The 144179-nt window shown below is 35.1% G+C and overlaps 1 protein-coding gene and 2 long non-coding RNA genes across 5 annotated transcripts; 1 reads left to right on the top strand and 2 right to left on the bottom strand.

Moving 5' to 3' along the window:
* Nucleotides 1–47302: 47302 nt before the first annotated feature.
* Nucleotides 47303–109592, bottom strand: LOC105224076 (B-cell lymphoma/leukemia 11A). 3 transcript variants are annotated; one of them, XM_019989504.3, is made up of 5 exons: nt 107458–109592; nt 56106–56258; nt 55748–55936; nt 55410–55685; nt 47303–50154 (listed from the first exon to the last, which is right to left on the bottom strand). In XM_019989504.3, exons 1-5 carry the CDS (start codon nt 107492–107494, stop codon nt 47450–47452), a joined length of 3360 nt encoding a protein of 1119 aa, XP_019845063.2. In that variant the 5' UTR covers nt 107495–109592; the 3' UTR covers nt 47303–47449. The 3 variants fall into 3 exon arrangements, with proteins under 3 accessions (XP_019845063.2, XP_049310567.1, XP_011200353.2); XM_049454610.1 differs by lacking the exon at nt 107458–109592 and adding an exon at nt 87927–88749; XM_011202051.4 differs by lacking the exon at nt 107458–109592 and adding an exon at nt 67533–73754.
* LOC125778185 (uncharacterized) lies at nt 83830–86146 on the bottom strand. The gene is made up of 2 exons (XR_007422551.1): nt 86087–86146; nt 83830–85489 (listed from the first exon to the last, which is right to left on the bottom strand). It is a non-coding gene; the product is annotated as an uncharacterized LOC125778185 (long non-coding RNA).
* Nucleotides 98655–99906, top strand: LOC125778188 (uncharacterized). Its single transcript, XR_007422555.1, has 2 exons — nt 98655–99595; nt 99662–99906. It is a non-coding gene; the product is annotated as an uncharacterized LOC125778188 (long non-coding RNA).
* Nucleotides 109593–144179: the final 34587 nt, after the last annotated feature.

Below are 144179 nucleotides of genomic sequence, written 5' to 3' on the forward strand. Positions count from 1 at the left end.
AATCATTTTGGATAATCTGGAATGTAATCCTGATATGAATGTTTTGGAATGCTGGAAGAAATTTGACGTAGCAAAATGCATCGTAAACATAAAACATTGAAGTCATGCTGGAAAAAACGGTGGCCTGCTCCGACTGCAGAAAATGACGAAGAATCTGTGCAAGCTCAAATTTTGACGGCAAACATAGCCGAAATCGAATAGCGAATGGAATAGAACGAGATGGGTTCGAACAGATAGAATCAAGTGACATTCAGGAATTGATTGAATCGCAAGATGAAGATTTGACTGAAACCGACTTGGAGGAAATGTTAAAGGGTTCAACAAGCACTGGAAACGTTTCATTCAATTTGAAGAATCTTAGTGAAGGTTTAAGAATTTCAAATGAGCTCTGCGATTTCTTTATGAACATTGATCCGTCTATGGAACGAAGTCTAATTTTTAAGAGACAAATTGCTAATGCGACTGCTGTGTTTCAGTCTGAATTGAAGGAGCTTTTGAAAACTGCTAAGCAAGAAAAAATTATGAAATTCTTCAAACCATTGCCTAAGCCTTAAGATAATTAATTAATATGTTCAAAAACTTCAATTAAATCATTTTTTTATATACCTATTTGTTTTTTTTTTTGTTACCTAGGAACATATCCCCTATAATCCCATATAAATTACCATCCCGTATTCACGGTTTCTGTATTCGCGGCATATTATGGAACATATACCCCGCGAATAAAGAGCTTTTACTGTATATGGGAGCTAAAGAAAGCATTGACCCGATTCAGGCCATTTTTGACACACAGACAAATCATTGCCAGGAAAAGATTACCCTGAATTTCAATTTTATACTTGTATGTATCTCACATATTGACCGATATAGGGTCTTGAACAGGTTCTGTTGGATTTATATAATGTATGGTCATGGGATATATATGGGTCATGGGATATAAATGGGAGCTAAAGAAAGTATTGACCCGATTTAGGCCATTTTTGACACACACACAAACCATTGTCAGGAAAAGATTACCCTGAATTTCAATTTTATACTTGTGTGTATCTCACATATTGACCGATATAGGGTCTTGAACAGGTTCTGTTGGATTTATACAATGTATGGTCATAAGATGGACTCATATTGCCCTTTTTCATTTTTTTTTAATCGGTGTTGACTCTCGTTTCAGTATTCCAAAAATTTCACAACTCACTCACTTCTTTTATTTTTATAACACAATAGCGCTCGTATGACAAAACTTTCTCAGTATAACATTAAAATGTCAAAAATGTGTACGCGTAATCGATTACGTCCCCTTATAAGTCAATCTTTTGTAATCTTATTTTGTATATCTTATTTTTATCCGCTTGTTCAGCGTGGCTAGTGATGTAGCACAATAAGTTAAATTTTTTTAAATAATTAAAAATCAATTAATTGGTTTTTCGCGATAGCTGTGAGAAATATACCTATTTTATAATTTTAAATCTTTAGTAAAAATATCTTACCTCAAAGTTCAGAAAACACACTCATTTCTAAATTGTAAAGAATTATCACAAAACCGTGATTTCAATAAATTTATGTATGTGCACATGTACATACTTGTATGTAGTTAATATGCATGTGTGATACACGAATCATGAGTAAAAACCTTTACTTTGAACTCAACTTTACCAACTCTTTTCTTAATTTCTTTTTTCAACCCTATTATGGCATTTGGTTTTGGTGGTGGTTTCCTTAAAGACACCTAACTTCCTTCCGCATAAGTCCAATTGACCTTAATGGACACTGAAGAACCTTTGCCTTTCTTCCTTCGGTGTCACTCTGAGTAGAACGATAAGGTCATTTTTGCTTCGTTGTGGAGTTCCGCATCTGGTCAAAAGGGATAACTGGCGGTCAATTGGGCATGCAGATGGCATTTAAGTCAAGGCACAATTTGAAATCTGCAGAGAATTGTTCTACTAAATGATTGATGGCTTGAGTAAAATCCAAAGTGTGAGCCTCTATGAAAGAACATAAGAAATATATAAAACAATTAGTTTTTGGGATCAAGTTACACACTTAGCCATTATCATATTACATATGTGTGTATGGGTGTGCAAGAATGTAGTGTATCTTTACTTGTGTACATTTGTGCTTTTTGGCATGTGACACAAGCATCTAAGAAAGAGAAACGTTTTGTGAAACGCTTCAAAGAATTTGGTAGCTGAAATAAGCAAATGTATTTAGCATATTAAAATCACATAAACCTACAAACATATTCGTATCCATGCATACGTTCGGATGTATACGCGAAAAGCCCCTCTACTCTTGTAAAAATATCGAGTTTCAAAAAAGTCTTTTTAGTAAATATACTTATCGAAACAAACAAACTATGTGACTTGGAAAATATTGCATTTACTAAACTTGTAAATGGAATCAAATTCAAACGTCATTCATTTGTGGGTTGTTTTCAAGGACGGTACACCAAAATAAATTCACAAGATTTAAACTCCACAGTTATCCATTTGTTTTCATGTAACCCTTCACTGACCGGAAAGCTTTGATAGCTTTGCATATGCATAAAGAATAACCTAAAAAACCTTCAAGAATACATATAGTACATTGGTTTGTGTTTGTGTACATATTTAAATGCAAACATTCCGTGCCAAAGACTGTGCATATGCTTAGAACAGAATGACCGAGTGAAATGAAAATATACCATTCATTCGAGAAGTATCCTATTCAGCATACATTTACTAACTCATGTTATGACCACCTTCACTACTGATTAAGAATGCACAAATTTATCTCCATTTGACCCTCTTCAAAGTCCTTTTTATAGTCATTTAGTGTGTTGGCCTTCTTGCCAGCCACTTTGAAGCACGCACCCACCTCACGTTATCAACCGCTACACCAGCCTCCCACTGCCCAATATTCGTATGCCAACTGCAACCCCAAAAGTGCGGTGAAGCCTTGAAAAAACATTGAGGCAACTGTTCGACCTGAAGACCACGCACTACTAGCTAGTGGTCTTGTCCCTTATTTTATGTTATTTATTTTTTGTGGGTGTTTCAAATGATGCTTTCGTACAATTCAAAAACATCTACATACATGCGTGTACTTGCGAGTGTGAATGTGCATATGTGGGTTTTGACACTAGTATAACCTGTTTGTTGCAAAATATGTATGTATGTATGGTTTCTGTGTTGTGAGGACGCCTTTATCCGCACAAGTGGACAAACAAGGACCAATGTGTGTTTGTATATCAACAAATAGATATGTGCGCTTGGGCTTTGTAAAGGAGTACAGTATGGAATGAACTCTTCTCTGAGTATTTGAACAGTGATGCTGAATATTTGCAGATGTTATTTTTACAAAGTTTCTTTCTCACAACCTAGATTTCCAATTCCTTTGAGTTTTTCTTTCCCTATCGCTTAAGTGCATTGAGGCGAAGCCTTTTTAGTTTGCGTCCACACATAAATGCGATACCAGATGGTTAGATACATATGTACGCATGAATATACATGTCTGCAAACATACTTACGTAAGTAGTTCTTATATTGCAACTTGCTTTAGTTACTTCTTTAAAGTTCAATACGAATTGGCTAAGCAACCTTATCTTGGTGGTCTAAAATACTAACTTTGGATGAAGGAATATAATAGTGTTAAACACGATTTCACTCGATTTGTATATTAAGATTATCACTACATATAAAGATGCAAATTAATATCCAATTCTGGGCTTGAGCTCTGAGGAACAGTGAGGAATAGTATTTAAAGTATATATAAGGCAAGCCTAGCCATCTATTGGAAAGAGATATGGTATGTATATGAGATGATGAGATGAGATGATGATGAGATGATGGCGAAAGAGTGACTCTAAAAATGTTCTCGCTGTTTGATCCAAGCACTAGTTACACCCTGAATAGATTATATTAAGTATCCAACTAAGGTTCAAGGAAATGTGGGAGACCCTGTAAAGGATGAGTGATGAGCTGAGTTAATTTTCCCAAGTCCGTCTTTGTGTCGTCTGTCTGTATATACTAAAACTAGTTGGCAAACTCTTCAATGAAATCCTTTTTTATTTTATCTTCACGAAATTTTACATAAATTATTGTCCTTAGCAGCGTTACAATCTCCTAACAACTTGTTCAGATGAGACCACTATAGAATATATGTAGCTCTCATATAAACAAGGTAAATATTATTTTACACCTTTCTATGTTATAAGAAGCACACCTGTAAAGGTGTTTGTTTTGTTTTGTCATCGATAGAAAATTAGTTGTCCCTAACCTAAATTATATGCGGAAGTCCGAAACTCAGTAGTTTGTTTGGTTCGTTGATATAGCCTTAGCCAATAGTGTCTTAATTTCTAAATATGAAAAGTTAGAGTAATCGTTTAGGGAAAACAAATTTTGGCAAAGAAAATGACCATGATCTGTTCTGTGATCGGTATTCTACTAAAAATTTATTTATATATATAATATAATAAATTTATTTATAATTAAGTCTGATACGATTTACTACGTATTTGCTTGCTCTTTAATAACCTATAAATTAATTGTTTCTGTAAAATGCTAGATCCTCCCATTCTAATCAGAAAAAAAGTTAACCAATTGCAGCAGAGACATTAAATAATTGATAAATATATACACTAATAGAATTCCTCCCCTAAGTATTTGTGTCGAGTGGCCAACCGGTAGCGGAGGGATGATATTTTGTCTTTGCAACTTTCGATTACCTCTGCAATCTCATGCACATATGTACATATGTTCCTTAACACCATAACTGTGGCTTAAGTTTGTTTTAGTTTACTATTTTGCCTTACTTCATTATCAGCTAAAATAATAGTAGGAATTTGCTCCGGATAATTGTTTCTTACCATTATTTTCTAATGTTAAGAATACTGCCAAAGAAACACACCATACGATTTATTTTTTCAGACGACTTAACCTGGATAACTTGAAGATGCTTTGAGCGATTGTGAAAATGTCAACAGCATATGTAGAACTTGAAGTGCTAAATATTGGCATTGAGCCACGAAATAAAAGTTAATACAATTGATAAATCTTCTACAGGGATGAAAATAGTAACTCCTTAGTTTGAAAGTACGTTTTTGTTCCTGGCTAAGCCTTTGACATTTTAAGAATGCTCGCACATGGATATTTTGAAACAAAAACTATTTTAATACGTAGTAGAAATAAAATGTATTTGCCAAAAAACTTAGTCATCGACAAAAATAAATAAACTGCAGTATATGAGTTCATAAGCAACAAAAGACCCGAGGAGGACGGGATTAATTTTTAATTTTGAAGTTTAAATGTGCTTAGTAAACTAATTTCTGTTCTTTATTTTGTGTTAAACGACGTAAGAACTCGTTTATATTGTACTTTTCCAATGCTAGATTGTCCATTGTCCACGTCGAACACGCTGTTTCACGTTCCAAACTATTACATTTATGGTTTTAAATTGTCTATACAATCTTGGGTTAAAATTCTACTCTGGCATCATTAAACGGGCCAATCTTTTGCAATTATATTTTTTCTTTACCAACATAAATACATACATATGTACATACATATATCTCGAATGCGACGGTGATATATTAGGTGTCAAAAAGTCTTGCGATATTTTTATTGAATTTTTTTTATTGAAATTGAAATGAATTTTTGATGACTCATGCCCAGCTCTTAACCGATGCTACGGCTGCTACTATGCCGGTCTCTTTCGACCAATTCAGCGATTTTATCGCAATTTTCGATGACAGGCCTTCCGGAGCGTGGCGCATCTTTGACCACCTCTACACCAGAACGAAATCGTCGAAACCATCGTTATACGGTAGAAATGGAAACTGTATCGGATCCATAAACAAATTTTATTGGCGTCTTGAGATGCATTTTTGTCTTTATCGTAGAGGTACTGTAAAATATGCCGTATTTTTTCTTTATTTTGCTCCATGTTTGCGACGCTATAACTCACGAACGACTTAAAAGAAACGACAATCAATCAAACACGTGTTAGCGCGTGAAATGAGCTTTCCAAAAAGGTATAGCATGACCCGATGCGACGAATAAAACTAGAACTACGCGCTTTCAGTGCCAACTAGAGAAAGTACCGTCTATACAAAATAAAAATTTTGATTCCGTGTTCCTGATATGATATCAATTCTGAAATAACACTTGCTTCTTCACGATTTCACTCGGTCTTGTAGATTGACATATGTATGTAGCTATTTCAGTCGACAGTTTGTTCATATTCTATATGATCAAGTTATTCTCTGTGTTAGCCAATTTGGGGGCGCCTGGAAATTAAAAATAACCTGCTTTGAAATAAAATGGTTTGCTTTAGGTCAGTTTTTTCACTTTGAGGTTCAAAAACAGTTAAGTCCTCTTGATGTCTACCCTTACTTAGGGAATAGGGAATGATGACAGGATTAGATGAGGCAGCTCTTTAAGTTTTCAAAGATAAATTACGAAAAGATTTTTTTCCATTTTAAAAGTCCTAACTTTTTTTAAAGAAAAAACACAGAAATTTCAAATTTAATGGGGATTGTTTATTATCATCCAAAAGGGCATTCTTTGGCATTTATTTTTTTAAGATTATCTCTTTCGAATGTTTGCCGCGGCTACGTATCAAATGGTCTATCCGTTGAGTCCAATTTTCGATGACTCTTTCGAACATTTCGACTAGTAACTGGCTAGGCTTCAAGGCATGAATGGAAGCGTGATTGTTCGTATTGACTTTAGACTTTACATATTTCCACAGAAAAAAGTCTAACGGTGTGATATCAATCAATATTGGTGAGCAATCGAAAGGCCCAAACCGTGAAATTATCTGCTCACCGAAGTGTTGTCTCAATTAATTGTTAAATCCATTGATTGATGTGATATGTGGGAAGTGACGCCGTTTTGTTGAAACCAAATGTCGCCGAGATCACCAGCTTCAATTTCAGGTATAAAATAGTGGGTTATCATTGCGCGATAACAGTCGCCATTAATGGTTATGTTCTCTTTTTGAAGAAATATGGCCCACAAACCACACTAAACCGTTGCTTTTTTCTGGATGAAATAGCAGCTCTTGAATATTTTCAGGAATCTTTTTAACAATTTGTCTTTCCATTATGAAATACCGAACAATACTGAACGAGAATAACATGACAGCTTAACAAGACACACACGTGATCTGTCAAAAAGTACCTCTATTTGGATCATCCGTTATAAATATAAAAGTATCGCTGTATCAGTGTTTTTTAAGTTATTCCATATTTATTGACGGATTTCCACGGTACATAGGGGCATATTTTTTATTTGCATGCCTACCCTTTCACGCTTTACACATGTATATGTACATGTGCAGAAATGCAATTAAATCTGGTTTTTCTATCGGCCGCTAGAGGGCGCCTGTCCCAATGTCAATAAACATTTCTAAATACTTAACCAGAGAATGTTAATTACATCATCCGTAATCGATTAACATCTGCGCTGTTGAGTGAGAACTTACGAAGAATACTACAGGGCTCAGTCAGAGAATGTAAAACATAGAGAAGGTGCAAATTGAATTTATGTTCTCTGGCTCAGTGTACATTCAGGAATAAAGGGATGTTCAACTTATTCCAGTGTGAGAGCGCCTCAAAATAAGCGTTTTTTATAACATTTTCCATTATGGCCAGATCAAACAAAATAAGAGTTTTTGGGCATTTTAAATTAAAACACCCAACATTTAGTACGAATAAAAATTACTATGTAGTTGCCATTTATTATATGGAGAAACTATTTAAATCTTTTTAAAATATATTAGAAGAACTGATTTTTGATCTTTCAATACCCAAAACAAGGACTTAGGCTTGTTAGCTCTCATTCATTAAATTTTTTTATTCATTTTCCATTGAAAATAATACTATGATGCTTCAAATTACAAAACGTTTCATCAAATACCTTTAAATATCACTAATTTACTTAATTTTTATTGTTTTACATTTTTTATAAGTGATCTTGAACGATGCAACAAATCCCTCCGTTTATATATTTTTTGGTAAGATTTCAATCTGGCCATTGCTCGTTTCCAATTGCTAAACGTCAAAACCACCTAAACTTTGACAGTTGATCGCGTTTAGATGGTTTTGACGTTTAGCAACTCTCTCTCACTTCCAGTGAGAGAGGAGTTACAACATCTCTTTATCTCTGGTACATTCCTCTGTTGAATACAATGGACGAAGATTTGAAGACGGGCCTGTCGAGAGAAGTGTTGGATGGACTTGAGTTTGCTGATTCTAGAAAAAGTGTGTTCCTTGAAAACCAAAGAATTTGAAAATCTTATTGACTGCTTGATAGATAGATTTTTTCGCATATTCGGGGTTGTCTTCCAATTTTATCAAGCTTGCACGTACGGATGGACGGACAGACAGACATTCAACCGGATTTCAACTTTTCTCGTCATCCTGATCCTTTATATATATATAACCCTATATCTATCTCATTTAGTTTTAGGTGATACATACAACCGTTAGATGAGCAAAACTATAATAACTCTGTAGGTACTGGTTGCAAGAGCAGAGAATGTAAAGATATAGAGAAGGTACAAATTGAATTTTGTATGATTTTAGATTGGACGGTGTACAGAGCTCAAAAACTTGAAGTACGGAATTAACCATTTTCGCTGCTATTTAGCAGAAATGAGCACGTTTTCTGGCAGAAATACGAGTATATGTAAAACGACTGATCTCACACGAGAATGAATAAAGAGAAATGCTTTGAAGAAAATATATACAAAGTCACATATGCGTGTTTATTTTGTATCCATTTTGAACCAATTTTTTTTTTGGAAAAATGGTAAAAATTTTAATTTCTTTACAAAATCGGGAAAAATTAGACTTTTTTATACTTTTTATTTTTGTATTTTTTATAAATTTAAAATAAAATTATTTCTATATTTAATTTTTTTATTATAATTTAATAAATTAATTAACTATTTAAAAATACATACATAAGTACATATGTATCTCAGATTCATTTTATTTTCAATAAAATTTTTAAAATTTATTTCTTGCGGATAGACCCAGAAGCAAATCCACTCTAACTGTAATAAACTATCGCATACCCTGTGATGTACTTATGTATGTTTAGTGAACATTCTTCTGAAGTTACTCACATTTAGACCGATATATGCGATATAGAGCCAACTGTAAATTTGAAAATCTTGTATAAAGTACATGAAGACTGCGGGTAGTATTGAGTCGGTTTTATCTATTTATAACATGAAAACATATTATTATCAGAAAAAGATGCTCTCGGAGTTGCATTATGATGTCTCAGAGTTTTACCAATATACATATGTATGTACATACATACATATAGGGAATAAGGTCAAGCAGATGTTTGATACTCTTTATATTAAGCATACAAGGCACACAAGAATATATTGGTATTAGAAAGATACTCCCTATTAATTTCATGTTGCTACATATGATTATAGTTTTGTTGATCTAACGATCTTGTGTAACACCTAAAACTAATCGAATTAAATATAATATATAAATGATCAAGAGTTGAATTTCGGTTGACTGTCTGTTCATACCGCAATTCTTCAGGGCCCATATATCGAATATGTGGACATCTTAATTTAATTCAGAGAGATTTCTTTCTAATAACGGTGGACAGTTGTGTTTAAAATGGATAAAAACGGTCGAATATACTACTATTATAAGATTTTAAACATTGACTTGTCTTAAGTCCTTATATATTGGTGAGGTATCTTGATGAAACACAGAGAGCATATATTTCTGGTAATGATATTTATTTGTACCAAAATTAGATAGGTAGGTAGGTAGGAGTGCAGCCCTATCGGGCTATCGGTTGACTTTACACCGCATGCATTAATCAACCTGTAAGTTATCTTAGCAAAACAGTGAACATTTTAAATAAGATATACCTATTTAAATCGATATCGTTAAATGCCGAAAATGTGTGAAATCGGTCCTTGAATCACCGTAGCTCTCATATACTACAAAAAATGACTTTCATTAAGCTAACAGTAGTAGTGTATGAATTACCTTCATAGAATTGTGTGAAAACATATCCTTGAATATACCTTGAATAAACTCAACTGGGCATGGCATAATGTGATTTAGCGCTAAATATGAAAGAAGTCAGTCTTGGTCTTGCTCTAAATATTAATTCTCGATCTTTTGGTTGATATTATTCTCATTTCTTCCGCATGTTAAAATTAACCCCTTTGATTGAATTTATATCGAATCTAGTCAGTGTAGAAGTTCACGCAAGTGAGGAAAGTTTTCCGATTGCCACGAACGATTATTTTACACATGACTCAAGCAGCTCACGACTTCCGGTCTTAGACCAAGTATCCTCTGGGTAGCCAAAGAACAACCGTTTGAAGACGAGCTAAAATAAGTAGGCGAACCATCCCTCTCCAGGATTGTGCGTTGTGCTGCTCTGCCATTGAAAACCAAACATCCTCGGAAGAGAAATCCCCTTTTGATGACGACCATGGCAAACGCATTAAAGATAACCATTTAATGGCATCCACTTGTAATGTCCGGTCCCTTCATTGCAAATCCCCAGAGCCGCAAATATGGTTATCTGTAGTACTAGATCCGGATCGAAAAGCCACCAACTAGATTGATCATGTTGTGATAGACGGAAGAGACGTCTTCAGTATTTTAGACATGCGTATGCTCCGAGGTCTCAACATGGACTCGGACCACTATTTTCTTGCAGTCAAGATACACATCCGCCTCTGTGCAGAAAAAACGCACGTAAACTAATATAACGAAGGTTCGACGTTGAGAAGCTGCAATCACAACAGGTAGCCGAACGATTTTCTACTCGAACTGGGGGACGGCATTTCAAGTTGCTTACGTACAGCTGCAAACGAGACCATTAGTTTTCGGAAAATGCACAAGAACAGCTAAAAAAAAAGAGAGGACGAAATGCGTGATTACTAAGAGCTTGGCCAATGCTCGAAAAGATGCGGCGACTAACAGAAGGTTTCAAGAACGGAGCATACTCAAGTAGATCTCCCAGAGGTGAGTGACTAATGCCCAGAGTATACTAAAATTATAGAGGAACACTTCTCCTGCCTGCTGAATGGCAGTGAGGCCATAACACCAGTAGATGGCGAACCCAATTCCCCAATCGATGACGATGGAGCAGACGTTCCATTGCCCGACCATGAAGAAGTTCGAACAGCAATTATCCGTCTGAAGAACAACAAAGTGGTGGGGCATGGTAGAAAAGGTTCTATCGAGCGTATGGAGAACTAAGTAGACAAAGTACTGGCGTGCGCTAATGATATTGGCTTCATTGGCCTCAAGAACCGCGCCGTTAGTTCTGCTTTCTCCAGAATGGATAAGGAAGTGAAGAAAATGGGTCTGGTAGTTAATGGGGCAAGACGAAATATCAGTCGTCAAACAGTCGTCACTCTCGCGACTTGGGACCCACGTCACTTTTGACAGTCCTAACTTCGAAGTCGCAGATAATTTCGTTTATCCTGGAACCAGGATTAACAGCACCAACAACGCCAGCCTCGAAATCCAACGCAGAATATTTCTTACCAACAATTGCTACTTTGAACTGAGTAATCCAACCAACCAAATTCTATACTATAAGTCACTCATTATTCCCGTCCTGCTATATGGTGCAGAGGTATGCGCGACGACAACATCTGATGAGTCGACGTTACGAGTTTTCGAAAGCAACGGAACGATGGGCTGTATGAGCTACTCTGGCTAGGTCATGCCGTCCGAATGAACTAAATCTCCGTTTGAAAGACCAGGTGGAGAAGGACCCACATTGCATATGGTATTAAATCTAAATTTTATTGTAATCCCCCAATGTGGTCCAATAATTTTTTTATCTCAACTTCAACATCAGATTTTGAGACCTTAATTTGCTCAGGATAACTGTTTTTCCTTTAAAATGTTATGATAGCAGGGTAAAAAGTTAATATTAAGTTTTTTGTTAACGAAGCTTCTAATAAGTATATACTGAAGCTTTATTAAATTTGCTTCCCTGAAAAGTGATATTTCTTCACACATTTTCAAAACACCAAAATTCAAAAATAAAATATTGTATTATAGTATATAGGCGTGAAAGTTTACACCGACAGGATGTTATAGGCCCATCATGTCAAAGTACGTATAAAACAATCATTTGATAAAAGTGAGAAAATGATAAAATGAAAACCAAAGCTCAAATATGTATATATGTATGTATATGTATGATGAAAAAAGCAATACAATATGCACGAATATACATACACGTAAATACAAAAAAAAATAATAACACACAAAAAATTGTATGCCTGGTAGAATAACATGAATAACAAAGAAAGTTGCAGCTGAAATCAAAAGCATATACTTAAAAAATATTAAGTAATATAAGCAAACTTGATTCATTTGAGAGCGAGACAGGGATCACAACTTTTTGTATATCTTAAATCGATGTATAGTAGAAAGAAAAACATACCACTCAAAAGGGCACTTATGAAACAATTGTTTTAAAATAATAAAACAACATATTTTGTTATATAACATATACCTTTATTATCAATACTAATTTCGATTTCTGGGGATGAAACACGATTTTATTTTGGAATTTAATTTATTATAAGATATAATTTGTATGCTATTTTTACTGCACAGTCCGCGTGTTTCTATTGTCTCACTTCTCTCGCTTTTCGTAGCCCCTGCGAATGGGTTAGAGCAAAACTGTATTTACCGTTAGTTTTATTGGTGTTTTAAGAAATAGCTTTAATACAAACATGGTAAATTTCAAACTTTTATTTTTTTATTTTTGGCCTATGAAATCGACCAGTGTGATAAAAATTTTGAAAATTCGACAACTGCAACATAAGCTGTATAATAGCTAAGTATAAAGAACTTTGAATACCCTTTTCAGCTATAAAAATGCAACTGTGAAAGTTTTAAAACTTGGCTTAAAACAAACGTTAATGTTAATCTTTTATTAATTTCAATTAATTTTGAAGCAGATAATCTCTTTTTTTTATTAATTATAATTTTATATTTATTTCTTATAAGATTCCATTGATGTAAAAAAAGAATTAGGATCATAAATAATATATCCAATAAAATAGAGCGTTCAAAACATCCTCATACAATTCGCTGGATTTTACATAACATCGAAATTACTCCACTTTAAAATTGTTCTTAGGTTAAATTTGGGTTCTTTTCCAAACGATTTTTTCTCTAATTATGCTACGTATGACTCAACAAAAAATTTAAACAACAAATACAAGCTAATTGTTTAATTCTTTATTTGACCAATGTTTTATATAAATACATTCATGTGTACGTATTTATGTAACAATTTAGATAAATTGAGTACCTAGATATACATACACACATATGTACATATACATATATATACATGTATGTATGCCGAACATTGCCATTTCCTAAATTTGCCGTCAAAGGGTTACATTTTAACCCTTTATGTCCGAGCAGATTTCTTATGATGATAAATTAATTTATTATGTACGAATCACCTTTGCATTTTGCCCAAAGGGTTCAAGCGTTACCTACAAAATCATCCCCAGAATAAGGAGAAGCAACACAAACACATTTGGGTTTGAATGAATGTCTCGTGTCACAACGCTTCCAATGTCCATGCAAAACGTTTTGTAAGTATACACACATATGTATCTATAAATAAGTATGCATGTGATATTAACGAGCTTAACATCGCGGGTTTGACCATGGCGTCTTGTAGAAGGGTGGGTAGAAACGCGTGTCCAGTGGGTGTATAATCTCCATTTTCAAATATGGCGTACGCAATGCTTACGCTTGAAATAATCTACGACTTGTCTTTCCATTAAAGTTCCGAATACAAGTACTTGCTAAGATTACCATTGTTATCAACTTTTTTCTCCACGCATGTAAAGCTTTGAAATAAACTCATCCTTAATTATTGGGTGGAGATTTGTTTATTCGCTTCAAATAAATTCGTGAAGATGGATATACTATATGCAGGCAAACGTTGACCGTTGTCTCAATTTCTGTCATTGTGGTCTGTGTTTGTATGCCTAAATACAATTTAACAAAAGAACATTAACATAAGCAATGAACTAAATGAAAAACAGTGATACATACATACATACATATATACAATGTACATATGTACGTTTGTAGGATGTAACTTTAACAACCGCACGGTTAAGACAAAAGTAAGCAAATCTCTGTAGCACATATGTATATTCATGCTGTAAGCATACGAGTACTTCCTCCAGCGGACTTATAAAACTCACCCTCTAATCTCCTAGTGGACATCAAGAAGAAACTTGAGCCTTTCTTTCATACATAGTTTCAAGAGCCATCACTCTATCCAAAAAGCATTGTGACTTTGCTCTTCTGTCTGCTTACCGTCCACACGACAAGTAAAGTACAGCTACGCTTTGTGGGCATATGCTACCATAAATACACATGAATATACCGTGCTATGCTCAAATATATGAATGCGTGCATGAATGAATGCAAACCTTAGGCTATCCTATAGCTTCAATAGCTTTTACCTTTCTGCACCATATTGTCAACCTGGAAACACAATAAAAGGGATAAAGCACTGCATAAGTGAATTATTAAATCAGAAACCCAGTAACGTGAAAAATGTGTTCGTTTTTGAGAGCATTTTTTTGTGATACGTTTACTGTACGTGTAAATAAATATTCTTAGTAACCGCCATTTATTAAAAATGTTAAGCCCTTATTGACAAAATTTAAATTGATAAAAACATGGTTTCCCTGAATTCCGGAAAAATAAGATACCGCTGGAGCCAAGTGTGTTAAGTATTAAGCCATTCATGTTCGTGCATTGGCCAGTTCTTCATGAGAGGACTAAATCAAAAATTACTTCATTCTCTAATAATTATCCAATTTATTTTTTTTTTTGTTTCCAAACTAGTCCGACTAGTTTTGTATTAGTATTCTAGTAGCGCCGATTTTCTTTACAATTTTGAATAACGTTAAATAATTTTTTATTATTAATATATCTTAATTTATAATTTGTCGCAAAACAGTTAATATATTTGGCTATTTTTATTCACACCGATGCATTAAGTGAAATTCGATGGTTTTATAACTATTATTTAATAAGTTTATTACGTAACGGAGGATGGGGTCATGTGAAGAAGTTCAGGCAAGCGAAGAAAGTTTTTTGATTGTTATTCACTTGGGAGTACCCAGAAACGATTCTCTTACATATGGCTCAAGCAGCTCACGACTTCCGGTTTTAGACTAACTATCCTCTGAGTAGCCAACGAACATCCATTTGAAGGCGATCTGAAGTAAGAAGTCGAACCACCCCTCGTCAGGGTTGTGCGCTGTGTTTGGAACCCGCCACGTAAAAAACGTTCTCCTGATAAGGAGGCGCGGCAGATGGGTCTGGTAGTAAATGAGAGCAAGAAGAAATGTCTCCTGCCATCAAACACACAGTAGTCGGACACGCGACTTGGCTCTCACGTCACTGTTGACAGTCATAACTTTGAAGTCGTAGATAATTTCGTCTATCTTGGAACCAGTATCAACGTAAACGCAGAATAACTCTTGCAAACAGGTTCTACTTCGGACTGAGTAGGCACTTGAGAAGTAAAATCCTCTCTCGACGAACAAAAACCAAACTCTATAAGTCACTCATTATTCCCGTCCTGCTATATGGTTGAGAGGTATGGACGATGACAACGTCTGATGAGTATGCGTTACGAGTTTTCGAGCGAAAGGTCCTGCGGAAGATTTATGGTCCAGTCGAACGAAATTGGCACAATTCAGCAAATTAAAAGACAGCGGCTACGCTGGCTAGTTCATGTCGTCCGAACAAACGAAAGCAATCCAGCCCTCCACTCCATTGGAAAGATGAAATCCGGATCATTTTCAAGTTGTTGCTCAGCCCAATTCATGAACATACATTGGTTCTGGTTCTGGTTTCAGTTCTTGCGTCAATTTGATCTTGTAAGAATGTAGACCAAGTGCTGTGCAGTTTCAGCAGTTTCGCTAGACGTGTAGCAGTGTCGTCTGCTTACGTTGGTGTCCTTTTATATTTCGGGATTTGGCAGCACTAGTGTTGTAGTGGAAACTCACAATTTTATCGTAAAGTTTGACATTTTTGATGATATCCATATTCAGAACGTTTTAACATTTGAGCATTATTCAATTGCAAACATTTTCGCGCGATTATTTTTTACAGTTAATTAACCCGTCAAGAGTGCATCGATGCTATTACTTCAATTTTTGACGACAACAAGGACAAATTTGTATCGATGGTATGGTGAATTAAATGGAGATCGTAGATCACTGCAAGACGAATTTTGGGAAGATCGTCCAAAATCAGTTGTTGTTACGGAAACTGTTTATGCTGTGCACAAACTAATATTGCCTGATTGTGAATTATCGTGAGATAGAGGCAACTATAGGATCCCACAAAATTTGTCGATCGCTCAAAAAAGTCCGAAAACCAAATGGCTGTATGTTTTTTTTTTTTTTGAAAAATGGACATGCCGCAACCATGGAATAATGAAGAACAGTAAATTCAAGGTGGAACGGAACAATTTGTTTGTCTTTCAGGAAAACCGACCGCCGAAGAGGGATTTCTCTTCACCACGACAATGTCAGATCTCACACCTTAACTGAAATAACTGCATTTTTGAGCACTCAAAGCATCGATTTGATGAGTTATCCTCCGTATAGTCCTGACTTGACAACGAAACTTATTTTTTTTCCCGTTCGTAAAAAGAGAAACTAAACTAATCAACGTTTTTCGACACCTAAAAAGCGATTGAGGCATTCAAAAGACATGTTTTGGAGATACCTTAATCAGAGTGGCAAAAGCGCTTCCACAATTAGTTCAAAGAGTTGCAAAAGTGTATAGATCTTAATGCAAAAATTCCGCTGTGCCGTGCATACATATGTATGTATATCTGAAATCAAATTGATGGTCTGCAATAATGGACAATAATTTTCGAAGAAATATTCTTTCGAGTATTCTGGACAATATTGTCAGTATGTAATAGTAGTAGATAGGCTTGTTTGGCTTTGGGATCATTATAATTTCAGCAAATTTCCACTGCGTAGGGAAATGGCTTAATTTGAAGCTACTGTTAAAAAGCAATACCAAATATAATAGACTCTTCTTATAAACAGCTTTAAGATAGTTGACAACAGTGTGTGCTTTGCATATATTTGATCTGCAAAAACTGCATTTCAGAGATTTCATCAAAATACCGTTGTCTATTTCTTCGATTCCGAGAAGCTTTATTGCTACAGTTGGCTGAGGCTAAGAAAGCGGCTTCGTGAATTTGGTTAGTAATTGTTTCTACTACATCATCTAAATCTCGAATTGAGCTTCTCATCATGTTGAAATCTATATTGAATTCAAGTCGGTCTTAAAACAGTTTTATGTCGAATCTCTTTTCTAATATACGCCGCTTTTGAGCGATGAGTAGAGCAGGTAAATTAATTTTGTTTTGAAATCAAACCAGCTAAAAATTAACTGCCAAGTTTGTCGAAAAATGTAGTAAATGACTGTTTACTTATGTTGAAACGGGAATGTAGATACAGTGTGGTAGTATGATGAACGCAATTTCAACTGCAGACAACGATATCGGTTCTAATATCTAATATTTCAAAGTTGCAAGGATGGTTGCAAGTAGTTAGATCGTAAACATTAATTTTGGAAAGAGGCTAGTTATTAAAATGATTATCGGAATTCAAGAATATACCGAAGTTGTTAATATATGATTACTAAGTCCATTGGCCTTTCAATTCCTCCTTAAGGCTTAATTGCATAATTTTGAAACAAGAGAATACATCATGATTATTAACGCGGAGGTGAGCTCAATTTATTTGGAAACTTGGTACACATGTTTCTCAGCATCTGCATCAGTTGGTATTGCAGACGGGCGAAATCGGACCACTGTCACGTCCACAAAACGCGATTAAGCGAAAGAAAGTGGGCATAGCCCTACTCTTTAATTGGTTTAATGTAAATATCTCTTAAAACCTTAAGCTACGTAAGCCAAATTCGCTCGGTACAAATCCCGTAGGCACCCCCAACCGTCACCGTAAAAAGTAAACAAATCGTAGAACGGTATTTCTAAAAGCTAGTAAAAGTGCCATAAATCAATAACTGAATATGACATAGACATAAAATTTTACAGCCGAGATGAGAAGGAGCAAAAATTGTGTGGTACCGCCCACGTTTAGGTGAAATCACATACATATGTATATCTCGACTCGACCGGCGGATTTCAACCTAATTTGGCATGTAAAATTCTTCTTTCAATCCTATGTAACAGTGGCAAGAAGAATTAATACAATGGAATAAAACTTTACACGAATAATGCCTTTAGAGTATAACATTTTCGTTATGTCGGTCAGTGTATGAGCTATATATAGTGCATGTAAATATAAAATTACTTAGATTCTGATAATCTGGTTGACGTTTTACATCTTAAGATATATGTATCTCTGGCTTTGATTCTTGCAAGTTGCAAGAGTACTATTGTGATCAAATTGAAAGGTGAATTTTGTACATTTCTTCTCCTTCAAAGTAATCCCCTCCCGCTGCAATATTATACACTTATTAACGAATTTTCTAGTCATCATAGCACTTGGAAAAATCGTCCGTCGTGATGGTCATCAGAGCCTTCTTCCATTCAGCTTTTATATCCTCAAGTAAGTCAAAACGGTGTCCTCGGAGTAGTCATGTGAATTTGGTGAATAGCCAGAAGTTACACGAAGGTAAATCAGGCGAATGCGGTGGTTGCGGCACGATATTAGTTGAAATTGTGACGAAATGATCACAAATAACCAATGCAGTATGAGATGGTGCATTATCGCACTTCTTTGTTAAAAAAAATTCAGACATATGTAGTAAAAATCAAAGAATTCACTTTTAGAGCCTCACAAAACGACGCGTATCTCGAATACAAATAAATATTTTGACGTTTAGCGTAGATATCACTAACAGTATTTCCAACTTACAGAAAAAAAAATTTACCGATTCGAAAAACACGCGAAGTATAAATTAAAAATTCACCTTTCAATTTGATCACACTCATGATTCGCATGGAAGTATTTCCACGGCGTTAATCCTTGCAAATTGTTAGTGTATAAAATGTTCGATCTGAAATCTTCTTTATTTGTTTAGAACGTAGTTTCGCAAACTTATTACAATATATTGGGTAGTATTTTGCTGCTATATGTCGCTGCATTCATATATCTCCAGTGCTACCAATCACATTGTGTCATACCATATAGTCTTGGAAAAAATTGGAGAAGTTGAAGAAAAGTTACAGCTGTTTAAAAATGAGTAAAAATAATGAAGAAATTCGCTATATTTTGAAATTTTTGTATAAAAAAGGGAAGAATGCCTCACAATCCACCAATGAAATTTGTAAAGCTTACGGAGACGATGCTGCATCAGTTCGTGTAGCACAACAATGATTCGCTCGTTTCCGTTCTGGAAATCTCGAAATTTTAATTTACACTGATGGAGTTATGTCCCTAGCGGAAAAATGGCAAAAAGTGGTCGATTAAAGTTGTATATAACCTAAACCTACGGCTCCATTCGCTCCTTGTTGTCAAGGATATCATTTATCGTGATGAACAATACATATATTGATTTCGTAAATAATTTTAAGAATAGTACATACTGTTAAGTACATATGTATCTAAGTATGATTCACAGCCTCTGTTTCTGCATCGTAAAGCATTACACATATACATACTTACATATGTATGTATATATATGCTTCTTGCTATAGCGAATAACAGTGCAGGAGTAGAGACGGCTAAAACCTGGATACATAAGAAAACACAGACTTGATCGTTCCTTTCAAATATTGCATTGTTCTTTGCAAGGCTTCAGAAATATTTTTCAGCTATTATGCACACATCTCAAATTACTTTTAGAAAGTAGCCTATGCCCGTCCCGAGGTTCCAAACTACCTTAAGGAGGTAGGAATACCCGTGCAAATTTTCACGTCTAACCGTGTTGTGGTTTTGACGTAATGCGCGAACATACAAAAAAGGCGTTTTATTTTTATAATTATAGCTTGACAACCTTGATGGCAACTTACTACTAAATTTTCCTAATAAATCATAAAATTGCTCTATTGGATTGGCGTCTGGTGATTGTGATGTCCAAGCCAAAGTAACAATTTATTTTCTTGTTTTAATTGAGTACAGAGTATGCTGCTATGTTTCAGATTACTGTGTTTTTGCAGAATATAATCATGAATATTTTTGCCATAAAGCATTTCAGTTGACTTCAGTAAACTATTTTTTTTTTATTTTTTACAGCGCTCAGGTTTTCTGAAAAGCACCATGAGTAGAGAAGCATCCGAAAAGGCACTTTTTGGGGCGCTTAACACTCCTTTGAATAAATGCTTGTCCCTTTCTTATCCAAACACTTTTCAAGGGGTTGAACAATACGAAAGTTGACTCGTTATTAAATATTAAATTGCTCCAATCGCGGTTTATGCTTTTCTGCGCCCAATGCAACCTCTTTTCCAATGTGTACTTTAAAAAAAAGAGGTTTGATGGCAAATCTTATCATGCCCTTAATGTATTTAGACATATATCTAATCCGTTTTTAAACAAAAATTGTTTTGCATTTCTTAGATTGAGTAGTGGTTTCTTCACAAAAAGCAGGATACATTACGAAGATCGAAATAACTAACTAAATTGTACGCGCCAGGTCGCAATTAAAAATTTATTTATTTGCTAAACCATAAAACAGTTTTCCGCGAATTGGTCACTTAAACAAGAAACCTTATTTTTTGAACGCACTGTATTTTTTTCAATTCATTCAATTAGTTACTTGCCATCATATGGCGATTTAACAACTTTGATATCATTTTTTTCAAAAATGTGTCCAGATTATTGCGAAGATAGTAAGACTTCATACTCAAATTTGTTTGTTTGAGTCTGACAGTTTGCCAGCATATTTTGCACACTTTTTTCATAATTCGGTACTTAATAGTAGGAAATGTTCAACGATCTCCATACAACTTTTCCATGATTCACTTTCCAGAACAGTCATAACTTTGATAAAATCTGTATCATTCAGTAATTGCCGTATCAAATATTCCACCTTTCAGCCTTTCGAAGGAAGTTCGAAAATTTTCTACAAATGTCGCTAAAATAATTTTCTTCTACGTCTAAATCGGATGAAAAATCTACACCAAAGTTATTTTCTTCAAAATGAACTCTGTAGTTTAATACGTTACGAAGCTAGGAATGATAAAACAATTTGTCAAAGCTTTAGACCAAAACTTATTTTGTCTACCGCCCACTTTGAGAATAAATATTTTTTTAGCGCCCCCCTTTTTTCACCTATTTAAAAACCACTATAACTTCAAATTAATTATTGTGACCTAAGTATATACTCGTATGTATATGAATTCTAAACGAAACTTTTACTATAACCAGCAACTTGAAACCTGAGTGCAGTAGGTAACATACAACGCTGCTTAGGTCTCAAGTTAACTCTTACGGGCTCCACCTGCCAATATGAATGATTATTGAAACACAATTTTATTGTATTGAAACAGAAAATCTTTTATTAAAAATAAAACTAAAATAATCGATCCAAATATAAAAACTAATGTGGAGGATGAATCTGATGCTGTTTAATAAGTTTGTTAATATCAGGTTCCAATTTACTCAAGAACAGTCGCAAGTCGCCACGTTCGGTAACAAGCAAACGATTTCTATTTTTAGTAAGCAGTGTTGTCACAGCCTAAATCCACGTTCACACAAATATGACGATGGGAATGCTATCAAGAATCGTTGAACGATTGACCACAATCCAGGGTACAATTGCGAGATCGGTTTTTGTAGCTAATATTCTTGGTAACCATTTTTGAACTTGATTTTTATTTCCTTCTTTGTTGTCAATTCTATAAGTTCTTCTTCCAGCTGAGGTGACATTGCTGTGTTGACATTTGAAAACGGATCCAACACTCAGTCTGGTATTTCCAAGTTCAAAATGTCCTGGTATCGTTCGGTGAAGTCAATGTGGAGGTTTTCCAAATGTTGGCAGTAGGCAAACAATTCGTCGTTACTGATAAATTCGGAAAATTGTGAAACTCACGTCTGCCCCGATTCTTTTTGTGTAGAATCCGTTTGGCTGCGAAAGCCAAAATTTTAATTAAATTTAGTTTATCGCCTTGCAGTTGGAGATTCATGTCGTTGAACAATTTATACAGGTCTGTCATGTAAGCTATATCATTCTTTGATGTTATGAGCTTGTCTTTAGTTTCCAAGAACTCTATAACGGAGTCAAACAGGTTGTAGAATCGAGTCAGACAATTGCCTCTTGATAGCCAACGAACTTCAGTATGAAACAACAAACGATTGAAATCATGGTCATTAGTAACACAAAGCTAATGAAATAATCTATCATTTAAACAGCTGTTGCGGATTTTATTGACTGCTTTGATGACATATTGCAGTGATTGAAATAGTTTTTCACTTAAGTTTCTAGCAACTAAATGTTGTCTATGAATAACGCAATATACACCAAGGACATCTGGAATTTTATTTTTTAAGTGCGCTATTAAGCATTTATGGCACCCTATCATAGCCGGAGCGCCATCCGTAGCAATTGAAATAATATTTTTCAAAGGGATCTCTTTCTCATCGCAAAACTTTTCCAATATATTGAATATGGTTTCGTCTTTTGTATCGGTCTATAAATTTCTAGCAAATAATAGTTCTTCACATATTTTCTCATCTTTAATAAACCTCACGTAAGATAGTTGGTAAAGTGGACTCATCGAGCTGAATTGAGAATTGGCTTGTCCTCGGGTGATCGCACATTGATTCTTCAATGTTTTCAGCCATTTCATCAATTCGTCTTTGCACAGAATTATTACTCAAAGGAATTTTTCGGATAATATCTGCGGTCGGTTTATGAAGCACGGTAGTTATTACTTCATTTATTGCTGGCAACATTAACTCTCCGATGTTAAGTATGTGGTTTGCTTTTTTTAGCAATTAACAAAGAGATATTGTACGAAGCTCGAAGTCCATCGTTATCTTGCTTAGCAGCCGCCGAAAATAGTTTTTCTACACTTGGCTGAGTATTATGCTTCTTCTCTAGGTCTTGAAAATATGCTACATTCTTTTCTCTCTTACCTGGATGCATTTTATTCAAATGATCTTGCAGTCTTGAAGGCTTCATTGCTTCATTCGAAAATGTTTTTAGACATAGAAGGCACAAAGGCGAGGATGGGTTTGTGGGATTTTCAATGAATCCGAATTTAATGTATTCGGCACAGTATTGCCGTCTCTTCTTTTTTACTTCCGACATTCTTTTGCTTTGAGAAATACGTTTAACTTCGCGAGTAATGTAAAGGAGGCGTAAATAATGCTCATCTATTGCGCGCAAAACCACAAATGAATATAAAATAAATATTACATTGTTTATATAGGAATGCTTAAGCACAATTATTATATAGACAGTTATATTATAGAATATGAATTCTTATTTTTCCTAGAAATACATTTGTAAAAAAAGGATCTTTATCTTATGATTATATTATGATAGCAAATGCCCACATACAGATTTGGCATTGTCAATAGCAATACGTTTGACAGTTAATATTTTATAAATTCTATCCTGTAGAAATGCCCCGTTATAAAACGGAGCGACCGATTGACATGGTTTTCATTTTTTCTATATTCAATAAAATAGGACAGATATATGAACTACGCGGAGAGAAATATAGAACCGAGTTTGAGCAATCTTTTAATTCATATTAGTTGATGTCCACAAGTTGTTGTCGATAGCTCATGTAGTCGTTGTCTAAGAGGCCTTCTAGCTAAATATATTACAAATAACCCCCCAGGCCTCTACACAACGGCCCCATTTTCTTTCTGGGTCTCTTACCGCCCCCTTTGACACCTGCAGCGCCCACAAGGGGGCGTTATCGCCCACTTTGGGAAACACTGCTTTAGACGAAGAAGAATATTATTTTAGCGACATTTGTAATAATCCATACATATGTATGTAATATGTATGTATGTATGTGTATTTGGCGATATCATTGTTTCTAAGTAGTCCATGCAAATTATGTACTTTGAAACAGAAACGAAATTTCCATTGAACAAAACAGAACATTTTGTAGACTGTAATTCTAGATTTCTCCGCCTTAAAACTTTCCTTATCATTTTTCGCATATTTTTCTATTAAATATCAACAAGCCGGTATTTATAAAAATATTAGATGTGTAAGTATTATAAAAACAAGAGCCCCTTCCATATTTTCACGAATAAGATCCGCACATTTAAAGCATCAAAATTTGCTAAGAAATCTAAATTACATATACATATATTTCTAGTTACTTGGTGTACCTTTAAGTTTTATACTCTTGTTTTTAACTTATGTATATTTAATGATATCGCAGAAGTCAAGCAGATTTCCGAGGCTTCTTAAAAAGAACAGAAATTATTATGCTTGCTTGTGTAGTTTTGAGTTTTGCATTTTTTTTAGATCAAATTTGTCAACAACTTACCAAAGTACCGGTTTTCCTTCCTCAATCCTTACATGTTATATATGTATAAGATACCATGTTTAATATATTTTTATTTGCATGAATTTATATTTATGTATGTATCTACACAGCTTCTCCTAAATTTTTAGTTTGGTTCTTATAAGCTCATTGCTTAAATTCGCCTAATTTTAACTATTGCTAGGCTGTGTTGTCCGTGCACTAATTAATTTATCTGTCTCTTCTCTTTCGACAAATTGGCGGGTGAAAACTCAAAACACGACTATGCTAGTAAGGGTTGATAATCAATACACATTTTGATTTCATTGCTTGTGTGTCCGTATGTACTTATTACCTTCATATATGTAACTAAATATCTCATTTGTATGTAGCCAACATATGGATGTATGCGTTATACAAATCTCTAAGCAAACCATGCAACTTATAAAACACGTTTTAAAATTTATCTGGTAAGAGTTTTCTATTCATGTTGTTTAGATTCTATAAATAACTAATTTAAATAGTGTAATTTAAGGTAATAAGTCACTAAAACACAAACAAAAACAATTACATAATTTTATTTTCTCTTCCATTTGTGGAAATATTATTATGACTATTGCAAAATATTTACATACATATATATTCAAGCCTTTATATAAACTCAGAAAAACGTTAACAAATACCCCGTAATCGGTTACTTTACTAGTTATTATAAACCGAATGCTGCAGCCTTTGACCTTATAATTAAATATTATTTCTTTTATGTATCTATCAGCTTGTGAAATCTTGTATTAGCATTTCTATATAGCCAGTAATTGGAATTACTCGATAATAAATTTGTTCTTCATATCACTTGTATTTATTTTAAATAACAATTAAGTCAAATACTTTTCCGATGTGTCCTGTCGCAAGGTTCTAATTTTTGTTTTGATATTTCTGCTGGAATATTTCAAATGCTAGGTGGCCATAAATTAAATAACAGTTGCTCATTGGGAAAATAATTGCGGCAACTAGTTCCGACAGCAGTTCAGAGTAAGTTGATTACACTGTATGGTAAACATATTATATGTAAGTATTCCTATGCACATATCCACTTGTACGCTAGTGCTTAGTCTTGGGTATGTGAGCGTTAAGTTCACACTTTTTATTTACATTGGCCAGCCAAAACTGTACGTATTAGAGAATTCTATGTTTGCATGCCTGTTATTTATTTCCTTGGAGCAACGCCAGGGGATACACTAATGGTTGCAGAGATGTTTGCTCGAATCCTCCATATCTATAATATTTTGGAATCTCTGTACACTTTTTCCCATTCCAAAGTTGAAAATGAATTGTACAGATATTCTACATACAAACTGTTGACTTGGCAATTTTCTACACGCATACATGTGTATGTACATATGTATGTATACTATATACAGCCATGGACACATAAATAGCACACTTGGTCATCAAATAAGAAAACATTTATTTATTCTTTAGGTTTATCACTTACGGATTTAAAGAGGAATGCGTTTTATTTTAAAAATTATTCACTTTAATATAACTATAACACTGAAACAATAAATATTTTATTATCGCCAAAAAAAGACGAAAACATCAATATCCTATATGACAGCTTGGACACATAAATAGCACAATCTGAAAAGGGTTTAAAAAAAGCTACAAAAATTTATAAAAATTTTTAAAAAATTGCAAAAGATTGTTCATTTGTTTAGTATTTTGTACTATATCCATCATTTTTAAGCATCCGCTCACATCTTTTCTGCATGCTGTCCACCAGTTCTTGATATCGTTCCTTTGGGATTGAATACCAAGGCTCCTCAAATCCAGTCCATAAATTATCAAAATTTTTGAATTTTTTGCTTGCTATTTTAAACTTTATATCAATTCATAAATTTTCTATTGGTTTCAGGTTTGGGTTTTGCGCAGGCCACTCATAAATTTTAAATTTTTTATTGCCGAGACCATACTTTACTAACTTTGTGGTGAGTTTCGGATCATTGTCTTGCATAAATGTCCAGTTTATGGGCATGGATTGAAATACATTTTATTTTTCAATATGTCCAAATACTAAAACTGGTCCATTTTACCTTTTATTCGAACAATTGGCACGATGCCATGCCATGAAAGCACGCCCCGGACCATGATACTTCCACATCCATGCTTAATGGTTTTTTTGGTATACCTAGGTTTAAGGGATTGACCTTGTGGACGACGTAAAAATGATTTTCCAACTGGAACCTTCCTATTTATCTTGGTTTTGTCGCTCAAAAGCACGTTCTTCCAAAATTGTGCTGGTTTGTCTCCGTGGGCTTTTCCAAATGCCAGTCGAATTTTGATGTGGCGTTTTGACAGGAGTGGTTTCTTGCTGGTAATTTGTCCAAAAAGTTGAGATAAGTTGAGTCGTCTTCCTACAAGCTTTCTGGACACGTCCACATCATATTCGTCATTAATTTCGATCATAATTTCTCTTGTTGACTTAAAAGGATCCGCTTTGCTCTTCCGTACTATGTATTTGTCAACACTAATATCGGTTTTACGTGGTTCTGGTTTTCTTGGTATCTTTTTATTGACACAAGGTGGATCTGTTTTGTTGCATAAAGAGCATTTTATAACATTTTTGGAGAGCAATATATTATTTTAGCAATTTTGACAGGATCTTATCCTTTTTTGCTCATATTGGATATAAGGACTCCCTTTTCCGGCGTGGAATGTTTTTTTCCTTCTCATTTTAACGAAATATCGATGAAATAATTATATATTCGCAGAATTAAATTAAAAATATGCAGAACCTCACACAAAATTAAAAAAAAAGTACGAACTTAAAAATGTGCTATTTATGTGTCCACCTCAAATCAACACTATACGCAATAAAATTGTCGCGTACAAAATTTAATAGAAAATAAACAGTATTTTTATGCAGGGAAATGAACCTCATAACAGTGACAAGTAGATACATACCAAATTTTTATTGTTCAGCTACTTTAGGATTAAAAAAAAATTAGAATTAATATGGGATTCAGATGTGTGCTATTTATGTGTCCATGGCTGTATGTATGTATGTATATTACGAGATTCGCCTTTTTAAGCGTAAATATTTTGGACGATGTATCCTTTCGAAGACCGCAAATATTTACATGGCGCAAGGTTGAGGTTGGGGGTTGTGGTCGGTTTCGCCTTAAACCATTTGCTTGTTGGTTATTTTTGGGGCCTGCGCAGCGGACGGCGGTCTGCCGAAAAGGCCAAAGCTTATTTTTCAATCTGCCAACCAGTCAAACCAACTAATACATTTTACTCGTTAATTTTGTACCATACTAACATGCATGCGATAATATTAAGTGTGCTTGTGATGTGTGGACAAGGTATTCTAGCACATACAAACATACATATACATATTGTATACTGACAGTTCAACAAAATGGCCTACAGGAATATTGTCTAGTTGTAACTTGATTGATTCAAGCCTTTCCACAGAGTTTTCGTAAATATGTCATTTAAGTGTTTTTATCAATATGTTCATACATACATATGTATGTATGTATGAAAGTCGGTGGTATTTATTGTATACTTATGGTTATTTTTCAATCTTTTTAGCTGTATAATTTAGTTGCGCAAAGATGCATAATTTTTGATATTATAATCAAAAATATTATTTTTCCATACAAAAATAGGCATTTAACAGAACCATGCTGGCTTCGATCTAGTCCTCTGAGAGGATTTTGCCCAACAACATCTTTCTTGGTGTCTTACAAACGCAAATAACGTAAATATACATACATACATACATACATATGTCGGTATGTGAACTCATAAGCATATCTGTGTACCTCATATGCAGATGTTTGTACATACATATATCAATCTACTTGAGTGTGAATGGTTATCAAACAGAGATGAGTTAAGATTAATGATTGAGGTTTTGCTTGGAGCTTGGGCATCAGGTGAGTTTATGGTGATAACACGATATTATTTGAAATGCATCAGCGAATATACATACATATTCATATGTACACATACATACATATATAAAAGAATTTGGCGCAATGTTTTGTCTCCAGATTACTTCATACATATCTATCTACTTGTCCCTTACATAGATTAAGTCTAGAAATAAATACATTTTCGCACAGTTTGAGAAAATCTGTCCAACTAAACTATTTATATACACTATCTCGTCAATTTTGGCTTTGATTGTTCATAAGATCAAGGTCTTCAGGAAAGTAATAAATTAATGAGTACTCTTGTTTTATTTTACTTTGAGCATTGTTATTTTTCTTTTGATAATTTAGTTCTCAAGTTAATTATCAATTTAGGTGACTTGGTTGTTTTTCCCAGCTATTTTTTATGTGATTGCATCTTTTGTCCCACAATCACGTCGCATTCATTCTAGTAAAATCGAGAGTTACGTTATATTGTTTGTCAAAACTTTTTGACGGTCGATTTGAAAGGAAAGAGACGTTACCTTAGCCCATTTTAACATTTATTCAACAAAAAAAAATGATATATCAAGCAAAATATAATAATTAATATTACAAATAATTATTGCAGCCCTTTTCAACATACTGATGTCTATGAACAGTAGTTAAGGAGTAAAAAACGAGTTTGTGTATATAAAGGGTGATTTTTTAAGAGCTTGATAACTTTAAAAAAAAAAAAAAACGCATAAAATTTGCAAAATCTCATCGGTTCTTTATTTGAAACGTTAGATTGGTTCATGACATTTACTTTTTGAAGATAATTTCATTTAAATGTTGACCGCGGCTGCGTCTTAGGTGGTCCATTCGGAAAGTCCAATTTTGGGCAACTTTTTCGAGCATTTCGGCCGGAATAGCCCGAATTTCTTCGGAAATGTTGTCTTCCAAAGCTGGAATAGTTGCTGGCTTATTTCTGTAGACTTTAGACTTGACGTAGCCCCACAAAAAATAGTCTAAAGGCGTTAAATCGCATGATCTTGGTGGCCAACTTACGGGTCCATTTCTTGAGATGAATTGTTGTCCGAAGTTTTCCCTCAAAATGGCCATAGAATCGCGAGCTGTGTGGCATGTAGCGCCATCTTGTTGAAACCACATGTCAACCAAGTTCAGTTCTTCCATTTTTGGCAACAAAAAGTTTGTTAGCATCGAACGATAGCGATCGCCATTCACCGTAACGTTGCGTCCAACAGCATCTTTGAAAAAATACGGTCCAATGATTCCACCAGCGTACAAACCACACCAAACAGTGCATTTTTCGGGATGCATGGGCAGTTCTTGAACGGCTTCTGGTTGCTCTTCACCCCAAATGCGGCAATTTTGCTTATTTACGTAGCCATTCAACCAGAAATGAGCCTCATCGCTGAACAAAACACGCGCGCGAAACACATTTCGAACCGAACACTGATTTTGGTAATAAAATTCAATGATTTGCAAGCGTTGCTCGTTAGTAAGTCTATTCATGATGAAATGTCAAAGCATACTGAGCATCTTTCTCTTTGACACCATGTCTGAAATCCCACGTGATCTGTCAAATACTAATGCATGAAAATCCTAACCTCAAAAAAATCACCCGTTACATATACATGTATGTATGTATGTGAAGAAATGTTTCTAGGTATTTTCAATTGTTTATTTATGAACGTAACGAAATGTTACCCCTACAGCATCCAAGCTTTTTGAGTACTCAAAACATCATTTGGGGTAGTTTTACCGGATTATTGGGCTGTTTTATTGTTTTACATACATACCTATTATATGATCATTGACTTTATCAGTTAAATGGATGCTGTTGTTTAGGATGACATTTGACCTATACGATGACCCGCTGGGTATATGGTCAATTAACACCTATTGTCGTTGTTACGTAAACACAGATCATGGGTATAAATATGTACTATAATTATATCTAGATATGTATGGTAGGTGAACAGTTCGGAAAATACCCTTAAAAAATGGGTATTACTATAATTCTTTCCATCTAATTGGTACCTAATATAATATATTTGCATGCAAACGCTTGTTTGACCTATTGAAATTGCTAATCCAGCAATAAGTTTATTCATCAGAAAATTGTTTTAATCGAAATGATTCTATATCAATGTTATTCTTAACGGAACTTGATTGGTATATTTAAAAAAAAAAATAGCATGTTGGTAGTGCAAATGTTCGGAATCCTACCACGCTCATAAAACGTTGTTATTCGAAACAAGTAAGAAAGGCTTCTACCGGGTGTAGCCGAACATTCTATAAACACGCACTTTCCAAGAATTAAAAAAAGGAATGAAAAAGCTTTTGATGATAGTAGAAAAGAAATAAATTAATACGAATAAGAATGTTGAAACTCATCGGAAACGAAAGATAAAATAACCAACTTTAACGAAAAAATTAATACACGATTTGTATACTGTAAATTTTTTTACTTCGGCGTAATTTGATATTAATTTACTTTTTATTAAAAATTTTAATTTTTTATACTTGTATTAACCTAATATCGAAATAACTCAAATTTTCAATCACTAATTCCCACGTTGGGCGTGTTGGGTAACAAGTTACATTCGTAGGGCTATACTAAATTCCTACTTTTGCGTCCTCGCCACGGACCCTGGAAACGTGAGCAATCCTTGTGTAAGATGCGGTAGCAAATCCGTATGGAAGGCTCCATCACGGCTAAAGGAGAAAAAGCTTTAGCGGAGCGACTACGACATATTCGGTTTAAGGTCTCGCTAAAGTTTAATTGCAGCATTTGTTCTCTAGAAGTGCGGCTGGTTATGCGCTGGGTTTGGGATGCCCCACGTAGAATCCCAATGAAGAAGAAACAACAAAAGACTCAGTCGTCGTGTTATTCACTCTAGTGAAAAATTTTCAGAGCAAAATTTTTTTACATAACACTATTTTGCGCCCACGCCTCGACGGAAGAGAAGAACAATGTTATCAAAGAAACCTTTTGGCAATTTTAACGCCATGGTGTTGTATCAAGGATCAACAGTTGGAAATTCATCTAAAATGGCGAAACCTCTTCAAATGGTTTGAGGCTGATTGACTTCGCAGGAGTCCGAAATATGATTGTCTGCAGTACTAGATTCCCACAGAAGAAAACTCATGAAGCTACTGGGCTGTCTTCACATCGAACGAGGACCTTACATTGACCGCAATCTTCTTATAGCGAATATATGCGCCCGTCTCTTTACAACAAAGTACGCACGTCAACAAACCCAGAGAATGTACGACGTCTAGAAGTTACATATTATCACAACCGACAGTGAAACGGGTTTCTACTCAACTTGCACTCCTGCTCTCTGAGAGCACTCATCAGAAACTCGGTATAAGGCAACTGTGGGACGGCATTTTAAGCGCTCTTTACATACAGCTGCAAGCATAGCCATTGCTGTTCGAAAAGGTCGAAAGAATCGGATTACCGGCCGAGCTTTTCAAAAACGGCAGCGAAGAACTGACAATATACTCGTATGTATCTTTGCAAGATATGGTCAGATGAAAGCATGCCCGATGATTCGCACCGAATTGTGCTCTGCCCAATCCACAAAAAGGGGGCATTCTGCGCCAATTACCGTGAGATAAGCTTATCGGGCATAGTGTGTAAAAACTTACAGGCCCACCGTAAACAAACCCATCAGACCTTATCAGTGTGGCTTTAGACCTGGAATCAACCAGATTTTCACCATGTGCCTTATCCTGGAAAGTTCCCGCGAAGATTCGACTTCGAAGTTGGAACTAACATAAACTCGAACTAAATGAACTACCTCTGTGCCACTATGTTTGAACTTGGTATCCCCGCAAAGCTAATACGGCTATGTAAACTGAATTTGAGGAACACCAGATGCTTCATTCGTTCAATAGGAAGCAGGGTTTCAGACTAGAATAGTTAGTTCTGCTTTCTCCAGTTTGGTTAAGGAAGCGAAGAGCACGGCTCTGGCTGTGAACGAGGACTAGACGAAATATTTCCTGTCATCAAGCAAACAGTCATCGCATTCACTACTTGGTTTAGACGTCATTATCGACAGCCAAAACTTTAAAGTCGTAGATTACTTCGTCTATCTTGTAACCGGTATCAACAGCGGTATCAGCTTTGAAATGCAAAGCAGAATCGCAACAGATGCCACTTTGGACTGAGTAGGCAAATGAAAAGTAAAGTCCTCTCTCGACGAACAAGGACTAAATTCCACAAGTCTCCCATTATTCCCGTCATCATCTTATGAGGCGGCCTTAGGAGTGTTCGAGAAAAAGGTTTTGGAGAAGATTTATGGTTCTTTGCGCATTGGTAACCGCGAATACAACAGTCGATGGAGCGAGGAGATGTACGAGATATCCGGCGTCGTTGACATAGTTCAGTGAATTAAAAGACAGGGTTTGCACTGGCTATGTCATATTGTTCGGATGGACGAAAATTTACCACAGTAATGTATACGCAGGATTTGTCCGGAAAGTTATAGGACTGAATCAATTTAAAAAAAATTATTGAACCAATCGTTACAATTCTTTAAAAGCTTTCAAAATAGGCTCCTTCTGCGTCAATGCATCGCTGCCAGCGCGATTTCCAAGCATTGAAGTCGTCGCGGAAGGCATTCTCCAAAATAGCTTTGAGAGCCGAGGTATCCTGCTTGGATCCTCTTTCGTCCACACACGAAGCGTTGGGATGCCGAGCTTGGTTAGGTAGCTGTTCACATGAAAGGCGGTGTGGACCGGGGCGGCGTCATAGTGCAACTTCCAATCGGCTGCGATGTCTTGTCGGATCCGATTGACCCTTCGTTTGAGTCTCTTGGGGACTTCCACGTAAAATTTGGCGTTGACGGTTTGTCCAGGAGGAACAAATTCATGGTGGACGATGCCTTTGATGTCAAAAAAGACAATGAGCATCGTTAGCACTTTGGATTTGCTCACGGCACGGTCTTCATCAGCGACCTCTTTTCGGCCCACCAAAAAGGCCTGGTGCCACCGAAACACACCACTTCTTTCTAAAGCAACATCTGGGTAAGCCTGTTTGATCATATCAAACGTTTTTGTCGCAGATTTACTGAATTTCACACAGAAATTAATTGCGTACCTCTGCTCTAACGAACGCTGCATTTTCAGCTTGCACCACACATAGAAACACGTCGATCGAAAATGTTTGTCCTGACTCCACAGGTGCTCGGAGACAACTGACTAGCCGCTCGCTCGTTAGCTAGGAAAGCCCTCTACCGAATACAGTCGGTGCGCGCAAGACTAGCATTCTCCACGGCTTCGCTCGCATTTAATTCCTAGAATAAATATCAAAGATTATTAAAAATTCCAAATTACTAAATAAATATAATAACATAATTTGTGCGCGAATACTTTGCATAAATAATACATTTACATATGTATATATCGTCACCTGAAATGCAAAATAACGTATCATCAAAAAATTCGAAATTGAGTGTCTTATTGATTACGCTTCACTACTTCAAATTACATACATAATATTAAATACGTTCAACATTTTCTGGTTCTGCGGTCATATATAAACCAGTTTTAACCAACATTAATATTTTGTTTCACTCATGTTCCATTTTATTCCGTGTTTCATTCATGCCACTGTGAATTTCTGAAAATGTTGTTACGTTAATTTGCATTTCAGGTGACGATATGTAGGTATTTCTTATATAAACAACCAAAGCTGTTCAAGCCTCTGGGTGGGTGGGTAGTTATTTTTTTTACCGAAAATATCGGTTAATGTCTGAGGTATATAAATGAAATTAGGAAAATATCCTTTCCCGATAATATTACGTATAAGCGCTAAAAATGGGCTAAATAGGGTCAATACTTTCCTTAGCTCCCATATACATACCTAATATAAAGATTGTCGAATTCTCTCTAATACTCTAATACTACTATAATATTTTTGTTTTCAAAATTTATCAACCCTGGTCAATATATGTATGTGGAAATAGGCAACCAAATAAACGGAAGTAATTATGTTAAGGGAAATGCCCTAAATTTCATGAAAAAGCTAATGTAAACGAATTAAAGTTAGGTGGAAACTCAATATGGCTGGAAATCACTATAATGGGCATTGAAAATTGATGTGCTATTACTCAAATATTGGGTTGTCAAAAAAGTCTTGCGGTATTTTTATTGAATCAATTCGTGTGGCACCCATACATCGAGCTTCTTAGTGACTCCAAGCTTCTTCAAATGGTTTATACCTCTTTCGACCAATTCAGCGATTTTATCGCAATTTTCGACGACAGGCCTTCCGGAGCGTGGCGCATTTTCGACCACCTCTATACCAGAATGAAAACGTTGAAAACATCGTTGTGCGGTGGAAACGGAAACTGTATCGGGTCCATAAACTGCACAAATTTTATTGGCGGCTTGAGATGAAATTTTGCCTTTATCGTAGTAGTACTATAAAATATGCCGTATTTTCTCTTTATTTTGCTCCATGTTTGCGACGGTACAACTCACGAACGACTTAAAAGAAACGACAATCAATCAAACGCGTGAAATGAGCTTTCCAAAAAGGTATAGCATGACCCGATGCGACGAATAAAACTAGAACTACGCGCTTTCAGCTAAGTGTAACTTTCAAAACGGAAACCTTCCCGTGTTTCCCCATGGGATACAACTCATGAGAAGTGTTAAAATTATGTATGGATCATTCCTTAAAACTCCTTGGGTTTGATCCATACACTCCCAAGTGAAATTTCATACCTGAGCAGCGTATTGAACGATCTGAAGAAGATTTGATGTGTAATATTATTGTTGTAATCTTAATATATGGAAGTTGAAATCAACAATTCTGCACCGAACTATATTACCCTTCAGAGACACATTTCTTATAGCAACTATTTAACGAAAACGGGATTGACGGCCAGGAAGGTTTTGCTGTGTGTTTGGTGGGATCAGAAGGGAATCATCCACTAAGAGCTGCTCCCATATGGCCAGACGCTTAATTCTACCATCTACTGCGAACAACTGGACCCCTTGAAGAAGGCGATCGACCAGAAGCGTCCACAATTGGCCAAAAGGAAGGGTGTACTGTTCCACCAAGACAACGCCAGACCACACACTTCGTTGATGACTCGTCAGAAGCTACGGGTGATTACCACCTGTTCCTGTTCCTGTCCAGGGCGAACGCCATTGTTGGTGTAAAGTTGAACTCAAAAGAGGCTTGTGAAAAGTGGCCGTCCGAGTTCTTCGCAAATAAGGAGGGGGCTTCTACGAGGGGGGTATTATGAAGCTGCCGTCTAGATGGAAACAGATTATCGAACGAAATGGCTTATATTTTAACTAAAACCGATCACTGTAACACTTTTTATAAAGCATTGAATAAAGAGAAAAAAACGGAAGGGAGATATTTGCATTACAACTGCAACTGCAAAAACTTCACCGAAACTACAATACCCTTCAGAGGCACAACCCTTATAGCAACTATCCAACGAAAACGTCTTTCCTGTTTGAGTCGAATGCTATAGTGGTCCGTTCTGAACACTTTGTCAAATAAAAAAGTTTTCCATGTAAGAGCTTGATTTTGATCGTTCTGTTTGTATGGCACTTATATCCTAAATTGTTTTGAATGGTTCCTACAAACAAGGAGCTCCTTGGGGAGGGAAGCATGTATGCAAAATTCCAGATAGATATCTTAAATAATGAGAGATGATCGTCATGTTGATCATTTATATACATTTACACCATATGGGGTCTCCAACGTTGTTTTGCTTCAAACTTCGTCACAAGCTTACTATATATCCTGTTTAGGGTACAACAAGGAAGGAAGGGCTAAGTTTGAATGTACCTGAACATTTTATACGCAATTTGCAAGAATCAAAGCCGGGAAATACTTCCAGGTGTTGACAAAACTTTGTATTAAAAAATTTATAGATTAATATGTGTTTATTTATAGGCCTGCTTTGCCGGCGAGCTACTGCTATGATGCAAAACTTTTCTGTAAATTATTATTTTAGTGAAGTTTCAAATAAAGGATCTGCATGGTTTCATCATTTTCTCTTAAGGTTTCTATAGATAAACTGTGTAATATATTTGCATATTTCGGCACACAATGACAATTCATCTGTGAAAATATTAGGCACACGTCCGTTCAAAATATTTATACAATGGCAACCAAAGAGGTCTTCTCAACCTTCATTGGCCTTTATAGCAGCTGTTCAATAATTAAAAAGAGAACTTATATCATAGGGTTGATTATGAATAAACCTGTTCTGTAAAGAATGGTTTTCTATAAGCATTGAGGAAGCCAAAGAGCAAAGGGGTAAAGAGATAAACTTTATTTTACTTATTTTGCGAGGGTTAACTCATAACGGTAGATAGTTACGTTACGGAAAATTTTAAACATAAAATGTTTATAGTAGTCGAGGTTGCTCTTGAGGGAAGAAACTAGCAAAGATGTCCAAGACGGTATATCTACAGCTCATCGTTCCATCGAATGCGATATTCGCCGTGGCCAACGCGCAAAGGACCATAGATCTTTCGCAGAACTTTTCTCTCGAAAACTTGCAACGTCGACTCATCGATTATTGTAATCGTCCAAGCCTCTGCACCATATAGCAGGACGGGAATTATGAGCGACTTATAGAGTTTGGCTTTTGTTCGTCGAGAGAGGACTTTACTTTTCAATTGTCTACTCAGTCGGAAGTAGGACCTGTTGGCAAGTGTAATCCTGCGTTGGATTTCCAGGCTGACATTGTTGGTGGTGTTAATGCTGGTTCCTAAATAGACGAAATTATCTACAACTTCAAAGTTATGACTGTCAACAGTGACGTGAGAGCCAAGTCGCGAGTGCGACGACTGTTTGTTTGATGACAGGAGATATTTCGTCTTGCCCTCGTTCACTGCCAGACCCATTTCTTTTGCTTCCTTGTTCAGTCTGGAGAAAGCAGAACTAACGGCGCGGGTGTTGAGACCGATGATATCAATATCATCGGCATACGCCAGCAGCTGTACACTCTTGACCTGTTCGATTCAGTTCTGCTGCTCGAATAATTTTCTCCATGAGCAGATTTAAGAAGTCGCATGATAGGGAGTCGCCTTGTCTGAAACCTCGTTTGGTGCTGCTCAACGTCAGTTTACACAGCCGTATTAGTTTTGCGGGGATACCAAATTCAGACATCGCGGCGCAAAGGCAGCTCCTTTTCGTGCTGTGTCGAGTGTCGAGTCTCCTTTCACGGGTCTTTTCCAAGATTTGGCGCATGGTGAATATCTGGTCGGTTGTTGATTTACCAGGTCTAAAGCCACACTGATAAGGTCCAATCAGTTTGTTGACGGTGGGCTTTAATCTTTCACACAATACGCTCGACAGAACCTTATACGCGATGTTGAAGAGGCTTATCCCACGGTAGACGCAGATCGTGGGGTCTTCGTTTTTATGAATTGGGTAGAGCATAAATAAGTTCCAATCGTTGGGCATACTTTCGGTCCACCATATCTTGCAAAGAAGCTGATGCATGCACCTTATCAGCTCTTCGCCGCCGTGTTCGAATAGCTCGGCCGGCAACCCATCGGCCCCTGCCGCTTTGTTGTTTTTCAGGCGGGTAATTGCTATTCAAACTTCTTCATGGTCGGGCAATGGAACGTCTGCTCCATCGTCATCGATTGGGGTATCGGGTTCGTCTTCTCTTGGTGTTGTGCGTTCACTGCCATTCAGCAGGCTGGAGAAGTGTTCCCTCCATAATTTAAGTATGCTCTGGGCATCGGTGGCTAGATCACCTTGGGGGGTTCTACAAGGGTATGCTCCGGTCTTGAAACCTTCAGTTACCCGCTGTATTTTTTTGTAGAATTTTCGAGCATTACCCCAGTCGGCCAGCTTATCAAGCTCTTCGTACTCACGCATTTCGGCCTCTTTCTTCTTCTGTCTGCAAATGCGTCTCGTTGTCCTCTTCAACTCTCGGTATCTATCCCATCCCGCACGTGTTGTGGTCGATCGTAACGTTGCGAGGTAGGCAGCCTGTTCTTTTGCACTTTCCGAAAACCAATGGTTTCGGTTGCAGCTGTACGTAAGGAGTTTGAAATGCCGTCCCACAGTTCCCTTATACCGAGTTGTTGACGAGTGCTCTCAGAGAGCAGGAGTGCATGCCGAGTAGAAAATCGTTCGGCTGTCTGTTGTGATTGCAGCTTCTCGACGTCGAACCTTCCTTGTGTTTGTTGGCGTGCGTTTTTTGCTGCACAGAGGCGGGTGCGAATTTTGGCTGCAACAATATAGTGGTCCGAGTCGATGTTAGGACCTCGGAGCGCACGCACATCTAAAACACTGGAGACGTATCTTCCGTCTATCACAACATGATCGATCTGGCGGTTTTTCGATCCGGAGACACCTGGCTGTCTTGATGTATCTTCTTATGCTGGAATCTAGTACTACAGATAACCATATTTCGGGCCCCGGCGAAGTTGATCAGCCTCAACCCATTTGGGGATGTTTCCTCGTGGAGGCTGAACTTACCAACCGTAGTGCCAAAGATACCTTCTTTGCCCACCCTGGCGTTAAAGTCGCCAAGCACGATTTTGACATCGTATATTCTATAAAATTAGTCTTAATTTTAATTCTGATTTTGATTGTAATAAATATTTAGCAATGTGAAAAAGAAATTGTATTAAGTGAGAATGAAAAACATTTTCAGTCACTTTATAGGAGATTTACCTGTTTGTAATAGATTAAGGACTACAAAACCGGTAAATACAATATTATAAGCCCGGGAATGGATATAACTAGTATAACCTACTTATGGGAAGAAAATAGTGTCATATAAATATTAAACATACATATGTACATATGTATGTATGTTTGTAATATATTCACGAAAACAACAATATCTCTTCGTTAATGTATATACACATATACATATGTATTACATATAAAGCATTGTTCACTTAAAATCTGTACGCACTCTAGGGACCGCTGCTCCGTTATTTTAAAAATTCTCTGAGTAAAATCAGTTGATCTGAGTACATGGTTAAAATACAGTTATGTATAGGAATTTTCAATGCCCTTGCTTATCAGTTGGCTTTTAAATGTGAAATAGAGTACGCTAATCGAAAATTAATAGTGAACGAATTTATAGCAAATCCGACATGGTCAGGTTCAAAAATTGGAAAAAAATTAAAATTGTCCAAAACAACAGTTTGTAGTGTAATTAAACGGTACAAAAATACTTTGAGCATAGAAAGAGCTAAAAAAATGTGTGTAAAAAGAGGAGCGCGGGATTTAGAATTAGTAAGGAAGATACTAACCTCAATTAAAAAAAATCCCGGGCTATCTGACAGTGATCGCGCCAAAAAATTTGGGACAAGTATAAGTACCGCCAGGCGAATACGTTTAAATGCTGGGCTAAATACATACCGTGCAATTAAGTACCCAAACAGATCTGACAAACAGAATATTTTGGCAAAAAACGCGTACGACTTCTGTACAATCAGATTTTGACGAAGTTCAAAGGCTGTTTTGTAAGGGATGACGAAACTTATGGCACACTCGATTGCAATCAACTTCCTGGACAAAAGTTTTATGTTGCAAACAAGCGGGGGAATGTGGAAGCAAACTATAAATATAAAAAAATTGATAAATACGGTCAAAAAGTTATGATTTGGCAAGCAATATGCTCCTGTGGCCTTAAAAGTCGTACTTTCGTAACGTCGACCACAATGAAATCGGATATTTATATAAAAGAGTGTCTTGAGAAAAGATTACTGCCGTTTATGCGAAATCACAGAACTTCTGTAAAATTTTGGCCAGATTTGGCGAGCATACATTATTCTTCCACTGCCATGAAGTGGTATCAAAATAACAAGGTGGAAGTAATACCAAAAATCTTTAATCCGCCTAATTGTCCACAGCTTCGCCCAATAGAAAAATATTGGGCGATAGTAAAAAACAATTTGAGGAGAAGTGGTCGGGTAATAAAAAAATATGACTCAATGTTGTCTTTATGGAATAAACATGCAGCTAAAGTAACAAGAAAAACTGTTCGAAAGTTAATGTCCTCTATTAAAAAACATGCTCGCAACTTCCTACATAACAAAGTTGAATAATTATATCTTGTATTAAAATTAAAAGCTTAATAAATTCTCTTCTTTAACGTATTAAAATTTTTAGTTTCCGTTGTTTATCTTTTTAGTTATAAAAATATTTTTGCGTACAGATTTTGAGTGAACAATGCTTTACATATATGTACATATATGTTTCCTTAAGCTCTTACGCACTACACAGGGCAGTAAAAGTATAATACCACAAAGAACACAAATGTATACGTACTTATGCATACATATGTATGTACATATGTACGTAGAGCACAAATTGCTTTACAAATCATTTACATTATTTATATAATTGTTACGACGTTTGTGAACATTTTCTTTGCGTTTTCAAACGGTAAAATCGCAGAAATATTATAACTTTGGTCGTGCATGGCCGTGCCGTAATGAACGTAAAGAAAAAATTATATACATATGTCACACATAATTATGTATGTATATGAAAATTTTGAAGAGATACTCAATTCACAGCTAGTGAAGTTAAATGGTGAGAGGAGTAAATATGTAAAATATTAACTGAAACTGAACTAAATATCTTCTTGGATGAACGATAGTTCCGATAATTATTCAATTACCTTTAAAGACAATATTATAAGAATGAATTAAGAAATCGGCCACGAAACCTACAATTCCTTAAACTTCCTTGCGGAAATTATTACATTATTGGTGATAACAATGTGAAAATATAAGTGATGCATAAACATAAGCAATTCTACAACGTATCGGTTGTAGATCTAATTTTCAATGCTATCTCTGCACTTTCTTACTGGGTCTTCGATTACTAATACAAATAAAAAATACTCCCACTACTGTTCAATATGTTTGCTTTACTCTCCATTATACCACCCACAAGTACTTACATATATATATGTATGTATGGATACGTGAGTAAACTCTTGGTGAACTCTTTAGAGCGGACATATGTATGTGTGAATGTACATATGTATATGTATCTATACCATACATTCATATGAGTATTTGTATATGCGTAGGAAACGGATTGTATAAATTTTATGCATATACATATGTATGTACATATGAAGCAGTAGAAATACATATACTTACCATATGAATGCATGTGTAGTATGTATACGCGTAATATTGGGATTGAACGGCTTTGTTGGGTGGCAACATGACATTGGATTGGTCAAATGTCGACAAATGGACAATAGCCAACGTGTGGCCATTGCTTGTTTTCCCTAGCAGAGAAATGCTTTCTCTTCCTGCCGGGGAGAATGCTCGTGTGAGCCAATGGACCCTTTTGAAAAGTGAATAGCTTGTTGTGCTTTAGAAATACTATGGAAACTGAGTAGCTTTGCACGAATGTGTATGGACTTGAGCATGTGTATAAACGGACTCTCATGTGTGTACTCTCTACATCCAAGATACACACATTAATATGTAAGAACAATGTCTCTCACATTTCAGGAATTGAGAATGTACGGGTGGACTTCGGGCAGTTTGTGGTAAGTTTCCTTTCAACAAAATATAAAGGAGAAAGTGTCTCAATATGTATGGAAATATTGTCATACATATTTTAATATATTTGTTCGAATAATATAATTACAAATGTGTAAGTGGAAGTGAGTAAGTAAGTAAATGTCCATGTAGAATGCTGTTACATATGTACATATGTATGTATAGTAAGAAGTTCACAAATGCATTGTGGAGATATCTTTGTGAATAATTAATTCTAAGAAAACAAGCAAAAAAATAATATCTCTCGAATATAGGAGAAAATGTGTAAACCACTAAAAGAGTTATACTTTGAAAGCTAAGCTGGCTTTTTCAAGCTTCTTTAAAAAAATGTGTTACATTGTGCGTCCATAAAATTATTTATATAGCAAAATTATGGAAATTTTCAGATTTTTTCGGAATATTACTCAATTTAATTATAGGTATTATCCGAAAACTTTTTTTCATTTGAAATAATCGGAACATTTTTTCAAAATCAAATATCGCACCGAACTGCAAAGATTATAAGACAATTGCACGTGAAATTTTACGGATTTAGCAATATTACTTGAATACATACATATATATAGTACATTCATATGTATGTATATATGTATATTGTTCATGAATACCAGACTAACTGAATTAACCTTAAATTAAATTAAAATAACGAATGAATGGTTTTGTAGTGATTACCATAAGAATTAAAAATGGCTTCAAAATTCCTTATTATACAAACGATCGAAACTGTTCAACATACATACTTACATATTTTACAACTATGTACCTTTAGCCAAAAAATGTGCAAAAAAGATAAATCGTTCGCCAAACAACTCTGATCAAAACTTTTTAAGCACGGCGCTAACATGATAAACAACTTTATAGAAATAGACCTATTTGATATAAATTATTTGATAATATTTAAAAATAATTTTCAATAAAATCAGAGAATGTTAATTCAAGAAATTATTTGTAATATCAAAAATTATGATTTTTTAGTAATATGCAAATGTAAATAGGCAGGCGCATCAATAATTCATACAAATCATTATTTGTATCTATTTATAGTATTTTCCCCGTTTCGCTCATTGCGTGGTGCATTTTTCTTATCAAAGTTAAATTTTTCAATGTTCCCTCATGTGAAAACTACAAATTAGTACTTTTTAACATGTGTGCATTCTGTATTAACTAACAGTTTCTGCATAAACATTCTTTGCTATAACAAATTCATAATAATAATTATGGCTCAAAATATAGTTGTAGCATGCTTTTAGGCGTCGCGAGGATCGCCGTTCATTATAGCAGAAAATGCTTACAAATTACTACGGCGCAATTACACCACCCTGTAAGTCGTACAGGGAACAGAAATTTAAATAAGTACAGAGTGCTCTCACATGATCAACCAATGCGTATGGCCATTTATATTCCTTTCCTTTTGAAAAGAATTAATAAATTCTTTATAACAAAGTATTTTAAGATTAAACTTAATAAGAATTCATAAATAGTTTTAAATTTTAAATGTTCTAACTTATATTAACCATAAATAGTATATGGCTAAAGGGGCCTTTACTGTAATCATAAATAGTTATGCTCAAATCCTTCAGGACATGAAACTTTCTTGTTTCATATAATTTCTTAGTTTGAATATTTGTGGGTGTCAATATAGATAATTAGTTGCATAATATATCCTCATTTCGGTAATTTCAAATATTTTTGTAACATATGAATATGGAAAGAGTAAAAGTTTATGAATGGGAGCGCAAATATGATAAACACATTCACAAATACACTTACGGTAATGTTTTTATCTCCGCTTTTGATCTTATTTCAAGATCTCCACTTGCATTTTTTTGTGAGAACACTTTATATGACGTAACATGGACGGCTGCAGTCATAGGTGTCCATATGTATATTCTTCAATTATGTTTTTAAATTTTGTTAATTGCAAAAAAGGTGTGTATTTCCTGTTTTATAATATTAGAAAAATTATATTTCTCAGTTCAAACCAAGCAGAATTATGAATTATGAACATCGCGCCATTTTTCGTCCTTATGTCGATGTTGTAAGGAAGATTTTGTTCGACAACGAATCGGAGTAAAATTGTTTAGTGTTAAAAAAAATATATTTTCATAAAAACAGGAAGATAAGCACCGATTTCTTTACCCATAATAACTTTGCTACAATTGTATTTTGCGCAATGCTTTGTTATTGTGAACTACTAGTTTGCTTTAATTTTTGATTCAGGTAAAACTTTATGTGAATAGAGAGCGCTAAACTGAAATACTTTGAATTAGATACTTAGTCAGCAATAATACTTTAAACTGCTTTGGGCTTAGTCGAATTCAATTTTGACTGAGGTACTGAATAGATTTGAATTTGGGTCAGCCCATTGAGTAATGGTAGATATTGTGGCTTGAAGAAACATTCGTGACGAGTCCAATGCAAGAAAGACCAAAATTATGCTCTATTATCCATTACGTGTCTATTGTCAGTATCTAATTAAATTATCTTCTACTCATACTAATAGCGGGATTATGTAACCAGTCTCTAGTCTCTATTTGAGTCATTTTGAGGCAAAATCTCAATTTGTGACTAGTTACAATTCACTAAACAGCCTCTAGCGTTAGTCTCAAAATATTGAGACCTGGTAGTTAGCAGGTCACAAAACTAAAAAGAGCTCTTGTCTGCCATTTTGAATATACTGAATAGAGATCATCATAGATATTAATCGATTGTCGTTTCTTTATATTTTGTAAGCAACTTAAACACGAAAAGATGAAAAATAAATCAACTTTACATAAATTTCGTAAATATTATGAAACGAAGTCAACATATATTTTTATTTTTATTGATAATTATGTTTTTTGACTATGTTATAGAAAATTTAATATTTGTTATCGACATATTTATTTTCATTCAAGTGTAAAAACATCTCTGAATAATGAAATGTAATAGATTTTGTGACTGTCACTTACAGAATAGCAATATCGTCTCAAGTCTCAAAAATTGTCTCTAACTTAAAATCTCAAATTTAGAGACTTGAGACTGTCTCACGTTACAGAATCGCACGGTAACTATAATTCGTCAAACTGACAGTTAATGTCATTTCGTGAATTTTTAAGTAAGAAAAATCTACATTTCTGTTTTACTTTACCTAAGACATCTAACTTCATGACATAATTCCACATGTATTATTGTTTTTTAAGGAATGTTAATAATTTTATGGTATTCAGTTAGCTCATCTATTCTCAATTTCGATCAACTGTAACACCTGATGAATGAATGATGTTGTTATGCAGTTTGTAGAAGTTTGGTCGAAGACGTAATAATCATAAAGCCAATAATAAAACGTTGGAGTTGATCTTACCAATTTTAATTTTATTTCCATTTTTACTTAAAATCTACTTTTATATGTAGCTACATAATTCTATAACTTATCCTTGCACACACATATAAAATATTTGAAATATTATATTTACATTAATTTTTTATATAAACGTACATCTGTATACAATTGTTTATTGTGATTAAATTTTTGTTTTTTGTTATTTTTTTGCTCGTTAAAAATCATAAGGTGTTATTATTTTGTTTTTATTAAATAAACATCGCTTTTAATGTAAACAATTCAATATATTTTCTTTAAATCATAATCGTACATATGTATGTAACATTTGACATTGATAATTAGCTAAAATGTTCGCGCTCTTTACAAGATGCACACATACACTCGTCCACAGATACATGCATAAGTTACTTTTTTATAAATATTTTATATAAATTTATGAACACTCTTGCGCGCAACAAACACTCCTATTTATTACAAGATTCAGTTTTAAGCTAAATACATTTGTAATTACTATAAAAAAATCATATTAAAATGTATGTATAATTTTTTACATAACATTTAATTATTATTTTTTCATTAATGCCTGATTTGTATTGGGAATAAAATTAATTTAAAAGAATCGGACTGGATCTCAATTAATATTGTGATCTATAAATATTTCGCTTTAAATAAACAAAGGCCATTGGTGAAATGATAACAATGAACAAGAAACCAGTTTTAAAATTAATTAAAAAATGAAAAATTAATAAAAATTAAATTTAAAAGTGATTACTTGAAACATCTTTTGAGAACTACATTTTAAAGAATATAATTCGGATGCGTTTAAAACAGCGGTGAAGCACGAATATATGCGAATTGAATTTGAGATCCACCGGTGATCTAAACCCATCCCTTTTTTCCACACAAAATTGCCACTGAACGTTAGCGCGCAAAAAGTTATGATCTGCTCGGAAGCAATAATTAATTAGAACACATCTAGTACTATTATAGACAATAAGAAAGCATTTCCACGGTAAAAGTTATAAAACAATTAACATTTTGAGAGTAGATTGAAACAAATTTTTATAAAAATATATTACAAATGTGTCACTTATTCGCTACATACTATACGTACAGATGTGTACGTACGCACCAATTTGTAATTTCTTAATCCGAATTTTCCCGCGAGCTTGTACACATAACGAAAAGAAAAAATTAAATTATAATATTCACGCAATTATTTCAGTCTTGGATATACTTATAGAGCCTTGTCTTTCAATTGCGTTGTATTGTTCATGATATCAAAAACAGAATACTAAAAGTCGAACATATTGTATTTAGTGCTATATATTTTTAAATATTCATATACATTTATATTTTCTAATAATTCACAATAAAATATTAACAAGTACACAATTCGTTAAAATCTATTCAACCTCAATCGGTCTTTCGATAGTACTGGTAGTATAAGGTTGGGTAGGTTATTCTAAAAACAAAAAACAGAAAATGTTATTGTTTTAATACAACTTATTATTTAATTTTCTTTTTAATTTTAAATATACATTTATGTACATGTGCAAATAGTGTGTACATAAGTCACTGGGCTTGAAAAAAAATTACACTGGGGAATAATAATCTATTAAAATTTCAAAGTATTTCACATATTAATTAAATTAAATGTAAGTAAGTCGATAAGGCAAGTAAGGCCAAAAAATCAATGGATAGCATCCATATACATACCATATGCATAGGGCATGACCATATGAGCGAACGTATGTATGAAAAAATGTGAAAACTTATTGCATACTTAATTTATATACATTTATTTAGATTATTGCTTTGGTATCGAATGCCTCTGGTTGTATCTCAAAAAAAGAAACTATACGCGGTCAAAAAGAAAAAGTGTTCAGTGCTGTTTCGACGTAAAGGAAATCGAAACAATCGAAGAATCTTTAAAAAATGCGCGACATCATACGATTTGCCGTCGATAACTGTTGAGACTGGCTATTTGGGGGCAAGGCATGTTGTGTATGATGGTGGTGAAGGTGGGAATCGAATGGAAGATGTTGATGCTGATGTGGTGGTGGCAGGGGTGGCAATAATCGTGATGGTATGTGCTGGCGATGAGGACTATAATTTATAGAGTTATCCGGACCGCTGCTTGTGTTCCCAATCCAAGGAGGAAAAAGTCATGCCTCTTCCTTTAATGAGATATGATGTGTTGGTAGATTTGTGGGCAGATTGGTATCGTTATCGCCACTAATACTACCGGGCAGTGAGATATTGTTGCCAGTATTGCTGCCAGTGATGCCAACGTATTGGGATGGAAAGGATGAGAGTGAGCTTGCAGGTGATAATTGCGCTGGTAATTGTGATTGGAGATGTTGAGCCGCAGCTGCCGCTTGTGCTGCTGCCACAGCGTTTGCAGCGTTTGCTGCGGCTGCTGCTGCTTTACCCTGATTGACAACACATTTGCGCATGTGCTTTTCCAGTGTTGACGGAACACTAAAAGGCATATCACAGAAACGACAACGGTAAACGTCTTTACCAGTGCGTCCATGCGTTTTCATGTGGCGGGTTAATTTTGAACTTTGCGCGCAGGCATAGGAACACAATTCACACTTGTATGGTTTTTCTCCCGTATGACTTCGGCGGTGAACGGTGAGGTTAGAGCAGTTTTTAAAAACTTTACCACAGAATTCACAAGTGTCATTACGTTGCCGATTATCTTTTTTTAACATTTGATTGTGAAGCATTGAGTTAGCAGTGCCAAGACCCAATGGTTTCATTTTGAGATTCTCGAAAATCGAATCATTCCGATGCAGAGCTGACATATTCCACCAGTCATTGCCATCCATTTTAACTCGTTTAGATAGTTCGAATGGGTTTTGAAATGGGTTGAATAGGGGTACTTGATTCTGGCCATCAGATTGAGGTGATTGCTGAAAAATGTTCTTAGATAGCTCATCCCGGAGGCGTAATGCAGTTGGGAAGCCATTCAATTTATCAGATACGTGCGATATTGCTGAATTACTTGAGTTGTTATTGTCTCTATCCTTATTTGTTAAATATTTGAATTTTCCAGACTCCTGCAATGCTTGCTTGTATGCTTCGGAGTATTGTGCTATATTGGACAAACCAAATTTGTCCATTAGTTCACCTACCAGCGATGTAGGACCAGTACTTGTAGTTTTTGGACTTTCACTTTGTATATCGATCCTATTACTAACGCTTAGGTCTTCCGCTTCATAATCGATATCTTCTCCATCTTCGATATCGTCCTCCTCGTCATCTTCTAAACCGTCCTCGTCAATGTTTTCTTCCTCCCCATCGATTTCCGTTTCTCCTTCGCCTTCAGCCTCTCCGTCAGCATCGGCGTCAGCTTCTGAATCTCCAGCATCGTTCGAACCTATAGAGCCAGCATTACTTGTGCCATCTTCTGGGCCACGATGTATTCTCATATGCTTCATCAGTTTATTGATATGGGAACACTCAAATTCGCAGGCTGTGCATTTGTATGGCTTTTCTCCGGTGTGTATTCTCTGATGAATTATCAAGTTATTTTCAAATCTAAATTTCTTTTCACAGTACGCACAAGCAAATACAGCAGTATTCTCTTGGCTGGGCTTTGAAGGCGGTGTAGAAGCTGATCGAGGCGTAGAATTGATGTTTTCGATTTCCTGCTTCATAGAATCACTCTTTTGTGGAGGAGTTAGTGAATGTGGTCTCGTATTGTTTGTCACAGGAGTAGGAGGTAGCTGGGATGGTGATGGACTCGCAAAATGAGGCGATTGCTTTTGTCGTGGACTCGGCGAGCTCGAGTTAACAATATTTCCAGCCCCAGGACTTGTTGTTCCTGCAAGCTGACGCAATCGCTGCGAGTAAAAATCCATCTGAGGCTCAAGATTTATGCCAGTCTGAGACCCCACCTGGTTGGCGGTATTCTGTTGCGGAAGAATTATTGTTGGAGGTGGAAGTGGTGTGGGCGGCGCTGAACCACGGTGGCTATTACTGTTTGAAGGAGGTCGTGATTCCATAGGGTTGTTCGAAGATCCGTTAGTACCTTGACTAAATTGAGAAACTCCAGAGTGTGGGGTGGAGAGTGAACTTGCTGCTGCTACAGCAGCTGCTGCTAAATTCAAGCCATGATGCCTAAATTGCTCAGATACAATTTGTTCCATTCTGTAATGGTCGGGATGGGGACGCGAAAATAGAGGTGTGACAGTAGGAACTACAGGGTTTTGAGCCAAAGAAGGTGGTAAAGGCATTCTCAGCAGATTAAAAGGATTTGCGTGCATGTCAGGCGGTGGCAACAGCGTATGATGCCGCATGCCCGCAGCTGCAGCGACCGCTAAGTTTTGGGCATTTTGCATTGCTGTTGTAAGATTGCTTTGTTGTTGTTGCTTGTGTTGTTCAACCGCTGCCGCAGCAGCAACTGCTGCTCGATGCTGTTGCAGTTGTTGCTGGATTTGTTGATGTTGCTGTTGGACAGAATTTGAGTGACCACTACAAGTAGGGGCTGGTATGCCGGTAGAGGCGTTGTTAGTTCCATTGCCGCTACTATTGCTACTAATGTTGCAGTTTGTACTCGGGTTATCAGTTTTGTGTGATTGGTGACTGATGGGCGGATATAAGGAAGAAGCGGCGGAGGATAAAGTCGATAAGGGCTGTGCAGGTGATTTCGCTGAGGTTATAGTTTGTGCCGATACAGGAACAGATGCTGATAGCGGCAAATTCGACAACGCAGGATCCGACACTAAATCGGAATTCGGAGATAGAGAGGTGGGGAGTTCTACATATATCTTAACATCATGTGAATGCTGCACATGCTGAATTAAGCGCCAAGCAGAAGTGAAACGAGTCTTGCATGTGGAACATGTATAATTGCTGGGTTCTGAAAATACATAGTAAAAAGATTTTTAATTAGACAATTAATTTTTTATTACATATACTGTTTAGCCTTTAGGTGAAACCACTGTTCCTAAAGCATAATAAGTTACATTAATATAATTATTTAAAGTTTTTCTCTAAGAGCGGTTAATCAAGTCGAGAGTATTTAAAACTTTTTATGAAATTTCCACATACTTTTATTCACATCTAGTTAGCTCTATATTTTGGAATCTATACTTTAAAAACAATATTTTCTAAATTCTTCCTTCACTCATTGAAAATAAGTAAGCATATTGCCAATACATGCCTTCTTAGTGAATATTTAAATGAAAACGAGCTTGTAGGTATGTATGTAGTTGCGGCCAACCTCTCCCACGTCTTATCTAACAACGTTCCTAATACAAAGAAGAGTGTCGCGCTTGTTGCATACAAATGATCACCAATTACGAATGTTACGTATCGGATACTCGTATATTTTCATCGGACGTCATCCCCTCTTCTTATCTACGAGTAAATTTGTATGTGTATATATTCTTAGCAAAGAAGAGTCCAATGTGTTAACGAACCACAAAGTAGTGGATGAATCGAGCGGTTTGTAAAACATTTCCCGCATTTATTTGCGGCTGCTCCAATTTTTTATTTCACTTTTTATGGGTTAGCCATATCCTCGAGCACGTATGTAGACATAATAGGTGTATGTTGTCGTGAAAGTGTGTGTATGTGTCGAGAGGCATATGTTCGCACATATCAGGGCGACACATTGCGGTATCCATTGGTTTGCAAGTGTATATCATCGATTGACAACACATATTCATGGGCAGACCAACACAAGACCATGTGTATATATGTGTGTGTGTGCCCGTTTATTGCAATATCGATGCTTTTAAAATTCACAACGGTGATGACAGTGCCAGATGTTCCTTCAAAATGAATAATTGTAAATTCAACTGTGTAATGTCAAAGCGAGGAAAATCCATCCTGTAAGCTTTTCCGTAAGAAATAACTGCCGTAGGAAACTTCTGATGAGAAGTTTAAAATTAAATGGACAATTTCACATGTGTAACACATTTGCGATGCCACAAAATTTTCACCCTTGGAATTAAGCTAAATCAGCTCTGAGCGAAATCAATTTAGTACACATGTGCTTGCGGTTGTGGCTTTTATTGCTTTGTGTACAGTGCGATATGCCATTCCTTAACCATTTATACTGATAGTGAAATTGTAAGAAAAAACGGCTTGATGTCTGTGTATACAGATGGTTCAACGGCAATTCGCCGAAAAGCTACTGACCATAGGCGGCAATTATTGATCACCAATCACTAAATAGTGTACCGAAGAAAACTGTTAGCAGCACTTTCATTCAAACAAAAGCCCTTGCAAAATTCACTCGATAGCTCGTAACTAAAGCATGAAGGTGAAGGTATTCGTAGGAATACATGTATATTTTGCATTTTGTGAGCATCCTTTCTAAATGTTCCTTTTTCTCTTGCAAATGACATCCTCTGGCATCCTTCGCTATCACATGAATAAAGAATGTCAAAGGTGAATACTGCGTTACATGATCTCCGGAGATGATGGTATAACCCCGAAGCCCCTCCGTACCGCATAAGCGGGTAACTTTAGTTCATTAGAGGAAACTCCTTTTATTAGGGTTGATGAGTATGTGTGTCTGCGCATATGAACCTAATGTCGTATGTTTAAGTGACAGCAGTAGCAACATGCAAATGAGGCAGCAGCGCTGACAATTGCTGCTGATCGCAGCTAAAACATAATCGCGCGAGTATCGTATTGACAACGAGCGCATGTCATTATGAAGGACATGTGCAAGAGTCCATGTTTGAGTGTCGTTGCACAAGCGTGAGCGGCAGACGTGCCAATAATTAAAAAGGGTTGCATGAAACCTTTTTGAATATTCATACATATACATATGTACATTTATGTGCATATGTGGATGTGCGTACATAAATTAATTTTTATAGAGAATCCTTCACTTCCACTTTTTGTTTTGCATAAATTACAAGAAAAAGAGTGTTTGGAAAGGTCGACATTTTCGTCGAAAATGGAAATAAATATAGAAAAAGGTGAAGTTTCTATCAAATAGATTAACATGGTTGAGTTGCCCTTATTTGCGTACTTTTGTCTATACTGTGAAGTCTTGGTCGAGTTTGTTGTCAGACACGAGCATGTCACGCGCCTATATAATTCCTACGAATAAATATCGGTGAATACGGTTTCAAATTGAATACCTCATATGAATTCACATATGTAAGTATGGTGAATATTTAACACATTAAAAAGGAATTTTTGTACTGGATTTTAATTTTGTTTTGTTTCCCTTCCTTTTTAATATTTTTTCATATATTGTGTTTTTGTGCCTCATAGTTTTGCATTGCCAAAATCTTGTCATCAACTTTATTATACTCTGCATGCATATACAAAAGAATGCATATTATAAATATAAAACAATCTCAAAATTTTTGTATTTGGCTTCGAATATTCATAGTAAAAAATATCCTTAACTACCTCCTTTAATCCATATTCCAATAACAGCGGGGTCACTGCGTTTCCGTTGTAAGCATCTCAAGAGCAAGTAGCAACGGAAATGCCAAATTGACAGAACAACCGACCGCCTGCAGCTTTGATAACAGTGCAGAACAACGAGCAAATCGTACACAAACTGGTGAATGGGTTAAACCCCCACACGATGCGGTAATTGTTTATGGTGTTTTATGTTGCTAAGCCTGTTGTTAGTACCATATCACATATATACATATGTACGTAAGTGTATAAATATATATGTATGTATACGCATTTGTTTGTAAGTAGCATACTAGCTGGGCTAATCGGATTTTTCATATGTGCTTCATTTTTGTTTTGTTAGCGAAGGTGATTATAGCAGATTCATTGTATCTTCTATCCATCTTACAATGAACAAAATATGAATAAACAGATCTACATGGAGATAATAATGAAAATGAATATAACTAGTGTTATAATATCTTGACTATAAAAAATACCAAACAATTTTTCGATTAATAAAACAGCAATGTTTACCGAAACAAGTGAATATGTTTGGAATTGAACCTGTCCAAATATTACTATCATCTACTAATAAATCTTTTGACTCCGTGATTGAAAGTGCTGATGCTCCTTCATCTTTTTATAACCACGTTGAAACGACCGCCTCTTTAGCTTACAACTCTGTGATATTATCATTTAGCCATCCAATCTCATGTAATGAGCAATGCCCATAGATTTTCATTAAATGGTTCATTGTATTTGATACTCTAAGATAATACTGCATAATTTAACATTTATAATAAAAAAGTAGAAATTGTTTTTCGATTTCACTCTATGTAAAATTACAAGTCAAGTGATTAGGATGAATATTTAAATATGTATATACAAAATCCTCATTCCTGCATGATTCATTCTTAATTGACATCTGGTATTATTTAATTCTGATAACAATAGCTCAACGAAAATAATAAATGCTTTACAAATAATATTAGTTTTAAATTTAAAAATAATGCAACATTTATTGTGTAAATTGGAACAATTATTTTGCCGTCGGGTATCTTAGATATACGAGACATAATGTAGATATCTATTCTATAATTTGTTGCATGAGTAGTTCAAGTTCACATGTATTATATTTTGCTCTGCAAAAGACATCCCAATAAAATAATAAGCTTTCAGTGCATAGTTGCAGACAGTTTATATAGACAATGGAATACAGAGGGTTAAAGTTGCAAAAATTTGCAACTCCATCTAAGGCTGCTTATATTCCTAAACAACAAGAGTAACACTAACTCTTTTCCCACTTTTTTATTACAATAGTATGTGCTTCGTAAGAAAAACAAAGGAGCTTCTATTGTACTGGCATCTCAAACTCAAGACCAAGGCATTGTTAATGCGTATGCAAGTGTTTTGTGCAAAGAAGAGATTGTTTTTGGCCGGCAGTGCGTACTCGTCATGCTTTCACGTACAATTACTCATGTTCAGTTTGTGGCAGGGCTAGGACTAATATGTGTGGCTTTTGATTTACACATGTTTGTACAATTTGTGGAGGCAATAAGCTCTTTTGACTCCAATTGCCCGAAAATACAACGTATGTACCCTTATGTGTATGCATTTATATCTGGACGATTTAGATTGTTGAATCGCATGCACAATTTACCTTCTATTGTTAATAACAAAGTCTTAAAGGATCCGCTTTTATTATGCCATTGTTTATCAATTGTGAATTTAAATCAAGAAAATAAAATATTTAAAGATTTGACTTCTAATATATTGCTCGGATCAGTTAGAAGTAACTAGGGAAGTTCAAATAATTATGTATATTATATAATAAGATATGATATTTGAAATAAAAATTTAGAAGCGTTACTCATTCGAGCTGACCGGGTTCTACTCTGATGTTCTTTAATGTCTGCTCAACTTTCAATCATTCATACTTACATATACATACATACATATTTACGAGCATACTGATTATATTTGTTATGTATATTTGTATGTACATATATTGAATAAAAATTAAGTTTTTGTACTTGGTTGTCACGTAAATGAAGATAAAACTAATTAAAGAAAAAGGTTATTCAAATTGAGAAGCACAAATAAAAACATACGTACACACATGAATGTGAGTAGTAAATCCACGAAATTCTGCCCTTTATCATCAATGAGGGCATAACCATTACAGATAATTCTTATCTGTTTTGAACTCATACTTAAAAGTTCAGATTAGCTTTTGATGTCAGGCTTACCTGTTTTTATTTGGCAGGATCTCGATGCTCACTGCATTTTTGAAGGGTGAAAATCAGAGGTCAAGAGTGAAGTGCTCTCATACCTACATACACACCTCCATGCATTTGTTCGTATGTGTGGCTATTGTTTTACGGTTGACATACTACATGAGTTTGGCTTTTTTCTTGCGTTGACATATCAAATAAATCTTTAACATCAAAAACATTTTTGCCAGAAATTCTTTTTAAATTATACATTGCGCTGTCAGTCAATCGCTGTATCTACCATTGTAGAGTGAATGCCAGTTCGAACAGAAAAATTTTAACTATTAAATTCTGATATGCTTTCCCTACCTCTCTCTCTCTTCTCTCTCTCTCTCTCTTATTAACCAAAGTGAATGTGGCAAACCCGATTGCATTATTTTAGCTGGATAATTGTAATTAAATATATATGTGCATATATACACATTTTTACATTACAATTTCTGTTGGTAGCGTTGAGCATACATACCTGTATGTAATGTGTTGGATTCCGCGTCAACCACTTCGATTTTAGGGCGTTTCGGTAACGGCTGCCCATCGTTATTGTCCTGGTTGGAATCATTTGCATGCAATGCAATATTTATGTTCACTTCATCACTTTGCTCTTGCTCCTGCTTTATTCTAATATTATTTGCTTTTACTACATCACTTCCTACATACGACTCGGTTAAGTTATTGTGTGCATTTTCCAAGGATGCGCTCTTTTCCACAGCCCCTTCATTTCTGGGAGTTGTGTTATCATTTTCTGTTAATGAATACCGGAGATATAAATCTAAATTTAATGTTGATGTTAATGTTTTAACTTACCGTCCACTAAGCGCTTAGGAGTACTGGACGCGCCATCAGCTAAAAGATCCGCAGGGCTTGGAGGCGGCGTATGTATTCGTGATCCGGATCCAGAAGTTTTTCGACTAATTATTGGCGCCGATATCGAGGGTCTTCTGTTGACTAAACTTAAAGGTCGGCCATCGTCCGTATCCCTATCGGTCGAAGGAGCTGAAGAAATTTTCAATAAAAAATTACAAAATTCATAAATATAACATATATAACATAAAGTTTCATAAATATTAATCTATATTGCCTGTTATAAGTATATAGTATATACGTATACATATATATATTTTTATATTATATTATTTTATATTGGTAGACTATGATTACATACCCTGAGTCGAGCACTGTCCATAGTTCTCTTTATTGCATTGCAGCACTTTATGTTGAATAAATTTAACTATATCAGAAAGAGCAAAAGTCTTTTGGCAGGATCCACATGTAAGCATATCCTGTGCCGAAGGGTCTGTTTCCATGGCATCTGAGTCTATAAGAGAAAAATATGTGTATCAGCGTTTTATTTCAATTAATCTATATGGGCGACGTAATACGTGAAGCAATTAATTAATAGTATGTAAGTAACGAGATGGAAATTCGCCAATTCCAATAAAATGAGTATATAAATTTTGTCTTAATTTGCTTTTCGTAAGCTTACATATGCATGTAGAAGGTATAGAAAGAAACAAAACAAGCGGAGACTAAGCAAAGTATTCGTTCGGCTTGCAACTAATAGCCTTACAAGCATATATTTAAATATAACAAAAGCTTATATGTATAGGGTTTATGGGACGAGTAGTCGCAGAAGTAACTTAGTTAAGTCTTGCAAAAATTTATTATTCACGAACTCACCCCCTTAAGTGTACGCAAATGATTTGTACGCGCCCCTTCGTAGATATATATATATGATTTCAATGCGATGCAAGTACGAGGGATTGGATATCTCGCATGGTAATAAATTCATAAGATCTCTAACAATTAATTTGCAAAAAACGTGCACAATCGCTCGAAGGATAACTTCCACTGTTAATAGGCAAAATTCTAAGTAGGTAAATTGCTAGGTACATTCATACGTTCATATGTGTGATAAAATGTCATACAAGTGAATACATATAGGAATGTTAATACATTTAAGAATATAAGTAAATATATTTGTATATTTGTTCCTCTGTTTGTGTGAAGTCCAATTGTAAGCGTGATTATGTCAGTGGTGGGTACGATTAATTAGTGTTTTTATTTTAGTACGAGTATCTACTCGGATGCGGCCACTCTAATCCGCAACATTATTATAATTTATTGAACTTTAGCGTCTAACCTTTAGCTAAATCTATCCATATATATATACATACATACTACGAACACAGTCTTGCAATTCTCATGCGTGTCGATATAGAGCTCTTAAGCATTCATTCAAAAATATATTACAAACATAAGTAATTTCTTTAAACTTCTATTATTTGTTTGTAAATCAGCTTTTGGATATTTTCAATTATTATTTTTTTGTTGAACCACAAAATACGGGGGGCATGGTTTAGTTATTAGATGTTATTTCTCGCTGAAACAAGTGTGCGTCTTTTGACACATGCTACAATGAGGTATTTATTGAAGGTTTCAATTTCCACACGCTACAAACCCCAGCGTAGGGGTTACTTGTATTTCATTTAGCTGCAGGCTACATGCTGTTATCGTCTCGTAAAAAATATTCATTTGGTAATAAAAGACTCGTATTATGGTTTATCTGCGTACGTATGTATATAGCATGGGGCAATATGTTTGTCTCGGTCTGTATTTTGTGACCACAGGATTGTCCATCCATTAGTCATACAAACAAAACAAGAACTATCAGTCTGGCTGTTACACACAGCGGTCGTTGATTCAGGACAATGCATTGCTTTAAGTGCAGTTATATTTCATACAGGCAAACACACTTATACGCAATTGAACGAAACCCAATTTGCGACGAGATAACTGCCAACTTATCAATTAGAAAATGTATGGTGCGTTGATGAATACTTAATTATTTATGAAGTTGGCCACGGCGTTCCGTTGACTGATTGGGCTTGCATTGGCTCATAAAGTAATGAGAAAATCGATTCCGGTAAGGATGTCAATTGCATCACCCACATTTATATTAACACTTCCTCCATACAACTATTCATATTTGCACATTCTGTGTATTTCTAATGATATGTTATGAGTTATTGACACTTGCGGGAGGGTGGCGAGCATGCTTTCTGTTCCCTATTCTTTATTGCCGAGGGTGATAAAAAAAGGTCATTGATACGTAGGAAAATAGTATTCCACATGTTCCTGTCCGTTGGTAAACGATTGATTGACTAAATTGGGTAAAACAACAATAACGACAAGGGCGGTGATGGTAATATCCGAATGGACAAAAAATATGTTTTCCTTATTTTTTATTAGCCCACAACTTTATTGACTCAGATTAAAGCGGAAAATTGTAGTTACATTGAAGTCACTATGATTACAATGTTTATCAATAGAAAAGTACTTACATATTGCAAGTCAATTTGTGCAACACAAATTAGCAGGGTAGGGGTTGTCTAGTTTCATAGTATCTTCTTTATGGTTGACTAAAGTGCTATTATTATTACGAAAACATGACTTTTGTATGCTACCTACTCAAATGTTCTTCGTGCTATTTATGTATTTTACGATTATTATGTAGTATCATATACGTTTGTATACATAAATCTGCACTCTCCGTAATATAAAGATATCCCCTGTTTGGTCATTCAAGCTGTTGTAAATATATACACATGTGAATATAACTCCCATTGGTCAATAGTTTGTACTTTTATTCATTTTTACTAAACTGGTAGTTGTTGAAAGGATGTAAGGTGCCTTGGTGTGTATGCCTGTTTTGTTTCGGGCTCAAATAAACTGAAGTATCCTAACTTTCTATGATTGGTTGGTTGGTTGAATCTTTTGGTGGTAGTAAAATTTTCATGTGCTGGTATTTCTTTGTGGCACCAAAATTACTGCCTCAAGTCAATAAGAACGTTTATACAGACATTCAAATGCACAGGTAGTTCTACTGAACATACAATCATACAAATACGCGTCAATACTATATACATACTTATGTACTATATGTATGTATATATATATTGTGTGCTTAGTGGCACATGGTTGCGTGTTTGTTTTGTAGACAAATGTTGTGGATTACGGAAGCTAGCAGGTAGAAGGTTTACACCCACAACTATCCAATTTGTTTATATTTATTTATGCGATAAATCGTGTTAGTTTGCGTGGTTGAACGACAGGAGGAGCGGAATGAGGGACGAAGGTGTGTCATATTCAGTCGTAAATATTGACTCAATATTGCGTTTGCTGCGTGAGCTCGAGGCAATCGGTTGGTTTATCTCCAGGTTATAAACAGTGGAACAGCAGCTGATGACTGACGGGCTGATGGCATCTGTTGTCTTCAATAAAATAAGCCGCTGCCTAAAATCCTTACTACAAATTGACATAACGTGAATGCGTCGTATGGCATCGCTATATACATGTCCATTTGGCATGATTCATTAGAAATACGAAAGGGTGTTGAAAGTTGTCACCAACTTATGGTGAATGATGACAACCAGTATGAACCGAATATGTACAAATATATTCTCATAGCCACTCACATGCCATGCTCATATGTACAAAATGCAATTCAATTTGCATGCATGGATTCCAATAAGTGTGTGTGGCAATCGATGTAAAGCTGCAACTGCGAGACTTACCTAAGTAAAGTTTGGCAGTGGAAAAAGGAATTGACTCATTGTATAATCTCTGACCCACATTACATACGACTCTTGCTTTCACACTTTGTTTAACCCTTTCTATCCGAAATATTCGAAATGTGTTCTCTATCCTGCATGAAATACACCATAGATTCGTCACACTGATTTTAACGCCCGATATTAACTGTGATTATGACAACATTGATTATTGCTATTGTACGGGGATTGTGAGCTGAATCATTGCCGTGCATTGTGTTTGCTCAATGCCATCCAAGTGGCGCATAACTTATAGCTATTGACGCATCATTTGATGAGTGGTCTAATACAATAAATAGGGATTTTTCCATTTAAAGGGTATATGGATATCCTTTTATTGGCATTCATATGTTGCAAAAATCATCTCATAATACCTTCACTTTGATGAGATTATTTTCTTTTTGGTCAGGCCAGACCAACTTCTTTGTTTGAAAAAGGATGTCAGAATGTAATAGTATGTTTGTATAAACGATATACATACATACATACATACTCGGTATACTAAATGCTTGTATGTATTTGTAAGTATCTACATATGCATCTACATGCAATATTGATTTGGATTTGGCTCATAAACACGGCGTTTAAACCGAGGACCGTAATCCTTATAGTAATTCTTATAACTAATCATTACGATTTTCTTTCCTAATAATAATTAATTTTTTAATAAATCCTTATTTTTGAGCAAAAAATTATGATTTTTAATTTTGTTGCTCAAAATAAAATATAAAGTATTGATACCAGTGGCGGATCGAGAATAGAATTTTAAGGGCGGATCTATATATATAATTGTGTACCAGATTTAAGAAATGTGCAACTGTAGCTGTAACTTTATTTTTGATAAATACGTACATATTTCAACATTTATTTTACAGCATAAAATACATAAGGTGTTCGCTCACTTTACTAAATCTTTCTATTACTTCTTCTGGTTCCACAGCAATGGCGTAGTTTATTTGAGAAGTGCTAGGCTCTTTAATATTTTCTGGAGCATCGTTCTTCTGAGCCAAGTCTTGATTCGGCGCAAAGAGGAAAAGGATCGTTCTGCGCTGCCATTTGTGGCTGGCAAAGTGCAAAGTACGTGAAGAAGAGTGTGCATCGTCGCATATATAACCTTATCGCAATTGCTGAGGGTTTCTAAGGTAGAAAGTACTTGCGTTCTCGTAGTTATTTGCATCTTGCATTGTTGTTGCCAAAACGCTACTTCTGCTTTGAGCTTCGATTTTTGCAGTTCTTGTAGGGGTTAAACTCTCCCACATTTACACTATTTACGGTCCCTGGTTTAAACCCATAAATTTGTATCCACAACATTATGCTGTTAAGTATATATGGCTGTATACATAAAAACTATTTTATAGATCATTTAATTAGGCAAATATTATAGGGTTGGACCAGAACCTATTTAGTTACGAAGGATTCTTTGCCTAGATATCCACACATACTTATATACTGAATGCAAAGTAGTTTCTGTGCTTTATTACCCATGCATACAGCAAGCAAAACTAATTGTGACATATATACATATATTACGTGCATATACACATCTAAGTATGGAGGGGGAGTTCTAGAAATCAAGCTACTAAAACTCATAATTTATTCCAATTTTTCTAAATAATATACATTCGTATTGTTATATCTGACAATTGGACATCTGATAAATGCAAAGAGTTGGTGAGAGGATTATATATTTGGCGTCTTGAAGTAATTTCACCAAATGTAAGAGTTTTGGATAAACGAATAATAAATTAAGTTTTGTGATTTTCGATAGGATGTAATCGATTGATTCTATTTGACAACATACCATATACATACATATGTATGTATATATTAAATATATAATATGAATTGTCACCATGTACCATATAGCGCAATAATATGTATTTAAGAATAGAATCAGAATATTTCATATCGTTCCGGTGAATATTTTCGAAGTTACACGCAAATTTGAAAAAGCGTTTCAAGTGCTTGGAAGTGCATTTCAAACTTTAAACGCGTTTTCCTCTAAATGGTGTCTTCAAAATTGGTGACCAACATTACCCGAAGAGGATTAAATAAGTATCAAACCCTAACACGAGCTTCTTAAATAAATTTTTTTGTAATTAATGGAAGACTTTTACTCACCGATAATTTTTTTATAACCATTTTAGGCCAAAATTGTGGTCAAAAGTTTCTTTTTTTTTCAGAAACCGTCCTTTTGTGAATAATATTTTGCTTAATCGTTCGACAAATTACTAGGTTTAACATTATTTTAACGAAATTTGTTTGGTTTTTTAATTTCAGTGGATCCAGTTTAGAGATATAGTGTTAAAGTTCTTTCCAGATAAATATTTCTACTAATACTAAGTCTTAGAATACAATTAAAAGATACAATAATATATGAACAAATTTTTGGATCAATAAATTTAATAACATTTTGAAAAATCCTTTCACCGTGCAACTTCATTAGTCAGTAAGCCTTTTCATATGTACATATGTTTGTGGCAATATGCTAAGAAATCCCAAAATGATTATTAACAAATTTCTAAATTTTACTTCAATCTACAAATTCTTAAAACAGTTTTGTAGAAACCTCTTTAACTCTTTGTTTAGTTCTCGATTATTATTTTATTACAAGTGTGATCATATTCTCATGGTGCAGATAAATAAGTATACGTATGTATACACATTAGGGTGTTTTTTTTTTAGTTGAACTATTAATTTTTTTCAGTCCCGTCACGAAATTTCCTTGGAAATACCCTAAAAAAAGTTCCCTGAAAATTTTAGCCCTTAATATTAACATTAAGAACTGGACCAAGGCCTGTAAAAATTTTCCATAGAAAATACACTACAATCATGAGTTTTTATCTTTAAATTCCTACAGATCAGAGGTATGTATTTTATGGCATCACTTTGACTTTAGACGCATATTACTTAAAAAGCCGAATATCTTGAGAAGTATTAATGATAGCGATTTTGACTTTGGACCAAATAAAATTTCCTACAAATTTGTCATATACGTTTTTTTTATAACTCATTTACGAGATATATACAAAAAAATGTTTAATTCTTGGAAAAATCGGGTTTAGAGGCCCGTACTACCTTGTCTTTGTTGCACTGGGTCCTTTTGTAGAGTGAAAAATTCTGAGAAATATGCGTTTTAAGTCAACGTGAAGCCATAAAATACCTCTGATCTGTAGGAATTCAAAGATAGCAAGTAAGGAAGAACTAAGTCCGGGTGTCACCGAACATTTTATATTCTCGCATGATAAAGTGATAATCGAGATTTCATTATCCGTCATTTACATATTTTTTTTTATTTTGCTGTAAAATTAATTAGATTAGTAGTTCCTGAGATATGGGTTTTGGTCCATAAGTGGGCGACGCCATGCCCATTTTCTAATTACAAAAAAAAGCCTGAATGCAGCTTCCTTCTGCCATTCTTTCCGTAAAATTTTGTGTTTCTGACGTTTTTTGTTAGTCGGTTAACGCACTTTTAGTGATTTTCAACATAACCTTTGTATGGGAGGTGGGCGTGGTTATTATCCGATTTCTTCCATTTTTGAACTGTATATGGAAATGCCTGAAGAAAACGGCTCTATAGAGTTTGGTTGACATAGCTATAGTAGTTTCCGAGATATGTACAAAAAACTTAGTAGGGGGCGGGGCCACGCCCACTTTTCCAAAAAAATTACTTCCAAATATGCTCCTCCCTAATGCGATCCTTTGTGCCAAATTTCACTTTAATATCTTCATTTATGGCTTAGTTATGACACTTTATAGGTTTTCGGTTTCCGCCATTTTGTGGGCGTGGCAGTGGACCGATTTTGCCCATCTTCGAACTTGACCTTCTTATGGAGCCAAGAAATACGTGTACCAAGTTTCATCATGATATCTCAATTTTTACTCAAGTTACAGCTTGCACAGACGGACGGACAGACGGACGGACAGACGGACGGACGGACAGACAGACATCCGGATTTCACCTCTACTCGTCACCCTGATCACTTTGGTATATATAACCCTATATCTGACTCTTTTAGTTTTAGGACTTACAAACATCGTTATGTGAACAAAACTATAATACTCTCCTTAGCAACTTTGTTGCGAGAGTATAAAAATCCTTTCACCGTGCAACTTCATTAGTCAGTAAGCCTTTTCATATGTACATATGTTTGTGGCAATATGCTAAGAAATCCCAAAATGATTATTAACAAATTTCTAAATTTTACTTCAATCTACAAATTCTTAAAACAGTTTTGTAGAAACCTCTTTAACTCTTTGTTTAGTTCTCGATTATTATTTTATTACAAGTGTGATCATATTCTCATGGTGCAGATAAATAAGTATACGTATGTATACACATTAGGGTGTTTTTTTTTTAGTTGAACTATTAATTTTTTTCAGTCCCGTCACGAAATTTCCTTGGAAATACCCTAAAAAAAGTTCCCTGAAAATTTTAGCCCTTAATATTAACATTAAAAACTGGACCAAGGCCTGTAAAAATTTTCCATAGAAAATACACTACAATCATGGGTTTTTATCTTTAAATTCCTACAGATCAGAGGTATGTATTTTATGGCATCACTTTGACTTTAGACGAATATTACGTATATTACTTAAAAAGCCGAATATCTCGAGAACTATTAAGGATAGCGATTTTGACCTCGGAGCTTTTTTATAACAAATAAAATTTCCTACAAATTTGTCATGCACGTTTTTTCTATAACTCCTGTCATTTACGAGATATATACAAAAAAAGCGAAATTCTTGGAAAAATCGGGCTTAGAGCCCCGTACTACCTCGCCGGTGTGAGTTACGACTTTGTTGCACTAGGCACTTTTTTAGAGTGAATAATTCTGAGAAATATGCGTCTTAAGTCAAAGTGATGCCATAAAATACCTCTGATCTGAATTTAAAGATAGCAAGTAAGAAAGGACTAAGTTCGGGTGTCACCGAACATTTTATACTCTCGCATGATAAAGTGATAATCGAGATTTCATTATCCGTCATTTACATATTTTTTTTTTTATTTTGCTGTAAAATTAATTAGATTAGTAGTTCCTGAGATATGGTTTTTGGTCCATAAGTGGGCGACGCCACGCCCAATTCAAAAAAATAAGCCTGGGTGCAGCTTCCTTCTGCCATTTCTTCCATAAAATTTAGTGTTTCCGACGTTTTTTGTTAGTCGGTTAACCCATTTAAGTGATTTTCAACATAACCTTTGTATGGGAGGTGGGCGTGGTTTTTATCCGATTTCTTCTATTGGAATGGAATGTATATGGAAATGCCTGAAGGAAACGACTCTATAGAGTTTGGTTGACATAGCTATAGTAGTTTCCGAGATATGTACAAAAAACTTAGTAGGGGGCGGGGCCACTCCCATTTTTACAAAAAAATTACGTCCAAATATGACCCTCCCTAATGCGATCCTTTGTGCCAAATTTCACTTTAATATCATTATTTATGGCTTAGTTATGACATTTTATAGGTTATCGGTTTTCGCCATTATGTGGGCGTGGCAGTGGGCCGATTTCGAGTTTCATCATGATATCTCAATTTTCACTCAAGTTACAGCTTGCACGGACGGACGGACAGACAGACATCCAGATTTCAACTCTACTCAACTTACAAACAACCGTTATGTGAACAAAACTATAATACTCTCCTGTTGCGAAAGTATAAAAACCCTCGGACGGGACGGGACTTGAAAAAAATTAATAGTTAAAAAAAACACCCTAATATACATATACATATATACAAACGATTTAAGCATGTGCGCAACAAATAAGTACATTGTATAATTGTATATAATATTTGGATTATTCGTCTACCCGAAAAGTAAAAATGCTGTGCAAATATTTGCCGAAACGGGCAATACAGCTTTATTCGTGCATTTAACGATACTAGGTATGTATGTATATACAAAGGTGTGTATTTTTTGTTTTATCACCACCTCAAACATATCCAACATTTCATGGAAAAATGTTAAATAAATTAAGTTTGAATAACGATAAATGTTGAGGGCGTTATGGGCCCAGTTCTGCTCGCACTTATCGCATCAGTGGCCGCAAGTCGTGTCAACCGTATGCAATCATCATTATGCGGACATCCACACACACATTTAAATATTCTTAGGCACATAACATGTGCGCACTCATTTGCGATTGTGTACTTAAAAACTTACTATTTTGTGGTCTTATATAGAAATATATCTGTATGTATGCACATACTATGTGTATACTCCATTTATTTGTGTGGTTCGGTGAAACGGTCGAAAAACTGTTGCCCGCGTTAACATTATAAAAAATAGTACAAACAAAAAGTACACCCACAACAATTAACATATAGATTTACATACTCGTACGTATGTACATGTGTACATTTGGATACATTTAGCTACGTAAATTCATATAATGGTATGTGGAAATAAGCAAAACTGCATGTGTAAATAGAGAAGGAAAGAAGAAGAACCACAACAACAATAAATGGCAGGGACACCTAAAGCCCCTCCGTCGTCGCGTAGTATTTATTTTGGTGTGTAAAGGCCGCAGTCACAACACTGCACTGTTCTTATCAGCGCCACAGTTATAACAAAAGTAGGAACAACAATGTTCACAGATATGGAGCAGACAGGGGGATGGTTTTAGTAGCGACAACGAGCCAGGCCGCGAACGTCGCCAGGTGGAGCAGCAAAACACCTTTGCTTGTTTATTGGCGTGGAGCTAGTGAAAGCAGACTGATAACACCCGCATGAGGTGTTTACGTGGCAAGCATACAAGTACGCATATGTATGTTTGTGCATACACCCGGATATGTATCATTCTCCGAATGTCTGTCTACATATTTACATACTACGTACAATACATACATACATACGTACACACAGTCCGTTTTGTAGCACATAACATTATTGAAAATGAAAAAACCCAAACACATACCTATGTACATACAAAAGAAACCAGAACAGGCCCAAAAAAACTTTTCGGCGCAAGGTAAACTTGAGTAAAAACAAAACAACATACCAAATATGTAAATAGATTTATCATTATTTAGAACTAAAGAACTCTTAAGTAATATTGGAGGGGTGATACATGCATACATACATACATACATATGCGATGAACAAATACACGGCAAGTCAAAGAAAGTATGTAGAGCTGTTGTTTTGATCTGTATTTATGCCGGTTATGTGGGGCCATCTTTGGCAATCAAAAACAATTAACTGATTAACTGTTTTTATCTCTACATAATTAAAAATTTAAATAAATAATTTAAAATATATACACACACAAATTAGTTTTTACAAATTTCATACAAAGTACTTTAACTTAAACACAATCGACTCAAATATTTTTGAATTTATACTCAGATTCTTTAAGTGAAATCCTTCCCTGCAGTGTAGCATCAAACTAGACAGACAATTTATTAGTTTAGAACTAGAAGTTCCCGTTTAAGTCCCATTTCGACTAAAAAATATAAGTAAAGTGTTCTTCAATGCAGTAGAATTTTGAAGAATTTTTTATGGAGTCATTTTAACAGATCACCTGTTAACATAATCCGACTAGAAATGTGTATGCACATGTACATAGATACATATGTATGTATATGTATGTTTAAGAATGATATGAACTGATCTGATTTATAAATAAGGCCTAACAGTTATTATTTTGTGTGACATAAATGAAAAGAAAGCCGTTATTTTAATTAGTTCAGTCTTAGCTCCTATAAGTTGTGTAGTAGTTTATAACGAGTTTATTTAGTGTATGGTGTACTGTTGGTTATACAACAAAAAAAGCGATCGCAAGAACGATATTATTTTGCATAGTTGTTTTAATTTAACTTATATCTTCAAATAGACAACTTTCAAGTTTACACATTTGTTAAAAATATATGTTAGTGCAGACATATACATATACACAAACATTTTTCATACTTATTATGTCACAATAGTCACAAAATCACTCTATAAGTAAATTTTAGAGAGTTTTCACGGAACTTACGACTCATCGAACGAAATCCGTGATCTTCACTAACTGACAGCATCTTTTCTTCTTGAATTATTTGATCTTTCTTCATTATTATTGTCCTTGCAATTTTGAAGGTTTCACATTTCTATTCGTTGTTTTCTCAAATGAAAAATCACAATTTTTGTCTGAAAATTGAAAACTGTGCGGCTTTCACAAATAGTATTTTGGAAATTCCTTATTTTCACAACTTTTTCAATGTAGGAATTTATTTTGAAGTCAATGTCAAAATTTATAAAGCTCACTATGCGTTTCGATTTGAAAAAACTGCGTAGTATCAAAGTTATTATATTAGCTGTGCAAAGTCGCGAGCATGTTGATTCCGCAGAATCTTCAAGTGAACTGATTGTAAGTGACTATGTCCACTCTCGCATAGTCCCCCAGATGCTCACCTAGTTGAGAGTAATGCTGACGGTGACACAGGGATTTCTGTGCCTTTGCATCAGGGTGAGTATTGAACAAAAAGTGAATAAAAAACGTCATAGCCCAAATAAGAATCCTGCTGGGGTGAGTGAGTCTGGCTATCTCTTTTCTGTGATACGATCCTGCATAGTCTACATGTGTGTGCTGCGGTCATATCTACGAATTAAGGGATGATGAGCGAAGAGTGGTCAGAAGTTCGGCTCAAAAGTATTCTATATCGACACCGACAATTCTCAAGGAAGTCGGAGAAACTCTTTATAAAAGTCAAGCTTATTTGTGAAAAAGATCGCTGAGTTCGATGAAAGCGAGAGCACATACATATTTATACATATATAGTGCATACAGTATATCAGTGTATTTATATATAAGCCCATCCATATGTATCCTACATCAAGCAATTCTAATTTTGATCATTGAATGTGCAGCTTATAAATTGTAATAGTTAATATTGGATAGTTTTTGCTCACATACATACATATGTCTGTACATGTGTACACATACTTATGCATGCGCGTCTATTTATTTAGTCTATAATTTAAGATCCGTTCTACTAATTATACTAATAAACCTTCTTTGCTTTCGAATTTTAAAGTGAATCTGTCATATAGAAGATAAAGGAACATTTTTTTTTTATCATATTCGAGATTCAAAATTAACCTCAAAAACGATTCCTTAAAATATTATAGGGGCAATAACGCTTTCGTCGTACATATGTATATAATATTTTGACTGAATTAAATAGTTTATTGTAATTGTATTTAATATACTTATACAGGTACCTTACAGAAATGTCCTTAAAGTGTCCTTTGTCTCAGTTATTTACATTTTTCCAAACAGTTTTTAAATTTTGGCGGCTTGGGTTAATCCGGGTATCAAGTATGTATACTGAAAATACTTTTTCAAAGCAACAATAAAAGGTCTGAATCGTCCAATAGTGCGCCATAAGAACTTTGTATCTTGGAAGATGTACATATGTACGAGGTGTGTTCAAAAAGTATCGCGAATTTTGTGTTTTTTCAAAAATTATTTATTTATTCATGAATATCTATTTTGTGCCAACGGTTTTTCCAATCTTCGAAGCACTTCAAAAAATCATTTTTTTTATCTTCTTCAGCTCCTCCTTCGATGCCGTCTTTATCTCGTCAAGAGAAGCGTAACGTCGTCCTTTCATGGGCCTCTTCAGTTTAGGGAACAAGAAAAAGTCACAGGGGGCCAGATCTGGGGAATACAGTGGCTGCGGCATCATTAGTGTGTTGTTTTTGGCCAAAAAGTCGCGCACAAGCAACGATGTGTGAGCAGGGGCGTTATCGTGGTGCAATTTTTTTGATAGGTAAAAATCGAAGACGATCCAAAACACGTGCAAGCAAAGCAGCTGTCAACAATTAAATGAACATTCAAAATGGCCGAGCTTGTCGGCATAAGTGAGAGGAATGAGTACCAACATAACGCCACAAAAAATTCGAAATTCGAATATACGTAACCCGCAAAAATTCAAAATTCGCGATACTTTTTGAACACACCTCGTACTATAGAAAATGAAAAAAAAAAAAACTTACATGCATACATATGTATATAAATACATATACTTCTTAGTTTCAAGTAGCTTGATGCCATTTATCTAGCAGACAGCGAGTGGTGCATTCGTGCCTTCATTCATACATACGTATGTACCTACATACGTGTATAAAATAGATTTAAATTAATTTAGCGGCATTACTGCACTTTCGCACAAACTTGTATTGAGTACACCCTAGTTTTGGATTCTCAGTGTGAATATGGACTTGTAAAAACTGTGCAATATGATCCCAACCATGCGCGCATGCGCGTAACGATTTTCGGTTCCCTTCTTACCGATTGTTCATGCGCTTCCCAATAACTTGAGGTAAAAAATGTGTCCGTGATTTTTTATTAAGATTTGAAATTAATAACGAACAAGCGGAAATCATGCATGGGCATGAAGACTACGTTCACGGTGGACATGAGCTACAAGCGAAAAAGGATGCTGCTAATGTCTGTATGAAATTCCGTCAAACAAAAGCATATTTCATTATCCCTTTCATTTTTGTGATACTTAGCAGCATCGGTTCGCTGGTATGGCCAATATGGGTACACACACATATGGGTACTTACAAATGCAGAGTGTTGCGCAAGGATAAAAAATCCGGTTGCAGGCTGACGACCGACTATCTCCATACCCAGCATTGTCGGGGTTAGAATATAATGTACGCACACACTTACATACATGCCACGTACGTTGGCACTGTTTCACTCCAAGTAAGCATTTATATATGTAAGTGTAAAACTCGTGAAAAATTCGTTGCTTGTTTATCACATGGAGCAATGTTTTGTTGAGCAATGTTTTTTACGTGGCGGTTTTTTACCACATCTTCAAGAAAAACACACGTAGAATTACAAATACGAGAGGGCATTCTTACGGTGTGGAAAAGGTTTTTCACCCCTCACACTGCATCACACGAGGCGAGTTTAAAGATGATGGGAAGACTTTAGAAGCCGGCTGGTTGTAGAGTTTTGTGTGTGATTTTTTATGGGTATGCGCGCGCGGAATTTTTTTCGGGATATATGATTACGAGCGAAGGAATAACAAGAAGGAAGAGGGATGGAGGGATGGTGACGAGCTACGAAAATTATTACGTGTCCTGTGCATTCTTATTGTCCTCCTTACGTTATCCTTAGGTAAGCCAAGGGCTGGCGTATTGTAACGGCATTTTTTATGCAAATTTTTGTCCTCATATTAATTTTTTTATCGGGAGAGTGTTTGCTCTGGTACCAAACTGCTACCGTCACGGCTTGGAAATAAACGCACTAACATACACACATATAAATGTATGTTTGCGACACCCGGAAGAAAACTCGGAAGGGCGGAAGGAAAATATAAAAAATAGCAAAAACACAAATGTATGATCATTTTTGTTTTTGGTGTAGTATGGGTTTTTTCTTTTGGTAGGGTAAGATTTTCCCAGGACATCTGAGAAAAAAATGCGCTCAATCTGTGATTGCTATTATAAGAGCACCTATCAAAAGCGAAGTGATTGCATTAATGCAAATGCAAAAAAAAGGTAAAGGATGATTGCTCATTATCTACAGACCAAATTAACAAAAGACGAAGTAACTTCCCGTTTTGCAGATAATTCCTATTGATTTGTGTTCACAGTTTTTTCTACCACCCAAAAAACGGCAGTTGTTCAATTAAATTATTTTGGCGCGCTTTTGCAATCGCTTAGAATATAAAGATTCAAATTTTTTTTTTTGGTTTTTAATTTTTTATTTATATTTTTTGTGTGAAAATTTGTGCGTGTTTTCTCATAAGCTTGAATAGAGTTCCCGGCCTTTTAACTGAAAATTTACAACGAAATCCTGGTTTTTGTATGATTTGTAGGTATAAACCAAGATAAAAATTGCGTGTTGATTCTGGGGTATACAATGTGAGCATTCATGTGTTTTTGTAACGGATTTACTTATTTAACTGGGCAAGTTTTGTATATTTTTATTAAAAATAGGGCAAATTATGCGACTGCACATTGGATATTTCGTTTCGGATATTCAACGTGGTCAAACAACAAATAATTTAGATCTACATATGTATGCACACGTCCATTGGATATTAATCAAAATAGTTTCAAACGAGTCTTTGGCTAGTATTTTCTGTTACACTAACGCATACATACAGAAACATTTGCTCATCAAAAATTTGTGACAGTTATTGTCATGAATATCCACTTAAGGTGACAATCTTGTGTCACAGCCACCTTAGCTGCGATCGTTCAGCCGCATAATCCCACGATCCGGTCAGTTTTTCGTGTCAGTGTTTTCCATTACAAAACACCTCACGTCCGAAAACAAAACTTACTACAATTGTACAAACATTCATACACTTGTATGTACACATACATACGTATATATGTATACAGGTGCGCTTGGAACATTTGTACATATTTATGGATAAGTGAACACGAGATGTGTAGGAGTTTTGTTTTTATTTTTTTATCTTTTCTCCTCGTTATATGTATATATGTTGGGCTTGTCACTTGCCACGAGGTTGCCGGCTATTCCATATGGGCTCCGATACTGAATACATGACGTGATTGTTACATCTCAGACAGAGCAGATTGTCGGCGATTGCGCAGATATTTTTCATGGTGGCTTAGCTGCATGCGTATCTACATATGTACATATCCATGTATGTATGTATATTCTTTGGCATTACATAATGAGTGCCTGCACAAGGCGCGGTGCACTTGATGTACTGTATGTATGTATATTTATCAAAACAAAACATACACATGTACATAGATACATTATTGCATGTATTGAAAATGTTTCTTGGACACTAACTCAATTGAGAGTTTAAATTATCTGTAAAACATATTTCAATGCAAAAATATATTACGTTAGAATAGAACGAAAATATATATCGAGATTTTTATATGCAATTTTGAAGACTGTTAATGCAAAGCAATAAATTGAATGTTATATTGACGGGCATATTGTCTTCTCATATTATTTATTATTGGTTACTGGTTTAAGCCACAAATATATTTGGACGGTCGAGTTTGATTTCTGAAAGAATCTTTTCTCTCATATTTGGTTTGATAGCGATATTTTGAATTTGACCAACGAGTTGTGGTGACCATGGGGCTATATACTATATGTATGTATATAGGTTCACTAAAAACTGTGAATTTGCATAAAGTGCACAGCTAAGCAAAATAGAATACCTACATACTTTTTTTAATACATTTAATGTATGTATGTAAATGTTCATAGCCGATTTTCCCACTAATTTGCGGAAACAGATTTAAACGGCCGAAACAATGAATGAAGAATAAAAACACACTGAATCCCAATCGAAAATTGGCATTAATTGCTTTAAATGTCGACTGCTTTTCATGTGCAGTTCTTTGCTGATGTCCACTTAGTTGGCGACGGCTGCATCAGCGCCTCCACAAGTTTAGATTAACTGCAGCTTAAAGTTGGCATACATAAACACACACAAAAAGCTTGAACTACAGTTTTCGAATAGAAATAAATAAAAATACATACAGACATACGTATGTATGTATGTATGTATATATGTATATATTTTTGGCGATCGGCGGTTGCGCATTCTAGTTTTGCTTTTAGTGAAGATGCTCACTTCTCTGTAGGGCAAGTCGGGATTAGAGTTACATAGCTACATACTATATACTATAATGACGGCTTCAGAAATGCAGTTGCAACAATACCAGCAACAGTAGCGATAGTAATAATAAAAGCAACAATTCCCATAAAATAAGGTTTTGTACCGTAGGTAGATTAATATGGCATGGAAATAGTGCAGCGACCAGCCACATTCGTCCATCGCAATAAAAGTTCGTGAGAACTCGATGCTTATCGTTGCTTGCTTTGAAGTTTGTTCAAGTCAAGAACGCTGTTTTCACTACAACACTTGCATGACTTTTGTCCTTTGGTGCGGGGGCTACATGAGTGTATCGTGTATGTTTATATGAAGATATATTTGAAATTTTATAGGGTACGAGCTGCTTACAAATAATTCTTGGTACTTATTGATAGCAAAACTTGGACTAACATTACTAAATTTCATATGTTTCAAAATATATTGGTCGGTAACCACAAACATTAATATACATGCACCATATACATACGTTTACTTTTACACTTTTTTCTGCATTAAATTTTATTCCAATTAAAATATATATTTATTGATATTAAATTAAAAAAAAAAAACATATTGTGAACAATAATTTTAATTTTATTTTAATCCTTTTTAATATTATTAACATACGTTAAATCACGTTTTTACGCAGCGGACTGACATTATTAATTACTACAATTTTTATTCCTATAAAGTTTATAAATATGAGATCAATTCTAATGTTAATTATTTGATAGACTCAGCATCGCCATCGCTCACATTTTATCAGTTTTCTCTAAGTATGTAGAATATTGACTATAGACTATTTGTGTTTCTCTTCCCAAACTGTAAAAATTTACTGGCTGAAACACTATATTTTTCCAGTTTAGCCAATCGTATATAATCGGTAAAAAAGGAACGTTTTTTTATTTTCAAAATCAGGGAAAACCAATGAACCTCTTGTTTCAACTGTGTAGCAAATTGCATTTGCGAATTGATGAACAGATTTGGCCGATTGTGTATGACAGATCACAATCTTCTATTTTCGAAGAATATTTCACTTTTACTAACGCATGCATACATATGTATGTATGTATAAGGTTTGCACATACAGGAGTATTATTTTGCTTGTTTGAAGACACACATATGTACAAAGAAAAGCATTGATAATAATAATGCTGTTGGGCTGCAACGGATCAAGATCATGATGATTAGAATGATGTGCAAAAAGAAGAAATAGCATTGTTCACTGATTGATATTGAGAGTGAGTGCATGAGCAGAAATGTCATATGTATACGCATGCATACATACACAGGCATTGTAGGTAGTGTGTGTGTGTAAAAGGTGAAAGTAAAGGAGTTCACAGCACTTCCAAGACCGGGAGCAAACGCACCTGTCCGATTTTCCCATCATCACGTCGGGCGTAGTGTATGTATGAATGGATTCTAGTGAGTGCATACCATCATGGGAACAATGACACTGAAATTCCATTGTCCTTTTATGCGATCGGATTTATGTGTGCTCAGGAGGTTTATAGCAATGCAAAATATAAATTGTCCTACAAGGCGAAATGGGGCGTGGTAACTAGAGCAAAGTGGCAAAAGTAACCAAGTGCACTTGCACATCTTGCTGCAATTTGTAACTTTACACCTACGAACAACTTTCCTTCAAATTGGAGTTTTTATTTGGCATATAATTCAAACTGCATGACCATTATCTACAGCTAAGTACATTTGACAATAACTTACTGCTTGATCGTATGGCAAAGATCCAACATTCACATGAGGTCTTAAATATATACATATTCGTAAGTGTGCATGTTATAATCATGAATATGGAGCGAACGACATTAGTATTGGGATATCCAGTATGTATCTTGTCTACATTCAGGAACCAAGGCATAATATTTGTAAATACATATATATATAAATTACACGTACAGCGATATATCAATGTAAATCATTGATAGTTTTAGAATACGTACCATACATAAGCATTGTTTGAAATAACGGGTGATTTTTTGAGGTTAGGATTTTCATGCATTAGTATTTGACAGATCACGTGGGATTTCAGACATGGTGTCAAAGAGAAAGATGCTCAGTATGCTTTGACATTTCATCATGAATAGACTTACTAACGAGCAACGCTTGCAAATCATTGAATTTTATTACCAAAATCAGTGTTCGGTTCGAAATGTGTTTCGCGCGCGTGTTTTGTTCAGCGATGAGGCTCATTTCTGGTTGAATGGCTACGTAAATAAGCAAAATTGCCGCATTTGGGGTGAAGAGCAACCAGAAGCCGTTCAAGAACTGCCCATGCATCCCGAAAAATGCACTGTTTGGTGTGGTTTGTACGCTGGTGGAATCATTGGACCGTATTTTTTCAAAGATGCTGTTGGACGCAACGTTACGGTGAATGGCGATCGCTATCGTTCGATGCTAACAAACTTTTTGTTGCCAAAAATGGAAGAACTGAACTTGGTTGACATGTGGTTTCAACAAGATGGCGCTACATGCCACACAGCTCGCGATTCTATGGCCATTTTGAGGGAAAACTTCGGACAACAATTCATCTCAAGAAATGGACCCGTAAGTTGGCCACCAAGATCATGCGATTTAACGCCTTTAGACTATTTTTTGTGGGGCTACGTCAAGTCTAAAGTCTACAGAAATAAGCCAGCAACTATTCCAGCTTTGGAAGACAACATTTCCGAAGAAATTCGGGCTATTCCGGCCGAAATGCTCGAAAAAGTTGCCCAAAATTGGACTTTCCGAATGGACCACCTAAGACGCAGCCGCGGTCAACATTTAAATGAAATTATCTTCAAAAAGTAAATGTCATGAACCAATCTAACGTTTCAAATAAAGAACCGATGAGATTTTGCAAATTTTATGCGTTTTTTTTTTTTAAAAAGGTATCAAGCTCTTAAAAAATCACCCTTTATATGCATCCTTGCTACCTAGATTCATTGTCAAAAATCATAAATGATAACTGTGAAAACTGGGGAACTTTTTCAATATTAATCGAACTGACTCTTGTCTTTAGTTAATATCTATAATATTAGAAAACTAACAACTATGTCAAATGTTTAATATAATATTTATGGTTTGTATCAACAGCTATAATAATAACTATTGCTTAACGATTCGCGTGATCGGCATTCGTGTGGAATTAGCCGAGCTTGAAAGACAAGATAGTTTTTGAATTTTAAAACTGCTAAAAAACACTAAACTTTAAAATGGCGTCATAATATTTCTTTCTTAATGGAATATGCTATTCCTTTTAGATTTGTATGTCTCTATACTATATTATAATGGTCCATAAAATAATGCGCTCTCTTAAAGCAAGTTTTCTTTCATACTATACATATGTACGTAGATATGATCAAAAGAAATCTGAAAAAAGTTCGCACTGTTAGGTAGCGGAACTTCTTAAGTATTTAAGTTAACGGCAACACTCATTTCATTAACTGAATATAAATCGCCAGGTGTATCGTGAATTCACACCCGTAACAATAAATACTAAGTACAATAATAGTGCTAGTTTCACACCACCAATGCCGAACTATTATGCTTAGAAAGTCTTATTCGCATGTTCTGTAACGCGAAAAATTACACAAAATACCTATACATTCACATACATAAACGAACATATGGAGGTAGTGAAGTAATAGCGGAGTTAAAGTGGGGCAGAAACGATTGAAATGGGACCGGGAATAGTTGCGAGCGCAGAATAGATGTAGCCTCAAGTGCAGATCTGTGCATGACATTGTACGAAAAACGACGGGATCAGGTCATCACGACCACTGGTGTCCACACAATTCGCAAGAGTTTCTCGGTGCAATTGTGTTAGATATTGGCTCATCAGCTAAGTGCATTTGGAGCACAAATGCGAGGCATTGCTTTTCACGGGTGATGACGCCGCGGGCAGCTTCTTGCTAACAGCACTGCAAACAATAGTGAGAACTTTCTCATATTATAAAATCGCGATTGCATTAAAGTGCAGATAGAAATGCCGCAAACAGGTAAGCAGGTTGTCCAACACAGCAGCACCAAGGGCTAGTAGGTGTTGTGCTTGGCTCTGACCAACTCGATTGTCGTGTCTAAAAGAAACGGCCCAAAACTTGTAGCGCCAGACAACAGTTCAAGATACTTGGCGAGACGGTTTGATTGAAAAAAGCAGAAATAAGAATCAAAAGCCAACAGAAACCGCAACGTCGTTACAAGAGGAGAAACTGTAAAGTACAAGCCTTATGGGAATGTAACAACAAAAATGCATAAACACAACGTTATAAATATAAAATGTTACATACACAAGTATGTGTGCAACGTACAGTAGCTTTCGACATGGATCCTTACATGCATCCATTCAATCGTTCAATGTGCAATAATTTGCTTATACACACTCAGCACTCACATAAATATGTATGTATGTTTTGTATACGAAGTATGTGTGTATAAATGCGTTCATTGAAAAGTTGGAAGTAAAGGTTATTTAGTGTGTAGCAGTCGTTAGTGTAAATCCATATGTACGTATGTATGTCTTATAAAGTTAGACTAGCAATAATTGAATGTGTGAACTTAAATGCTTACATACATATATGACAATATACATACATACGCATGTATATACATATGTATGTATATTTATGTCGATTGCGAGTTAATAAATTTGTGAAGTTGAACTTATTAACAGGCAATATTATTTGCTAGGCAATTTCCCGTGAAATAATTTAGGCCCAGCATATTTAAGAAATAGAAAATTAAGTTTTACGTTAAACATTAACAAATATGATTGTGAAATATCAAATTTCCTGCACATTCTGAGACATTCATCACCCTGCAAGACGTTCAAGACGATTTGTAATATATGAATGGACGTTCCGTGCATTAAAATCAACTAGTAATACATTTTTTTTACAAATTTAATGAGCTAGAAGCCTAACTAGTTTTTTTTTCGATACCGTCAACAGTTATCTCTTATATATTGGTATCTTATGAGATCACAATAGTGACATTTCGGCTGTCAACTGTCAACCAGAAATACTATTTGAGTGTTATGCGTCGTTTGCGTGAGAAGGTATTTGTAAAAATTGGTCGGAATTATGGGTTGACATGGTATGGTTTTTACACCACGGTAATGCACCGTCGCATACCGCATTGATTCCTCGTGAGTTTTTCGCCAAAATTTCAACCAATATCGTGCCTCAATCACCGTCTTCGCCTGAATTAGGCCAGTGCTTTGAACTTTGAGGATATCTATATGTATGTAGATTTGAAGAATAAATCAAGAATTTTAAAATTTGAACAAAGTCTTAAACTTTTTACTCATAGAAGATATCATCCTCAAATGGAATTAAATTAAAAAGTGCGTGAATGTATTTTCATAAACTAACATCTAAACATCTAACTCCATTTTACCATAGAGTTACTAAAAGTTCTTAAATGTGGCGATAACTCAATTGTTTTCCTACTGTACTACAAACATTGATATATAAACAATATTTTTTATATTTAGTATTTCCATAATATATGTACATACATACATACAGTAAATATTAAAATTGAAAGTCAGTTTTCGCATTTGTTCCGCAGATAAGGAGGTTAATACATTTACGTCATACTTGTATTTATGTATATGTAAACTACGATATCTGCAAATCAAAACAAAAATAAGTTTGAACTGTTATTCAAAAGAAAAATTGCAGTAACAAATTTAGTGCTGCATTTAGCCTAGGTGTTCTCGAAGCCCGCGCAGAAGTCAGCAGGTTCTGGGGGCGGCAAAATTTAAAGCATGAAATAAGATTTTTCAGTAATAGTTTTCTCAATTATCTACAGATTTCCAGTTCGTACATATTTTATTTTACAGTAAATCATGTTCATCGTAAGGCTCATTTGTGCGATAATCGAAATGTTTGTTATAATTAAGCATTGAATTAATTTTAACTTTTGAAACGATTTTCATCACATTTTATGTAGCTAGAAAAGCATACATATATGCAAAATATACCTACATCTGCCCCTGGAACAAATTCGAATTTAATATAAAGGGTGTCCTAAAATAAAACAAGGAAAAAACGTTACCTTCGGCTGCACCGAAGCTAATATACCCTTTACAGGTGCATTTCTTTTAGTAAGCTATACGCTATAGTAACCCGATCTGAACATTTTTCGGAGATTATATTATTACCTTAAGTAGTAATCCATGTCAAATTTCGTGAAGATACCACGTGAATTGCAAAAGTTATCCATACAAGCCCTTGATTCCGATCGTTCGGTTTGTATGGCAACTATATGCTAAAGTGAGCCGATCTGAACAATTTCTTCCGGCATTGCATTATTTCTATGAAAAATAACTCATACCAAATTTCGTGAAGATATATCGCCAAATCAGGAAGTTTCCCATGCAAGCATTTGATTCCGATCATTCAGTTTGTATGACAGCTATATGCTACAGTTAACCGATCTGAAGTATTCCTTTGGAGATAGAATTGTTTCCTTAGAAAATAATCGATACCAAATTTCGTGAAGATACCACGTCACATGCAAAAGTTTTCCATACCAGCACTAGATTCCGATCGTTCAGTTTGTATGACAGCTATATGCTATAGTTAACTGATCTGAACAATTTTTTCGGAGATTACATTATTTCCTTAGAAAATAAACTATATCAAATTTTGTGAACATAAATTGTTAAATGTGAAAGTTTTCCATACAAGAACTTGATTCCGATCGTTCAGTTTATATGGCAGCTATGTGTTCTAGTGGTCCGATATCGGCAGTTCCGACAAATGAATAACTTCTTGAAAAGAAAATACCGTTTGCAAAATTTCAAAACGTTATCTTAAAAACTGAGGGACTAGTTCGTATACACATAGACGGACAGACAGACAGACGGTCATAGCTAAATCGACTGAGCTCAACATACTGAATATTTATATATGTACATATGCACTTCATAGGGTCTCCAACACTTCCTTCTGGGTGTTACAAACTTCGTGACAAACTTAATATACCCTGTTCAGGTTATAAAAATAGAAATCACAGTTTTTAGTGTTATTATATTTACACTTATTTATGGAATAACACGTCGGGTAAATAGTCTCCACGGACCAACAAACCTATCAAGGTGAAAATGCGCTTCATCGCTTAGGATGAGAGCTGCGGCCGCTAAGCTTTCATTATTTTTGGAATATAGTTATTGGGACACCCTATACTTATTATATGAACAACAAAATAATATTATGTTATTAAATGTAAAGTAAAGAAATGAGTAGCCTCGATTAAATATGCTCACCTAGGTTATGAATTTGAGCTAATTTTCAACTGCATATGGCATACAACTGCATGCACATGATTATTTGCTTTTGTTTAGATATCCGTCAGTCACAACTTCGCAACAATAAAATATAATATACATATGTGTGTGTATAGTCAATCTTTGTCATGAGAAATCCAGCTGTCAAACTCTCAATGGGGAAATGCAGTTGTCTAGCCGTGAGAACATTTCTAGCCTTTCGAGTTTCAAATTTTGCAAGGTGCCCGCAAAACAATTCAATTAATGCGTGAGCGCGCATTATACCGTAAGAATGTGAAATATTAAAGTTGCCAATGTGGATCACTGCGATATAAGCATATCTTTTGCAAACACGTATGTGTATCCGTATATACTTACATATACATAAGTATGTACACTTATTGTGATTTTGGATTAATTTTCAAAGAAAAAATTCTAGATTCAATAATTGTCCCACATATTTTATATAATATATATTTTGGAAGTGAAAAATAAACATATTCTCCCACTTTAACTTGATACCTAATAATAATGTATCAATATAATATAAAACAAGAAGGTATAGACATGTGAGCTGATGCGACACAGAATAGCATTAGTAAAGCTATCGAACTGAAATTTATACTCTTATATGTCGGCAATTGCTTTCAAAATTTTAGAAATCGAATATTTTACACCGAATTCGAACGACTTCGTTGTTTCGTTTAATTTTAAACTGTTTATATCCGTTTGTATCTATAACTGAATTGGTTATTCTGGTTAGTTATACTCTGTACATCGGTCAGTACGTGAGATTTTGTTTAAAAGGTTTATTACTCTGCGTAACAGGTCACGAGGCGTAACCTTTCATAAAAGATTTGTCCAAGTTAACATTTGGCTGTTACATTTATAATTTAAAATAAATACCGCTGAGGTCGCAATATTATCAAATCAAGAGTGTTTACAATATTTTTATATGTTATTATGTTTCTATATTTATGCAAATTTTATTTAAGGAGGTCATCCCGTGTGACGGCCGTTTTTTTAAAGGAGTTTTAGAAATATTTTATAGTGAAATGAAAAATCAAAAAGCTTCCAAATTTGGGCTATATCTATGTATATTTATTAAGGCTTTAATAGTTTTGAACTTTTTGTTAAATGCGAGATTCAGCAATCAAAAAAAAAATAAATAAAAATAAAATAACCCTTAGGTAGAAGGTTATCGCCGGAACTCTTTTAAAAATCTTGATAATTAATTTTTTGCTTTAAAATATTAAAATCCAGTAATGATTTTGTTGCAGCTACTTTTTTGTAAAAAGAAGGTTCAATTTTTTCCAAAAATCCTACTTCGCGCTAAAGCCACATATGCGATATATACAACATTTTAATGTAATGAAAAGAATCATTTTTGAGAAATTGTAGGCGTTATTGTGAAGAATACAGTTTCAAGAAAAATACGTTCAGGTGTGAGCTAAAGACCTTAGTTTCTACCTCCTGTAACTTTTCATGTATGTATCACATTCTATGAATGCTCTGGAGTGGATTTATGTGGAAAACCAATTTTTTGAAACCGTCGCACGGGAAACCTTAAGTACAAATTTGGGGATTTATGACTAGGTTTACTTTTCTATAAACATCATTAGATTACGGTTTGAAAAAGGACAAAATCGGAACAATAATTTCCATATCTCACAATTTTAAAATACATCTGATCTTCTTACATTAACAATATATGTAAGCACCAGTAACGTTTCATAATAAAGTGTGGTATCTCTCAATAATAATAAAAATAGTCGAAATCGGACTATAACTTCTCAAGGCCCCTAGAGAAAATATTTTCCTCTTAGTGGTGTGTCCAACTTATATCGATCAATATATTCTAAAAATATAATGATTTTATACTTATTGGCTCATTTCTTCTTCATATATATATATATCAGTATATTTTCCATATATATGTATAAATATCAGTTTTACCATTATGAATAATTTATGTCTTAATAATAATTAAAATAAACGATAGTTTTTAGAAATCAAACTCAGAGGTTCTAAAAATGGTTTTTGGAACGGTGAAAAATTGTATATCCACCAAGCAAAACAGTCAATTACATACAGATGTATACGCATACTGTTTTTAATACTTAAAACTAATCTGTACATATACATATGTATATATCCAGATCATCAGTCGTTCTTTCTTTTCAGATTCCAAACGAAGCTAGGTTCTTCCCCCTGGTCTTTCCAACGGAGTGGAGGTCTTCCTCTTCCTCAGCATCCACCGGCGGATTCTGCGTCGAATACTTTCAGAGCTGGAGTGTTTTCATCCATTCGGACGACATGACCTCTACAGCGTAGCCACTGTCTCTTAACTCACCGAACTATGTCAATGTCGTTGTATATCCTGCAGAGCTTATCGTTCCATCGAATGCGGTATTCGCCGTGGCCATTGTGCAAAGGACCATAAATCTTTCACAAAATCTTCCTCTCGAAAACTCGTTAAGTCGACTTATCAGATGTTGTCATAGTCCATGCCTCTGCACCATATAGCAGGACGGGAATAATGAGTGATTTATAAAGTTTGGTTTTTGTTCGTCGAGAGACGTCAGTCCGAAGATGCACCTGTTGGCAAGAGTTATTCTGCGTTGGATTTCAAGGCTGACGTTGTTATGGGTGTTAATGTTGGTTCCAAGAGAGAAGAAATTATCTACGACTTCGAAGTTATGACTGTCAACAGCGACGTGGAAGCCAAGTCGAGAGTGCACGACTGTCTGTTTGATTGCATCATTTCCTTGTGCCCTTGTTTATTACCAGACACGACACGATCACATTTCCTTTGTTCAACTTCTTTGTTTAACCTTGAATAAGCAGAACTAACGGCGAGGTTATCATGGCCAATAATATCGATGTCATCGGCGTAAGCTATTTTTTTAATTTTTTTAAATATTATACCTTCTTTGTTTAGATCTGCAACTCGAACTATTTTCTTGAGGAGTCGCCTTGTCTGAAACCTCGTTTGGTATTGAACAGCTCGGAGAGGTCCTTCTCATTCTTAACTGAGATTTTGGTATTGCTCAATGTCAGTTTACACAGCCGTATTAGTTTTACGGAGATACCTAATTTAGACATAGCGGAATAAAGGCAGTTCCTTTTCGTGCTGTCAAAAGCAGCTACAAAATCAATTAAGAGTCCAATCAGTTTGTTGACGGTCGATTGGGGAATCGGGTTCACCATCTTCTGTAGTTATGTTTTCACTTCAGCAGGAGAAGCGGCTTCCATATTTTCAATATGTTCTGGGCATCAGTTACTCGATAACCTCTGTTAATCGCCGCATCTTTTCGCAGAATATTCGAGTATTAGTCCTGTCGGTTAGCCTCGTACTCACGCATTTCGGCTCTTTCTTTTTTTGTCTGCGTCTCGCTTCCCTCTCGGTATCTATCCTATTCCTCACTTTGTGAGGTAGGCATTCTGTTTTCTCTCCATTGCGACACAGTACTCATGCTCTCATCGACACCCAATCACATGACTTAGACCTTGTGGGATATATTCCATCGTAACATTAACCCAGAAGGTGATGTTAGAGAGAGATCAAGACTCGAATCATTCCTCGATACTGTAGGTGGTAGGGCTCACCTGTTATTCGCGAACACACAGATGTTGTGAATAAGCGGGTGAGAAGGGGAAAACCGCTTTAGGCTACGATTTCTACTGGGAAACACCCGGGAGCCCAACAAGTAGACCCCGCCATAGGAAATTGTGACTGACGCTGAAATTGCTGCTGGCTCAGGTCTGACTCTTTCTCAAACTCCTGATAAGCCCAGCGTCAAATACATAATTGTTAATCAGGCAGATTAACTGCCATTGACGTAGCGTGGCATCCACAAACCAGGCTGATAGACCAAAAGAAGGTAAGTTTGACATAATCTAGGGACCCACTACCTATGAATGCCGGGTAACTGGATTAAGCTAAAGCAATCATAACATATTCAAGCCAAAAGTATGGCCATAGGGAACAAATAAACCTTCGACGGAACTCTCATAGGGCTTTTAATAAAGCTAAGCGATTCGTGAATACGAACACAAACTCAGAATAACAAAACGCAGCTCGTGGGGTTTATTCTGTAGTCAAGTAGACAGCGTAAATTGTACGGCAAAAATTAAAAAAAAAAATTATCGGAATCAATTGTTGACAGCCAAGGGTGCAAGGCACGTAACATGGCGGATTCTGTAAAAAATAGTATTACATATTTATTTCCCACGGTCGCATGCTAGACATTTCCAACCTGTCATATCATTACCCAAGAAATGGTTACCAAAGTATTTAATAGTGTCTGTGTCCATTTAGAATACACACTCAGTAGGTGATAGGAGGCCAAAGTTCCGAAACCGACGGAAAAGAAAAACTACTCCTTGCAAAATCGTATAGATCGATCAGCCCCACTTAACCGTTTGGAGTTCAGGCTGCACGCCTACTTCAATGGGAAATCGATGAGATGACACCGCTCTGCGTGAAGTAGTTGGTATAATCTAAATTTCCTTAGTGAAACGAGACTTCATCCTAGCGGTATTCATTGACGTGAAAAGTGCATTTAACAACGCTAGTACAGCTGCTCTGATATCGGCTATTTCTTCGTTTGACATTAATCTGAACTTGCTAACCTGGTTAAGTCACTTTCTAAGCAATGAAAAAGCTACATATGTATATACATAAATTGGGGAAGGTACAAAAATAACTTGTAGGATAAATTATGGCAGCCCGTAAGGAGGCATCCTAACTCCCTTGCTTTGGGTCATTTTGGTCTTTGAATTAATTCTATTTTACAAGGAGAACTTTAAGATCGTCCATTATGTATGTCTCAGCTAAAGATACAGTTATCTTAGGCAGGCCCAGGTCATTCAGCTCCTTCAAAGGTTGTTTGAGACAATTTTACTCTAGAGGAACGTCTCAGGTGTTAGAAGACAAGCAACACAGGGCAACCACAAAGTTACTTTGGGGTATTGTTGTTGGTGGGCAGACCAAAAAGCTCCTACTTCTAGGTAAAAGAGAGCTTAATAACATTGTTGGGATCATCACAGGGCATCTACCTTTAAAATCCCACTTCAGCTTTGGAAGACAACATTTCCGAAGAAATTCGGGCTATTCCGGCCGAAATGCTCGAAAAAGTTGCCCAAAATTGGACTTTCCGAATGGACCACCTAAGACGCAGCCGCGGTCAACATTTAAATGAAATTATCTTCAAAAAGTAAATGTCATGAACCAATCTAACGTTTCAAATAAAGAACCGATGAGATTTTGCAAATTTTATGCGTTTTTTTTTTTTTTAAAAGTTATCAAGCTCTTAAAAAATCACCCTTTACAAAATTTAAAAAGTAGATTCGGTGGAATGCACGGCATGCGCGAAGAATGATGAGACGCTGAAACATTATCTTTGCAAATGCCCAGCTTTCAGCAGTATAAGACGGAACATATTCCACGGCGCTCTATGTTCCAACTTAAAAAATATTGGGTCGCTGGATTGGAAAGGAATCAGATATTTTACCAAATCCACGGATTTGCTGATACAATGGGCTTAATAATGGCCTAAGTTACTTTGGGGTATTGTTGTGGTGGGCAGACCAAAAAGCTCCTACTTCTAGGTAAAAGAGAGCTTAATAACATTGGGATCATCACAGGGCATCTACCTTTAAGATCCCACTTCTACAAAATTTAAAAAGTAGATTCGGTGGAATGCAGGGTATGCGGGAGGATGATGAGAGAGCTGAAACATTACCTTTGCGAATGCCCAGCTTTCAGCAGTATAAGACGGAACATATTCCACGGCGCTCTATGTTCCAACTTAAAAAATATTGGGTCGCTGGATTGGAAAGGAATCAGATATTTTACCAAATCCACGGATTTGCTGATACAATGGGCTTAATAATGGCCTAAGTACGGGCGCTTACGGTCTTGCGGTCTTGCGCTCGCACGTCTCCCCTTTTCAACCAATCGACCAACAAAAGGGCAAATATTTAAGATAAGACGACTTTAATAACAAAATATAACAATATTTTCTTTTAATGATTATCAAACAATATAGGTTTTTTAATGTAATAAATCTAAGTGATTCAAATATTATGTTTACACTCTTGCAACATGTTGCTATAGAGCTCAATAGTTTTGTTCACCTAGCAGTTGTTTGTATCACCTTAAAATAATCGAGAGGTTATACTACTGTGATCAAATTGAAAGGTGAATTTTGTCCATATCATTTCCTTTAAAGTATTCCCCTCTCGCTGCAATATTATACACTTATGCCAACGAATTTTCCAGTCATCCTAGCACTTGGAAACATCCTCCGTCTTCGATTCAGCTTTTATATCCTCAATTGAGTCAAAACGGTGTCCTCGGAGTGGTCATGTGTATTTGCTAAATAGCCAGAAGTTTCACGCAGGTAAATCAGGCGAATGCGGTGGTTGCGACACGATATGAGTTGAAAATGTGGCAAAATGATCACGAATAACCAATGCAGTATGAGAGGGCGCATTATCATCTCTTCTTTGTTCAATAAATTCACTTTTAGAGCCTCACAAAACGACTCGTATCTCAAATGATATTGAATATTTTGACGTGAAATTTAGCATAGATGTCACTAACAGTACTACCAACTTACAGAAGACCACACGAAGTATAAAATTCACCTTCCAATTTGTTCACAGTGGTATATACATATGTACATAAACGTATGTCTGTCCTTCTGTCCGTACAAGCTGTCTTGATGAAGCTTGGTACACATGTTTCTTGGCAAAAAAGTCTATAACGAGCTCATAGATAGGTAATCGGTCCACTGCCAAGCCCACTTTTTAACGAAATTATCGGTCAATGCAGTGGTGGATTTACACTAGGGGCAGTAGGGGCTAGTGCCCAGGGCGGCAAATTTTCTAGGGCGGCAAAATTTGGAAAGTAGAAAAAAAGTGAGCTGGCAGATGTGAAACATTGAAATTATTTTATAAAAGTAATAGCAGATGTCGAAAATTTAGGGATATTTCAATTTTGGGATATTTAGTGTTTTGGATGAGCATGTTTCCCCACAGAAAATTATAAGCGTGTTTCACCACTTAACATCAGGGGCAGGAAAATAACAGAAATTAATGATCTTGCAGGACATGCTCCTTGTGCTGCTCATTCTATGAATTTGGTTGGAGTTCACTCAGTGGAATTCGCTCCAGGAGCTGCTTCTTTCTTTAATACTGTACAAACTTTATATAACTTCTTTACTGCATCCGCACTGCTGGGAAGTTTTACAATTTCATACTGGAAAAAGAATTGCGTTACAATCTTTATCTGCAACAAGATGATCAGCTTGTTATGAAGCTGTTCATGTACTTAATCAACATTTCGACGAAATAATCGAGACTTTGATTATTATTGAAGAAAATATGGAAGGAAATGCAATTACAAGACAAGAAGCTAAAGGTTTACGAATTCAATTAGAGCGACTTGAAACAGCATTTATGCAGATACTTTGGCATTTTTTACTCTCACGATTCAATGCTGTTAGTCAAAGATTGCAGAAAGTTGATTGTAGCATTGCGGACGTGTCGACGATTTTCGTGGTTTGATCAAAGTTGTTGCTGATACGAGAAATTAATTCGAAATCTAGTGCTTTAAATATTTCAGAGATAAAAGAATATAAAACGACAGTTTCTGGAAAAAGAAAGAGAAAATTACTTAATTAATTACTTAATAATTAAGAACTTTTAATGTCATTCTTCACAATCTAGATTCTGAATTGCGAAAAAGATGTGTTGCAAATGAAAAGATTCATGAAAAGTTCTCAGTTATTATTGAGCTTGGCAATTTGGATAATAGATAGATTCGTAACCGAGCTAAACGTTTACAAAATGTTTATTCTTCAGATCTTGAGTCGTCATGGGAGGGCGAATTTGTGCACTTCCATGCTTCTTGAACTGGAAAAAAGATGGAACCAAATTCACCTTCCGATACTCTGAAACTTTTGCGTGCAACGACCTTTATACAGAGTTTCCGAACGTAGAAATTGCATATCGAATATTTATTGCTTTAGCTGTAACAAACTGTAGCGCAGAACGATCGTTTTCTTGTTTGAAAAGAGTTAAAATCTACTTGCGTTCTACAATGAGTGCAAATAGACTCAATAGCTTAGCTATTCTATGCATCGAATCAGATGTACTTCAACGTTTAGATTGAGAAAATTTAATCGACCAATTTGCAATTCAAAAAGTCAGGCGTGTTTGCCTGTGAAAAAAAAAATTTTGTAATATACATATGTACAATTATTAGTCAAGTTCAGTGCAAAATTTGTAGTTTTAAGAACAAGAACCTATATTTTTTATATTACACTGAAGTATTATGTATATATATAATAAATTATTTGCAATATTTAATTTTTAAAAACATAATATCAAATCCAAATAATTTTGAGTGAAATTTCAGTGCCGGGCGGCATTTTTTCCAGTGCCCAAGGGCGGCAAAAATTTACATCCGGTCCTGGGTAAATGCATGAGATATATGTACATATGTATAACTGAAATGTATAAGATATATTACTGAAATTTGGAGAGAATCCTTTCCTGGCAAGTCTGAATGCCAGAAATAGGATGAATCCGGTCAATATTTCCCTTAGCCCCCAAATACTTAACCAAAAGTTTTTCGAACTTCCGGGTGACTTTATGTTGTATACATATATCGCCAATATGTGAGTTACATATCTCAATGAAAATTAGAAAGTGTGTTTTTTTAATAACGGCGTATCTTTGTGCCCAAAATGGATAAAATCGGGGGAAAACTTGGCCTGACCCCTATATAGCTAATATCAGAAATATCGAAGATTCGTCTAATATGAGTGAATAAAATTTAATGAAACATTGAGCATTTTATTATTTGCAAAAATAGGAAAAAATCGGTACTACCTGCAACTACACTTTTTTAATATATATAAAATTTTGCCAGCCAAGGGGTTTTTTTGGGGTAAAGCCGATATTAGTGCTTGCTTGTTTTAATATAAAGTTTTGCAAAACCTGTAAATATTGTTCCGGCTTTGATTCTTGCAACTTGCACCCTTCTTTACTTCTTTATTGTAATTTTTCAATTAGTTAATTTCTGCTTTGATGCGGATCTCAAAATGGATATGTACATACATACATATATGGTAATTTAAATTTGTAAGCAGGACTATTTTTAATGAAGGACAGTAAAATCAAAAACGTTAAATAATTTTGCGAAGTTCTATCTCCTAATAAATTAAAAAATCGAAAAACTTATAATGTAAGACAGTATCTAACAAGCATAAATAACAAACATATTAAATGTTGAGCGGTTTATATGGTGCTCCAATGTACTGATACAATGTACTCTATTGCCAATGAAATATAACTTATTTATATTGCATTACATACAATTTCTTAGGCCGTACAAATCGTAAGACACGTTTATGATTTATGAACGGCTTTTGGTTAACCACAATACTGTCCGTTTGCAACCAGAGTCAGAGTAATTGTAAACTGCAAAAAGCATTACGATACATGGATTGGATAGATCAGTGTGACAGAAAACCACAAAAGGTTCAATGATCTCAAAAATTGATATTAATACTAAACCGTAAGATTTGTTTTATCTACTGGAGTTAATACAAGTAATACTCGTCGATTTCGAGTTGTAAGATATTGCAAATGAAGATACTGATATTTTGCATTTACCTATGTACATGTACGAATATAATGCATCTTAACCCTCTAATGAAGAAAAGTAGGAAGTATATAAAATAGGGCCTTTGTAAAATTCACAATTTTTCAAACAATCCTTGTGCTTATGTGGATACAAATTTAAAAGCAAGCGCTTAGGGTTGAATTTTTGAAAGCAAATATCGGAATATGTAATTCCTAAAAACAATTAGCAACTACTAGATCGTTAATTATGCATTGAAACTAAAAACGGAAAACTTGGTATTTTCCTGTTTCTAGCGCCATTACTTGATGTAAACCACCTTCAAGTCGAATTAAGGCACTTAAAAAGAAAAAAATATGAAGATACTAGAGGACCCGCTTACGTTTTACTGTGGCTGATACATAAATAGTACTACTAATACCATCTATATGATTTCTATTAGTTAGATTATAAGTATTAGTTAAGGAATAATCGCATTTTTGATGAAGCAATAAAAATGAATCAAAAAGCATTTCGTGCGTTAAGAAAGAATTGGTTTTTGGGGTAGAAATACTATTGAATTTTGGCTGTGCATCAGTGAAATCAATCGAGTCCAATCGATTGTTAGCCTGGTGGACTGCATATTAAGAAACGGTTCTCAAGCGTGGAAAGACAAAAAAATCGGCTGGCAATATATATATATATTATTCATCGAATGATAAATGAGCCAGTTTTAATTCATTGCATTGTGTATTTGATTGCAGTTCTATTCTACCATTCCCAATATTTAGCAATTTTATTATTTTTCAGGAAGGATCAGTTTGAAATTGTACGCATATACATATGTATTCATCGTTCCCGTTCAAATATTGCATTGCTCTGTGCAATGCTTCGAAAAGATTTCTGTATATCTCAAATTTTTTATCAACACTTCAGTTATGCCGCTATTTTTTTATGCCAGACCTTTTGCAATTTTAAATTGCCTGTCAAGATACCCCCTCCAATAGTTAGCAGGTATGAAAAAAATGTTATAGCTACCCATAGATGTATTGAATCACCCAATTAATTACTTAAGAAGGAACAACTCTGTCCACAATATAAAAACTTGATCCACAGATGTCGCGTTTTCTTTAATGCACGTTTACTGCGATGGTAGCGCCATCTATCGGTCAAACATTCCAAAATTAATAATTGATTAAAAATGAAAAAATAATTTAAAAAACATTTTCCAGTGGACCAAATTGTAAATCTAAACCATTCTCGAATCTCCTTGAACATACACACAAAATTTCATCAAAATCGGTCCATCCGTTTAGGAGCAGTTCAAATGCAAACACACGGTCAGAAGATTTATATATATAAAGATGTATTTTCAATTTGATCTCTCAGTATATGGCATGTAACCAAAATAGTAATGAAACGACAAGAGTTTTAGACTTGAACATAAAATCAAAACTTTCAAAAAAATATAAACTAAGAGTTCAACTTTTCTCGACACCTGAAGAGCTTGACTCGTTTAAAACGTTTTGGAAGAACCTCAATCAGAATGGCAAAAGTGCCTCGACAATTGATATAAACTTTTGCCAAAGCTTATACATCTTAACGAAGAAAATTTTGAAAAACAATAAAGCAATATTGAATGATTAAAATTTGTTATTGTTCTCTAATCCAGAAATATAAAGGCAACCTATGTTTTAATTACGGTCTTGTATCTTTCACGAAGATAACTATGAACTGAGACATAAGTATATCAGTTTCGCGCTTATCGCTGAGTTTCATCCGTTCAAGAAATATTTAGCCATAAAGGCGATCAGCATAAAATGCGAATGTTAATTACATAAATGGAATTGCAGTTTCCTTAGCTAAACCTGAATTAATAGTTTTTATCTAAAAACACATTTTTATGTATTTAATTTTCTATGCATGAGGTTGAGGAAAAAAATATCAAAAGTCTCTTGCAACCAGTTGCTACAGAGTATTATAGTTTTGTTCACCTAACGGTTGTATCACATAAAACTAATCGAAATAGATATAAGGTTGTATATATGTATATAAATGATCAGGATGACGAGAAAAGTTGAAATCCGGTTGACTGTATGTCTGTCCGTCCGTGCAAGCTGTAACTTGAGTAAAAATTGAGATATCTTGACGAAACTTGGTATGTAGGTATCTCAGTACAAAAAAAAGAGTTCGAGTTCGTAGATGACTACCATGCCCAAAAATCGCAATTAACCGAAAACCTACTAAGTGCCTATAACTAACCACTTAATTAAGATATAAAACCCATTTTTGGTACAAGGGATCGCAGTAGCCGTGGCCCCACCTTCTAATAAGTTTAATGTATATATCTCCTAAACAACAAATTAATGTAATACTACAAGAACCTCTACCTATAGTGTAAAAAGGGACTAAATCGGATGTAAACCCCGTTCACTCCCCATAAAACGGTAGTGTTCAAAACTTCTAAAAGCGCGGTAAATCAAAATGAATGCGTTAGAGACGCACAAATTTGCCACCGGATTGGTATGACAGGGTAAAAATTGTACGATGGGCGTGGCACCGTCTACTTTTAGGTGAAATCCCATATCTCCGGACCCGAACGGCTGATTTTGACAATATTTAATGTGTGGTATTTTTTTCATATTTCTATGTCACCCTTTGAGCGAAATCGGACAAACCACAAACATTTTTACAATTTTAAAGTCCATTTGATTCTTTTACTTTCCAGTACACAAACCAAGAAGTAATGAATATAACGGGATTAAACTTTGCCCGAATAATGCCTTTAGTATATGCCACCTTATGATAAAAAATTGTTTAAATCCTGTTCAAGCCCCTAGGTACCGATTATTTGGATCCCATTACCTACTGTTGAATTTTGATTGAAAATATACATAGGTGAGACATATAATTGAAATTCTGCGATAGTACTTCTCTGACAATGGTATATCTGTATGTTAAAAATGGCTCGAACCAGGTCAATACCTCCTTCAGCCCCATATTCCTAATATAAAGTTTTTCGAACTACCAGGTGACTTTGTCCCGCATATGTATATCGGCCAATATGAGAGTTATATCAATGAAAATGAGCTAGCGCGTTTTACTCAAAACAATGTATCTTTGTACATAAAATAGATAAATTTGACCGAAAACTTGATTTACAACCATATAATATCAGGATTTTCGAACATCCGGTTGACTTTGCTCTATACGATTGTTTTTATAGTATGAGACATATTAATAGTATGTGGTATTGGGAAAAATATATAAAATCTGGTCTGGTATGTGTCTGGAAGTATAGGAGTTATATATGTATAGTAAAATAGTATATGTATATATAAAATTGCTTGGATTTCGATCCTCAGGTTGACGTTTTCCACTATAAAGCATTTCTTTGATTATTGAAAGTTGCAAGAGTATAATATGTTCGGTTGCACCCGAAATTAGCCCTTCTTTACTTGTTTTGTATTGTATTTATGTATATGTATGTATCTTCACACATACAAAGTATATATGTACATATGTAAATGTAGATTTTTAATACGCTTTTATTAGCTTCACTTGTATGTATGTATGTATGTATGTATGTTTGTAACTTTTTTATGTGGTACTGAAACGTAGAAGATTTGAGAGACACTGTAGGAAGGCGACAGTAAGTTTAAGCAGTACATATATAAGTATAACCGCGCACCAGAAGAAATAATATCAAATTAATAATGCAAAACATGTGACTTTTAGGTAATAAAAAAATTAATACTTATAATAAAATTTTTGTAGTAAAAAAAAATTCAGATACTAGTTTTCAAAATGCCTCCGAGAAGCAACTGTAGTAGAAAACTCCTTTTTTTAACTTTGGCTGTCACGTCGATGTGAGCTTTTTAAAAATTGTCACCGAATCTAATGGCGGAGAATACGATTTAAGTTATATTCGTTTATATTTCACAATATTGGCAAATCTCATAGAAGAAAAACTAAAAAATTAAAAATAGATATAGTTTAAAAAAACTAAAAAACACGCTTTTAAAGCATATCAAACTAAAAAGTGAATAATAATTCTTTGTATAAACTAACAATAATAATGAAGGAAAAATTCCTGCATTATTGTGGGAAAAGCGTGGGGTGCTTTGTGACATATTTTTCATATATCGAGCATTCCACGCTATTTTCACAATAATGCAGGAATTTTTCCTTCATTATTATTGTTAGTTTATACAAAGAATTATTATTCACTTTTTAGTTTGATATGCTTTAAAAGCGTGTTTTTTAGTTTTTTTAAACTATATTTATTTAAATATCGAAATTTGATTGCAACCGAGCGTTACGATCATAAATATATACTCCATCAAAATTGCTAGTGTAATGTATTATTTTTTTTATGAAGGACAAAATCTGGTCGTTTAGTAGGTGAAAATTTGTGAGTATACATATTTAGTTGTTATATTCATATATGTCCGAGTATGTACTCTTCCACACTAAACATATAGCTGAACACCTATAAATGCATACATACATATGCATATGTGTTTAAAGAACAGAAAAGGTCCGACGCCAACAATAATAAACCTGATTCGTTCAACTCTCTCGCTCTCAAGTGTGAGCGAATGAAAAAACGAGCTTGTCCGATCGATGTTGACTTGTAATCTTGAAATGAACGAATAGGCAGGCGAGTGGCTAACTGCTCCAAAGTAAATAACGAAACAGTTAATAAAATACAATAACAACTACATTGCCATCAATTATAATGGAAACGAAAAAGGGGAGGTGTCCAAGACCGAATCTGAAGTATGTATATACACCCAGGCACAGAAAAGCTGTGATCTTTAATCTGTGTTTTGTTTACCTACATATACATATGTATGTATATGCATGGGCGCACACATCTAAACATCTGTATGAATCGGAATGTTTGTGCGCTATATGTCAACGCAACAAAATTGATCGCAGGCATTTACAAGTTTGCGCTTTATAAAGATATTCGGTATAATACAATAGTAAGAAGAAAGAGTAAGTTGATAATTTTCTATAGAAAGTTAACGTAGATATTTATAACATGAATATGCATACAAATAATAATATCTATGTTTTTAAGTAGTTTAAACTACATCGAATAATAAGTATTGAGACCATATATCAGCGCTTACACTTTGTTAATTGTCTGGCATTCCTCCTTTAAACACACATGTATGTACATATGTACATATGTGGTAAGTATGTATGTATGTTAACATACATACATACATATATTCCCCACAAACGAGAGGAAACCTCAAATCTGACTACTTGAAGAAATCGCGCGAAAAGCTGAGTTAAACTTCGGATTGGACTTCACAATAAAATTCTTTAATATATGTACTTGTAGATCTTTACTATTTTAAGTGATTTGAACCTCGACGGTCGGCTTACTCGTTCATACCTATGTATGTATGTATATAAGTGAATACTCGAGGGTTCCTAAATCATTAATGGGTTACATGGATTTTCTCGGGTAACAAACACCCTTCTTTAAAAAATTATATAAAAAATGAAATATTTTGTTAGAATTTCTTATTGTTACAAATATACACTATTAACAAAGAAATTATGAAATTTTTGCAAAAAAATATTTAAACTCGGCCATTGCGGCGCCATTTCCTTAACTCCTTACAGGATCATCTAAAGTGAAAAAATACGGCTCTTAGTTAAAACCTCAACTTAGAACTTGGACAAAGAAAATTAAAATCGAATTTTGGATTTTTGGCAGACATTTTTACAAATGAAGAAAATTTCACAAAACTTTTTTTAAATAGGTGTAATCAAAAATAAAACATCCTTCGTCCAAGTCTTGCAGAATTGTATCTCAAAGACCTGTATAAAATTTTATGAAGATCGGTTGAGAAGTTCTCGAGAAATCTCGCCAACCGTTTTCAAAAACACAATTAAAGACGGGGCACTTAGCCTAGCTAAGGTTAGCATACAAGTTCTCAAGGCTGTATCTCCGAAACTTTTACTCGGATGAACTTGAAAATTTAAGACAACATTCTAGAGAAGTTGTAGACTTTAATAAGACAATAACAAAAATTGATTTTTCGAAAACTTTAAATCTACGTAACCCCTTAAGTTTATAGATGCTATTGAAACTCACCTTTAGAAATAAAAAAACACAAACTTAGCATATACTAAACAGGAACCCATCAGGTTTCTCTGAATATATTCCAAGAGCAAATTAGTTTAAAGGATTGATTTTTAATTTTAGTTTTTGGTGCTAACAAATATAAAGATTTTTAATTTTATGTAATATGTCATGTACCTCGGAGTACCTATGATTTTAAAAAGCAAGGATATGTCTAAATATTTCACAGATTTTCTAGCACCTTTTTTGACCAAAAACTTCTATTTTATGTGATCAGATGACACTATAATCTCATGGTCTCATTCTCTTCGAGCAATTTAATATTGTTTATGTTTTTAGCCGAATTTTTAAGATACCTCGTATTGTACATATGTATATCTGTAAAAAAAACTTTAAAATTGGAATTTATAAGTGAGTATTAAATTTTGATACTTGATTATCTAATTTCAAAATAATGTGCATATTTGGTCCAGTCGATTGAGTAATAATTAATCGGCTCTATGAAATAGCTTGCAGAGCATATTTTAACATTTCGGTCACTATAAGGAAATTTAACCACATTCGAACTAAACATAATCTTTTAAAGTTCGTTGTTATAAACAGATACATACGTATGAGCATGTCTCTAATTCGTGAACCATATGCCAAGTTTAAACGGTACGAATTATCTCTTCCTTGCGCTCAACATTACTCTGCTAAACTTTTGGGATCCTTTACCATTTTTATACTCTACGAACACATATGTTTTGTGTGGTAGTTCTTGATTGCGGTATGGTTTAAAATTGTCTTTTTCTTCGTATGTGTTGATCATACGTATGTATACATGCATGTGTTCAGCTCCAACTCTTGCAGGTCCACGATTTCACTTGGGGCCAAATCAACATATTGACCACGTATGCGTTTTCTGACTTGCTTTCTTTACCTCCATTTTGTCTGTGTGTGTATATGTATGTACATATGTATGTATAATTTAAGTTGGTTTTTCATGTTGATATACTTTTGCTTCTAAGGATACTAGCATACGCTTGAATGGGCTTCCTCTCATCTAGTGAGCTTCGCATGATTGTATGTATTTGTTAGCTTCCACACATGCAATAAATTTATTTACATGTATGCCAAGGTAGAACATACATATGTATGTACTTCCAACGAATGCCGTTTGACTTTGTTGCCTCTAAGTTTTCGTTTTGCAAGTAGTTGTTGGTTGGCTAAGCTTCGTGTTCTATCTCAGCATCTTTCAGAGCAAGATTCAACTCGCAATGTAGTCGCTGCTTAGTGTGGGTATGCAGTTACCATCAAAAAGTATGTTGGGCAGTTGGCACTAACAACATACATACATACATATGTATCTATGCATGTATTATACAAATACTCGCATGGCGAGCGAAACTGGGCATACCGGCATCAGTTTCGGATATTGGTTTGTAACATTTTGTCTTGGAAAGGACAATTGGAACTTTAATATCGAATGCTATCCATTTGTACATGTATATACGCTCGTTTTTATACGCATACCTATGTATTGATGTGCCTTATACATGTGTATTTACATATCTATTCACATACATTTATATAAAAAGTTTGTACATTATGAAAATAGGATAAACATGAACATTCCGATCCAGTTGCGTGTAGCTAACAGTAGCCTAGAGAGTTGTTTCACTGAAACTCACACATCCATATCCTGCATATATGTACATTTCATGTGGATGAACTCGTGTGTGCACACATACAGACAGTTTTATATTTACTTATAAGAGTTGAGTTGGGGTATTGCTGAGTTCAGGTTGGGGAAGTGGTTTTTTAACACCCTTGAAATCATAACGGTGACGAGTCAGAATCAACCAACTAGGGTGGAACAAAGCTTTGGGGCAACCGTCCAGTATAAATAAGTGTAGGAAATTACTTACACACATTTCTCATAAGTATGTATGCATCATTGACCACCAGATTCGATATAACTCCGCCTACAGCTATGCTTGTATTGTTAATTCAACATATGGCAAAATGTTTCCGAATTGTTTTCTATTTTATGCTTGAACGTTTTTTTCGAATAAGGATATACATATTCTACAGAAATGTATAGTATATTTGGGCATAGTGTCTAACGAACCGGTCAGAACATATGAAAAAAGTATGAATAGTAGTATAAATCGTGCGGAAGAATGATTTTGATATTCTTATTTGGACTTGCCCATTTTCATAATCATCTATTTCAATGACAAACATTCTTACAGGTGATACCAGATGACTCTGAGTATTATCGCGTGGAGTCTGAAATATTCACTGATAACAATCATACGTACAAAGAAAGATAACATGGATCGACAATAACACAATGAACCGTTAAAACTTGGACAATTGTTTTATTTGTTTTTTTGCTCTACGTTGTATACCGTAATACAAAAATCTGAAGAACAGAAAATTAATTCGGATTTCTATAAAATTAAAAAGGGTTGTAATTTTTAAAATGTGAAAACCACGAGAATTGACAATCTTCAGAACAAAATATTAAACAAACCCAGAACGCACACAATGACGAATTGCTTGAAATCCAGCTTTAGTCCCACAAAAACAAATTAATTTGATATTACTTGCTTCTTGAATTTGTGGGCTAATACTGATCTCAGTTGGCTTCACAAGTGATCTTGTAATGTAGTAACGTAAATTTCCAAAGTATCAATTGTTCAATTTAATTTCGTCTTTCTTTGTAAAATGCTAGGAGCGCAGACCTAATAAATTTGCATATTACATGTAGCATATATGTATGTAAGTATAGTTTAAATATATTAAAATATGTGTCTGTGCATCTTAAAGTATATATGGATTGTGCCCATTCTTGATTGATTTATTTTCATACTGCGTCTTATTTTAAATGAATAATTATGAAATGAGATTTTGCGTCCATCCGGCCGCACCCACACCTACACAGCAAATCAACAAACGAAGTGATCATAACAATATACACAATCGCATAAAATGCCACAACCATTGCACATACCCAAAGAATTGCGTTGCCACACCGATCTGGGTTTGCCTCATCATTGATGCTGAGGCCCTCCTTTTTTGGCCTGACAAAGGGCTAGTCTTAGCGCGCGTGTCACGCTACATACTCGCCTTTGCAACGAGTACAAGTAGGTAGAGGTAGATACGACAAACGTACTCGTGCTAGTTAAATATGTTCATATAGAGTTTGTAGGCTTTTGTTGTGCTCTATTGAACGATCACCGCGCAAACGAACTGCAAGTGATCATCACCAGCCAATTTTGCTTCCTGCCTACGTCTTTCTCTTGTCCTCCGAAAAGTGACGCTATGATTATCTTCAGCTACAAACAGACTTGTGGTTAAGTCTGTCACGGGCTCGGCCGGACTTCCAACGCGTGCTGAAGACTGATTGCGGGACCATCTCAAAAGCTGTTGCGTGGGTTGAATTTTAAATCTTTTAGATCGTGCTTTGTATCTGTCTGTTTCATTTTTTGATTTGCAGTTTTCGGTCCGATTCCAATGTACACACATACAGACGTAAAATAAACAAGCATGCACGTACGAAATCACACATACATATGTATGTATGTACATATTTAGTTATAAGCGAATCGATACCGATATTTAGGTATTCCTATAATTATAAACAGTTCTGTAATTATTTTAATTCAGTTTCATAAGTGTCGTTAAATTAGAGGTATTTCCAAGATTATTGAAATTTCATAATACAAAAACCGTTTGAATTTACATTCTTTATTATTCTATATAAATAATAGTTGAAGGATGGCATTTAATTCTTTGACATGAATGAAAGTGGACAATAAATCTGGATGTATTAAAGAATATATTCCATTGAAGAAATACCCAATGCCGGTTTTTGGAAAGCGGGTTTGATTCCAGGTCCTGAGTAATGGTAATACACACCTCAATCCACAACACCAACTTTTTCTTCTTCTTTACTGGCGTAGAAACCGCTTACTCGGTTATAGCCGAGTTGACAACAGCGCGCCAGTCGTTTCTTCTTTTCGCAAGTTGGCGCCAGTTGGAAGTTCCAAGTGCAGCCAGGTGGAGAACCTGGTCTTTCCAACGGAGTGAAGGTCTTCCTCTTCCTCTGCGTCATTGTCTTTTAATTCGCTGAACTATGTCAATGTAGTCGTATATATCATACCGTTCATCGTTCCATAATCACTATAAATTTTCCGCAAAACTTTTCTCTCGAAACCTTGTAACGTCGACTCATCAGATGTGTCATCGTCCATGCCATGAACTAACGGCGCGGTTGTTAAGGCCAATGATATCAATATCATCAACATTAGCATCCGCCAGCAGCTGTACACTCTTATAGAAGATGTACCTTCTCTGCTTAGTTCTATAGCTCGAATTATTTTCTCCAGACGTAGGTAGGTCCGTCAACATGAACACAAAAAAGGATGGATGGTTTATTAGAAGAACTAGTAATATGTCTAAGAGGATCGTACATTATGGAAAGGGAATGTAAACATAGTAAACATGCACTGTTTTTGTAAGAAGGACTTAATTTTCAGAAAAAAGCAACTATGACAACAAAAACAGAAAATAATTTATATGGCTTTGAAAACCCATTTGAGGGGTTTACTTGCTTCATAAATATACTCTGCCCATTACACTTACTTCCTTGTTCGTTTATACATATTTCTTTTTAAACAATTAAGGACTAATTAGCTATGTAAATTGAGCAAATATAGTAATCGGTTTGTAATTTTTTTTAAATATATTTATATTTCCAATTAAAATAAAATGGATTTCAAGATATATCTCGTGTTCAATCGTCAATTTTTGCTTAAACCTGAGCCGTTGACAAAACATTGACGCCAGAAAGATTACCCCATTACGGACACAAAGTGTATGTTGCAAATTTCGCGGAAAGTAGAATATTACCGCTATTTTAAGTATATATATATGTGCGAATACTGCGCTTTAAAAATTCTCAGCTCAAGCTTTCACACCTTCATACCACATTTCTCCAAATTTGTACTTGTACTCGTGCTGCTGCGAAAGACTGCAAATAGGCACCACGAAGCAACCCCTTTGTGGAACTATGCAATAGAACAACTCGACAACGGTTCGTTTACAACGCTTGCAATCGCTTTACAACAAAATATTCCGTGCTTTTGAGTTTTTACAGTGTATATGCAGGCATACAAATATATATTGTGAACAAATGTATGTGTATTTGTCATTATACTAAATTATTATGGCCGTATATAAGTGAAGAAGTAGTTTTACAGACGTTCTCCCACTCTGCGGCGCTAAGCTTCAAAGCGTGGATGGGGTGAGAAAATATTTCCAGTTGAAAGTGAAAATTGCAACACTAAAAGAATCCGCGAATAAACTTTTTACGCAAGTTCATGCTTCTCTTTTGATTGTATATACATATGTACTACATATGTATGTACAAGTCATACAAATGTACAGGTATGTACGCATATTTTGATATACAACCGTGAAAATAGTCGTCGTGCTATGGCACGTGGTATATACATATGTATGTATGTATGTACATACAAATACATATAACAATATAAACTAATTTGTTTGCAGATTTTTGTTTGATTGTAGAATTAATTCACTTGTGTACATGTGTGCACGTGTTTTTTTTTTTAAAGAGTAGACATTTACAAGTTAAATACATCAATATAAAAATGTAACTTTACCATAAGATATTCTATGTAATGGTTAAAGGTATGTTCATATGTAAAGGTTAATTTTAATGCCGACGTTATTTATCGGAAATTGTTAGTGTAGTAATTAAAAAAAAAAATAAACACATTAAGGGCCGTTTTCTCAATGTCTGATTAACAACCATCCGTTAGATAAGTTTGGGTTAACTTTACCGGAAGAAAGAGTCTTGGCTGAGTTAACCAGAACTTATCAGATAGGTTGTAAGGCAGACATTGAAAAAACGTCCCCAAGATTTATAATTGCTTTGTTTTTGTTGTTTTTCTTATTGATCGATATATCTACAGATAATTTGATATCACTTCTTCCCAACTCTATTATTTTTAATTGAAAATGCACACACGTACATACATATGTTAGGTTTGAAAAATTTTCTGAGACAAATGATAATCGCTTTGTGAATTATATTTTATTTAAACAGTAAAACATTTAGAATTTAGTTAAAATCATTCAAGCTAAAACCTATATACATACATACATACACATATAAATGAATATATGGTACATAATTATGAATAATAAAATTGAAGATAAAAAATATGTGTTTAAAACAAGTTGTGAACTTATAAATTATTACAATTTTCTTCATATAAATGTTGTTTAAAACAAATAAATTCTTCAAGTTTACGCTTTCGGTTTTTGTGGGATACGGGTTTAATTCTCGTGATTTTAAATTTTACACCAAATCTCGATACTTGTGGTATTTTAATTGTATGAATTTGTATGTAGCTTTGGTAGGAGTGGATTAGCAAATAGTCTTCTATGATTTAGCTCGTACATGTGGGATACGAGGTGTACGTTGCGGTAGCTTGAAATAAAATAATGTGTAAACAAAAAGGTTGTACCCAGCTGCACACCAAAAACATATACTAAACTTTAACAAAAGGGATGCTTAAAACAAAGGAAAGTAAAAAACAATCGCATCCTAACACTCGTGAATGCAGTTGTTGACTTGCTGCTGGGTTGCCAGCCCAGCGAGCCACCGCGTCGCCGCAGCGGAAGTAATTCCCTTTGCGCTATTGTGGCTGATTATGCTGCCAGAAGCAGAAGCCGCCACCATTCTCACCACCACTGGGGGTATTGCGGATAATGTCGGGGTGGAGAGCAGGCTGCGAATGGATGTCATCCTTGCCCATTATTGCATCGTCATATCAAACTGTGTGCATATTTGTGAATATTACGTATCATGTATTATGACAAATACATACATACATCCATATGTACTTAATCTGTATGGTTGCAAATGTGAACATATTGAAACTCATACAAGTTTTTTTTTCAAATATACTCTTTATGGTTTTTATAGGAAAAAACTAAATTAAATTGAAAATGTCTCTCCCGGTGAGTCTTTTATGTATGTCAACTCTTTCGTTCTCGCATATAATTTTTTGGCTTTGTCCATTTATACCCGTATTCATCCGTCAGGATCGTACCGCCAAAATCTTTACTTTTGCTGACTGCTGACTGTTGGCTTAGTTTGATTGTCGTCGGCCAGTTGGATTCACTTTGGTGCGTGGTGTACTGTTGGTGTGCTTTTCAGGCTAGTATTTTTCGTAATGTTTTTTATTTATCGCACAATGCATTTACCCATACTTTACCCATTCTTCACCGTGCTTAATATTTAAATATATCAATATGCATACAAACTATGTGCGTATGTAGTGTTCTATGTGAATAAGCGCGAACACCTAGGTCGAAATGTGTGCTTGAATGTGGTGGGAGTCCTTAGCATCCTTCTCAGTCAGTTTACACTTACATACTGGTTGTGGTTGTTATGAGTCGTGTTGTTATTTTTTACAAACAATTAGAACATTTTCCAGCTGTTGGCAATTTCCAAAGCAACCTTGGGTCAATAGCTACAATCATTTCATTGCTGTTTTTATCCTTGCGGCTTTGCGCAGTGTTATTCTTAATCAATAAACAGCCGAGTTTCCATGGTGATATCCTTATTGAATGGAAATAAATTTTCAGGACTCAAAATATTAATACACGCTAATGACCACGGTTTGGTCGATAATCAAATTAAATTTGTAATTTCTTGTCAATACAAAAATATACATACATAGATACAAACGGTCTTATATTATAGCCTTACAATTCGATTCCAAATTTACGCATTTGTAAACACATATCATTTATAATTTCATATGTAATAGTACAATATTTAAGCCGAATCAGCTGTAAGCCCATTTTTGCCTTTATTAGAATAAGACAGTTGGAGACCGTGCGGTATACTTTTATATAATCAAAATTTATAGTTATAATTATGAATTGCCCAGTCGTTGGTTCATTTCTAAATTTATGCAAAATCTTTACTAAAACGATCATTTTTACCACGCATTTCAGATATTTCTGAAACGAAGTTCAATATCAATTTCGAATTTTTACGTAAATCTGTATTATAAAATACCCTTAAACACAAAACATTTTAACTTGTTTTATGAATAAAATAAATATGTATAAACAAACAAGATATAGATAGGTGTTAAGTCTCTCCAAAGCGTATGTTCCCGTATGTCCTTCTTCAAGATTATTTAGTTATGGAATTAATAAAATTTAAAATTATTTCCATTCAATTATTTTTACCGAAGTAAATTAGTACATGATTAAAAATCAAAAATTTAAGGTTATGGTTCAAAGTCCATTTTTTTGAAACATGTAGATTCAAACCTTGTTAAGGCAACCGGTATTGCACGAAACATTATATTCAAAGATTCGGTCTAAATACCAATTTCATTTTATTATAATTTGCATTATTCCATATAAGTAGTTTCGCAAAGCCCATTTTCTTAGCCTCTCGAAAGTTATGTTTACTAAAATTCGCGCTAACAAGAACTGTTGCAAGAAGCAAAAGACATACTCGTGTGAATGTTTTAAAATGCTTTGTTCAATAATGTTTAGTCACTACGATTTTTTTTATTCACTTTAGTTTCTGGAATATTGTTTTTCTTATAAACATATTAAATTACAAACAATAGAAATCACTTAAAATATATATTATACTTTTTCTATTTTTGCCGGATTTCGAATACCAAGAAATACAAAATTTAAAATTAAAATATTTTAAATTCCACCAACAAATCGATTAACAACGTTACAACAGCTAAATTTTTGACACACAGAACGGATGATTTTTAAAGAAGTAATATTTTAGGTACATACATATGTACATAGATTGTTTTGGATATTTCAACATTTTTTGGTAGTTAACACTTTCACAACACCGTTTCCGATATTAATTTTCATTTGTGTGTCGGTATGTTAACATGTTTTATTGGAACGTACAAAAGCAATCAAAGAATAACACAACCTGATAAGACGTTCAATTAAATGGACAAGTGCGTTCAGAAGACAAGAATTAATAGAGGAACATAATAATTATTTTCGAAACCTGGGCCCCCGCACAATAAACTGCCGTAAGGTAAATATCATAGGTGTATAAGTATTTATACTTGTATATGTATATAAATATACATATATATTTTGAATATGAATGCGAGAACTTATATACTTATATATACATACTTATGTTAAGATATGTTAAAGATCTCACATAACTATAGTATTTGGTTTGTAAAAATAAATTGTGAGAATTCGTAAGTTTGTATAAAAATTAAAACTGGCTGCACTCAATAATCTATTCCTCAACCGTAATTGTGGAATTCATACTAGTAATTTTTTTTAGAAATCGTGATACATACAATACTCGTATTTGATAAGCTAGCTGTAAGCGTATGATATTAATTGGCCTTCCGTCGTTATATCGGATATTCCATAATTTTTGGGAAATCGCATGTATCTTTTCGGTTGCAGAATTTTGAAATAAGTCTTTGATTTTGATCACTATTTATTACCTAATTTTGGCAACTTTTTAGACTTAATTCAAGAAATCTAGGTTAATGGGCACATAAGGATATAGTTAGAACAAAGTAGTCAAAATATATACATAAATAATATTTATAATATTATGTACTAGTAGATCCGGCAGCGAGTTGCCATAGCCGTGGTAAACATTAAATACTACTATAAGAAAATTATTCAACGCATGCAATATTATATACGAATAAAACGAAAACGTTATTGGCTTCATAAAGATCCAAGACATCACATTCGTTTGATTTTGAAGCTGAATTGTTAATAGAAAAAATTATGAATTTTCCATTTTGCATTTTATTCAATACATTTTTACATGTTGTTATTTTTTTACTTTTAACATAAATCAAATATTCTAGACTATCCTTTCTTTGAAGTTGTATCAAACTGGAAGTGACAGTGTGCTAAATTTTACTAAAATCCGTTAAGTAGTTTAGGTCTAAACTTGCTACGTAAGCTGTGCATTAGGAATTACAGCAACATAAGTAAAAAAAACAAGTCCCTGCATGGTACAAATTGAAGTGTATACTTACATACGAGAATTACTGAAAGATACATATGTATGTATGCATGATATGATAAGCAATGCCCGTGATAAATATTGATAAATAGTGAACAGAAAAGTATATATGTATGTACTTATATTTACTCAATAAACACCTTCAAATTTTCTATTAAAATTGTTAACCATGCCTTAATTTGTTTGTAGTTTTATTTGTTCGTACGTATGTATACTTTTATCTTGTGCATTTTATGAATTTACTGACGTGATTTTTTATTTGAACCCTTGCCGACTGCTTTCAATACTTCGTAAAGTATATTATCATATGTATGTGAACTGGAAACGGGCACTGGCTTATTAAAAAAAGCATTAGAACATAATTAGATAATATTTTGAATGTAATAAGATTTTTGTGCACTTGTAGACAAATTCAGATACTTTCCTTTGCTATAAGATTTATTTTCAAGATATAAAATATTCTGAAAATTTAAATATGAAGTATTGCTCTATATGTATAGTACATATTTATGAATTTATATACTCTTATATACATACAAATATTTTATAAGTATATTTAAGTGTTTATGTATGCATTAATACTTGTTTGTTGGAATGTTTATAAGTGAGAAATTCTTGTGTAAATAAATGATAACATTTATTGTATTGTGACAATTATACTATAGCAATTACTTTTTGCAAAATCTTATCGCTTCAACATTACCAGGTACAATAATGACCTGGCATAATTATATTTTAATTTTTGGCTAACATTTATATTTTTCCAGAATATGTGTGTCTACTGTAGATTGAGAGTATTCATACTTGGATTAACGGTCCTGATAATAAAAACTCATTAATTTAAAATTTCATGAAAGAAATTAAGTAAATTGCTCAATGGATTGGTCGCACTGTTTTATAAATTCTAACAATAAATAACCAAAAATAAAAAGTCTTTTGACAAGTTTGAACTCTTATGCTACAAACAACATCTCTCAAATTGAAAAACTTTTTATTTTTACTCAATTAATTAATTCATCCAAGAATACCTATATACTTTTTCAGCAATCAACTTTACATAACAAAAACCATGAGCGTTTAAACGGATATTTTGTTGAACTAATTAGTAAAATGTTATGAGACTCATCTCACCAAGATAAAGCGTGAAAAGTATAGTAGAGAAAGTCTCACAGTTGGTATTCACTCACCTTGGGCAATTCTGACGGCGGGCATTTTAATTCTCATCTTTCCTGAGTTAAAAATTAGTAGGGTTTATTGAAGCCTGACGATGAGTTTATCCACATCAAGAGGCACTCCGACCGCGGCTACAATATTTTAGATTATCCGGAGCGTTGCGTGTTTAAGCCACATACGCGCGATGTGATATGTAAGTATATTAAAAGGAATCAGTCTAAAATATTAACTATGTGCCACGTTAATTTCATTCGTAGACCTTTGTTGAACCGATCCAAACTCGGATTTCACACAACAACACTTGGCTTTTAGGTTTTCGCAATAAAGAGCTCATTTATATATTTTTAAAATATATTTTGGGAATTCAACGTACCCACAGTTTTAATATTTTGATTTTCGTTGGAAACATGCACTTGTTCAGCTTTATGTACATATGCACATATACTTGTATGTAAATAATCACAATACTTTTTTTTTAATATTTCTAATTAACGATAGGAACCTTATACACTTTTTCTTAAACAAAATATAACAAATGCAGTTTGTCTTATATACATAGGTTTGTCGGCATTTGCGGAATGTTACTGCAGCTCTGGAAGCTCCACTTCTATTTAAATTTTTCGCAACTTTTTTGTTATTGTAATTCTGTATCAACGCGCATTAATTTATATACGTATGTGTGCTTTCATTTTATTTATTGAGGGTTTGTTATGTTGTTAATTTTATTGTATTTGTCACACATTTACGCGTTCACCTATTCTAATTCGACAATTCGATTCCAATAAGAATATTTCCCAGAACACTTGTAAGGGAGCGAACGAGCGAGAGAGTTAAATAAAACAGTTACCGGTCACTGGTTGTTAATATTGGAGAGAACACTACTACAAACTCGTATGCCTTTCGCTTTTGCACTTCCTGCGTGCAAGTGCGAGTATGAGTGCGTCCTTGCGCGCCGATGTCCTGCGAGTGACTGTGGCCACATACATTGGGATAATTCAATTTTATCTAACGGTTTTTACACTTTGATGCCAATTTGAAAATTTGATTTTGGTTTATTGGTTACGTTGTTTGTGTCGTCGACTACGGCAGCGGTAACGGCGCCCGTATGCTGGCGGATGAAGGTGGCGTTGGTGGTGAAGTCGACTTTAGCACTGATGGAAGGTATGCAGCCAACTCTACTGCATTAGCGACGGGAATGGATAAGCAGCTGATTGACGAGGATGTCTCTCAGTTAGCTAGATGAGGCGGGATAAGGGTAGCATGTTATTTACCGCCACACTTTCACATAGGAAGGCCTCTGTGCTCATATGTTTGTACGTATCCATGTGTACAGTAGTTCAAAGTTATGTATGTACATTCATTTATACATACACACTTACATACATAAACAAATGCGTGTATTTTTACTCTTAGTGGGTGGATTCATATCACTACTCTATCGCACCACTAACTTGTCCAAATGCCGCCTCTCTGCGTCCGATTCACATGCGGTGTCTAATCTGTTTGTTTATTTCCGCCGCTAATTCAAAACTGGACAAAGGAATAACTGATAACTGTAGAAACATTTCCGATACAGGTAGATAAATGCTCGAATAGTTCCCGCGGCGGCTTTACAGCGTAACTTGTTTATTTATGTTTTTTTTTAATTTTTGATGTGACACTTGACTTGTTTGTTAAGTTCAATTTGTATGCATAACTCATTGGAAATTGGCCGAAGGTATGTGGAACAACTGAGGCAACATTTATTCACTGATAACAAACCTTTTTTGATTTGTACGTATAAATGTGTATATGAGTGTAACATCGAAATACACGTTTTTGCAAAAGTACACAAATATATATAAAAAAAACTCCACTATTCATAAACTATTTTGCAAGAAAGCACGTCCTCACAACGCGACAGTCCGTGTGCGTCTAACTAATAAACTCACATTAGTCGCATCCGTCCATTTACCATTTACCATTCATACGGCTACTGGCTCTGTCATTCTGTCGCGCTTGGCTTTCTTTGTTAGTTTTAGCTTTGCTCACTTCTCCTCCATCGTTGACTAGCCAACCGGCCGACCTTTCAGCTCGGTTGAAATCGACTTGACTCGAAAGTCGCCACTCGCCACTCACGAGTTAAATAATAACATACAAACAGCCAAAAATACATACATTTGTATGCATGTACATATGTATGAATGTAGATATGTACGTAGGGCTGGCTGACTGCTGGCCTTACTTGCTTGCTCACTCGCGCTCACCACAAACACCGTGATAAAGTGGCGCGGCGGCGTCAACAACTGTGTTGTGTTGGTGGAGATGGTGACGGTTACGGTGACGGTGGCGATGACGACAACTACGACTACGGCGTCGACGACAACGACAACGACCACGGCAACGATGCCTATAACAACGGAGTTGGTAAAAGCACCTTGGGCAGCAGCAAAGGCAGCAACAGGGGTTTCTCATGAGCACACTTGTGTTTCGTTTCGGTAACATTGGAGTAAGATGCGAAGGAGTGTAGTGTTAAGATAAAGAGCGGACTGGTGCGTTATGGCTAGCGTTATTAGGCGGATGAGGGGGGATGTGTTGTTCACCGAAACAACAAAAACAAGAATGAAATGAAGAGGTGTGGAGTATAAACGTTCGGACGCGCCACCACACAGTCTACATATATTGTGGATGCGTTGTTACTTTTGACTAGAGTGAGTAAATGGACTATTTGTGTGCGTGAGTGTTCGTCAGTCGGCGTCCGGAGAACGGAAAGCGGAGGACGATTTGTGTCGTCTGCTCAGCAACACATGTACGAGTTCGAACAAATCTACAAGCGTGCTTTGTGGTAGTTCGTCTTCGGATGTATGCACATGTATATCTACACATGTTATATACATATGTACATATATGGAAATTTATTGTATGTATGTACTGTACGAATGCATGTGGCAAACGGTGTTGTTGGCAACAAAAGGCCGCAGAGTTGTAGCCATTGATGCTGTTATATATGGATTTAAATCCATTCACACGGGCATCTACATATGTGTCGCAATATGTATGTATGTACATATGTATATTTATACATATGTACATATATGAGTGAATAGTAGATAAGTACATAATATAATATATAAATGATCGTTCAATATTTCGTTTCTAGCATATCTTGTTTACTTATGGCTTTGACAATACACTTTTACGATTGCCGCACCTTGCGTAGCTGGTCTGACCTCAACTTTACCAATGACACCAGCAACAACAACACATATGGATACCTTAGCTAGTTGTTATTGTTGAAGATATTTACATATAAATATATATTATCAAGTATTATGTATGAATGCGTCAGAAAATGCATGCAAATATAATATATAAGAAAACACATTGACATATCCATAAATATGCATATGTATATGTTTGTACATACATACATATGTATGTATACTTTCTATAATAATATGTACTTGCTGACCACCATATATGTACGTATGTTTGCGTTTAAATTGGTGGATGTACTCGCGTGTATGTATGTATATATGTACATATATACTTATACCATTACATTTAACGATTCAACGAAAATTGAGATTTTGTGGTCATACGTGTAATCCTTCGGCCTCTATGTTGTATTTGTGGGTATGTATTTGCTTAAGTATATATTTCTGTTTACATATGTACATTCATAAAAAATATTTAAAATTCTACATATTTACCGGCATATTTGATTACCTCTCTCCTGGCAATGCTAAAACGATTTTGATGCTTCGATTTAAGTTAAGTTATTTTTTATTCTTTTACATGTGTGCGTACAACAAATATAAATAAATGTATAGAGTAATTGTCGATATCTGTATATAGTATTTAATTTGCGAGGTGTACACGTATATACATATGTATGTACATATATTTATACAGAAGCAAGTACAACGGTTTAAAATTTTAAATATCTTATTCCCAACAAACAACATATGTAGATATACAAACGTAAATGTTGGTAATCAAATACGTATGTATATATGTATGTATGTATACACATGCATGAATACTTCTAAGTACGCAAAAGCTGTCATGTGTGGATGATATATTCATATTTGTATGTACATACATATATCCTTATGTTCTTTCAACTTGCACGTATCTCGGAGCATGCAGCATCCAAAATCTCCTTACACATGTACATATGTATGTAAGCATGTGAGGGATATGTTCCATGGCGTAGTAGTTTAGCTAACCTACTCCTATGAGATTTATCAAATTACTCAAAGCCGACTGAGTGACGGAAGAATTCAAAGAAAGTACAAGAGAACGTTTAAATGAGAGTGCGTTTGAAAGCAAATACAAAAACCAACCAGCCACATTTTGCCACTTCGGACGCTTGTATTTCTCATTTCATACACACAATAATTCATATGTATGTATGTAAAAAGGGCAAAACGAACTGAATGAGACATTCGATCTAAAAACGTAAGCAAATGTAAATACTAAGTAAGCTAAGTTTAACTTGCTCATAACACAAATACCTATGTGTAAGAACAATTGCGATTTTTTCTCTTTTTTATATGCGCTCTCTCTGTTTTCTCACCTCTTTCTCTGCATCTCTCCGAATATTGTACAACTAACACAAATGCATAAATAGTGACCACAGCTTGCAACAACCCGCAGGACCAACACTCCACCCACTCTACCAATGCCAATAGTCGATGCACCCCTTACCAGGTATCAATTGAACTACCCCTTTATATCTGCCCGAGGGCTGCGTGGCTGGTTTATGGGGTGGGTGTAAGCTGTGCGTTGAGTTTCCGTTTCCGGTGAAATGAATGATGAACTTGCGAGAAATATTCATTTTCAAATTCAAATTTTCTCTTCACAGTTTTCTCTTTTGTTTAGGTTTTGAAAGGCGGTCTATAAAAGAGTAAACACGTACACATTTATTTGCATTCTAATGTCTATATGTATGTACATATGTATATGCCTATAATGGTAAGCATTGAGACGGTTGATTCGGAGAGCAAAGAATCTGGAAAGTTTACCCTTTAAAATGTCAATTGGCAGAAATACAAACATACATTTTCATAAGTATTAACGCACTCAAACTTGTTATTATTAGAAATTTCCAACAGAATATGTTGCTGAAAACAAGAAACTTATTATTATAAACCGTTACCATCCAATTGAAATATAATACCAAATTGGACAATTTTCAGTGCTTTTTTCTTTTTAAAAATAACTATTTTTTCACATGATAATAGTAAGTAGTAAACACTAAAAAAACCACAATGAGTCAATCGCTTTAGTCCCATCAGTCTAATTTTCCGTCTATCAAATTTCGAAAGTTTTCCAATAGTGTAAGTTATGTATACTTCGGACACATTGCAACCATGAAGTGCCACAACTTCTACAATAATAACGGGTGATTTTTTTGAGGTTAGGATTTTCATGCATTAGTATTTGACAGATCACGTGGGATTTCAGACATGGTGTCAAAGAGAAAGATGCTCAGTATGCTTTGACATTTCATCATGAATAGACTTACTAACGAGCAACGCTTGCAAATCATTGAATTTTATTACCAAAATCAGTGTTCGGTTCGAAATGTGTTTCGCGCGCGTGTTTTGTTCAGCGATGAGGCTCATTTCTGGTTGAATGGCTACGTAAATAAGCAAAATTGCCGCATTTGGGGTGAAGAGCAACCAGAAGCCGTTCAAGAACTGCCCATGCATCCCGAAAAATGCACTGTTTGGTGTGGTTTGTACGCTGGTGGAATCATTGGACCGTATTTTTTCAAAGATGCTGTTGGACGCAACGTTACGGTGAATGGCGATCGCTATCGTTCGATGCTAACAAACTTTTTGTTGCCAAAAATGGAAGAACTGAACTTGGTTGACATGTGGTTTCAACAAGATGGCGCTACATGCCACACAGCTCGCGATTCTATGGCCATTTTGAGGGAAAACTTCGGACAACAATTCATCTCAAGAAATGGACCCGTAAGTTGGCCACCAAGATCATGCGATTTAACGCCTTTAGACTATTTTTTTTTTTTTGTGGGGCTACGTCAAGTCTAAAGTCTACAGAAATAAGCCAGCAACTATTCCAGCTTTGGAAGACAACATTTCCGAAGAAATTCGGGCTATTCCGGCCGAAATGCTCGAAAAAGTTGCCCAAAATTGGACTTTCCGAATGGACCACCTAAGACGCAGCCGCGGTCAACATTTAAATGAAATTATCTTCAAAAAGTAAATGTCATGAACCAATCTAACGTTTCAAATAAAGAACCGATGAGATTTTGTAAATTTTATGCGTTTTTTTTTTTTAAAAAAGTTATCAAGCTCTTAAAAAATCACCCTTTACTTAGTTCCTATTAGTTAACTCACTTGATGGCTGATATGTAAGATATAAGGCCAGTCTAGAGAGCCGAATTCGACTACTTAATCCCATAATACCAGTGACGAATTCAGAGGGGAAATGGAGGGAATTTAAATTTCTGCTTGAGAACTTGCGGTCTCATGGACTCAGTGTACGTTCCTTTATTAGATACAATCGGCGAAGATTTGAAGACACACTTCTCTAGAGAAGTATTGGACGGATTTCAACTGAGTTTGCTGCTTATGTATGTGCTTTGAAGACCAAATAAATGGAAAATCTTATTGACTGATTGATAAATAGATTCAAAGGGCTTTTGGATAATGACATCGTCGTTCGAGGATTGAAGCTCAAAGGTGAACTTGATCACTGGCAGTGCCATTGGGGGCAAAAGCAAGAGTCAAAAGACAACAAGTTACCGATTACTGCCTGGAACGTTTAAGAACTGCGATGCAGACCTATACCCCATAATTCACAGTTTTTTGACGTGAAACGTCTTTAAAATCGCGCCGAAACATACGGGCACCAGGTTTAAAAAGTGGACCGTAACGAAAAGGTGTATATCATCGTACCTTCATAATTAAAAAACTATCAGTCTTAGAAACAAAATGTGGTGTGAATATTCCGCTTTTATAGTCAACTAGCTGTTATGACATCGAGTTCGTGTCGGGGTCGAGCGGGGCGGCGGGGGAGGCATACTGCGCTAACAGTGCGAAACCGGCGCTCTTGCTTGTTTCTATTCAGTGTAACTCGTGACTACGACTTTATAGCGCGGTGATTCTTTCGTGTGTTTGTCAAGTTTATGTAAACCGATTGATTTATACAAAAATAAGTGTAATTTGAACATTATTTATATTTAAAATATATATATATATCAACTTTTGCTATGTCGGCCGCAGCTTGTGCAAGAGAAATATATAGTAAATTATGACTATCGTTACAAAGATGGGGGTATGGGCAACGCATAGGTACCCCAATGTCCGGCACCGAGCGAGCGAGACGGTTTCAGGACCGTCGCAAAGCTGCTGCCGCCGACCTCGCGAGTACCTCTACCACTGGAATACCTATACTTATGGACGTAACGAATGAACAGACGATCGATATATCTATTGGATCTGCCACGGAACTGAGAGATGTCAATATCAGTAGAAGTGAAGCAATGCAAAATCATTGGCGTTCAGCGGACAAACGCTTCAAAACGGTATTTGAAGCCAATCCGTTTGGTTTATCTTGCAGCGTTTGTGATCGACTTTGGTTCGAAAGAGACTTAAAGAAAGTAAAACATCGCAACATTTCTTTTCTTCAAACAAAATTACAAAATATGTATTGAAAGCGATTTGCTAACATTTAGACGTTTCACGTTAAAACCAACGGCCGTGTGTCCCGGCACAGCCCCACCCGATTTTTCCGCTTATTCCTGTGACGAGTCCGAACTCTTAACGCTCTTTTTCGACACTTCGCCGCTTGAAACGTGTCTGAGGACGAACATGCTTCGAGCTAGATTGATCGGTCTGGCGTTGCCGCACACGCAAAGTCTACCAATCTACTGAAGTGTTTTTCAGGTCATGGAGGCAGTCATTATGATATAGGCAGATGTATTATTTTGAAATGCAGCCTCTTTCAGAAAAGTGAGTATTAATATAGTATAACCCGCTTTATTGACCTCCGGTCAATTGATTTTACCGCTTATTCACTTTATCAGCCCAAAATACATTGCACAAATACGTGTAAATTTTCCCGCTTGTGCACGCGGTTAATTTGTTAAAAATGCGTATTATTGAAAAAATGTGCTTTTAATTTTCCACCCATTCAAAATATCACAAGTTATTTGTTTGAATTATTTTTCACGTAGATTGAAAAATATATAAAACAAGTAAGGATGTAATTGAATATTTTATACTCTTACAACTTGCAAGAATAAAAGTTCGAAAAATTCCTTCAGCCAAATAAGGGAGTTGGGGGTAGTATCGATCCGATTTTATCTATGTATTTATGCGAGTAACACATACTAAACAAATGTTCCCTGTTCATTAAGGTATCTTACATACAATCACCATTAATATGGAATAAAGTCATCCAGATGTTCGATTTCTGGTATTTGTTATATGGGGTTTTCGCCCAATTGTATCTATTTTAGGCACAATGATACACTCTTATGAGTAAAATATAACCGATATATGCAGGATAAAGTCACCCGGAAGTTCGAAAATCTTTTTATAAGGAATATGGGAGCGCAGGGCAGTATTGACCCGATTCAACCCGTTTTTGATACACAGAGTTACTATTGTGAGGAAAGGATCCTTCTGAATATCAATTATGTGTCCCATATATTGAATGATACTTATTTTCGGTCAAAAGCCAACTATAAATGCTGCGGTCCACATATTCGGTCGTACTTGAAAAGTTTTAGCTGGATTTGGAAAGGTTTGGTCATAAGGTGGCACACTCTGAACGTATTATTCGTGCAACATTTCATACCGTTATATTAATTACTTCTTGATTTATTTACTGTAAAGTGAAAGAATCAAGTGGAATTTAAAATTGCCGATTTCGTTTATTTTCACACTCTGATATATCAATATGAGAAGAATGTTCTTAATTTAGTCGAAATCGGTGTGTCAGGTCCCGAGATATCCATGCTTCCACTGTAGAAACTTTTTTATCCGCAGTGAGACTTGCTACTGCGATCTTCTGTACCGAATTAAAGTTTTATATCTTAATTTAGTGCTTATTTATGGCTTTTTATAATTTTCGGTTAATGGCGATTTGTGAGGGTGGCAGTGTCCCGGTTGCTTCCATCTATGAACTATTTTTTTTTGTATCAAGATATATAAATTTTTACACAAGTTACAGCTTGCGCGGACGGACGGATAGACAGACAGTCAGCCTGATTTCAACTGTTCTCGTCATAGTGATCATTTATAATATAATACATGTATGTATATTACATAACCCTATATCTATGTTGTTTCGTGTCAGGTGATACATACAGCCGTTAGGTAAACAAAACTATTATACTCTGTAGCAACACGCTGCAAGAGTATAAAAATATAAGACATAACAAGTAAGGAAGTGCTATCTTCGGGTGCAACCGAACATTTCGTACTCTTCCAACATATAGAATTTATCTATCTTTAGCCATTACTACATGCAATGAAATGGCCAAGATTTCATCAAAACTCCTCACATAATGATCACCAATCATATCGAAGAAGAGTTTTATATTAGGTATGTGGGGTTTAAACAAAGTAGTGATCTAATTCAACCTTGTTATTCTCACATCTTATGTCACAGTTCGACAATGAGTGAAATCGGATCACCATGAACTGCTCACATAGCACACTTATAAATTCATCTTGATTCTTTCACTTTCCAGTACAAAAATCAAAAAACAATTGATATCTATCTATATATATATAAAAGAAAGTCGTGTTAGTTTACATCACTTATAACTCAAGAACGGCAGAACAGATTTGGCTGAAAATTGGTAGGGAGGTAGCTTAGAGCCAGGAGACGAACATAGGATACTTTTTATCTCTTTATGTCAAAATTTAATTCAACTCATAAATACAAAAATTATATTCAAATCATAAGGCATTTGTTCAAAATTCATGTTTTGTAGGAATCATTTCAATATTTCATTCCTTCAAAAAAAAAAACAATAAAAACAACCATACATCTTCGTCTATATAAATATGTATGTATGTAAAAATGAATCGCCAAAATGTAAGTATGTACGCTCATAACTTTAATACGACTGAACGAAATTTGATAATTCTTTTTTTAAAATATTCGTTTAGGTTCAGGGATTATTCGAATAATTGCCGGAAAACCCCTAAAAACAGTCCTTTTCTTTTTCTCATACAAACGAATGAATGTTTGTTCGTTAGTAACGCTAAGAGAACGGCTGAACCAATAATGATGAAATTTTAAGAGGTTGTTTGTTGTGGATTAAGGAAGGTTTAGAAATAAAAACATCTTATACTTTTCATGAAAAGTCGGCAAATTGGATAATTCCAAAAAGTAACTTTTTTCCAAAAACATTTTTTTTTTTCAATTTCTGTTTTGTTTTTCAATATTTTGATTTGGAAATTATTTGAATAGTTCAGTCTCGATCGCTTGCTTTTTTATTCCGGCTATTCAAGAGAAAAATTATTTGTTCAATTCACAACCTGTCGTAAAGCATCGTAAAATTATAAATTTTTTACCACTTCTTTTTTATAATTTTACGATTTACGATGCTTTACGACAGGTTGTGAATTGAACAATTGAAAATTATTCAGTGAAAACTTTACGTGTGTTTCACACAAAGAGGTCAAATTGCAGATTGAAATTTGTTACGAAGCCACCAAGAGATCGCCCTAATATCGGTCGTGTTCTTTTTGACATCAAAGTATTGCAGCCCAAGACAAGTCAGGAAGTACTCCCAGGATGCGGTGACATATGTGCGGAATTATGGATCGCGGTCAATCAGTAAGCGATCGTCACGATGGCACAGCACGACTTTTCAAACAACAGTTACGATGTTTGATTGACTTAAGCTAGATGTACTCTGTTTGAGTGGCAAAAGAGAGGTTTGCCGCACGCACATATTCTTCTTTGGATGATGGTTACACCAGATCAAATTGATGAAATCATTTTCTCTGGAAATTCCTGATGTAGAGAAAGATCCAGTATTATATGAAGTGGTGGAAAGCAATATGGTTCATGGACCCTTTTCGATTTATATGTCTAACAATAAATGCACGAAACACTATCCGCTTGCTTTTCTTTCGGAATCGCAAACTGGAAATGATGGATATCCACTCCATCGTCGTAGCTCATCAGACGACCCATACAACTTAGAGTAGTGAAGATCGAAGTTGACACCATATGGATCGTACTATATTCTCCACTGTTGTCTAATTCACATTCAAAACTCATATCAAATGTTTAGTATTGCAGTTTGGTGTATCTATAAAATACTTTTGTAAGTACGTCACCAAGGGAAGCAACATGGCGGTCAATGGTCTTAACGATACGGTCCATACGTGAACTGCAATAAAGCGCTTTGTAGGATATTTACTTTGCAATTCATGAACGGTTTCCGATTGTTGTGTGTCTCGCAGTTAATATGGAGATTGGCCAAAGAGTTTATTTCAGCCCAGAGAATACATTACAGCCGGTGGTAACACCGCCAACAACAAAACAACATTGACGAGTTTTTTTTCTCAACTTTCGTCAGTGATCCGCTTACGAGAAACATTGCTCTATTTGAAAATACCTTGCATTCATGGCAAGACCGAACAGTAGATGGACATTCAGGTGTGTTCTCAACTAATGCATTAGGATAAAATTTGCACAACCCACCCAAAAAACGATGATTGCTTCTACCTTCGGTTGCTACTGATTAATGTACGCGGCGTATTGCGTACTGTGAATGGTATGGTGTGTGCAATTACAATTGCTGGAACACGATAATCAGTGGAAACAAACGTTGGACGATGCGATAGCTACTTCGAATGCAAATGAAGATCGCACACTTTTCGCGATAATCATTTCACCATATCAGCCTTTAAATCCGCGTCAATTATGAGATACGAACAAAAATGACATTGTCGAAGACATTTTACATCGTATTCGCTAAAAATTGGAAATGGGTCAATTCCGGTTGATGCTTCCGGTGGTTTGATATCAATTCTATCTGCGGTTTATCAATTCACGAAAGATGAACTCATCACCAATCTTCGGACATTGACCAAATTATCGTAACTATGATTCCTTAAATGCACGCGCAATATTAACTGCCAAAAAATACAGATGTTCTTGACTTAAACTGGAAGATTCAAAGTAAAATTCCGGAAGACTTGCGCTCATACAAATCGACCGATCGTCTTTCCATTGAAGACGTCGCCGTGAATTATCCAGTGGAGTTTATAAATTCTTTGGAGAGGCTTGGTATGCCACCGCATCATTTGCGTCTCAAAAGTTTGATCTGTCGTTATTATGTTTTGCAATCTGCAAGCGCCGAAACTATGTAATGGAAACCCGACTGATTGTGACGCAGCTATCGAATACAAAAGGCTGAATGCTTGATTCAACGAATTTCTTCAGCTAGTAAAGGTATAAAAATGTGGACTAATAATTCGTTTAAAGCAGGCCACCTTATGACCAAAAACTATTAAAACCCAACTAAAACAGTCGAAGTACCCAAATACCGGAAATGTAGACTCCAGTATCTATAGTTGACTTTTCACCGAAAAAATCGGTCATTGTATTGGATATACAAGTCAAGAAAGTATCGGGAATTTATAGATAAAACGAAAATGTTTCAATGATCATGCAAATTTATTTTATCGCCTTCAAAGTAAAATCCATTTGAAGCGATGCACATGTGCCAACGCTTCTTCCAATCATCAAAATATTTTTCATAGACACTTTCCAGGATGGCCTTCAGCTCTCGCGTCGAATTCGTCAATTGACTCAAAACGATTTCCCCGGGGCGGTTCTTTGAGTTACAAGAAAAGTCAGAAGGCACATGGAGCTAAGTCAGGTGAATACGATGGCTCAATGATATTTGTTGAGTGTTTGGCCAAAATTTAACACAAATACCTTCAAAATGTTGTAAAATTTGACAAACACTACTGAGGTCGACTGACATAAACAGCTGCTGTAAACACACTGGTTGACAGATCGCGCTAATTTTTGGCGTCATAATATAAGTTGTACCAACCTGTCTTCCATATAAGTGGGAGATCAAGAGGGGAAATGAAGAAATCTCGATATTTTCGTGTACAGTTAAATGTCTATCCAGATAATATTATATATGTGTATTAAAAAGGGGGGTGAATCGGGTCAAAACTTCCCTGTGCCAACATATTCCTTATAAAAAGATTTTCGAACTTCCGGGTGACTTTATACTGCATATATCGCCCATGTTTTACTCATAACAGTGTATCTTTGTGCCTAAAATAGATAAAATTGGGCGAAAACTTTTATGACTATTTCCAGGATTTTTGAACATTTAGCTGACTTTGCTCCATATCATTGGTGTTTGTATGGGAAGTAATTTAATGAAATCCAGGGAACATTTTTTTTACTATGTGACATGATAATAGTTAATAGGTAAAACCGGATCAATACTACCCCAACGTATAATTATTTTCGTTTTTCTAACAAACCTTATGGTGAATAAGTCGGTCAGTGTTTGAATTTTATGGAGTAAATGTACATATATATAAAACTGCTTAGATTCCGATCATCTGCTTGACGTTTTGCACCTTAAAGTATTTCCCTTGTAAAAGTATAAAATGTTCGGTTGCACCTGAACTTTTTTTAATTATTTCCGTTTAGTTAAAAATACTTATTATTTAAATATCGTTTCTAAAAACTAAATACTAAACAATAAAGTGGACATATGATTTTTTATTGAGTAGATTATTTAATTAAGCGGAATTCTTGTAATTTTACGATCGGTTAATTGAACCAAAAATTGGCCAATTTCTAGGGTGCAATTATCCGAGGGATACTGTACCAACTTTGAGATTTCTAACTATACGAGTACTTTCCAGAACGGAAGCGAGTGAACCATTGTTGTGCTACACGAACTGCTACAGCATCGTCTCCGTAAATTGCACAAATCTCATTGGTGGCTTGCGTGTCATACTTTCTTTCTTTACACAAAAATTTCAAAATATTGTGAACTTCTTAATTATTTTCACTCATTTTGACATTTCAACCATACTGATAATTTATCCATTCATAACACTATGTCTATATCGATTAGTATTACAAAGAACCGTTAGATGAACTAAAATATTATACTCTGTAGCAACATGTTGCGAGAGTACAAAACTAGTGCGGCTATTTTCAAAGACGACTTCGGTACAGCTATGTATGTTATTAAGAAAAAATGTAAGTAGGAGTACATACATACATACGAATATTTTTGTACATATGTATGTCTACGTAATAATGCGGCATATCACAAAGCATTGTAACCAAATTCGAGTGTAAGGTACTCGGCAGTTACAAAATGCAGAGTATTAATTGTCACAAAAGTGCATGAGTAATATTTTCGTTTTTGTTTAGTTTAAAACGCGTGTATTCCACCACTAAGCTATGAGTGTGCTACGTATACAAAAACATACCTTTGGATAAAAATAAGTTCGTATGAAAAGTAACTATACTCGTATTTCTCCTTAAAACCTAAACATATTCGTATTCTATTCATACGCTGTTTGCTGGGATATTACTTTAACATAAAATATCACTTCGGAGGATAATGTGGTCTCGTTCCTCATTTGGTAATCTGGACGATCTGAGCTCCCTCTCATATAGACCATATAAAGTTTTGAGTCAAGGTTGAAGCAATATAAGACTCTATCGATCTTGTTGATTTTTTACACTTTTAAGTCACTATCATGGAACTAACCCAGAGAACATATTGATGGTAACTCGATAACTTCGTCTTTTCTACATTCGAAGGCCATTGAGGGCTTATATATACAGTTAAGCGCCCAAAAAAGGGAATTTGCCACAATTTTTTATGAGAAAACTTTTAATTTATGGATTCAAGAATTTGCACACATATTATCTTTTAAATGTATTCTAAGACTAAGTATTAGTAAAAATATTTATATGGAAAGGAGCTACAGCTGATTTCAGGGAGCTCCTCTCAATAAAGACGTTTTGCGGTAATTAATCGAAGGAATAAGTAAAATATTTTTTTTTTTTTTGCAAAATGGCGGTTTCTAAAAAAAATCTATTTTACCAAAATTTCAGACTTAGATTGATTTCGAGCAATGTTGGTCATCGACTTTGAAAACATCATTTTGAGAAAAACGCGTTTAAAGTTTGGAGTGCTTGGAAGTGCATTCTGAAACGCTTTTTCAAATTTGTACATATGTATGTAACTTGGAAATATTCACCGGGACGATATGCAATTTTCTGTGTGTATTCTTCAAAATATGTACATTAAGAAAATTAAGTAAAAAAATCGAATATTTGAAAATTTTGTATAACCGCTTAATTTCCGCAAATATCGGAGATAAGGAGACAAAATAGTTCGAATTATTGTATCAAAAGCTGACTTCCGTTTTATCAACATACAAGTAACTACCAAAAATTCGTCGACACATTTTTCCAATTTCCACAATAAAATATTATAATAAAAAGTCAAATTAAAATGAATTAACGTAATATACTTGTATTTGAATTGTGAGTACGTATATACATATGTACATATATACTCGTATATATTGTTAAATATGACCACGGTAGGATGTTCACATATATTTCAGTTTCTTAATTTTATTCTCCGAAGGAAGCAGTACTAAATAAAATGGAGCTTTCTATATAATTTTTATTTTTGTACGGTTCTAAATAATTACGTTAACAAAAAAATTTGTCTTTCCTTTTTGTCTGTGTTGGCGTTGACTTAAATGGATAAAACGTATACCGTTGAAACAGTGGTCAACGGGAACACAGGTAAAATTGCGCTGGCACAAATTTAGCGACTATAACACATTTTCATTGGTCGTATTATTTCTCCTTTGCGCGCCACACTTAACGCAGTCGTATACAGAAGTACACTCATTCGTTCGCTTCAAATACAAATATCGGATAACTGTGTATCGTTTACGATGCATAATATGTGGCCGTCATATTATGACGACAAATTGAAATTTGCCGATTTGATTCGATTGTTAATTCAAGGAATAATTAAGTCAAAAACAGAAACAGAACAAATGATTTTGCACGACAATAAATTATAAATTTAATTTTTTTGAAATTATATTTGTAAATTGTTTTCTACAACTTTCTCTAGATTTGGTTCATATATTTTTTCAAATTCTTCAATAAAGTTCAAATACTATTAACATTGTTTATAAATTGAATTTTCTATTAGCCGAATTTTGACCACTGGTGACTTAGGTCTTATTAACCGGAAAACCGAGGTGTAAAAAATTCTGAATTGCAGTTGCATGTGTGAATAACTGAAGTTATGTGCAACCGGTATTTCAGAACATTAGAAATTATTACCTTATTGTATATTTCCGAAACATTCCTTTCAACACATCCAATATCTTGTTAAAGTGCTAAAAATAGTCAATATTAATAATTTGTATTTGTAAATCAGCGGTTAATTACCCAACAGAGCTATCAGAGATTTCTACTAAAGTCTCTCTGAGTTTCTTATTATATTACCGAGCCGAAACTTTTGTATACATATGATCGTTCATTCCTTTATTACACATTGGGCTTATGAGTTGAACGGTGTGTATGTTTTACTTTTCGCGAAAATTCCTATAAAGTCTTGGATTGTTATCCATACATATGAGGTGGCAGGGGGTATTCACTTTGCTTTCTTTGGCTAAAATGGGGCGAAATGCAAAAATTTAATAACCACGTGTTCCGAACGGACTATGTTTTAAAGTACACTTGGCACATCTAAGACCATGTTATGCTACAATGGGCCATGTCAAAGGGTGAACATTGTTATACTCTCGCAACAAAGTTGCTAAGGAGAGTATTATAGTTTTGTTCACATAACGGTTGTTTGTAAGTCCTAAAACTAAAAGAGTCAGATATAGGATTATATATACCAAAGTGATCAAGGTGACGAGTAGAGTTGAAATCCGGATGTCTGTCTGTCCGTCCGTCCGTCTGTCCGTCCGTGCAAGCTGTAACTTGAGTAAAAATTGAGATATCATGATGAAACTTGGTACACGTATTTCTTGGCCCCATAAGAAGGTTAAGTTCGAAGATGGGCAAAATCAGCCCACTGCCACGCCCACAAAATGGCGAAAACCGAGAACCTATAAAGTGTCATAACTAAGCCACAAATAAAGATAATAAAGTGAAATTTGGCACAAAGGATCGCATTAAGGAGGGGCATATTTGGATGTAACTTTTTTGGAAAAGTGGGCGTGGCCCCGCCCCCTACTAAGTTTTTTTCGGAAACTTCTATAGCTATGTCAACCAAACTCTATAGAGTCGTTTCCTTCAGGCATTTCCATATACAGTTCAAAAATGGAAGAAATCGGATAATAACCACGCCCATTTCCCATACAAAGGTTATGTTGAAAATCACTAAAAGTGCTTTAACCGACTAACAAAAAACGTCAGAAAAATTAAAATTTAACGGAAAAAATGGCAGAAGGAAGCTGCACCCAGGCTTTTTTTAAAAATTGAAAATGGGCGTGGCGTCGCCCACTTATGGACCAAAAACCATATCTCAGGAACTACTAATCTAATTAATTTAGAGCAAAATAAAAAAATATGTAAAGGACGGATAATGAAATCTCGATTATCACTTTATCATGCGAGGGTATAAATTGTTCGGTGACACCCGAACTTAGCCCTTCCTTACTAGTTTTAATTGAAATTCGAAAGCAGTCAAAATGACTTGCTTAGGCAATCTAGTGTTAAAAATAACCTTCACATATTCAGAAAATTCACTTTTCAAATTTTAAAAATTTCTGCGACAAAATTTGTTTATCTCAATTAGGCGATTAAACATAGTGATATGAAATTTGGAATTTTTTCAATACAAATAAAAAAAGTTTCTGAGAATAATAATTTTGTCGCGGGAATTTTTAAAGTTTGAAAAGCCAACTTTATGAATGTGTGATGGTTTTTTTTGAGAACCGAAAATTAGTTGGTGAAATTTTAGTTTGAACGAAAAAACGGAAATTCCTTTGATAAATGTATAGGAACTAAAAAAAAATAGCGACTCCTTAGAGTAAAGCTACAGCACCTGGCTTGAGGGAGGATTTTTTGTTTGTCATTCGCTAACATTTGAGGGGGAAAGAGTTGAAAAAAAATTTTAAAAATTATTTGAAGCACCCTAATGTACACTAAATGCAAAATAAGTAGTGGGGGAACGGCCCTTTAAGAGGAATTTTGTAATTTTATGAAAATCGTTGGCAATTGATAGTCAATTTAAACTATCGATAATACCATCGAATGTTTTGCGACTCTATGATGTACCACTCATATGTTTTCATTACTACATTTTGCTTGGTGTCTGAAATGTTTATTTTAAAATCTACCTAATTTACGGAAATGAGCTACTTATATACAGAACTCTTGTTGCTAAATGTAATATAATAGGTATATGTGCAAGAAATCAACCAGTGAAATAGAAACCTTTATATTAGAGATATGAGGCTTAGACCTTTAATGATTCCAAGTATACAAGCGCTAAGTCGCTCTATTGGTAAGATAAATGAATACATTTGTTTGTATCCAATTTTTATTGAATAATGATAATAATTATGTGTAGAATATTGGGACTTGAGTAAATCGAGGACTAATTTTATCACCCAGCTATAATATACCCAAGAGTACACATTTATATAATTCTGCTATGACAAATTGACTCAAAATAAAAACAGTATTGAGAAGATGAGATCAATTTTTCCTTCGGCCTTTTTTATGCAATTCAGCATCGAATCTGACGAATAATTCGGAATAATAGAACTTAATGATTGTTTTTTCTTACCCCAGATAGTAGATGTATCTTAGATATTTGGATCCGCCATTAGAAAATGAGGACCATAATCTTTTCAGTTGATAGGACAGTCTTCGCTGGCTAAAGTACATCTTTGTACTGTACTTAAGCAGCTTCAAATACTGATGCAAAATGGTCTTCTCTCGTTTAAGCTTATTGTCCGGAGTGAGCACACGAGAGTCCCATGGGCACTTGATTTGATTTTGATTTTCAATGAGAACCAGGATGATGGTGTATTATCGGACAGTGAGAAATCATATGTCGATAATATTTAATCATCCACTTTGGAATATTGCATTGAAAAATTAAATAAACTCACAAACCATTATTGCGATGAGTTGTCGATTATGGACCAGTATATGTGGTATAAATTAACCGGAAGACGGAAATTATTATATTGAGCTTTCGAATGCTATCTATTGCTCAATATTAACCAATTTATTTTCATAACCATATGCTGTTCAAAAAAACATACTTTCTTAACATCGTTAATTTATATCAGATAGATGCCTAGCGGAATATATGGCCCCTAGATAATTTTTATGGATAACTTTTTTGCCATTACGAGTATTACATACTTTTAATCGGAATGTTTCTAATTTTCTAATGTCCTAAGACCGAACACTATTAAAATCATTTGCTGTGAGGTTTTTCCCATCCAGCATTTATATGGTCAATTTTTAAAATCAACCATTACGAATTACTATAAGTATTATGATATAATGATGTAGGAGTATTATGATATTGTGTTATGCTTGTTTTAATGCCACAAGGATTACCATCCATCTTAATCACACCGGAAGGGGTGGTACAATGACAAACGGATCGTATAATGTGCTGTAATTCTTATACTAGGGAATATATAAATATACAAATATGTATATACATATATACATACATATGTACGTATGTAAGTGTGTAGAACTGTGCAAGTTTAATCGATTTTTATCAGAAAAGTGTGCTTTTCATGTACATATCTAAGCATATATACATAGTTATACCTACGCATATATGTATATGTGATTGTCATCATTAATAAACGGAGCATTTCCTTTTGTGAAAGTATTCTTAGTAACCATCCGCCAGCTAGAACTACGAGAATATCACGCTAAGCGACGACAATCAACGGGCACTGCGCTCGTGTATAATCGATCTAACAAAACTGATTGCGACAATTACTATACGTGAGGTGAGTTACAAACAATCAGCCGAAAATAACTGCTCCAAACGAGGTTATAAGCTCACACACGACTATAAATTGCACATACCGCCATACAATAGTAAAAGAAAAACATATTTAGGTTTATTGTTATGAAAACACAACGTTATCATGGCAGTATGAGCAGAATTCTTGGCAAAGGTATGAGTAGGAAGTTTAGAAGCAGGAACAAAACAGCAGCTGGGGGGATAATAGCAGCTTCCAAAATTGTTACGAAATTAGCGGCCAATCACGTCATGCACTTGTGTTCGTATTAAACCTATAAATACCATACAAGTAACAATCAATGCTCGCGCGTTTGACTCGTGACTGGCAGCGGACAGTGGGTATCTAGAATGGAGCTTTGGCTTATTGCAGTTACTTTGAATTAAGAGACTGCAGTTCCCATGTTATGCCTGCAAAGCCGGCCAGCTAACTCACGCTCCTTCATTGCGTGAGGCTGGTGTCCATAACGCCCTGAGGGCACGTACACATTGTGTTCGCAACTGAAGAGGGTACCCCTATTAAATTAGAGACAAATACTATTTTCGCACAATGATTATCTTCGTTGTGTATGAATAGTCGCACTAGAAATCTTTTTGAAATATAAATTTTTATAATTATTTGAACACTTTCTTTCGGCTTATGTAAGTTTAACGTACATTGCTGCTGTACATATATCGATAGTAAATAACAAATAAATTTATCGGAGATTTAAAAATAGTTTAACAAAAATCTTTCAAAAAAAGAGTTTAGGGAATAAATAGTTTAATTTTGCCGCTATATAACTTTTTTAATGGGACAAATGCCACGCCCACAAATCGCTATTATATGAAAACATAAAAAGTGCCATAACTAAGCTCTAAATTAAGTTATAAAATTGTAACTTGGCACAGGTGATCGCAGTAGCAAGGCACATCTGTGGGTAAAAAAAATTGAAAAAGTGGGCGTGGCCGCATACTAATATGTTTAATGTACATATCTCCTAAACTACCACAACCACATTTGCAATTACAATCTGATGAGTACAAATCTTATAAGAACTTCTACCGACAGTGTGAAAATGTATCGGAAGATAACCCCGCTAACTCCCCATATAACTGTTCAAAATTACTAAAAGCGCAATAAATCCATAACTCAATATACCAGGAACATTAAATTTTAACTCCATGATGATATGAGAAAGCTTTAAGAAAGCCGGTGTGCAAATTGGATAATGGGCGTTTAGTTATAAGCCAATATTTGCGTTATCTCAATGAAATTGGGAGAGCGTGTTTTCAGTATACATTTGTGCCTAAAACGGATAAAGTTAGGGAAGCTTGACCTTGTTTGTTCTTACATATGTACATATTGAATTTAATTTTATTTAAATTAAATTTTAAAAATTAAACGTCCACGAGAATATACCTTAACTCTAGGCTTGTTTAATTTTAAAGAGTCCGACTGTACGAAGGCATTTTAAATTGAATGGACTTAGTAGACGCCGACCATTAAAAAAGTCTTAAAAACCTAAAGTATACCCCTTTAACATTCAATGATTGAAAAAATCCAGAGAAAAATGTCATATTTGGTTTCTAAGGGCCAGGGGATCTGAAACAAAGGTCTGAGTCAAAAGTTGTTCGACACTTTCCATATGAAGTCAAATATAGGTATGAGGTCTACATATACGATGCCTGTTGTCTTGAAAGTATAGTCTGATTTCTAACTTAACCGCTATATTTTTTGCAAAATTTTATTCTTCTCTTCATTGGTGCTTGAAATATATGCTGTAAATTAAGGAATTCATAATTGTGATGAATGTGATGCCAGGAATAGGAAACCACGGCTACGGTTGTGTCTTATTTCGCCTGTGTTATACACCAAATTTGAAGTAATTTTTGCGATATTAAATTTAATTCAAAAGTGGTTAATATTTTCCAATTTTTACAATGACGCCTATGCAATCTTTTGGTATCTTGAAATTTATTCTCGGGAACTTTCTTAGTGAGTTATGGCACTCTTGAAAATTTTCAACATAACCATTATGTGGGTGTGGCCACGGTTATCATTACCAGAATGATATTCATACTTCGATGTCCTGTACCAAACTGCAGCTCTCCTACAGTTCAGTGTTCTAATTAGTGGCTAAGTTATAGATTTTCGAATAACGAGATTTGTAGATGCGGCATCGGCAAACAAATCTCCTTTGAGTACGAAAAATCATATCATTGAGTCGTTCACTAAGTAATTTAGTTTTTTTTGTGCAATTTAAATATTCTCTATAGAGATCCAATACTTTATGCCATCTTTCGGGCAAGAGATTAATTCCATGCTCAAAAAATGTTTGATCACTACAGACAAAAAACTGATGCAAGTGGTTTTTGACCTACCCAAAAAATTTTGCATAGCTGCAAAAGCTTTTGTCGAGTTATAAACATTGTATGAGTATTATCCTAGTAGAACACTACCCCTCTTCTATTGATCAATTCTGGCCTCCCCTGTTTGAGTGCATCACTCACTTTGCCCAGTTGATCACAATACACTTCATAACCGTGGTGTTGTTGTACAAAAGTTCAAGATAAACGATACCATTGAAATCCCACCAAACTCTTTTTTGGTGATTTTGAGCTGGTTCATGATCATGATTTCTTGCGTTTTACATTTTCGTCGTAAATACGCAAAATACGCTTATGCAAATTTCGTTCTATGAAGGATATGAGGAACTCATGTGTCAAGCAGCGATATTAATGTTACCACACGATTCATGTGCTTGTGACCTGTCGCCTTAGTAAATTCAATTTCTCAGTAATCTCTCGAGTTGTTATTCGACGATTCGATCGAAATTGCCGGTGTGAAATTTTGCAAATCAATTTTGGCATTGGCGTTCGGTCAACACATCTTCTACATACACACCACATCATTTTTGACATGCTCGAACTACATTTTTGCCCTTTTGATAGTAAAACAATAAAATTTGCCAAAAATGCTGTTTTCGATCTTCCACCTTCGATAGGGCACCAAAGAATCCCCGCTCCAAAAAATTTAAGAAAATTTTCTACAAACAGATCATCTGCTGTAATTTAACGACATTACTTGTGAATCACACAATATCTTCTTCTTTACTGGCGTAGACACCGCTTACGCGGTTATAGCCGAGTTAACAACATCGCGTCAGGCGTCTCTCTTTTCGCTACCTGGCGCCAATTGGATATTCCTTCCTTCTCGACTCGGTCTTTCCAGCGGAGTGAGGGTCTTCCTCCTCTTCCTCTGCTTCCCCCGGCGGTTACTGCGTCGAATACTTTCAAAGCTGGAGTGTTTTCGTTCATTCGGACAACATGACCTAGCCAGCGCAGCCGCAGACTTTTAATTCGCTGAAATATGTCAATGTCGTCATATATCTCATACAGCTCATAGTTCCATTGAATGCGATATTCGCAGTGGGTAATGCGCAAAAGACCATAAATCTTTCGCAGAACTTTTCTTCCGAAAACTCTCAACGTCGACTCATCAGTTGTTGTTATCGTCCAGGCCTCTGCACCGTATAGAAGGACGGGAATTATGAGTGACTTATAGAGTTTGGTTTTTGTTCGTCGAGAGAGGACTTTGCTTCTCAATTGCCTACTCAGTCTGAAGTAGTACCTGTTGGCAAGAGTTATTTTGCGTTGGATTTCGAGGCTAACATTGTTGTTGGTGTTAATTCTGCTTCCAAGATATACGACATTATCTATGACTTCGAAGGGATGACTGTCAACAATGGCGTGCGAGGAAAGTCGCGAGTGCGACGACTGTTTGTTTGATGACATGAGATATTTCGTCTTGCCGTTGTTCACTGCCAGACCCATTTGCTTTGCTTCCTTGCCCAGTCTGGAGACACCAGAACTAACGGTGTTGAGGCCGATGATATCAATATCAGGACTTTGGAGCGTACGCACGTTTAGAACACTGGAGACGTGTCTTCCGTCTATCACAACGTTATCAATCTGGTTGGTGGCCTTTCAATCCGGAGACAGCCAGCTAGCTTGATGTATTTTCTTGTGCTGGAATCTAGTACTACAGATAGCCATATTTCGGACCCCTGCAAAGTCGATCAGCCTCGACCCATTTGTGGATGTTTCGTCGTAGAGGCTGAATTTACCGACCGTAGTGCCAAAGATACCTTCTTTCCCCGCTTTTAGAAGGCATCTCTGGTCACATCGTCCTTCTTTTCCGTCGGGGCGTGGGCGCAAATCAGTGATATGTTGAAGAACCTCGCTTTGAGGCGGATTGTGGCTAGACGTTCATTCACATGTTACAAGTTCACACAATATGTTACAAGTCTTATCAAGAAATCTAAATTTTTGGTCAAGTAATCGCTTGAACGGACAGACATTCATTCGGAATTCAACTCGTTTTCTTGATCAAATCTATCTGGATAATTTTCGGTTATTACTAAGCAACTGTTTGGAGAGCAAAACTGTTGCAACATGTTGCGAGAATATGAAAACAATACGGACGATCAATTATCTTTTTCTGTGGGCATAATACCACACACACCGGAAGAAAGTTGGAATACCGTTGGCGATGCCAAGCGATCGACAATTTTGCATCGAAGATAAGTTTCGAAATGTGACACACCTCATGGCGTCCAACATTACTCAAAAATTATTCAGGGTGCGTCTAATTTGAGGCAACAATTGCGAAGTGTACACAATTGTCATGGATGCACGTACATATATAAATACAAGTATGTATGTATGAGTATTAATGTAAACTTAAGAATGTTACATTTTTATACATCTGTACATATATACGTAAGACTAAGACACGGATACTGATCTAACTGCCAAACTGGTGTTATACACATAATAAATCACAAATACAAATAAATAATAAAGGAATCAAAAATATTTATTACAAATGTAACATAATACATATTGTATGTATAATCATGTTTTCAATAGAAGAAAACTTATCAAATCAATATTTCCCATATCGAGGAAGTTCGTGTTTCGCTCAAATGACAACTGTGTATTTCTTTATGGGTATATACACATACATATGTATATACTGATGCCCAGTAGTGAAGCACCAGACAATCAACTAAAATTTCTGTCTGAATTCAACTGGACATATCAAACTTTAGCCAACCATAAAATTAACAAGTTCCTCAAATGGGATTTCTGATTTTGCTCTACAATCCAAGTAAACTGTATTCGCCTCTTTTTTGAAGTGGTATAAACTGGTTTGACAATTCACACATTTTATGACATTAAAAAATGCCAGTTTTTATATATAAGAAGACAGCTGGTTGACTAGTTGCATAGTAGTTTGAAATTAGTTGATATGACTGCAGGGTGTTTAATGCAACAATATCAGTGAATATCAAGTAGGCTAAGCTGTTGATTAGCGCGTGTGATATATACGGTGCTCCGGAGATGTTTGTTGCTGTAGTGACAGCACGTAGGTGTTTGCTTTGCTGACAAGATACTGCTATTATTTCAAACAATCACCACACACTGGGCCTTAAAGGCCAATCCTATTTCGTACCATCCCATTTTCAAGCGAACACATATTCGTGTACCCATGTACATATAAATATATGATAGAATAGATATGTATGTATATATGTATATATGCATATGTTTATATGGTTTATGGGTTTATGTTTAAATATAGCGTGTTTATTCACACATGAATTCATACTTCCAGAAAAATATATAAAAGTTCATAGTCGGAAATCGCATAATATACTCTCTCTTGCAACATGTTGCTAAAGAGTATAACATTTTTGTGTACCTAACGGTTGTTTGTATCAACTAAATCTAATCGAGTTAGTTATGGGGTTAATATATACATAAATGATCAGGTTGAAGAGACGAGTTTAAACTCCCCAAGTGTCTAAAGGGCCAAAAGGGTTTTGCGACTAAGCAAGTGCCGATGCTGGCCCAGCATTAGCCAAGCATCCGCGAGGCCCAGCTATCCAGTAGTAGAACACGAGAGGATGCCGTTTCCCGTTCTAGTGATAATGATTCTAGGGTGTCTTTCCTTGCTAACTTATTAGCTTTGCAATTACCTGTGATTCCACTGTGGCAAGGCACACATACCAGTCTAATCACAAATACACTCGCTGCTAGAGATAGCGTCGTTAGACACTATTCGACCAACCCTGAACGCACTGTAAATGAGTTCAAGGATAGTATCGCCACTCTGATATCTGAGTGAATAAAGTGAATGGTCACTTCTCTAAACGACCCCGCAGCAGCAAATCTGCTGCTACCTAAAAAAAAGTATAATAACTTTAAAGTAACTGTTCACTGGTCAAAAGCGAGATCAATTATACACAACAATATAAGCGCTTAAGTGAATGTATTTGTCACCATATTACAAGGGGAATACCCTGTTCTGATGTCTACGGATACCTTTTCCGTTTAACTTGTGTGAGTTTTTTTGTTTTTGTTCTGGGTTCTTGGTATTTCAGATAGGTGTAATCGCACCACTGCCATGCTGAAAAACGTCACTAAGCGCCACTAAAACATATGAATTGCCATAACTGAGCACCAAATTAAGAAAAGGAACTGTAATGTGGTACTGTGGATCACAGTAACAAGGAACAATTTTGAAAAAAGTTGACATGGCCCTGTTCACTAATTGGCTTAATGCAAATGTTTCCTAAACCACTTAAGCTAAAATCAAATTCACTCAAGACAAAGGCCTTAAAAATGGAAAAGAACTTCGTCCACTCCCCATATAACGGTACTCTTAAAACATAAAACTTAGACATAAAATTTTACATCGGAGACGGTATGAGATACTGTGAGCGTCAAAAATAAGTAAACAGCTGTTCTATCAATATTAAAGTGTTTATAACAACGCAGTCTTTAATGCAACAATAAAAAGTTGTATTACAGAATTCAAGGCTTATATTATAAGAGCTTAACTTAGTATAAATAATAAACAAAAATTAAACACAGCCAAAAATAATTCACTTAAAGTAAAAATACTCTCGTTTTTTCGCGTCAAAAAAAAGTAAACAGTAGCAACAACCGTTGTTTGTTTTCAATACTTATTTCGGGGAAGCGCCAAATATCCTTTGGAAACCGATATTATTCAAGAGATTAAGTGTAGTAAAACATATTTTTTATATCATTATGTTTTTTTTTTGAGGTTAAGTCGCTAAAATATCAATATTTGTAATGGGCAAGCGAACGACCACTGAAACGGTTAAAAACTCATATTAGATTTGCACAAAAAAGATAAATCTTTGCGCGAAATCGGAGAAATAGTTGGAAGACACTATTGCACAATAAAAAAAGTTATTGATAAACATGGTACACATCAGACTGTTGAAAATTTGTCACGGCCGAGCCGACCAAAGCGCCTTACTGACACGGAAGCGCGATAAATAGTACGGGAAGTAAAAACAAATCCAGCTTCAGACGCTGCTCAAATATCAAAAGATATAGCGGAGACATCGGGTAAACCAGTAAGTGCCAGTACAATCAGGAGAACTTTGCACAAAAGCGGTTTGCATGGACGAGTACCACGCCAAATGGCCTATACATCAAAAGCGAATAACAGATGAACTGGAAATTTGCAAAAAAATATACAAATCAGGCTGAAAATTTCTGGGAAAAGATTTTTTATACAGACAAAAGCAAATTCGAAATATTTGAATCAAAAAAGTTTCCCAAAATTTGGAGATCCAAAAATAAAGCTTTTAGTGATAAGTGTGTTACCCACACCGTAAAGCACGGTGGAGGATCGCTTGTGGTCTGGGGCTGTATGGCAGCATCTGGTGTTGGGAATTTGGTTTTTATTGAGTCCACGATTAACACATTGGCTTATTTCAACATCAAAAAAAAAATGTTGCTCAAAACATTGAAAAATTAGGCCTATCAGGAAACTGGATCTTTCAACAGGACAACGATCCTTAAACATAGGTCTAAATTTGTAAGTGAGTGGCTGTTATATCAAACACCAAAACTCTGGATAACCCTCTTCAGACCCTAGACATTAATCATATCGAGCATCTGTAAAAGCACCTTGACCGAAAAATCAGACAGAAGGACATTTCCAGCAAGGACGACCTAAATAAGGTTTTGATTGAAGAATGGAGCAAAATCTCTCCAGAATTTACGAAAAAAATTTTGCAGAATACATGCCCAGAAAAATAGGTGATGTCGAGAAGTCCAAAGGAAAGAAAACAAAATACTTGAATGAATATTAATTTAGTTTACGAACATAGATTTTAACTTTACAGAGCTTTGTTTACTTTTTTTTGACGCGAAAAAACGAGAGTATTTTTAGTTTATGTGAATTATTTTTGGCTGTGTTTAATTTTTGTTTATTATTTATACTAAGTTAAGCTCTTATAATATAAGCCTTGAATTCTGTAATACAACTTTTTATTGTTGCATTAAAGACTGCGTTGTTATAAACACTTTAATATTGATAGAACAGCTGTTTACTTATTTTTGACGCTCACAGTAGCTTATTAAGAGCCAGAGTTAAAAACCAAAAGGTAAGAAATCACATTTCATAATCACCGCTCATGAAATCACATATCTCGAAACTCGCTCTATCAATTTGAACCAAATTTGGTACATGACATTTTTCTCATATGAAACAGTGCGAAAATGGATCAAATTGGACTTCAACTACGCCAGCTTCTTTTTTAATACAATTTAAAATTCCATCTGATTCTTTCATTTTCCAGAGTACAAATCAAGAAGCAATAAATATAACGGAATAAAACTTTGCACGAATAATGTCTTTAGAGTAAGTCACCGGTCATAAAGTAAATTATCCAAATCCAAAAAAACTATTCAAGTCTCCCGAATATTTGGACCCCACTACACAATTTACATTCAGAGAAAATTATCTGTGTCTTATGTCTGTGTGTCAAAAATGGGTTGAAGTGGATCAATTATATATTTAATTAATTTACATACCTAATCAAAATATGTTCGATCTTCTGGGTGACGGGAGACTGAGTCTATCTCGGTACCTAAAATGGATGAAATTGGAACTAGGCCCCATGTACCAATATGTGGCATATTAATAGTATGTATTATTGGCAACATTAGGTAAAATCGGGTCGATACTACCCCAACTCCCATATACTACATATGTGTTTCGTTTTTTTAACAAACCTTATGTCGAATATGTTGGTCAGTATGTGAGTTATATACATATATAATATTTTATTATATATTGCTTGGATTCCGATCCTTTTCTGGTTGACGTTTTGCACCTCAAGGTTTTTCCATGGCTTTGATTCCTGCAAATTGCAAGTATACATATGTTCGGTTGCTCCCTTCCTTAATTACGAGGGCTGTCCGATAAATAACCGACCTCAACGTGATGCTAGCGGCACATCTGAAAAAAAAGTTTCTACTTCAAATTGTGCATATTATAATAGCTACTCGCCAAAATTTCAGAAATTTATCTTGCGAAATTATCTGTTGACAGTCGTTTTTGTGAGTCTATTTCGGTGATTTCCCCAAAATGGAAAAAATTGAATATCGAGCTGTAAATTAATTTTTATTTTTGAAAGGCAATACGCCTTCACAAATAAAAGATGAGTTGAACTCTGTGTATGGTGACTCTGCACCATCGTTTACCACCGTAAAATTTTGGGCAGCTGAATTTAAACGTGGTCGCAGGAGCTTGGAAGATGATGAACGTCCTGGGCGTCCAAAAACTGTAACCACTAACGATAACATCGCTAAGGTTCATCAATTGGTACTAGACGACCGCCGGATTAAAGTTAGGGAAATAGCTGAGATTATGAAGATGTCAAAAGAAACTGTTTGTCACATATTAAACCAAGATTTGGGCATGAGAAAGCTGTCCGCGCGTTGGGTGCCGCGTTTGCTTAGCTAGACCACAAACGTGCGCGCATGAACATTTCCAGCGCTCTGTTGGCTCAGTTTAGAGGCAATAAGACCGAGTTTTGGCGCCGATTGTTAACTGTAGACGAAACTTGGATTCATCATTATACGCTCGAAACAAAAAACCAATCTAAACAGTGGATTGAAAAGGGGGAGAACCAGTCCCAAAAAAACCTAAAGCTGTGTATTCGGCTGGGAAAGTGATGGCGAGTGTTTTTTGGGACAGCCGTGGAATTATTTTTATCGACTATCTTGAAAAAGGAAAAACTATAACAGGAGCATACGCATACTTATTGGACAAACTAAAGGAAGAAATTTCGAAAAATCGGCCACATTTGCAAAAAAAGAAAGTCTTGTTCCACCAAGACAACGCACCATCTCACACCTCAACAGTCGCCATGGCAAAAATCCACGAATTGCGGTTCGAACTGCTTGACCATCCACCTTATTCAACGGATCTAGCACCAAGCGACTTTTTTTTGTTTCCTCAACTTAAAACTGCATTCGGCGGCCAGAGATTTTCGTCAAATGACGAGGCAATCTCTTTCGTGAACTCGTATTTTGCAGACAAAGACGCCAAGTACTATTTGGAAGAGTTGCAGAGATGGGAGCATCGCTGGGAGAAGTGTGTGGAGTTACAAGGAGACTATGTAGAAAAATAAAAAAAAAAATTTTGAAAAAGTCGCGTGCATTATGGTTAGGTCGGTTATTTATCGGACAGCCCTCGTATACCCTGAACAGGGTATATTAACTTTGTCACGATGTTTGTAACACCCAGAAGGAAGCGTTGGAGACCCTATAAAGTATATATATAAATGATTAGTATGTTGAGCTGAGTCGATTTAGCCATGTCCGTCTGTCTGTCCGTCCGTCCGTCTGTCCGTCTGTCTGTATATATACGAACTAGTCCCTCAGTTTTTAAGATATCGCTTTGAAATTTTGCAAACGTCATTTTCTCTTCAAGAAGCTGCTCATTTGTCGGAACGACCGATATCGGACCACTATAACATATAGCTGCCATACAAACTGAACGATCGGAATCAAATGCTTGTATGGAAAACTTTCACATTTGACAAGATATATTCACGAAATTTGGTATACATTATTTTCTAAAGCACCAATGTCATCTCCAAAAAAATTGTTCAGAACGGATTACTATAGCATATAGCTTCCATACAAACTGAACACATAGTTACTAACAGAAATGCTGTGAAGGGTATTTAGCTTCGGTGCAACCGAAGTTAACGTTTTTTCTTGTTTTTTTTTCTTTAATTACCTTTTCATGAAAAATTGTTCGGTAGTTTGGTCCGAGTTTTCACAGTCAACCAATCTAAGTCATTAACGAATTTCAAATTTGGCTGTTAGGAAACTTTTTTAAAATATCACATGAATCAACATATGTACATATGTATGTACATATGATGGTAAGGTGAAAGGTAATGTCAAAACGTCAAACGACTGGCGCGCTGTTGTTGACTCGGCTGTAAACGCGTAAGCGGTGTCTACGCCAGTAAAGAAGAAGAATGTGGCTTGTCGAAAAACGGCCATTGCGCGATCAATATTCAATACACCTTGTATTACAATAAAACCAAAGAAAAACACATATATTTATATATATATGACTTTGATTTCAGAGTAAATTGTAAAGTTGTTTCAAATATCGACTTCTTCTAACCAAACCAATTTTCAACCTTAAAAGTTAGACTTTCGCATTGCCACACAGGAGTTTTTTTCTTGTAACACGTAACCCTTATCGAGATAGATATGAGTCCCTAAACATAGTACGTTAAGTTTAAATGAAGTTTGCAACACACTGAAAGAAACATCTGATATATAGTACTTGTATAATGAATGAGCAGCTTGTTGAGCTGAGTCGATTTAGCAATTGTCTGTCTTCCTGTATATACGGGAACTAGTTTTTCACTTTGTCCTTATCTCCCCAGGAAGCCATTCACTTGTCGAAGCTGCTGATATTGGAGCAAATAACTGTCGTACAAACTGAATGATCAAATTCATATCCTTGAATGAAAACATTTTTTATTTGGTAAGGTATCTTCACAAAATTGGCAATGGTAAACTCTCAAAAGAAAAGTTGAAATTGGAGCACTATAGCATATAGCTGCCATTTAACCGGACGAACAAAATCAAGTTATTTCATGGAATATTTCATCGATATATTACATATCGATTTTATCTATTCTTGGGAGTAATTCAATCAGCCGTAATTGTAATTTTTTGTATTAGGTACATATGTATGTATATGGTAGCTAAGGCAAATATTAACCATTTTTGACATACAGATCTAATATTCTAGTTTGAATAATATTGTAAGTATTATATAAGTATTGACCAAATTCAACTCAATTTTGACAGACATATCAAATCAGCTATAGATACTATGGTACACATATTCCCTACCTAGGGGCTTGAAGAGTTTTTGTTGAATCTAGGCAATTTTTGGTAATAAGGTGGCTTGCTGTAAAGGAATTATTAGTGCATAAATGTATCACGTTATACTATTTTGTGTACTGGAAAGTGAAAGAATCAAATGTAATTTAAAATTGTGTTATATGGAAAGTAGACGTGCTTGTAGTATGTATGATAAGAGTTCTAAGCGCTAAATTTATTCGAAATCGGTCGATCGTATCACGGGTTGTAGGATTTCATAAAAAAAGTGGGCGCTGCCACGCCCATCACCAATTTTTACACCGAGTCCCATACAGATTATACCATTTCGGTGATGTAATTTAATGTCAATGGCGTATTACCTAAGTTATTGATTTATTATACTTTTAGTAGTTTTGAACAGTACTGTTATATGAGGAGTGAGCGGAATTATAATCCAATTTCATTCATTTTTACATTGTCGGTCCGAGTTCTTATAGTATTTATGCTAAGCCAATTTCATTGTTGGAGATTTAGTGGTTTAGGAAATATGTACATTCAACTTATTAGAGGGCGGGGCCACGCTCACTTTTTAAAAAATGTTTGTCCAGAGTTTTTACCACACAGGTTTTTGGATAATATGCGAGCCAATGTCAGCCAGAAGTGAATATGTGACTAAAATAACTGTCCCAAAACGCAAAGAATTAACAATAATTTAAACAATTAAGCGGGGACCATAAATTCTACAAACAGTGAGTCAATAAAGTGTACGTACAGTTCTGTTAAATTACGACACGTTTATTTGTTATAAAATGAATAAATTTTTAGTTTTTTTTTTATCCATTTCTAAAGATGTATATTTAACATTAATAGAAGTGGATGTTATTAACAGGCGTTTTAGGCACACTTAAAATTAATTTTTTTTTTTTAAATGTTCAGATACATATGCTTATTCATTTTTGAAATGTATTCAAAAAATATAAATATCAGCCACTTCTATTTACAACAGGATAACGACCCAAAACACAGATTGTATCTTGTACGTGAATGGTTGTTATGGAATTAAAAATAAATCTATAGGTCCCGCAATCCCTAAATATTAATCCTATTCAAAATATCTGGAACTTTTTGGAAAACTGTATTCGAAAACATCGAATTACATCAAAATAAAGCCAAAAAACTGGATCATCGACTTAGTGGGTCAAAATATCCGAAAATAATACTAGAAAACAAGTGGGGAGCATGCGTCGACGTCTAGGGGCAATAATTGCAACAAAATGTAGGCCTAAAACTGCTAAAACTATTGTAATTACTTTTGAATTACATAAATAATCATTGGTGTATGCAAACTTTTTTTATATGAACTAGGCGCATTTCAAACTTTAGCATTAATTTTTTTTTATTTGTGCAAACAACAGAAATATGCTATATTTAATGTTAAATATACATTTTTTCAAATAAAAAAAAATAAAAAATGTATTCATTTTATAACAATCCGGAGACAGCCAGGTAGCTGAATGAATTTTTCTATGCTGGAATCTGCTACCACAGATAACCGTATTTCGAGCTCCGGCGAAGTCGATCAGCCTCAACCCATTTGGGGATGTTTCCTCGGGGAGGCTGAATTTACCGACTGTTGTGCCAAAAATACCTTCCTTGCCCACCTTGGCGTGGCGGGGGCAGCTCTTATAGGTGCGCTCCAAGCGCTCATAGAAGACATCTTTGGTCACATCGTCTTCTATTCCGAACGTGCGTGTGCGCAAATCAATGATATGTTTGAGAACGTCGCTTTGATGTGGATTGTGGCTAGACGTTCATCTACCGGAGTGAATGACAGTACTCGGTGACGAAGTCTCTCTCCCACAACGAATCCCACACCAAACTTGCGCCCTTTTAGTTGGCCACTGTAGTAAATGACCCAAGGACCTACTCCCTCAGTCCTTGTTCCGTCCATCGCATTCCTTTGACGGCGGTGATGTCAGCCTTTACTCTAACGAGGGCATCAACCAGCTGGGCAGAGGCACCTTCCCAATTAAGGAACTGGACATTCCAGGTGCATAACCTCAAATAGTAATCCTAAGTTCGTTTGCCATGGTCGTCATCAAAAGGGGGTATCTTATCCGAGTCTGATTGTGTTTTTTCATTGGTAGTGTATTTTACGTGGCAGTTCCCAAACACAGTGCGCAACTCTTTCCGATTCTCACTTTAGCACGCCTTCAAACGGATGTTTTTTGGCTACCCAGAGAATACTTGGTCAAAGACTGAAAGTCGTAAGCTGCTTGCGTCATCTGCAAAAGAATCGTTTCAAGCCACTTCCAAGTGAATGGCGATTAGAGAACTTCCTCACTTCCGTGAACTTCTACACATGACTCCATCCTCCACATCTACTCAATACAATAAATTGAGCCTCTTGTTGAGTTTATATCACATATTTCTCCAATAAGGATGATTTTAATATAAATTTATCGGACGCGAAGTAAGATATAGCAAAACAACTAAGTATGTACATTACCATCAATATAAGTTATTGAGATAAATTTTATTGTTATTCATTCACGATCTCGTCGAATAATGAATGTTGAATGTTTTATCGGGAGCTTTGTACAACTTCCACCAAGCAAAAATCCGGCAGCGGATACAGCTGTGAAACTGTGCTAATCAGATTCAGATTGTCGTTACCCATCCGAGTTCAAAACCCTTTCATTTACCTACATGCTCAATTTCAATAGTTATTAGTTCCACCATGCAAGGCAAAGAATGATCTCTAGGTACTCCTGCGAGGCAATTGCAAGAATGATTTCTGTGCAGCGGGAAAGGTCGTGAGGCGAGACATTCAGTCCATTCGTTTTATTTGGATTAAAAAATCTTATAATTGAAAAGGATTTTGAAGAAAAACTAAAGGAGGTCTTCTTGTACATACCAGTTTAAGTGATGGTTGAACTTCAGTCTAACATTCCATCCAAGTTTAGATATTCATACATACATATGTATACAAACCAAACTCAGCATATCCTTTCTTTCTCTAATTAGAATTATTGATGAAATATTAAAAATTGCAGTAGTTCGCATAAGCATTGAAGGTTTACAAGCACGTCTAATATGTAAGTAGACATAAATATTTCGAAGAGATCACATAAGCTTACAACACCTTAAAGCGTACCTTTGCATATACATATGTGTGATACTCTGTTGAAAGTGGTACGGTCGTGTGTTACCTGAAAACATTATCATTATCTGAAGCCACCGACCATAGCGACTGCTGAATATTGCCCTCAAGTATGTACAATGTTTTCACTGCGATTGCAGTGGACATACCGCCACATTGTTGAGTATATTGTCACTTCGACCGCACTTACCACTATGATCAACAACTCGTTAAACCAAAGAAGTAGATGGTAAAACAAATACCCCGCAGGAAAACTTTAAAACTTAATAATTTTAAAAATATCTACCAAAAACCGAAGAATCTCACTTTAGACTTTATTTGTTGTTGTTTACCTTGCCAAGAGATCTTCAGAGTGGTTAGATGGCTCTACATTAGATTGGTTAGGCTAATTGAATTTATCACGCGATTTTTCTCTTGTTCTTCTTTATTTCCTACTGGTTTGCTTATGTGTATACTTGTATAGACGAGTAAAGTAATCTATAGTTGTTGAGGAATCGTTACATTTCACCAGTGTGGTAATTGCAGTACTTTGAATGTTGCGCTCTGAATAACCATAATCGGTCAGAGGTTAAACTTATTTCACGCATTATAATTATTACTTAAATATCAAATGAAAACAATGAAGATGCATTCGGAGTATTAGGTTCCAGAAAAGACAATGCTCTAAAAAGGAAAACTAATTCGCGGCAATTATTATAGAAAAGAAAGTGATTTCAAATTGAAATCACAATAAGCCTAGGATTAGAGTATGCTCTAGAGCACAACAGCATTCGAGTTTTGTAAGTAAAAGCTATCTTTCAATAGTTCATAGTAATTCAAGTTGACAAAATAATCAATTATCAGTATTTATTTCGTGGCCTTCAAAGTAAACAAGTGACTTGTGGAATTTGGTCTTTGTTTGCCGATATAGATTTTTGTTACTCAGTCCGAAGTAGCACCTTTTGGTACTCGTAAGAGTTATTCTGCGTTAGATTTCGAGGCTGACATTGTTGTTGGTGTTAATGCTGGTTCCAAGATAGATGAAATTATCAGTGACTCGGTAGCAATCCGCGCATGCGAGTTCTGTTTGTTTGATGACCGGAGATATTCCGTCTTGTCGTTCCCTACCAGACCCAATTGCTTCACTTCTTTGGTTATGACCAATGATATCGATGACATCAACATACGCCAGCAGTGGTACACACTTCTCTATTCAGCCCTGCAGCTCGAATTATTTTATCCAACAGTAGAAACCTCGTTAAGTATCAAATGGCTCGTAGAGGTCCATCCCGATCCTGACGGAGCTTTTGGTATTGCTC

This window comes from Bactrocera dorsalis, chromosome 4 (assembly GCF_023373825.1).
Source record: "Bactrocera dorsalis isolate Fly_Bdor chromosome 4, ASM2337382v1, whole genome shotgun sequence".
Taxonomy (NCBI): domain Eukaryota; kingdom Metazoa; phylum Arthropoda; class Insecta; order Diptera; family Tephritidae; genus Bactrocera; species Bactrocera dorsalis.

Excerpts from the sequence above, each read along its gene's own strand:
- LOC105224076 (XM_011202051.4), bottom strand. The coding sequence starts at position 67,608 with ATGAAGAAAGATCAAATAATTCAAGAAGAAAAGATGCTGTCAGTTAGT. Across the intron at positions 56,259-67,532 it reads CGGATTTCGTTCGATGAGTC|ACTCAGATGCCATGGAAACA; the intron begins GTAAGTTCCGTG and ends TTTCTCTTATAG. Across the intron at positions 55,686-55,747 it reads TCCTAAGCGCTTAGTGGACG|AAAATGATAACACAACTCCC; the intron begins GTAAGTTAAAAC and ends ATTCATTAACAG.